Source organism: Amblyomma americanum, chromosome 4 (genome assembly GCF_052857255.1).
Source record: "Amblyomma americanum isolate KBUSLIRL-KWMA chromosome 4, ASM5285725v1, whole genome shotgun sequence".
Lineage (NCBI taxonomy): Eukaryota > Metazoa > Arthropoda > Arachnida > Ixodida > Ixodidae > Amblyomma > Amblyomma americanum.
In genome coordinates, this window is record NC_135500.1 from 136,046,231 (window position 1) to 136,190,409 (window position 144,179).

The 144,179-nt window shown below is 46.9% G+C and overlaps 2 protein-coding genes and 1 pseudogene across 4 annotated transcripts; 2 read left to right on the forward strand and 1 right to left on the reverse strand.

Moving 5' to 3' along the window:
• The first annotated feature begins 57,189 nt into the window (after positions 1 to 57,189).
• Positions 57,190 to 107,614, forward strand: LOC144128398 (uncharacterized). 2 transcript variants are annotated; one of them, XM_077661777.1, is made up of 2 exons: positions 57,190 to 57,370; positions 104,715 to 107,614. In XM_077661777.1, the coding sequence occupies exon 2, from the start codon at positions 104,803 to 104,805 to the stop codon at positions 107,515 to 107,517; it is 2,715 nt and encodes a 904-aa protein (XP_077517903.1). In that variant the 5' UTR covers positions 57,190 to 57,370; positions 104,715 to 104,802; the 3' UTR covers positions 107,518 to 107,614. The 2 variants fall into 2 exon arrangements, with proteins under 2 accessions (XP_077517903.1, XP_077517904.1); XM_077661778.1 differs by lacking the exon at positions 104,715 to 107,614 and adding an exon at positions 87,524 to 90,037 and having other exon boundaries at positions 57,262 to 57,370.
• Positions 62,489 to 68,629, forward strand: LOC144128397 (uncharacterized). 2 transcript variants are annotated; one of them, XM_077661775.1, is made up of 2 exons: positions 62,489 to 62,589; positions 65,676 to 68,629. In XM_077661775.1, exon 2 carries the CDS (start codon positions 65,733 to 65,735, stop codon positions 68,499 to 68,501), a length of 2,769 nt encoding a protein of 922 aa, XP_077517901.1. In that variant the 5' UTR covers positions 62,489 to 62,589; positions 65,676 to 65,732; the 3' UTR covers positions 68,502 to 68,629. The 2 variants fall into 2 exon arrangements, with proteins under 2 accessions (XP_077517901.1, XP_077517902.1); XM_077661776.1 differs by lacking the exon at positions 62,489 to 62,589 and adding an exon at positions 64,131 to 64,269.
• Positions 107,615 to 141,375: 33,761 nt separating the features above from the next.
• Positions 141,376 to 144,179, reverse strand: part of LOC144129854 (amine sulfotransferase-like) — a 4,002-nt pseudogene continuing 1,198 nt past the window's right edge.

Below are 144,179 nucleotides of genomic sequence, written 5' to 3' on the forward strand. Positions count from 1 at the left end.
CTTTGCATTTGGGTTATACTTTCCTCAGACTTGGAGAGTTGGGAGGATTACTTTTATTTCCAAACCGAATATACCAGCGCACGTTCCCAATTCTTACCGGTCTCTCAGCATTAATTCGTCTTTCGGTAAAGTGCTCGAACGTTTTCTGTGTAATAGGCTCTATTACTTCCTGTTCCAGAATAATCTACTGCACAGAAATCAATATGGTTTCACGCATGGCCGTAGTTCTGTTCAGGCTCTCTATCGTTTGCGGGAGTCATTATGTACATATAAACAACAAAATCATCCTGTTTTTCTCATTTCTCTGGACTTGAGAGGTGCATTTGATAGTGTTTGGCACCTTTTGGTTTTAAATTTTTTAAAGACAACATCGTTATCGGTAAATTTATATTCTCTCATGGCTTCTTTCCTAGATAACCGATATTTGACCTATCGATCTCCTTCTTGTACACTTTCTGTGCCTTCTTCTGTCGGCAGTCCGCAAGGTTTGCTTCTTTCATCTTTACTTCGGAACATTTTAATTTATGACCTCTTAAACCTCCCTGTCTCCTCACCTACCCACTTTCAGGCATATGCTGATGACACCATTATCCTTGTTCCTGGAAAGACTAGCCGCGAGTTGTAAACATTGGGTTCAAATGTTTTAACATTAATCCAAAACTGGTGTGCCAAGTATCGTGTTCACTTAAACTTTCAAAAATGTCTTCTTATGTTTTACTTCTAATGGAGTCCCCGCATTGCGCAAACGTCCGCCAACAATACGCCTATACAATTACAGTCTCAAGTGTGAACCCAATATTAAATTATTAGGATTTGTTTCTGACTCCCAACTAAGCTTTATTCCTCATGCTAATGATTTGCAAGCGAAAACTATTGCATCTACGACCAAGCTCCTTAATTGGTTGCATTTCCATTTTCGTGTTTCTCCATCGCATTTGCGCCTAATGTATCATCAGGTTATTATTCCTACAATCACCTATGCCGCACCAGCTTGGTGGTTTCATACTCCGCTTTCCAGACTCAGAGATCGTGTCTTATCGTTGCAACGCATTCCGCTTCTTGCTCTTACTGGTGCCTATACAGTACTACGAGAGCAGTTGCTCTTCATATCCTTGCCATTGTTCTTCCATTGCCTATTTGCTTGGCCAATTATGTGCAGTTTATGCTTTTTACATTACGGCAACCCGTTGTATACAGTAAAAAATTTTATAACCCGTCTGAAATTCAGCCTGTACTTAATCCCTGGTCTGACAATCCATCATTGAAATTGAAATTTTATTTTGCTCAACCTAGTTATCAGGAAGCCTTGACCTTTTCTTGTCAACGCGCGCTGCATATTTACACTGACGGGTCATTCGCTCTTCACTGTGCTGGTGCTGGTTTTGTTGTTCTTAGCTCCGCACGAAATATTTCATACGTTCATCACGTACCCTTAAAACTACCCTCTAGTGCCTACGTCGCCGAGCATTCTGCTGTTTCGTTTGCAATTAATACCCCCCTTCTAGGCCCGTTCATTTCTACACTGATTCTCTATCTCTGCTTTCTGCCCTGTCTTCAGTTCTTTCATTTAACCTGACAATTATTTCCATTAAGAAAGATCTCTGTAGCTTGTCTTCTCTTGTCCCATTTATTTTATTTCATATCCGAGGTCACTCCGGAATTTTTGTAAATTAGTTAGCCGACCAGGCTGCTGACAGTGCTGGGCAATATGGCCCTTTACACACTTCTACCCTTCCGCGCCGTTGCATGCGTCCCCGTTTACACCATCCTTCACTTCTTTTATGGCGAACTTATTGGCAAGAGGATAATGGCGGCACAGAATTATTCAACTGGATCTCCGATACGCTCAATATTCCCTCCATTCGGCGACCTAGGAGTCCTCTTATTACATTACTCAGTGAGCATGGTAGATTTCCTTCCTACTTTCAAAACAAAATTGGCCTATCTTCATCTTCATCTTTTTCATGTGGTACGTTGTGCGACGATGTCAGCCAATACTTCCGGAATTGTTCCCTTACTGCTCCTTTCGTTTCCCGTATGAAGTCTCTCTGCTCGTCTGGCATTACACCGTCTACTTGCCCCTCTCTTTTGAATAACCCTGCTGCTTGTGCTGTTCGGGTTCAAATGGTTCACCTCATAAGCAGAACAATTCCTACACATTCCCGATGTTGTTCCTTCGTCACTATCATTTCTCCTGCACAAGTTCTGCACTGAGAAGCGCTCTGTTTTCCTTTGCTGGACATGGATGCATCTCGCTGTGGCATGACACTGCGTTTGGACCAACTGTACCTGAGAAATTATCTGTGCTGACATTATCTGTGACATTATCTGTGCCTCTGACTGTTCTGTGACTTTTGGTTTTCAGCCTTTTTTGTTTGTTTGCTGTTTTTATTTTCCTGCTTTTCTCTTAAGTTAAGTTTTCTTTTTCGGCGTTTAGGCCCTCTTCTTTATTTGTATTGGTTTTAAGCCCGGTAAAACGTTGCTGGTCCGGGTTCCCTCTTTCATTTATGTTCTTTTTTGTATTTTTTCTGAGAGGACCAATAAAAGGGTAAAAAGGGCCTTATAGCGGCAGCATTGTCATTTCGTAGCGTGTTCGCGTCGGGGCCTAGGACGGGGCTGGGCTGCGCGGCGAGGTAAGTTCGGGTCTGGCGGGCTGAAATTTTCTCGAAGGATTTGGATTGGAAAACATTTATTGTCAGCTTTGAGCCCTATGTGGGCGCTATACTAGACGACCTCGAGCCCGTTGTTCTCGGCGATTTTGTAAGCCCACTCAGTGGCCCGGACTTGTGTCCCGGGGTCTGAGCTGGCCAGTATAGCCTCCCACCGCTCTAGAGAAGGGACTGGTAGTAGGTCCGCTGGTGGCGGCGCCTTTTTGCAGCCCCATAGAATGTGATCGTATCCGGCTATCTCGCCGCATTCTTTGCAAGTTGCATTGTATTGTGTTGGGTACGTGTGAGCTAGTTTTGACGGGCTAAAGTAGGCTCGCGTCTGGAGCCGACGCCACGTTACCTCCTGCCTTTTGTCGAGCTTCTTGTCTGGTGGCGGATATATCCTCCTCTCCAGTTTAAAGTGATTAGTGTAGTCGTGATTGGATATGAATGCATCTCTCGTGAAATTGGGGGACTCAACCTGGCTCACCGCTCGGCTGACATAACCTCGAGCTATACTGTGAGCCAACTCGTTTCCCATGTTCCCCAAGTGTGCCGGCCCCCATATTAGTTCCACCTCTCTTTGGTTCCAGTCCTTATGCCTTAGGATTCGTTCCGTCTCCTTGGAGATCATACCCCTCGCGAAATTGTTTATAAGCGACTTTGGAGTCGCTAATTCGAAGTAATTTTAGTAGCCATGAAAAGAATGACACAGCGTTCATACCCATTGGTTCGATTGTCCCGTGTGCCCGCAATCTCGCCGCCACGTGCATCGGGCGAAAAACGCGCACTAATGAACGAAAAAGAAGCTGGTCGCGTCGCAGCAGAGCGGGTGCAGCGCGCGGCATTCCGAACGTGGCACGCGCCAGCAGCAGCAGCAGCAACGGCAGCAACGGCTCTCGCACCCCAATCGAACAGACCGGACAGCAGCAGCTCATTCGTGCTCTCACTCGGGTACAGCGACCAAAGGACCCAACTGATGCCCGTACCTGCCTACGAAGTGGTCAGAGGCGGGAACGCAATGGCGGCCGACGCCGAATTGAGCTTTTCCTCCAGCAGCACCACGAGGGGCCCCTCCCATTCGGATCCCAAGCGTGATAGCGGCGGCAAGGGCGTTGTCTACCCGCGAAGGCGCCCCGGTTTTCAACGGCTCGACCAGCTTGGCTTCCTCAAGATGTCCGAGCTGCTGGAGATGAGGCGTGCCGCTCAGCGGGCGTTTTCCACAAGGGCCGTGACCGCGGCGGACGCCTCGCAGGCGACGGAACGGCTAGAACCAGGAGCGGGGCCACAGGTATGGGCCGCATGGCGGCGCCGCCGTTGTTTCTCATGAATGTGAAGCAGTGGCCTCTAAATCGAGACATTCATGGAAGCGTCGCAAGCACGCTGCATACTTAGCCACTATACATTATCGCTAATATTTCTACGTCTATAAAGAACTTACCGTGAGATGTGGGTCTGGCTCTTAATATTTTGTCTTCTCGTAGGTCTTCTCAGTCGGCTGAGGTCAACTATGTCCTCTCAAACAATGGGTAGACAGCAGGCATGGAGGTGACACTAGGTCTATGAGATAGCATAGGCATGTGCAGATTGAAGGGCATAGGATAGCATAGGCGTGCCATATTGTTCCTGCTGACCAGAAGACATGATCGGGAGCAACCATCAACTTTTGCCCCCCTACCGCCTTATGTACTGACCTGTTCACGCCTATGGGTAGCAGTAGCAAGTTTTTAGTTTTGTTTTCTTCTCGGTTTGTTGACGGATACAGCAGGGCAGGCCTCAATAATTAGCACACAACTGCATGTTGTATTTGCGCTAACCGCGCTAAAGTGCAGCATTACGAAAAATCATTTTGCAGCTGAGGCCAATAACAGAACGGTGCTTGAGGTGCATTCGTTATTGCGATAGCAGTTGGCTAGGGGAAAGCTCGAAGCATTAGGACTGCCATTTTATAAGTAAATCCAGCAAGAGTGGTGAAAAGGAATTTTTCACAAATCTAGTTTTCCTTGCATCTAGATCGAGTATTTCTCGGAATTCGTGCGCACCGCGCCGAATCTGCAGCGGACATCTGGCGTCAAAGCTTCTTTTATTTTGCCCTCTGTACGGAACTATTGCATCTATTTATTGCAATCGTAAATGACTCCAATAAATTTCAAGAAGAGAAATCAGTCACCCGTCCTCAACCAGCTTCACTTTCGATTTTTAGATGTTTCTCACGACAGCCAGCTCACGCCCACTGAAGGACTGCACCCTTGCTCGGAATTCTGGCACACTGCAAGCATTAGATGAGCTCGAGCACGAATTTATATATTCTACCACCTGTTAACAATATTCGGCGTTCGTTGCTGCTGTACAGTGGCTGCATCGAGCTCGACGGAGAATGCTGAATAGTTCGATATAACGACAATTCGATATATAAAAATGTCAACAGGTAAACTCATCTGTGACCCATAGGAGCGATAGTACATTGCACCCACGTTAGTGGCACGTTTCTTACCGTGACGTGCCGCCTGCCTAACCTGCTCCGCACCGATGCCGCAGCGGACTGTTCTTTCGAACAAGGTACAAACTATCGCAAGATGTGCGATCCTCTTAAGCAGTTCACTGTAAATAGAAATATCGTAGTCATTAAAATTAAAGTGCAGTCCGTTTCCAGAACTTGCTCGGCAGCGAAGCAAGCGAAGTACGTGCGCTAGGCGAGGGCCGTGCCCCACCAGTGTTCAGGTAGTTAAATTCACTAGACCTCATGACAGCACTGTGGCGTAGAAAATAGTGCAGGAGATCGAAGGCCAACTTTAAACACCCCACGTTCACATCTTCACACGGTTTCACAGCGCTAGCGTTGCCGACAGGTGCCCAAGGTCGTGCAGCTGGCGTTTCTCCGCGCGCGAAAAGTATAATCGAAGAGCTTCGTTCGAAGAAGCGGCGCGGCGCGCACTTCGATATATCGAACGATCGCCGAAATTGTAGTCCGATTTACGCACAGACCTTTCTATACTTTTATATTGGATTTTGAAGGTGGTAATCACTGTGTTCGATGTACAGACAATTATTTAAAGCACCCGGATTCGATATATCTGGCCTGGGCTTAACGAGAAAACAAGTTGCTGAATGCTTACTGCGTTATGCTAAATGCGTTATGCGGAATGATGGCTGCAGTCTTCATTAGTCGATGTCCATTGCTCGATGCCCAGGCTCAAGGCGACGGCACCATGCGGAGCTTATTAGCCAGCGTGCTCCCTGAACCGACACCAGGAGCTGGCTTTTACATCTACTGGCTGAACCTGATGAGCGTGCGATGGCGGCTACAGCAGCACGACCTGACAAATGTCCTCAAGCCAGGCTCCGTGCAGAGGCATCGACTGAGCGCCCATGGCCCACTGTCTCTTACGGCTGCTTTGTGTTCCCGCTTTCCCACTCGGAACTGCCGCCGGCTCTGAACTACGGTGCCGCCGGACGCCTCATTGCGGATGAAATCCTCAGAAGTCTCTTCAGGGTCCCTGTAGGACAAGCAACCACCACCCATGTTCCGTCGCTGCGAAAGCCCTGCTGTCGATTCGCCGTCGGAGTGGTCCTCGCACCACGTGGATACCAAGGCTCTTTTGGCCGCCTTAAATGGCTACAGGCCGGGCATCCTCTCAGCATAGCTGAGCCTCTCTCAGGACCGGCTTTTATTCGTGGCCTCCTGTGAGGGGCTCTTTTCCAGCGGCGACTACGTGGATGAGGGGGCGGAGATGCGAGCCGACGCTGCAACGAGCCAGTCATGACGTTGTCGGATTTCACGGCGGTCTTCCAGTGCGATGTTCCTAATCTTCAGCATTAAGTTCAGAACGGACCGCTTCGCACATCCCGTCTCACATCTCTTTTTATTTCTTTTTCTTCGCTTTGGATGTTTTCGCTTATAAGCAGCAATGATGTCTGATTGAGTAAATTAGTGACACCCTATACTGTTCGATGAGTGTTCTTTGCGGGGTGCACGATAAGTGCAGAGAGTGGAGGTTAGAATATGTACCAGGTGTTTCAGGAAAGCCGCCATTAGTTTTTAAATACAGGCTTTGCTTCCGCGGCACAATAATGCTAGGGTTTGCAGACAACAGAAAAGAGCTGAGTGATGTTAATTTGGATGATTTACTATTTTTGCCTATAGCCTCCTCTCGCAAATGTCCCGCGCGCAAAGCAGTGGCCCTCAGCCATGGTACTGCTTGACACAGGTGACCACCCATCTCTCGCATCGGCAGGAGCAGCGACAAGGACTATACAGCAGTGTTGACAGTAACGCGTTACAAGTAACGGCGTTTCCCGTAACTCGTTACTTTTTTTGGTAACTTAGTAACGTACTCGTTACCATTTCGGAACTGTAACGGGTGACGTACTTACGTTAACATTTTTTGGTAACGGGATGTGTCAAGTTACTAGTTTTTGTTCCAATTGTCCCTCACTCTGCCACTTTTTTAGAAAAAAAAGCGCAGAGCACATAAAGTAATGTTTAATAATTGGTTTTGGGGGGAAAGGAAATGGCGCAGTATCTGTCTCATATATCGTTGGACACCTGAACCGCGCCGTAAGGGAAGGGTAAAGGAGGGAGTGAAAGAAGAAAGGATGAGAGAGGTGCCGTAGTGGAGGGCTCCGGAATAATTTCGACCACCTGGGGTTCTTTAACGTGCACTGACATCGCACAGCACACGGTCGCCTTAGCGTTTTCCCTCCATAAAAACGCAGCCGCCGCGGTCGGGTTCGAACCCGGGAACTCAGGATCAGTAGTCGACCGCCCTAACCACTGAGCCACCGCGGCGAGGCTAAAGTATTGTTGCAAATGAACAAAATGCACAGGTGCTCTCAACGAACCTTGTTGCGGCTCGCATGCATGCCAGAAAACTCCTGCCCTTGGTGATGCAACCAACTAAAAGAAAAAGACAATACCCATAAAGCACGAAGCACGTGCACTAACACGCATTCACACACTTGCCTTCACCGACCTCCCTTTCCAAAACTACTGATACTAACAACTATCTATGCAGTGGAAGCATGCCGAGCATCTTGGAACATCACATTTTTCAGAACTACTGCAAATTTGTTCATAGTTCAGTGATGTTTTTTTGTGAAGATGAAGTGTCATTTTGCGTTTAATATCACATTCAGAACAAGACTTCTCCCTGTGCCACAGAGTTATAGAAGGCATCACACGTAACTGTATAGGCAACTTTAGGCCACTGTAAAATTACTGCAACTTTGTTCATAGTTCAGTGATGTTTTTTTGTGAAGATGAAGTGTCATTTTGCGTTTAATATCCCATTCAGAACAAGACTTCTCCCTGTGCCACAGAGTTATAGAAGGCATCACACGTAACTGTACAGACAACTTTAGGCCACTGTAAAATTGCTAAGCTCTCGCACATTTGCGCAAAATATTTTCCTTAAATCAGGCTTTCGGGTAATAGAGTTCTTTGGGCTAGAAGTTTTATGTGCAATATTAGCTTTATAAAATTGTTATCGTCAGCTCTTGCAGCGAAGACGCACTAATTAAAATTTATGGCGGTGGAGTAACTTCAAAGTAACGTGCGGTACTTTTTTTCGTTAACGGTAACGGTAACACGTTTCCTTTTTTTCTAGCAAACGTAGGGGGGTAACGCGTTCCCTTTTTTAGTGTAACTAGTAACGTATTTAGTTACTTTTTTTGTATCGTCCACAACACTGGTATACAGCGCAGGTCGCGCAGGCGGGTAAGAATCTCACATGGCACTTTCGCTATGCGCTGAGGGGAATTTCTTTATACGGGGCGAGATGGCCAGAATTTGTTGGGTCACAGCGCCGAGGCTAATTGCGATTTCGCAGTTAGAAGAAACTAATAAAGGGTATTACTAAACGCCGGCTACAAATTTAGTTGCAATCTGGCTCTTAACTGCCATAGTTAACCAGCTTAGTGATCACTTTATTCTTTTCTGATGTGCAGTAACGCTATAGTAGTAGCAGTATTACTACATATTGCAGAACCGTCTTCCTCCTGCCTCGGAAAGCCTGTTAGAGCGAAAGCACTCCGATGGGTAAACAAGAGCAAGACCTTGCAATGATACTGAGTTTGTGCCAAGTATCTTGCAATGGTTGTGGTCGGGGCCCAGAGAAACAAACAATTACTGAGCACTTTGTTGACCTAAAGTTCGGCGAGGCGAAAGCCTTTAGCGCGGTTTTGCTGCTAGTATCGCTTAATTTTTTTCTAATTTCATTTATAATTATAATAATTATTATTTATTGTTTACTTTCATTGGCTTTAATATTTTTCTCTTTTCATTCTGTTTTATTTTGCTGACCTCGTCAGTTGGATTTACAGCTATAGTGTGACACTTTTATGCCAATAATCCCCGCTGGCGAGTCCTGAGCCTATAAAGGCTTTCGACTTAATATTGTCGCGACTGGGAGTCAATAGGCAATCGACGCAGCCAAGCACGCCCAATGTTAAACTGCAACACACTTCTTCATCTTCTTCTTCATCCCAGAACGCTTCTTCTTCTCCTTCTTCTTCTTCTTCTTCTTCTTCTTCTTCTTCTTCTTCTTCTTCTTCTTCTTCTTCTTCTTCTTCTTCTTCTTCTTCTTCTTCTTCTTCTTCTTCTTCTTCTTCTTCTTCTTCTTCTTCTTCTTCTTCTTCTTCTTCTTCTCCTCCTCCCCCTTCTTCTTTTTCTTCTTCTCCTCTTCCTCCTCCTCCTCGACGCAGCCAAGCACGCCCAATGTTAAACTGCAACACACTTCTTCTTCTTCATCTTCTTCTTCATCCCAGAACGCTTCTTCTTCTTCTTCTTAGTAAGCATGGCACATACCCACGCAGGGGGATTGGCCAAGGTTCAGTAGATAATCCCAGTGAGGTATTTGCGCGGGGAAAAATAGGCATGAGAAGACTGAATCAAGATAAAAACTGGAAAAGTCAAATGAGTTAAAGAAATATGAATTACCAGGAATAGAATCGAGTACACTAGCGCTGTGCTTTGCACATCGTCGTCTTCATCAACTTCCATCTGGGTCGCGAAGACAGAAAATTCTCCGTCTTCATCGTCGTCGTTATCGTTCATGCAATTGTGTTTTCGCACGTTTACATATTTCAGGCAAAAATTCCGTGTCATTTTAAAGAAAAGCAGTTAAGCAGCCCGTTCCTTGGATCCATTGTCGGCGGCGTCGTCGCAACCAGCATAGCGAGCTAGCGCAGCAAAGCGTTTGCCGCGGCAAATAAGTGAGGACGAGGATTACCTTGAAGGAGGAGAGATGTGGCACGCTCCGTAGGCAACTGACCCTGCGAAACGCGCCGCTGTCTCTCTGAAATTATTTACCATAATGTATCAGGAATAGCCTTCATTGATTAAGAGAAAACATTTGACTCAGTGGAAACAGTCATCGCGGAATCAGGGTGTAGAAGAGTGTTATGGGAAAATACTGGAAGATATCTATAATGATTGTACAACTACCTCAATAGTCCTCTAGCAATTAGATTGCAGCAGTGTCAAAATTTTAGCAAGTCAGCAATAAGATTTGAATAAGGAAGGGTATCTGCTTTATCTTATACCAGTACTCACCATGGGGCAGAAACGTGCAGGCTCACAAAAAGGGTTGAGCTTAAGTAGAGGACAATGCAGCGAGCTATGGAAAAAGTTGTCGGTGGTTTAGCTCTGGTTAAACCTGGAGTGACGCGATAGCTACAGCTGGCCGAGTAGAACTTGGTCACGTGACCAACCACGTGAAGAACCACGTGATCAACCACGGTGCCGCGCCGCCGGCAGCTGCTCCGCACCACGTGACCAACCACGTGACAGCGTGGCGGCGCCGCCACGCTGAAGGCTCGAAATTTTACCGTAATGTAGCTATCGCTATAAAAAAATGATAGATGTAACGTTAATAGACTGGGAGCGGGCAGAGCGTGCGAGGGAACAAACGCGTGTTAATGACGTCTTAATCGAAATTAGGAGAAAGAAATGGGCTTGGGCAAGGCATGTAATGAGAAAGGCACGATCACTACTGGTCCTTAAGGGTGTCGGAGTGGATCCCAAGAGAAGGCAAGCGTAGCAAGGGGCGGCAGAAAGTTTCCCGAACCCTGAGCTCCAGCGCAGCACGATCCATCGGGTGGTTGAGGCCGCTACCAGCCAAGGACTGCCAGCCAGCCTCTAACCGCGGACGCGCAACTCCCCGTCTCCCAGGCCTGCGTACCGTGGGCGGGGAGAAACGACTTTTCTGGTGGAAATTAAAGTTGTTCAATCAATCAAAAGTCGCTCTGCGCTTCCCGCAGGCGCACGGCTTCCGAATGGCGCGAGAAATGGCCCAAACTGGCTGCGCTACAGAGGCAACGGTAATTGTGTACTCGAAATCTTAGAAAAGTTATATGGCTTTTAAAAGTGGTCGCCTATAAATCTCTCATTGCAGTCAGGAACCTATAGCGGTAATAGCTAAAACGTTAACTATTAGAATTTGGTTAATCGCTTTACAAGTTGACACGATTCTCCTTTTTCTAACGCCCAACAACGCTGGTACTACTATGACGCGAAAATGACCCGCCGCGGTGGCTCAATGGTTAGAGCGCTCGACTACTGATCCGGAGCTCCCGGGTTCAAACGCGACCACGGCGGCTGCGTGTTTAGGGAGGAAAAACGTTAATGCGCCCGTATGCTGTGCGATGTCAGTGCACATTACAGATCCCCAGGTGGTCGAAATTATTCCGGAGCCCTCCACTACGGCACCTCTTTCTTCCTTTCTTCTTTCACTCCCTCCCTTATCCCTTCCCTCACGGCGCGGTTCAGGTGTCCAACGATATATGAGACAGATACTGCGCCATTTCCTTCCCCCAAAACCAATTGTTATTATTATTATGGGAGATGTATGTAGATGATGTGAATTACAATATTCATATAATATAGGACTTGCTAACCATTGTGCACACAGTTTTCTTGGGCGTCACTTGCCCGATATCAGCTGGTATGCACTACCACGTATTGGCTGTTGTTTTGGGGCGTCTTTTCGCGCGTGCGTGTAAGTGTATAAAATGACTGCTTACTTTCGAATAAAATTCAATAGTAGTGGGCCTGCGAAGTCTACATGCAACGCGTGCCACGGCCTCCCGGGGCGGTCCCAAACAGTAATAGGAGCCTTTGGTGGGTCACTCTGCATGTCTTTTTTATTCCAGATGTTTGCCATTAGGCATAACGAGAAAGGGAGAGAAAGTCAGAAGGAGGGTTGTAAATAAGCCTCGCTTGGCATTCGTGGCACTGCCGCACCGTTCCTTCAATTTGGTTGTCAAGCCCTGCATGGACACCACACGTTGCTCCTCTTGCATCTCTTCAAGCTGCTGTGACCAGAGAAGAGCGCCTGCAAAATGAGAGCGCGCGCAGTGATTGATATTTTTACGTCACGGCAAGCCGATGACTGAGGCGAGATGACAGATGGTTACAGCATGGTTTTAATGGCGGACGGCCTGGCACAAGCCCTTCTGCCCGCGCCACTGCAGAGTTCGTCGTAATCTAGTCCGTCACACTACTCGGGGCCGCCGAGTGACCGTCCCGATCTCGAACGAGGAGATCTGCACTGAAGAAGAAACGCAGTAGATGACGATCAGCGTGAAAAATGTTTGAATATAGGAGGAGGTGAAGGGATTGCCGCCCCGCTGGATGAGATGATCGGCTGATGAGCACTGACCCAAAAAGGCTTCTGGCCCACAGGTCACCTGGAGTCCATGAACGTCGGTCGGCCGAGGTCTATGAATGCACCGAATGGCAAAGGCAGGGAGGATGTGTTCTTACTTGTATGCGGCTTCTCGGGTCGGTCAGGTCATGGGGCCTTTAATTCTGCTTTGCATTTGGGTTATACCTTCCTCAGACTTGGAGAGTTGGGAGGATTACTTTTATTTCCAAACTGAATAGACCAGCGCACCTTCCCAATTCTTACCGGCCTATCTGCATTAATTCGTCTTTCGGAAATGTGGTCGAACGTTTGCTGTATAATAGGCTCTATTACTCCCTGTTCCAGAGTAATCTACTGCACAGAAATCAGTATGGTTGCACGCATGGCCGTAGTTCTGTTCAGGCTTTCTATCGTTTGCGGGAGTTATTATGTACATATGAACAACAAAAGCATCCTGTTTTTCTCATTTCTCTGGACTTGAGAGGTGCATTTGATAGTGTTTGGCACCCTTTGGTTTTAAATTTTTTTAAGACAACATCGTTGTCGCGAAATTTATAATCTCTCTTGGCTTCTTTCCTAGATAACCGATATTTGACCTATCAATCTTCTTCTTGTACTCTTAATGTGCCTTCTTCTATCAGCAGTCCGCAAGGTTCGCCTCTTTCACCTTTACTTTGGAACATTTTAATTTATGACCTCTTAAACCTCCCTGTCTCCTCACCTACCCACTTTCGGGCATATGCTGATGACACCATTATCCTTGTTCTTAGATAAACTAGCCGCGAGTTGTTAACATTTGGTTCAAACGTTTTAACATTAATCCAAAACTGGTGTGCCAAGTATCATGTTCACTTAAACCTTCAAAGATGTGTTCTTATGTTTTATTTTTTAGTGGAGCCCCGGCTTTGCGCAAACGTCCGCCAACAATACGCCTATACAATTACAGTCTCAAGTGTGAACCCAATATTAAATTATTAGGATTTGTTTTTGACTCCCAACTAAGCTTTATTCCTCATGCTAATGATTTGCAAGCGAAAACTATTGCATCTACGACCAAGCTCCTTAATTGGTTGCATTTCCATTTTCGTGTTTCTCCATCGCATTTGCGCCTAATGTATCATCAGGTTATTCTTCCTACAATCACCTATGCCGCACCAGCTTGGTGGTTTCATTGTCCGCTTTCCGGACTCGGAGATCGTGTCTTATCGTTGCAACGCATTACGCGTCTTGCTCTTACTGGTGCCTATACAGTACTACGACAGCAGTTGCTCTTCATATTTATTTATTTATTTATTTATTTATTTATTTATTTATTTATTCACGTTGCCTCACAGGCTCCAAGCATGGAGTATTGTGTGAGGGGGGGATTACATAAATAGGGGTAATAACAGGAGCATGAATGACACGATTATATAATGCTGATTGACTGTTAGTACTCATTAAACAGTAAGAACATCATTATACAATAGTTATTGACGCGTCAGTAATTAGAAAAAATGGCTGTTATTTCGGTCCTAAAAGAAGCTGGATCACGAATATTGACGATGTGTTCCGGAAGACCATTCCAGTGAACAATAGCCTGCGGCAAAGCGGATGAATTGAATGCAACGGTTTTACCTGAAAGGCGTTTGAAGCTGAGATGGTTGTTTAAACGGCGCGAGGTGCGGTGAGGTTGGGCAAGAGGGAGAGTCGAAAGATTAGTGCTATAGACTATCTTGTGAAATAAGCAGATTAGGGCAATTAATCTTCGTGATTGCAAGGTACAAAGAGAGAGCGATAATTTAATGTTTGTGACGCTTGAGTGACGGTCATAGTTTCTGGAGATGAAACGCGCAGCACGATTTTGGACTGATTCAAGGGAGTTAATTAAATAAGCCTGGTGAGGTGACCAAATGGATGATGCATACTCGAGTTGCGGACGAACAAATGTTTGATAGGCGAGCTTACGGGTAGTAGCAGGAGTTCCATGAAGATTCCGTTTTAGGTATCCTAAGGTCCGGGATGCTTTAGCTGTTATTTTCTGTATATGAGTGGACCAGGACAAGTTACATGAAAAATGGACACCGAGGTATTTGTAAGAAGACACCTGAGAGACTAAGCTGTTATCGAGCATGTAATTGAACGAAGAGTTAGATTTTTTGCGGCTGAATGTCATTAACTTGCATTTTTCAGTGTTAAGTGACATTTTCCATGATGGACACCAAGCGGTTACATGATCGAGGTCCCTTTGAAGTGCAAGAAGGTCTTTCCAATGTTCTTCCGTTGCCTATTTGTCTTGAAAAATTATGTGCAGAGTTTATGCTTTTTTTACATTACGGCAACCAGTTGTATACGGTAAGGCATTTTATAACCCGTCTGAAATTCAGCCTGTACTTAATCCCTGGTCCGACCATCCCTCATTGAAATTTAAATTTCCTTTTGCTCAACCTAGTTATCAGAAAGTCTTGACCTTTTCCTGTGAACGCGCATTGCATATTTACATTCCCGGGTCATTCACTCATCACTGTGCTGGTGCTGCTTTTGTTGTTCTTGGCTCTACACAAAATATTTTATACGTTCATCGCATATCCTTAGAACCACCCTCTGGTGCCTACGCCGCTGAGCTTGTAGCATTCTATTCTGCTGTTGAGTTTGCTATTAATAACCCTCCTTCTAGGCCCGTTTATTTATACAGTGATTCTCTATCTCTGCTTTCTGCCCTGTCTTCAGTTACTTCATTTAACCCGACAATTATTTCCATTAAGAAAGATCTCTATCGTTTGTCTTCTCTTGAACCATTTTTTTTATTTCATATCTGGGGTCACTCCGGAATTGTTGGAAATTAGTTAGCCGACCAGGCTGCTGGTAGTGCTGGGCAATATGGCCATTTACACACTTCTACCCTTTCGTGCCGTTGCATGCGTCCCCGTTTACACCATCCTTCACTTCTTTTATCACGAACTTATTGGCAAGAGAATAATGGCGGCACAGAATTTTTCAACTGGATCCCTGATACGCTCAATATTCCCTCCATCCACCTACCTAGGAGTCCTCTTATTACTTTACTCACTGGGCAAAGTAGATTCCCTTTCTACTTATTTCTTGTAACCCCATGAACATTTGCAAGAAGAAGAACTCCACACAGAAAGACAGGATGAGCGCAATTAGCGGCTGATTTATTCATTAGTTGGAACTTTCAATTATTTGCAGGTGTTATTACTTGGAGCACTATATGCTTCTCTACAGCGGCATTTTTAGTAGAGAGTATTAACACCTGACACAAGGCTTATTTACACGAGTACGTTTGACTACTAAAGTACATATATTACCGCTGGCTTGGGCTATTCCTGCCGTAAGCAAGCACGCGCCATCGGATTTGTCAGAAGGCGCCCCGCAGCTCCTCGGTTTTGTGTTAGTGCTCACGACTGCAGATTTCAACTCTCATAAGAACCGCTGGAGAAAGGCCTTCATTCGATTGCTCGACGGGCCGCCGTCTGTTTCAATATAGTCCTTTGTCGTCTGCATTCACCTCCTCAAAGCACATCTTGCTACGGGAAAGGCAACTGGAGAAGAGCATATTTGTTTAGGCTACTTCGGATCTTAGAACACACGCCATAAACGAGCGTTCTTGCTTTTCGTCTCGACGGAAACGCAGCCAGTGCTGAATTTGTAGGGTTGTTGCATGGTGAATGGAGATGCCCTCCTGAAGCCTACGAGAATGTGTAGTTTTCAAGAAATCCATGTACTTACCTTTGGAATCCTTGTATACCAAAACAATGCGCGTACTGGAACGCGAGAGCCAGTGAATTGCAAAACAGTCCAAAATATTGCGAGGTGTAGCTTTGCGACACCTGTGTGGGCGGCCATTTGCAAAACTCTGCAGGTTTTCTTTAGTAATCAAGGCAATGTAATGAAGAGTAAGCGACTGTTTGAGGCGTTTGTGTGGAAATTGACTTTTGAGAGAACAAGCCGCGGCAACCTCATCTGGCGTTTAGCTAGCGTTACCTAATCTAATTGTGAAAGAACTGTATGGCGTCCCGGTTTTTTTTTTCTTATGAAGTATCACGACTCTTTTCGTGGATTTCTGCAACTGCGCCTCTCTTCAGCTCTTCCAAACATAATTGTTTCGTCTAAAGACGGTCTCAGATACGCTCTTAGCGGGTACTTGCGGGAAGTCATTAGTGGCTGTAGATTTCTGGCCGCGTGATTTTCACTGGTTTACTTCACTATTGTGAAACGCAAATGGTTGAATGCGGACATAATGTTCGAAAACCAATTTACAGATGGAGATCAAGGAAAATACATCCTAAACCAGATTAAGGAATGATGGTACCAGCCGGACTGGAAATGTTCTTCAAACTCCTTACTAAGAAGTTACCATTCGGAACTTGGCTTCAAAAAACGTATTACTGCCACGGAGGACAAATTTCCCCGTTTGTAGAAAACCACGTAGTGCCGAACATCCTCCAGCGTCCTCCAGCGTACTTAAAAAAAAAAAAACCTACTACCGGCCAGGGTTCTTCGGTTTCTCCATGTTAACAATGATTAGATTATATCTGATGCGTGTTTTTCTTTTTAACCTGCACTTTTATGGGGAAGACGAATGACTGCCAGGAACTGTGATCCTGACGCCCGCCCTTTGTGCATATATTATGTTGAAAATGTTTGCAAGCTGCTTGACGTATTCAAGAACCAAGGTTGCGCTGATGAACTCATTAATTGGTGGATCTCATTGTAAAAATGAGAGTCGATAAATTTTGATGTCCTCCTAAATGACGAGGTTGCGGTATTCGTGTACTACCCTGAACAAGCAATAAAGAAAAAATTCTGAGGTGTAGCGGTTATCATGTGCGCCTTACACGCGCAAGGTCCTTGGTTCGGTCGGGGCGGAAACATTACTTTTGTTTTTTGTTTGCTCCTGCGTGTTGCCATTTTGCACACACGGCATAGAAACTTTTGGCCTTCAGGGCCAGGACCTCCCGCTGAGCCCACCAGGAGGCCGTGTTCTCCTTCAGGTTCATGGAATGCAGCGGCTGTTTGCAAGGAACCAGAGGCTACATGCCACGTTTTCTTGTACAGCTGGTAGAGTGTTTCTTTTAAGGAATTGTGATGGAGCATTTAAGAAAAGTGTTTTCTTGTGGATCCAAGTGGAATAAGATATGCCTTTGCAGGCAATGAAGTCGAGGTGAGCTGCACATCATAATGTATGTGGCACTCCACAGTGTACGTTAGCATACTTTGAATTTCATGCTCGTAATTGGACATACACGTGCCCACAAAAGTTTTCGGAACACAAAAAATTGCAACAAAACTGAATTTATGAGAAGTTTCAGCATGCATCCACGAAGTGACGGACGAATTCCGTACTTTCCTCCGTTAACAGCCTGATGCATTTGTTAATGCCTGACTGTGCTTCTCATAGTATGTGTATTTTTGCTAAGATGAAATGATTGCTCCTTTTTGTTCTTGCCAATATGTGCGTACAGTCCTTTCAAAACTGTTGTGCTTGCTGCCATGTTAAATAGCTTGTATTTGTTAAAAATCTGCCGTGTGCAAACAATGAGCAAACCATAAATATATAAAATATCGGTTGGTTTATGAGGATATTACGTCCCAAAGCGACTCAGGCTATGCGGGACGCCGTAGTGAAAGGTTCCGGAAATTTCGACCACCTGGGGTTATTTAACGTGCTCTGACATCGGCTACACGGGCCTCTAGCATTTAGCCTCCATCGAAATGCGACCGCCGTGGCCGGGATCAAACCCGTGTCTTTCGGATCCGCAGCCGAGTGCCATAACCACTGAGCCACCGCGGCGGCTCGATGACAAATTATTTATATTCTTGTGAAGAAATAAGAACTTAACTTTGTCGAGAATATAAAAAATATGAGATTATGAATATGCTTTCTTAATAGGCTTCGCTAACTTTTTTCTTGAAATACCACCAGTAGTGCGGATATTAGATAACCAGGAAGCATACCTTTACAGGAAAAGATATCAGCAAGACTGCACAGTGCGAATAACCATCACAAGAAGAGGAAAGAAAACATGAAACTGAAAGAGTGTGTGGGAGGCAAACTCAATTTTCATTGCTATTTACTCCATGTTTTATGGACAATTATCGAGCATATTCAAAAACTTGGCTATAGGAGTGGTTAGCTTGAAATACTTCGCAAACTTCCGATATGATGACGACGTGTTCGGGCCAGGAACTCTAGAAAATAATTTCAGAAAATTATCGAGAAGCAAGCATTCAAAGTAAATCTGTACGCTTGTGCATTGGAAGAAGGAAAAGTCGAATGCTGTTTAAAAGACTCGTGAAAGCTAATGCTTACATTACGTACAGGCACCGGCATGTAGTGAGGGAATGTATCCATCTAAGCGAAGTAGTCACTACCGACTGAATAGAAATTAGTAAGGCAATAAGAAATCGTTTAAATTAAATGCCTTTGGCATCGACTCAGAAGTTATGAACGCCGGATTAGCAGGCTTTTTTTCAAATGGGGGGCATATGAGAGACATATCCAGTCAGTAACCTGCCATGGCAGAGGCTCGTAGACAAGCGAATGCGCTCGATATGAGAGCAAGCGCGGCTCAGCTAATTACGGAAAGAAAAATGGCCATCTATAACGCTAGTAAACAGAGAGAGAGCATGGTGGATTAGAGAACAAAGGCGTGTTGATTACATCCTAGCTTGGAGGAGCCCTTAGCGCGTTAAAGCAGGGCTAGTGCACAGGTGCGATATCGGAAAACAGCCCACAATTAAGGACTACTTGCTCTTGAGCGCGTCCGAAGTTGTGGTAAGGAAAGTACTGAATCAGCGTTATAACGGTTCGTAAAAGATGAATGGCACCAGCACGTGATCTCACATATGCAGCCTTCGGAACGGGGGTGTACGTTACACAATACAGCCTTGTTATTAACAGGTGTGAGTTGTGTAGTTTCCCAACTCAGCGCCGTATGGTCCGCACTCTGCCCCGTTTGTTTCATTCCTACGTCCCTCTTTTAGTTTGCGAGGTTCCGTTACGCATGCGATATGATCATTTGGGTTCTGTGGGCCGTGTGAAGTGTCAACCTCTGCTTTGTTTCGCATCGTGCGAAGAAAGTGATCAAGTGAAGGACACACGTGTAAGATAAGAATCTTTGGTGTTTCATATCGGTGCTGGCATTAGTGGATCGTGACAAACGGTTCCAAGAAGAGGTGGTCCTACCTCTGCACGAATAAGGATATGCCTAGTGTTTCAGAAAAGCCCGTCACAAATTTAAGATAGGTCTTTGAGGTAAAGAGAAGTGCACGTGGCTCACTTGATGCGGAATGACGCGGCTTGATGGACGTCGCTGTGCGCTCTCCGCAGGCGCGCGGTGTTCGAGTGGCGCGAGAAATGCCCCAAATTTGTTTAGCCACAGCGGCGAGGGTAAACGCGTTTTAGAAATTCGAAGTGACTATTACTTGCATACGTGCGTGCGTGCGTGTGTGTGTGTGTGTGTGTGTGTGTGTGTGTGTGCGTGTGTGTGTGTGTGTGTGTGTGTGTGTGTGTGTGTGTGTGTGTGTGCGTGTGTGCGTGTGTGTGTGTGTGTGTGTGTGTGTGTGTGTGTGTGTGTGTGTGTGTGTGTGTGTGTGTGTGTGTGTGTGTGTGTGTGTGTGTGTGTGTGTGTGTGTGTGTGTGTGTGTGTGTGTGTGTGTGTGTGTGTGTGTGTGTGTGTGTGTGTGTGTGTGTGTGTGTGTGTGTGTGTGTGTGTGTGTGTGTGTGTGTGTGTGTGTGTGTGTGTGTGTGTGTGTGTGTGTGTGTGTGTGTGTGTGTGTGTGTGTGTGTGTGTGTGTGTGTGTGTGTGTGTGTGTGTGTGTGTGTGTGTGTGTGTGTGTGTGTGTGTGTGTGTGTGTGTGTGTGTGTGTGTGTGTGTGTGTGTGTGTGAAACGCCTGGTATGAACCGCGCTCTTCCAAGTATTTTCGCTGCGATTTTCCGCTTCGTTCTCCAGTTTCGGAATGCTTATTTTGAGATGTTGATGCAGCGCTGAGAATAAAGAAACAGGAAAAAAGCGAAACGTGAGGAACTGCGCTGTCTGAAAACCAGATTCTATTGCCCGCGATGCAATGCAAAGAAAGCGGGAATGACTAAACCGCACGATAGCCAAAAGGCACTTCATCAAAGAGTCGATGCAAGTATCTGTTGTACGTTATGCAAGAGCAGAATTTTATCGTGTTATGGCTATACTAAGGGATGCTTATATATACATAAGGCTTCGAATATGTCGCGTATCATATCGCTTCAGGTTGTTTCGCCTTTTCATCAATCGTTCGTGGTTGTGTTTCAAAGAATCAATATCCGGGTGACCCCCGCTCCAAACTTGCAGTAAACGCTCATGCGCCATGAGCCCGACACTAACATATCGCTTAACTAGGTTTGTAACTCAACATCTTCAGTGGAGAGGGATCTGAATAGCAGTGCAGCAGGCTTAAATTACCTACGAGCGTTTTTTTTTCTTTCTGGAGGAAGTAGTTCATCTACAACACTTTTGCATGGCTTCGAAGCTATACAGAAGCGCGTAGAGAACCATTCGGACTTCTGTTTTTTTCTTCGGCACTTTTAAGCCACGAGAAAGTGTGTGAGCAATTCTCTATAACATAAGAATTATCCTGCTCTCGAAAATAAGATTTAAAATGAGATTTAAAAGAATCTATTCACGACGTTTCATGCTAACCGACAAACACTGCGCGAATGCTGGATGAAAAGCTTTATCCCAATGCCCGCTTTTCGAACTGGGAGTGTCTTAATAAAAAGCTGTTGCTTGGGATATAATGGCAGGAATGAGTGTGTTAAGGAATGTTATTATTTAGAAGGGGTGGCTCTTAGGCCTAAAAGGAGGAAGGGGATAGAAATAGGTGGGTTACAGGCGGTGCAAAAGGCCTAACTTTTTGGCGAAAGCTAGAAGGGAGTATCGCTCTTAAAGAGTAAGACGATCTGCCCGCTGGCCGAAGCCAAGTCTCATACGTCGGCATCAGAGTACGGTCGGGGTGGCGATGCTCCTTAGGTTCGAGTGGGCTCGGCACTACTAGATCAGATGGGATGCGGTGGTGGGCCTCTGAGCGAGACGGCAATCCGGGCATCTGGGTGCCTGCGCGGGGCCCATTTGGCTCTACGGTCCCGGAGCCGGAGCGTCTGGGTTCGATGTGTCGGGATCAGCGGTTGAAGCGGTACGGGCTCTTCTTCGGCGCGTGTACCGTCGCCATCTGTCACTTATGTCCGGAGTAAGGACGAAGCCTGAGCGGGAACGGTGTAGCAGCACTTGCCAAACAACAACTTGCCCTGCTCTCGGTATTCCCTCAGGTAGCAGGAATTAGAAAGTGCAGGCATCATTCGAAGCATCGCAGCGAAGCACGTTTTATTATTATTGTGGGCAAACATTAATGCCAATTGAACTGGATCTGTGTACTGGATCTGTTCCCTTTTGAGATGAGGTGCACATAGATATAGAGCAAGAAATCTATAAAGTGTGCACTCCAGACTCTTCTGGGTGCGCATGCGGCATATTGAGAGTACAATGGTAATTTGTTTAAACTATTTCCAGGTATATGAATATTTTTTGACGTTACCAACTGTTTTAAGCCCACGATATGCGAACAAATTTGTCGATTATCTTGAATTCGCGAATATGGCTGTCATGGTCACGTTGGTAACGGTTATATGCTATGGAACATTGGGTACTTAAGATATTCTGTGCGAAGTCGGGGGTCGCACTTAAAATTCATACTCGTTGTCAAATTGTGGCCTGTTCAATTCATTTGACCCAGCAGGAAAGCCTCAGGAATCCAAAAGCTTGAGCTCAAGCGTTAATAAAAGGTTGAACACTTGTAGACACTCGGGAGCAATTTCCCATCACCCCTTTTTACGAAGCTGGAAAAAGGCTGGTCACCGTGACGTTGTAAAAGGAAAGTAAAAATAAACTCTTACTTCGATTCTTACGTCAAGAAAAAATAAAGGGGGAAATGAAAACGGTAAGGAAATTTCCTGCCGTGAAGAGGTTAGCTTTGGACTCTTTCCTTTCCTGTTTTTATGGCAAGCATGCTGAAATATCAGCTGAAGTTTCCTGCTTGTTATATGTCCTCATATTCGTAACACTGCAATACCTGTATCTTTAGTCAGCTCCATTGTTTTGGTTTTGGGCTTAGCAAAAGGGCATCAGCAAGTATCGTGACGTCACTTTTTCATTTGCTGTGCATGAAAAAATGACCCGCTCCCTCCAATCTACTGAATGCACATTTCTAATTAGCATACACAGAAAAAAATATCACCGAAGCAGAAGAGGACGAAAACAACTACTCAAATAGAGGCAAGCCTAAATGATACCATACTCACTGCGCTTCCAAAGTACAGAACGCCTGTACACGGTGCCATAATTTTTTTTTTGTGAAGTTATTTTGCTACTGGGAATACATGTGAATCGCAGTGGCGCAGTGACTGTGATCAAATGCCTCCACGTCGACTAAGATAAGACGAAGAAAAAAAGAAAAACTCGCATGCACAAAAGAGGACAAACACAACAACAACATGCGCAAATAGCACTGCGGACTGCATTGTCTGTTGCCTTTCGACCGTCGCAGAAGAAACGGCCGTGACACCTGACGCCCTGATTTCTTTTCCGTATCACTTAACGCCGCAGATGCGAATGTAGATATCTTGTTTTTTTTTCATCTTTTTAAACTGGTCCAGTGATGGCAAAGAGGAGAAGCCAATAAGAAAGGGTAAAGAAAGGAACGAATCAATGCAAAAGCACGCTATGTATTGGGGTAAAAGCGAATGATTTGTCGTGACACGTCGGCTCTTGTGTTTTCTCAGGTTTTTCCACCTTTTCTTCGACGGAGGTCGCTTTCAACTTTGACTGTCAAGGCATATTCAAGAGCGAAAAATAAGGAGAACTTTTTTAAAAATCATAGAGAACAAAGCCGACAAACGAGAGTGAGGTCTTGCGAGAGGAGTTTTTTTTTTTTATTCCTTCCTTCGTGGTAAAAGCTGGAATTGGTTCCAGGAAAGTACGAAACGTTTTTCTGTCCCTTGAATTTAGGGTAAAAAATTAAGCAACAAAACAGCTCACGGAGATGATGATTCTTTTTTGGAATCGGAGCGCACTCCAGCTTCAAGCCGTGTTTTGACGGCAAAGTCTGGCTATACATAGAAATTCTCTATTTTTGTTTCAGTTGCTGACCTGTTGCTTTTTTATATCGATGTCTGTTGCGTACGTTTCAGGTGCGTTTGTGATTAATGTGAACTCGGTACCCTGCTGCGGCACCGATTCGTGCTTGGTTGGCGACGCCGATGACATAGTTACTCAACTCCGAACAAAACAATACTTAATCCCTTCGGGAACTCATCTCACTTTTGTTCTCTTCTGTAATGCATTGTAAGGGAAGAGGGGTGCATGGAGAGAGATATGAAATCGGCACAGTGGTGACTTTGTTTCCCTTTTTAATTAATTACACTTATGCACCCCTTACCTTCTTATACCCTAAACTATGTCTTCCCATTTAAACGCCAATACTGCGTACATAAGCAGGTGTGTGGTCGTTTTTTGTTTGCGACCGAATGCCGACGTACACTTAGATCGTAGGTGCAAGAACATCTGTGTTGCATCTTTACGCGTGGAAGCCCACCTGTGCGTTTATATCTAAACCTACGTCCAAACGCTACAAATGCTTGCCCCCCCCCCCCCCCCCCCGCTCCCCTCCTTGCCACCCTCACCACCAACAAAAAAATATTACTATAGCCTTGGCGAAGACTAAGCTCTACACATTTGACACTTGTGTTTGCGGACATTTTGGCTCATCATCGACGCCACTATCGCACAATATATTTCACAAGTTTAGCTTCTTGATTGCATATTACACTTTCCTTAGCGTGGCAAGATGGCGTGCAGTCACGCTTATTGTGAAATGCAACACGCTAGCCGTGATTGGAGCTTCCTTAATCAAAACTATTCGAGCCCGGTTGTTGTGCACAATCACGCAGCTAGTTGGTAATCCATGGAGTAAAAGTCTTTGCAAGGCATATCACGACGCAGTTAAAAGCTGTAGAGATGGAACTACACACCGGTCGCTGCCAGTGCGTTGCAGCTCATATTAAACACCATTGTACCGTTATTTCCTGATCTACCCTCGCGACTCAGTGGCTTTGGACTTCTCAGGATCCCGTATGTGGCGGCCGCATTTATATGAAGGACAAAGGCAAGAAACACCAGTGTGATGTGCGATAGCAGCACACGATAAAGAAGCCCCGGTGATCTAAATTAATCCGGAGGCCACCACTACGACGTCCCTTATAGCTCGCGTGTCGCGTCGGGATGTGAAATGCGCACATATGTACCACCTAAATTTCCTTTATTTTAGACCAGTATAGATATCTACTAAAACGTTATTCAAAAAATGCTGAAAAATGGTGCTGCAGCAGAAAACAGAGGTCGCAAGAGAAAAGACAAGACGCAAGACATTTAAGACGTAAGAAGGTCGAATACAGAGGACAGAAGGCAGTGTGACCGTTGAAGGCTGACTCACTGCCGAGATTATCACGGATCTATGATGGCCCGGGAGGGTTTTCACGAGGATGACTATTGTCTTATCGATAGCCCGCAATAAAGGTTTTCACCGCTAAACTTTAGCTATTTAGCCCAATTACCGCCTTCGTTTTTCGTCCAAAGAGTAGCGTGCGACTTATTACAGCGTACCGAACGTAAAACGAAAGTTCATCCAACATATGCTTCAGTCCACATGAAAGAGAAGAAACTCTTCTTGTACGTTATTTCATCGAAGAACTCAGTGCTGAGAAGCTGTCGACAAGCACTGCCGACATTTACAGTTCGATTCACGAAAATCCACCCACAGCTGCACTCTTGTCGAGGTGCTGTTCCTTGGGCGCAGCTGGAGTCCATACTGGTGAGTGAGCAGGCGCTGTGTCGACTTTCCTCAGCGCTGAGGACGTATTATTTAGGGCTTGCAGGCAAATAGCCTCGAAGGCCAGGCCCCATTTCTCTCGCGAATCGGTAACCAAATCCCGGGAAAGGCGAAGCTTTTTTTCTTCCTTTTTTTAGATACTCGCAAGAAAAATTCGCCTCTGTTTTGCGGAACTGCTGCTTTTCTCGTTATGGAAAAAATAAACTTGCGCGCGAAAAAGGAAAAGAGAATAAGAAGAACGGAATCGAAAGGAACGTCGTCGACAACTTGTGGACAAATCTGAGAAACGGAGCAATTTCGCTCCCCGCCGTGGTGGCTCAGTGGTTAGGGCGCTCGACTACTGATCCGGAGTTCCCGGCTTCGAACCCGACCGCGGCGGCTGCGGTTTTATGGAGGCGAAACGCTAAGGCGCCCGTGTGGTGTGCGATGTCAGTGCACGTTAAAGATCCCCAGGTGGTCGAAATTATTCCGGAGCCCTCCACTACGGCACCTCTCTCTTCCTTTCTTCTTTCACTCCATCCTTTACCCTTCCCTTACGGCGCGGTTCAGGTGTCCAACGATATATGAGACAGATACTGCGCCATTTCCTTTCCCCCAAAACCAATTATTATTATTATTATTATTATTATTATTATTATTATTATTATTATTATTATTATTATTATTATTATTATTATTATTATTATTATTATTATTATTATTATTATTATTATTATTATTATTAATTTCGCCTGCGAGGGAGTTATTTTTGCACGCAACGCAAGGCACGTGAGAGGAACCGACGGATTCGAGAGACAGAAAAAAAAACTGGATGGAACACTTAAGCTGACGCGATAGAGTTAATGAGCTAATGTCCATATATGTTGAATTGTCATTCACTAATTTAAATTAATAGATCCTTGAGAGCCCTCATCCTACTGCTGGCGCAGTGGTGCAGGGATTAAGCGATGCGCCACTACCCTGCGATGGTATATAGATGCTGCCGCCGGTGGGGCTTATAAGACCCAGATTGCCCTTCCCGAGTAGCCGCTCCTGGCTTATCATTAATTAAACATCCACGTACCTGTCAAGCTGGACAGTTTCCTCGCAGTCCGGTGGACAGGTTTTAATGACGTCACAAGGTCACGTGGCCTAGGCTATGCCAAGACTGTCTTATATTTGGCACAGCTCTACCGTCTTCCACCATGGTGTACCGCTGCGTCCAGCCGCCAACAGGTGCGTCAGATGCACACGCGCCTGGCCTGCTCCTGGCCAATTAGGGCCATCTGCGCATGCGCCGTTAGCGGCTGGCAGTCGTGGCTTACGGCGGTGGTGAAAGAGAATGCTATGCTGTAAGTCCCAATGAGGGTCAAGAAGGCGCACATTTTCTGCCAGAAGAGTTCAAAATATACCTGAAGCTGATATCGACCACGGATGCATAGCAGGTGCAGGGCTGGTCAAAAGTTCCCAGTCCACAGGGTCTGCTTTTGAGCAGTAAACAAGTAGCAAATTGGGTTAGTTGGTGATGATTCATGACTTGATGAACGGTGCTTGGCTATCAGTTTGGGAACAGCGCTAACACAGGACGGAGCGAGAACACGACACAGGCGCTGCTCGCTCCGTCCTGTGTTAGCGCTGTTCACAAAATGATCGTAAACCAACAAGCCCAACTCTCCACTCTTCGGGGTACTTGGCTAAAATGCAGCACGAAAGCCCTATTTCCTTCTCATGGTTGTCTTCGTCTTTTAGCACAGTAACGTTCGTTCGCTTTTAAGCAATATAGCCGGTACTTACGGCGCCTATGAAGCTATACGAAATTCCTCGGGGGAGCGGATGAAACTTCTCACCCTTCAGATATTTTCATCTTCGAGACGTCGCAAGGGTCTCGCTACAAGGCTTGAGAAGCAAACCGTATTGCATAGGCACTTTTTACCAGCGTTGTCTACATATTAAACCGAGACAACGGATTTTGCGTGGTGCATTATTCCAAGATCCTCGAGCACTCAGTTGTTAGTCGGTTGGCGTACTAGTAGCATTGAAAAGATAGCATTTTTGAATTCTTCCTCCCACGCTGCGTGCACCTTGTGTATATGTTTCACAGATGTACGATATACGACTGCATCTTTCAGTACATTCTCTTGACTCTAACGCATAGCCGTGAGGGGCATTTTCTTTTTACAAAACTAGCTCCTTTCATAATGACGAAGCAGTTCAACTTGACCTCTTGTTTCTATCTCTTGCCGAGATGAGCAGCTCTTTCATACCCACCAATTCTGGGCAAAAGTATTCTTGGACCCGTGAAACGATTTATGAACGCAGTTTTTTTTTATGTAATGTAAGATTTCGCTATAACAATCAGCATACCCGCAGATCACCCGACGGCAGTCTTGAATTTTTTCTATTAACGTTTTTTCTATCGGCGTTCGCCATTGGTTTTCTATGGGAGTCTTAGCTGTTCGATGCGACCGATGGAAACACTTTAAAAGAAAGATTTTGCTAAACATAAAAAAACAGACCATTGCTTTCAATATTATCGTAAAAGCTCCTTACAATTTTTCAATTTTCAAAATTTTTGTCCCAAATTGCTGGACATGGGCACATTGCTTGCACCGTATGACTCATTGCACTCGAGTTACGCCAGACTGAGGTGCCAGACGCGTTGCGACAAGCGGGCCCACGCGGTCTTTTCCGTCCCACGTCGAGTTACTGGAAGCCCGCCTTACATCAAGCCCGCTGTCGAGCCCGGATCAGATTTTCCGCGCAAGAAATTAGCCGCGACAGGTTCAACACGCTTGCTGGAAAAGACCCTTGTTCGGCGCTGGCGAATGTACCGCGTTATCGCGAATTTAAGCGCCCGTTTTTTTACTTTTTTTTTCTCGTGCCGTGGACCTTGGAAGAAGAGGGGGTTATTTGAATCGAAGCGCATTTAGAATCAGTTCTGTATTTATGCATATATTTTTTTTCTGAGATAAGGTTCTCAAAAACGGCAGGATCTTCGAATTGCTCTGTTCTTGAATTCGCGTTAATACGGAATATAACGCGCTCCGCGACACTTTGTCGACGTGGAAGTTGGGCGGAACAATTCAGCAAATTTTTTTGCGAGCTTTAAGAGGCAGCAGCACGTTGCAAGTCGAAGTTTCGGAGTTTGTCAAAATGACGTGACTGTCAGAATACTTGTATCAATAACCATGACCAACAACTGCGTTTTCGCGCGACCACTCCAAATGGTTCTTCTGTGCTTCGCCCACTTCGTATCATCTTTCGCGGCCGGACTGTTTCTCGTTCTGAGGAAGTTTCTTATCTCGTTAAATCGATCGATAAATGAGGGATTTTATTAGTATTGCAAGAAAATGAGCAGCGACTGTTGCACTTCCTCTGGACAAGAAGATAATAACCGAGCAGTAGAAACGCGAGCGAAGCGATTAAGTTCATCCATAACGAACCTCTTTCAAGGTGCCTTCAAGTATAGCAAAGCCGGCCGCTTCTATCAGCGCCCGTCTTCATTTTCTTCATTTCCCCCCTTGGGTCTGATTCCACGTGTTCCGGTACGATTTTTTTTTTACGGCTGGCTCCTAGAGACAAATAAATAAGTTGGAAGTCAGCGCTGTGCCTCGTGGTATGTGTTGTAACTCTGCCCCGTTCCACGCTTTTGATTGAGTCTTGTCCGCGCGATGCGCAAACTTCGAACTTTGGAAGCGTACCACGTTGCCGCTACCATTTCAAGGCCGAGCGAAGTTTCTCGCAAACATTTAGAGCGGTGACAAGATGCTGAGGAAGTATGGAGTGCTTAGACTTGTTCTGTCATGTGATTAGACAAGGGGAGACTGCGAAGTCCAGAACAGAGCGGAAGTAGATGAGTGAGAAAGAAAGGAACATCAGGTAAAAGTCATGAGGTGCGGAAATAAAGACAGGAACCTCAGGACTCTTGACCTCGTCCCGCACGACTGCGTCTCTCATAACGTCACATACGAATGAACACTCCAGTCCAGGCTGTCGCGCGCTTAACTCTACCCGTAAAAAATTTCTTTAGGCAGTCTATAGACTGTCCATAGACTTTTGTCTATAAAGTTTATAGACTCTCTATAGATAAACGCTAGAGAATATTCTATAGCCAATACAAATCTTATAGACAGTCTATAGACAACCTATACACTTATGGGCATACACTTTTAGTAGAATTTTGTCTGTAGACACTCTATAAACTATGAATAGACAGAGAGGAATATCTATAGGAAGGCAGTAGTCTATAAGAACTCTATAGACAGTCTATAGGCCATTTTCGTAACGGTATAAGCCAGATATGACAAAAACGTAGCCCGATTTCGTTCTATAGTGACTAATTACCTTGTAACAACCATTCCTTACGTTCCTTCCTTCCTAACAACATTTTCTAACAACATTTCATCCCTTAGAGGATAAGTGCAAAGGGACATCCGTCCTAGTTAGTGCCCTTTCGGACTAATCATTCCTAGGCCGGGGTGAGGGGTGTGCGTTTAGTTCCCTTTCACCAGGAACGTAGTGAACGACCGACTGCGGAGGCTCGTGTATACGAGCAGTATAGCGAACAGCAAGAGGAAAGGTTACAACAGAGGCTGTTCGACAATAGCGTGGCCGTCGTGTTCCCACCTATGTAGCTTCTGCTTCCCTCCGTTGTCTGGAGCGAGTCGCACAGAAGCGTAGAAACAAAGTACAGGAGTAGGCGGGCGCGCGCGCACACACACACACACAAAATGCACACGCGCCCGCGAGGCTGGGGCGTGTTTCGCCGAAGGCGCGATTACCAATTGGCGTAGCCGCCCAATTACTGGGCAGAGCGCGGCGCGCCGCTTACGCGCAGGGCTTTGTACGAGACTGCGCGCGCAACGAAGCCGCCCGCAGCTGTGGCGACTCATGCGAGTGGCGCCATTTCCGAAGAAAGCGAACACGGCGTCTCCTTCGTGTTGCTCGTACACACGCAGCCTGCTTCGCTGTTCGAAGCGCCGCTCTTTGTGCTTTCGCCCGGTAACGAGCGGCACCCCAGGCGAAAGGAAAGACAAAAAGGAAAAGGTTAGACTTTGGATGGCTTCGAGCCTGTTATCTCTGAGGGCTATGAGCGTATTCTTCGAGCTGCCGACATTCGTTCAGCGTTTAAGACCGTTGTATACGGCGGGGAGAACAGTGGGCGTTGATGCGTACCTCGATTTATGCCCTGCACAGAGAATGGCGCGAAGCAGGGATTGGGAGGACGGGGCGGATCGGGCGCACGCGGCTTCTGGTGAGAAAAGGGTTAAGTGGATGGCGACGAGACGTGAGGATGAACGATGAACTTCGTCACCTGAGGTAGTCCTGAAGACGAAAGGAGAAACTTGGAAGGAATCACTCCGATGGAGAATGCTAGGTACAACGTTTAAGGTACGGTGAGACACTTTTTTTTTATTTGCATGAACAGTAAAGGAGAGGTTAGTGCCTGGTAGCGGCTCCGGCAACTCCTTTTCACAAATTTAATGAAGCCACTTGTACAGACGATATACGGATATACATACACAATATACAAGTTAGAAAACGCAGTATACCCGCCGCGGTGGCTCAGTGGTTAGGGCGCTCGGTTACTGATCCGGAGTTCCCGCGTTCGAACCCGCCCGCGGCGGCTGCGTTTTTATGGAGGCAAAACGCTAAGGCGCCCGTGTGCTGTGCGATGTCAGTGCACGTTAAAGATGCCCAGGTGGTCGAAATTATTCCGGAGCCCTCCACTGCGGTACCTCTTTCTTCCTTTCTTCTTTCCCTCCCTCCTTTATCCCTTCCCTTACGGCGCGGTTCAGGTGTCCAACGATATCTGAGACAGATACTGCGCCATTTCCTTTCCCACAGTTTTGCGACCATCTGATAGAGGATTTCTATAGCCTTCAGAAGATATATTGCAATTCGGTATTAGAGACGTCAAAAATGTTTTTTTTTTCTGATCCCATTTCGTAGTCACGTCGAGTGGTAGAGAGTTTTCTGAGTTTTTCTTTTCGTTCAAAGCGCATAATGGTTTGGTTCATTGGGGTGCAACGTCCCAAAGCGACTAAGGCTATGAGGGACGCCGTATGTGAAGGGCTCCGGAAATTTTGACGCATAATATCACCTGGCATAATGTTAGTCCTAGTTGTGCAGATAAGCCGTCTATTCCATCATAGAGAATATCAAAAATTTGCATCCAGTAGATTTTAAGAAAAAGGTATACTACTGGGAAAAAATACCGAGCAAAATAAACAATGCTATATAGATAAAATATAAGTCCAGTTTTTAGCTCTAATGCAAGCTGCACCCATTTGGAAGATTGCTAGAAAATTTAACAGCCAGAGGTTTCTTTGTTTTAAAACTATTCTACAGCCAAATTATTGAAAACCGTTGTCCAAGTTTCATCTCCTAGAAGGGCAGGAAGTGTGCAATGTGGGCCAGGCAACAAATTCGAGTTATTGACATCCTATTCGAAACCAGAAAAAAGAAATGGGCGTGAGTGGGCTATGTATTTCGAAGGCAAACTAATGATGGTCCCTTAGAATAACGGAGTTGCTTCCAAGAGGAGGCAAGAGCAGCAGGCAGCGGCTGAGCCAGGGGGTGGATGAGATTAAGAAATCTGAAGGGATCAGTCAGCCGAATCTGACACAGGACAAGGTTTGTTGGAAGGATATGGGAGATGACTGTGTCCTGCAGTGAAGGTAGTTAGACTGTTGATAATGATGAATAGTCTTGGACATTTCCCCCGTGCAGTTTCCTGGAAGTGGTAAAGGAGTACGTCTACGTAAGGCAGGTAGTAACAGCTGATCCTGATCATGAGAGGGAAATAATTAGAATAATAATAATGGGGTGGAACGCATATGGCAGGTTCTCTCAGATCATGAATGGCAGTTTGCCAATGTCCCTCAAGAGAAAACTATACAGCAGCTGTATATTACCGGTGCTCACCTACGGGGCAGAAACGTGGAGGCTAACGAAGGGGGTTCAGCTCAAGTTAACGACAACGCAGCGAGCCATGGAAAGAAAAATGATAGGTGTAACGTTAAGAGACCGGGCAGAGTGGGTGAGGGGACAAACGCGTGTTAAGGACATCCTATTCGAAATCAAGAGGAAGAAATGGGCAGGGCATGTAATGCGAAGGCAAGATAACCACTGGTCCTCAAGGGTAACGTAGAGGATTCCAAGAGAAGGCAAGCGTAGCAGGGGGCGGCAGAAGGTTAGGTGGGCGGATGAGGTTAAGAAGTTTGCAGGCATACGGTGGCCGCAGCTGGTAAAGGACAGGGGTAATTGTAGGGACATGGGAAAGCCATTTGCGCTGCAGTGGGCGTAGTCAGGCTGATGATGATGATGATGATGATGATGATGATGACGACGACGACCGACGACGATGCTTAGTGACGACCACAGCGCTACACGACGGGACCCTAATCTTTGAAAGAATTACATGAAAAGCCTTGGGCATAGACGGTTCAGATAAAATTATTTTCTTGCGGGCAACGTCTTCAACACTTCCACTAGTCTTCATAAAAGCCAAAAATGTTTTAGTCGAGCTGTATTGCTTTAAAGCGCATATTTTCTTTTGGTGTGCGTTACCGGTTTGCACAGTTAGCTACAAGGAACATAGTTGTCTTCATAGCAGGCGTTTTGGGAAAAAGAATTGTTTCTAAAGTCATATTGGCAGATGGGAAAATACATTGTACATAAATTTTATGCATGTGGCGCTTTTTGTTGCCTTGATTTAGTACAAATAGCCATGCTTAAGAGCACCGCACCAGGCAGACTGCCCTGGGCTGTGTTTCGCTCACGGCTCTGATATCTGAAAGATAACCTTCGTAATTAAGAAACAAAGGTGCTCCCAACATCGAAGATGGCAGTTTAGCGCAGAAAATAAAGCATGGAAGAATTGCTTCAAGTTTTTAAAAACAGTGACTGTTCTCTAGTAAGAGATTACCAATCACTCTGTATACTATCTTTTCTTAGCGATATAATTGAGAAGCTAATCGAAAAACAGATAACATATCTTTCAAAATTTAACCTCTTTAACCATTTCAGTTTGTTTCATATCCTGGTTATTCGACCGAGCTTGCTGTGGTAACGCTAAGTAACCAGTCAAAGGATGCGACTGAAGAAATCAATTACGTGAGATCTGTTCTGTGAAGATATTCACTGAATCTGATAAAATTTATCATCCCATCTTATTTTCTAAACAAGAATTCATAGCAGCAACCGTACCGCACTGCAACTATGCAAAATTTTCTAAGGAAGAGGACCCAAGTAGTCAGCGTTCCAGGTGTTCATTCCGAAACCACGGTAAATAACATTGAGACGCGGCATGGGTAAACACTGGGCCGACGAATGTAGTTTATTTATATTCACGACTTTCCCAAATTTTCTGCTTACTTTATGCACATAACATAGTGGTCATTACTTTAATAGCTTCATTCGCAAACTCACTAACGACCTAGCCTGAGTGCTGAATTGATGTGATGTGAACAGTCTGCACACAAACTAACTCTTAAAAACTAAATTTCTTGCACTCATATTTCAAGAACGGTCACCTGTTCTCTCCGATAGTATCACTTTTTAAACATCCTATACCTGCAAGTCCTACCTGCAGTCACTTAGTTATTGTATTATACTGTACTTAAATTCATTTCATATATAAAGTATTGTTATACACATACAATATAAATATCTATATATGTCATTCAGATAAGAATGAGAGCGTGTTGTGAATTTAACGATCAAACGTCCCTCATTTTTTTTCGCATTCATTCACTCGCGCATTATTTATTGCTTTATATGCTGGAGCGCTACATATATAATGCATTTGCATTCTTAACAACTAAAACAAGACCAGGCTATCAAGATTGTTTAGTTCACATTATAGAAACGGTCATACATTATTGCAAACCTATGTTATTATATCAGTGGAAAAATTGTTAAATTTAATGTCGGTATTTCTCATTTAAAACGACTCAATAAGCCTAACTTTGGTACTCGACCGCGGCGGCTGCGTTTTTATGGAGGAAAAACACTAAGGCGCCCGTGTGCTGTGCGATGTCAGTGCACGTTAAAGATCCCCAGGTGATCGAAATTATTCCGGAGCCCTCCACTACGGCACCTCCTCGTCCTTTCTTCTTCCACTCCCTTGTTTATCCCTTCCCTTACGGCGCGGTTCGGGTGTCCAGCGATATATGAGACAGATACTGCGCCATTTCCTTTCCCCAAAAAACCAATTAATATTATTATTATTATTATTGGTACTCGATACATCAGTGCGTTTTACTTTATAACATAGGTCACCAGACATGGTTCAAACAATAATTATCTTTTACCTAAAGTACGGACTCACAATTGTAGAGGTTTCTTTTTTCTTCTGTAGCATTCTTGAATCTACTGTCATTAGATATTGAATCATAGTCATAATAGTAAACGAAAGCTGCAAAGATATATTCTTCGTCTCGTATTGCTCAGTTTACTTATTACTGTGCGTTTTATTATTGGGTGCTTTTTTTGTGCCAGTCGTCATGCGTTTACTCGTGCTCTCTTTCCCTTTTCGCTTCCTTTTATTATCATTCTTAATAATAACAATAATTAGTTTTTGGGGAAAGGAAATGACGCACTATCTGTCTCATATATCATATATCGTGCAGAGGCGCGTCGAAGCGATGTAACTTTTTCCTTTACAGGCTGTCCACAGAGGGTTGTCAGTGTTCGCCGCACCCAGGACCGGAAAGATAGAGCGTTATCTATGTATGCCGCCTACCATTATACGGTGCCAAAACGCCATGTGGACATGTGGACCACGTGGCCCATGCAAGCCTGCAATACATCAGCGCAGAAAGCTTGATGCTGTGAGCTAGAGACTAGAAATTTGGATAATGGGAGCGTGGCCACCTTGCCACTACAGCAATCTCTCAAAAGAACCAGAGCTTGTCTTCAGTCAACTCAAGAATCGGCGCACTGACCCGCACGCATAAAAAGGAAAACGGGCAGGCTGTGTGTCACGGCATTATCGCGCACTTATTCTTGTTGAGAATTGAGGCACACACCGCTACTTCAGCAAAGACGAGTGCGGTTTTCAGTCAGTTGATAATAAATTAAAGTTAAAAGAAATCACCCGACTAAGCATTCTGCACCCACTAAGTCCCAATGATTCCATTTGGAATCATGCCAAAAAGCTGATAAAGAACAGATTGAACATTGATTTTGAGATTTTCCTGAATTATCCTCCTACTACACACGCTAGTCTGTATTTTTATATTCAGCGGTTTTAATTTGAGCAGGAAAGGTTTAAAAGACTAAAACAGGTGGTCCTTTCCCGCTCACTGAATTTCTCTCTCTATCCTACCTTGACACGCGTTTAGCCGAGTCGTCTCTCAACCACACGGAGCGAACTGTGACGCAGCAATTTCTCAAGACGTCCCGCGCGAACCGGCGCACGAAGTTTCAGCAGGCCGCTATTCTCGCGCGAAGGACGATACCGGAACTACGCGCGTATAACGTATCTGCGGACCAATTCATCCACCGCGACCGCAGACAGCGTGCGCCCCGGCGCTTGCGATGGCCCGCTCCCAGGGACGGCGGCGGTAATAGCGGCCAATACGTTGCCCGCCGGAGACAGCTGTGGCGAGGACCATCACGATTCGCAAACGAGGAGGGCCTCTCGTCCGCGGCGTGACGCGGACCGTCGGTGTCCGCCTCCGCGGATGCCGCGGCTCGATGCCGCCGCATTACTCAAGCCGCCGCCCGTGGATTGCGCCTCTCGTCGGCAATTAGGGGAGCTCACTTCCGCTTCTCCGTGTCGGTACATCCGCGGCGGCAGGAGCACGATCACGCGCGCCCGGCAGGCAGCCTTTCTACGGTCTTCCTCGGGCGTGCGAGTGGCTGATTCGCTCCGCTGGTGCGCTATAGCGCGCGCGCCAAGTGGCTCGTTTGTTCGAGAAGTATGCATGGAAGAAATCTTTATTTAGGAAAGTATGGCCGTCTGGCCTTATTCGGAATAAGGCATTCGGGGATCTAAAAGTCACCTAGGTTTTTGTGTACGGTGATCCGTGCCGATGGAATGCCTACAGAGCGAGTAGCGACTGAATGACCAGTACGGTTTCCGGCGCGATCCTGTCTTGCAGACTTCGGATATTGGGGGTTAGGTGCGGCCTCCTTTGTGATAGCAGACCACTTGACTCCCATGGACGATTGCGGACAGCAGCTCGTGCGGAGTGGAATCCATTTCCTGCCTCCTGTATCACGGCGACTCCACAGCGGCACCAGGACGTCGTTAGCAGCCACGCAACGGTAACGGAGAGACCCAGCAAGGCCCACAGTGACGCATTCAAGGCGGCTATTTCAACGTTGCAATGTGGACGTGGAGATGTGTGAGGGTGAAACATATAGATACAGCTCCATGACGCTGATCACAATTATACACTCGGGGACTGAGAGATGCGAGACCGAAGCCCACGACCGGCGGTTCTCCAGATACGTGGTTAAGGACCAGGACAATCAAGACCGTTGCAAATCCACTGGAATAGCGTTGCGCAGCTGACGTTATATCTTCAGGAGTCGCTGATGCTGAGGAGTAGCAGATACTCTGAGCCTTTTGCCTACTGCGTCTCCCCCCCCCCCCCCCCACCCCTGCTTTGGAACGTAACGCTGAGCTCCTCGCATACCAGTCGTCCTCTGTACCTTATGAGGCCGCCTAACACTCTCTGACTAGCCGGTCTCGTGCTGGGTTCACAACGTAGACGTACCGATATTGAGTGCGAACCTAGCCGGACATACCCTCTTCGCGATAAATATCATGTCCATTGGGTGTGCTGTAACCACACGCTCGGAGCTTCATTGGGCTCTCTCAGAGTTAAGAATTTCTTCGGGCACCCTCAGGTTTGATAAGAAGATGGTTTACGGTTTATCGAGGTTAAAAGTCCCAAAGCGACTCAGGCTATCAGGTATACACCGTAGTGAAATGACCACCTGGGGTTCTTTAACGTGCATTGACAACGCACATTACATGGGCCTATAGCATTTCACCTCCATCTAAATGCGACTGCTGCGGCCGAGATCGAACCTGGGCCTTTTCGATCAGCTGCCTGGAGCCATAACCACTGAGCCACCGCGGCGGCGATGAGATAAAGAGTTCTCACCGTTCTGAGAATTATCGATGAAAATTTACCTCCCCCCCCCACCCCGTTCGTGCCAGCACAATAGCGCATGGCTGGCTTATGCATTGATACTTATAACTCATGATGTAGTAGGCATCAGTATAATACACCGTGTTACTACCTTTCAGAGAAGTGGGATGTTGTGAGGATGTACAGCACACACTGCAGTGCCCAGAAGTAAAGTTGGCCGCCGAGCAACATTTGAAAGCAATGAAATGTGCTGCGTGCTATGTTTTAACACTGTAGTACTCAATGACTGGCTGTCATGTAGAAAAGGTGTCCAAAAAATGTAGACGCCAAACACAATAAACAAAGACGATAGCGCACCAAGCCCAGACGTCGATGGTGGTTTGACAAATTGGTGATATTTGAACGCTGTCTCATGAAGCAATGCTGGAAGCAGTACTGCTGGGTTGGACTTTGTGTCTAATGTGGCATTTGTTCCTAGTGTTGCCTCGCTCTCACTGTTTTGTATGAATTCACACTCATACAGAGATCACTGACTATGGTGGTTCGACGCCGAGCATGACATCCGGCCTTGCATGCCTGCTGCAGCGGCCACATTTTTTTCAGCCTTGGCTTGAATACCTGTAATTATTAGACCTGCGAGAAGTAAGTCTGCGTTACAGCCCTGGCACCCATCTAAATATACCGTCTTCACCTCCCAATGCGATCTTTTTCGAAGACGTCACGTGGCATAAAAACAGTGTCTCAGTAACCTAAACTAGGTCGTGGAGGCTTTTCTTTCCAGCAGAAACCTCAGCAGGCTCCGGCTCTTAGCGTTGTCCGTTAGTCGCAAGGGAAAGTGTTCCTCCCTAGTAGCTTTAAGCCCAACCTCCAGTAATCGTCTTATTCTTGAGCCGCGCATTCCCGAAAAAAAAATCAAGCCCATGATATTCTCTTCATCCCGTTGAGCCATTGAAGAGCATTATCTGTGATTCTATTTGTGGTCTTGTCTCGGTTTCGTGTATAGCCTGTAATTTTAACGTAGGCAAACTGGCTCTGCAAAGAGACATAGCCTAATATGGAGATTATCGTTCGCTGCTACGCATTTTATTCTTTTCATTGCCCAACTGCCCGCATACAACGCGACTTTTTTAACAACCTTCAGCTTCTAAGGCAGAGTTAACACTGCAGTGCCTCACACAGGGTGCTATGGCCAATCAGCAAGCAACAGTGTCTTTCAGATTAATTTGGCAGGCTCGGGAAATCTGGCGTTCATCGTAACACATCGCCTCATATACAGGACGTCACCTGCAGAGGCGGCTCAGTTAGCCTTCTTCCAGCAGCTACTAATCGTGGGTTTGATTCTGATCGCACCGGCTGAACTTCGACCGACGTGAAATGCAAAAATAAAGTTTCAGTGTTTTGAAAAGACCACAATGGTCACAATTCATCCGAGCCCAAAAAATCCTGGTATACAGTGATTTCACTGTTATGAAATGTCTCATGGGTCGCTAATTATCAGGACGCTGAAAATACTCGTGTAATGAGAATTCGGTAATGCCAAACAACATGAGGGCCAAAAATTTATCCAGATACAAAAAATCCCCGTGTACAAAAATTTTCGTGCTTCATCATGAACTAATCATTCGCGCAACCTGAACACATTTCTTATTGTGTAAATAGTTTGTATATATTATTTCTCCCCTATCCTCTTTTCCTGTCCCCTCACCTCTTTCATTTCATTTCTCCATTCTGCCTGTTATCCTTTATTTCCGCTGCCCCAGCTCAGGTGCTTCAGTATCGATGGCAGATGCCGGGGCTAGCAAAAATATTTTCCTTCTTTATTATTATTATTTTAATAAACCACTTAGTACTACTACTACTACTACTACTCGTGCTCTCAAAAATCTCAGGTGTCAGAGTTAAAGCGGTGAAAAATTTCTTGTGCGCTGAGAATTCAGTGGCTTCGAAAAGTTTCAGGGGCAGAAATTTACCCGGGCACGATAATTTCTTGTGTGCTGAGATATTGCTGATGCCAAAAACCTCAGTGGTCGGAATTCACCGGTATGCGCAACTGAATTCATCCATATAAAGAAAACCCTCAGGAGTCGGAATTTATTTGGATACTTCATTGACATTTCCAAATCTGAAAGAACCTCTGGTGTCGAAATTTTTCTGGATGCAAGAAAGATTTCGATGACTTCAAAAACCGTCAGGAATAGGAATTTACTTACGGTACTAAGGCTTCGGTGGTCTGAAAATATTTACTGGATTGAAATTCCGCCAAATACGAAACAAATTCCGATAATCTTCAAATCCAGAAGGACCGGAATTCATCCGGGTAAAACACTTTGATGATCTAGAAAACCTCTGGGACCGGAATCCATCCAGATGCAAAAGGGGATCTTCCGATTTAAAGTAACGCGAATGGATGATGAACAAACAGAAACACAACCGCAGGCGTTGAATTGCACCAGAAATGTTTTGCAGAAAGCCGACTTAAAAAAAAAATTCTACCAAGTCGAAATCAACACTCTGAAACAACTGAAGGCCAAAGTGCATCACTACGCAGCACGTTGTACTCAACGCATGAAGAGTTTCAACCGAAAGGACAAAATTAGCTTTGACAAAAGAATGAAATTTGCGACATGCCAAGGTTGGCTGATGCATGAATTCTTACTGTCGCGTAAGTGGTATTCTTTCATACCTTACCTGTCTAACCGATCTCGGTGTTTAAAAAGATAATGGTCCCCTAGAATGATCCCCTAGATAATGGTCTCCCATTTTTTGTTGTTACAATGCAGCAGTGCTCAGGTAGATGACCGAGCGGTTCACCAGTATGCCAATGTTCGTGTTGATTTAACTGCACATTATTCCATCAACCCTCGCCAAAGGCCAAGTCTGCAGGGAGGCCGAGCGCGTACTACGAGCGACCAAACTGCAAGACAGAAGAGTAAGAATCAAGTGGTTTCCGGCGCACGCGGGCGACGCGTCGGAACGCAGTGAGACGGCAGACGCAGCGGCGCGAGCGCTAACCAACCGCGCCCCGGCAACACACCGTCCGACGTGGTTCGGAGCCAAGGACCGCATGACGGACTACAGCGAAATCACGAAGGCCTGGCTCGCAGGACTCTCCCACCCCCGCACCCGAGGCTGAGTCGAGCCGAGGCGGCACTACTGAGACAGCTGCAGACAGGATCGCTACCGAGCCGGGAATTAAACTTCGCATGTACCCCGAGACCTACCCGACCGATACGTGCAGAGTCTGCCGGAGGGAGACGACAGATCACACGCACATCTTGTGGGACTGCATCAAAAATCCAAAGGAAGCAAGAACAATCCCGCCGCGGCTGGAGGCAGCCGCGAAGAGCAACGACCAAGACCAACAGCTATGGGCCGTCCAGCAGGTCCTCGGGGCGCTCGAAAGGCAGGGACCCAGCGAGCCGGCAACCGCGAGCCGAGACCCGCGCCGAGTAACGGCAATCTCGTAGACTACGGAGGCCCTCGTCGGGGCGCGCGAGCGCCCAACTGCAGGCGCAAATAAAGTTTGCTCCAATCCAATCCAATCCATCAACCCGTTTTTTTTTCATAATACGAAGCGTTGATAATAATAGGTGTTTTGGGGGAAAGGAAATTGCGCAGTATCGGTCTCGTATATCGTTAGACACCTGAACCGCGCCGTAAGGGAAGGGATAAAGGAGGGAGTGAAAGAAGAAAGGAAGAAGAGGCGCCGTAGTGGAGGGCTCCGGAATAATTTCGACTACCTGGGGATCTTTAACGTGCACTGACATCGAACAGCACACGGGCGCCTTAGCGTTTTGCCTCCATAAAAACGCAGCCGCCGCGGTCGGGAACTCTGGATCCGGGAACTCCGGATCAGTAGTCGAGCGCCCTAACCACTGAGCCACCGCGGCGGTTCCCATACAGTTCCAGTGCATAAGCTGCACTTGCGCGAAACAGAACAAACAGGGCTGAATGTGAGATTTGCTTTGGGCTTTCTCCCCGCCGCGGTGGCTCAGTGGTTAGGGCGCTCGACTACTGATCCGGAGTTCCCGGGTTCGAACCCGACCGCGGCGGCTGCGTTTTTATGGAGGAAAAACGCTAAGGCGCCCGTGTGCTGTGCGATGTCAGTGCACGTTAAAGATCCCCAGGTGGTCGAAATTATTCCGGAGCCCTCCACTACGGCACCTCTCTCTTCCTTTCTTCTTTCACTCCCTCCTTTATCCCTTCCCTTACGGCGCGGTTCAGGTGTCCAACGATATATGAGACAGATACTGCGCCATTTCCTTTCCCAAAAAACCAATTATTATTATTATTATTATTTGCGCTTTCTGGTCGCATTGCTTGGGGAAGGGAGCCACGGATTTTTAACGCTGCACGAATTTTTTTTTTCGTGTATATTCGGAATTGGTCATTCTCAACTTCACATTCACAGGTCCCTGGGAGCCTTCACACAGCGCCTTCCGCAACGGTGCAGCGGTTAAAGGATGCGCCGATGCACTGTGATGGCCAGCGCTGCAACCGGTGGGGCTTATGCAACCCAAGTTGCTCTTCCCGAGCAAACTCTCGCGACCAATCAATAATTTATCTGTCACTTGTCACGGTGGTCAGTTCTCTCAGAGTCCCGTGGGCAGGTTGGGATGACGTCACAAGGTCACGTGACCTGGGCGGCCCACCTAGGTTGTTTCTACGGCGGGTGGCCACCTGGGCCACTTACGCCACCCTATTTTTCGCTCCCAACGTCGACAATGATTGATGATGATTTGTTTTTTGGGGGGAAAGGAAATGGCGCAGTATCTGTCTCATACATCGTTGGACACCTGAACCGCGCCGTAAGGGAAGGCACAAAGGAGGGAGTGAAAGATAAAGGAAGGAAGAGGTGCCCGTAGTGGAGGGCTCCGGAATAATTTCGACCACCTGGGGATCCTTAACGTGCACTGACATCGCACAGCACACGGGCGCCTTAGTGTTTTTCCTCCATAAAAACGCAGCCGCCGCGGTCGGGTTCGAACCCGGGAACTCCGGACCAGTTCCGGACCAGGACCGGACAACGCCGACGCCGGGTTTTCTGGGTAACGGTGCCATTTTTCAGGACCTACCCAAGGCGCCCCTCGTTAAATATATTTCAGTGACAAAACTATCAATTTGTTTCGTGTCTCATGGATGTAGATAATTTAGTGTCGATATCAATGTTACCAGAATCTGAAGGTTGAATTCTGTGCATAACTGGGGCGAGAACGGATCGACAATGATCTACCTGACCGGGCAGCGAGTTAGGAAAGAACGGCGAACTCAGACCAAAGCGTCATGCGGAGAGAACCGGCTTTTCGGGGCCGACACGGCATCTTTTTCAGGGTTGTCTGGACGGGGAAAGATGCCGCTTTGTGAACCCTCTTTTTGGCCGCTGCCACAACTCTGGGAAAGGTATACCACTGCCGTGTAACTCACTTGATTGGAGATGCCGACAGTGCGCCTTCGCGGGGTGGCGGGGGACCATACCCAACAATTCTGGACGAAAACATTTTTGAACGAAAGAAAGTTTATGAACGCAATTCTTTCGCATATTGTAAAATTTCACTATAACAATCAATATATCCGCAGATCTCCCTTCGGCAGGCTCTCATTTTCTGCTTTTAACGTTTTCCCCAAAAGCGCTTTTATCATGGAGCTGTCTTAACTGCTCCATGCGAGCGATGGAAACACCACAAAAGAAGATTTTGCTAAATATCGGAAGGATGAACAATTATCTTCCATATTTGTATATCAGTACTGTGCAGTTTTTCAATATTCAAAATTTTTGTCCAAGATTGTTGGACATGTCAAGGTGTCGCGGAGGTCATGTACGCACGCTGATGTAAGGCAGCCTTGGGATTTTTGTACGCTCCCGGGAGAGTTTTGTATTCACCAGGGATCCAAAAGCAAGCGCTTCAGTGGATTAGGCGTTCTCGAAATCAATAAAATGGTCCAGGTCCTCGAAATTCGTGTTCGCGCTGCGTTTTCTGTTAAGTCGCAGATATTGTTCGTATATTTTGTTATGGAGCGTATTGTTGGCGCTTTAATTTTTCTGGATGAATATTTAAAACTTATTTTTCTGTATGCATTTAGGAACTGGAGAAAATGAATTGCATGCGTAGAACGTTTTTATGCAGAGTTATTTTGCACTGCGAGCTTTCCTAATACGACGGCGGTCTGTGCAATATGAGCAGTCAATAATTATGAACAAGTGTGCAGCGAAGGTGCCCAGAGGAGAACCTCACTTGACAAGGAATTTTATTTTAGTGCGCTTTCACAGTAGGGCGGAAGCGTTAGTAAAAAGTGCCGCATAAAAAAAAACACACATGAAATGGATCACAGGAAATGAAATGGATCACAGTCGGAATCCACCAGATATGAGTGGATTATATTATGGTGTGTATTTAATTTTTACAACACATCATTTTGTTGCACTGATTCGTCTAAGGGACAGTAGCACATTGTCTTTCAGGCTTGGTAATTCAACGGAGCGACGCCACTGAGGCAGCGGACTCTAATCATGCACCTTAAACGCGACATAGCAAGCCAACAACCATGCCAGAAGCTCCACAAGTTGTGGTAATACGAGGATAGAATACAGGGCCTGTCCCGGAAGTAAAGAGGCTGAGTATAAAAAAACGCACTTTATTTCATAAAACTTTTCAGTGCACCTAGTATTCTTCAAAATACCAACCTGTGGCATCGGCACGGAGGGCGCACCCAGTTTTCCACTGCTTGTAGGCGTCTTGGAAGCCCGTTTCTGCAATCTCGTTGAGCACCTTCGTTGCAAGCCACGGGACGTTTCACACGGTGTCGAATCGGTTTCCTTTCAACACATATTTCAACCTCGGAAACTGGAAGAATCCACAAAGAGACATGCAGGGGCAGCATTTCCATATGCTGTCTTAATCATGTCGAACGCCTCGGTAGGCAACTTTGTCGGTTGAACGCAAAACTTCACCGCGTACCGCTGTTCCATTGTTCGCTCCATTGCTTCCTTAACGCAGCAATGAAATAGGGGTCCACTCTCAAGCATGCCCACCCGCTTTGCTTGTTCGAAGCCAACTGAGCTCGTCCGGTTGGGAAACTTAAGCCTGCCCCACCTTCACCCGAAAATGGTTTCCAAATCAAGGGTACGAGAGTGCAACGCCACGACTTGTCTCCTTATATACTTTCAGTACAGACCCCGTATATGGATGTGGTCTGTGAAGGAAGCACGTAAAGAAATACTTCTCCGTCAAGCAGTCCCGAGACACATAATTATATATCACACCAAATAGCATTTTATGACAAACCACCACTCTCCGTCGCGCAGCATTGCAGGCTTCAGTGTCACTCCAAACGATATCACACGGCATATACATCGAAACTCAAAAGGAATGCGCCGCACCACCAAAACGCAGCAAGCACTGCAAATCTCCTGGCAATTCATAACATCACTTAATACAGCATAAAGCGCAGCACTCGATACAAAACTAATCAGAGCAAAATGCATCGTATTGCAACGCATCGCACCACATTGCACCAGACAGCACCCCTCTACATTTGTAACGACCTCTTACAAAGAAACATTTCACATCACATCAAATCATATAACACTTTATACGCGACACACATCACCCATAATCATTATACAACAAACCGCACACCATGTATCAGACATCACAATACACAAAACGCATAACATTACACAGTACACCACCTAAAACAACAGATTACAACAAATAGCACAACATAATCGACATCACATCGCAACAAAACACATCACATTGCACCAGAAAGCACCACACGCACGACAAATTACAGCGTAGCACACCGCATAGCACTCCATCATGACACGCTTGAAACATTGCCCACCAACAAGCGCCCCGAGCAAAAAAAAACTCATCTTAAATAATGCACTGCATGCCGTCACACCAAAAATCACATAAACGTTGCAGAGAGCACAGACAGTAAAACTCAGGACAGCAAACGTCATCACGTCACACAGTTGAACAACCGAGGGCAACCAAAAAAGCGCAGCACAACAAACACAACCGAACAAAGCAGTGTGCTTAAGGCGATTCTTATTAGTGCCATGCAACAACATGGCTGACTACCGATTACCAACCGATCGATTTCGTGGTACTGCTTTAAAATTAAACCTCATTTACGTGCTTTGTGCCGTCTATCTTGTGTTAGCGCATCCTCTTCAGGATACGCTAACATTGACATCACCCGCAGAATGGTTGCATGCGCTGTCATACTTAGGCAACCAAGATGAAACCTTAAAGCCATGGTGCTAGAAGTACTTCTAACACCGTGCTTAAGGCGCAGTCTTTTCAACCAGGATGTCTCTTATGATTCAAATGCCATTGACACACTCACAATTATTTATTGTTGTTTAAAACTTTCTGGCCAGAAAGCTTGACAGAAACCCCAGCAGCCAAGTCTGCAACTCCTACCCTGTTAGCGGCAGTATAAAAAAATACAAGCTAAATATTAAACTGTGCCTTCAACAAATTTGTCGAAGTGGACGCGGATATTGGCGGCAGCATCGATGCATTGTATCTGCCCTCAAAATTTCGTGTGTGGACTTCTATATAGGCACTGCCCATCCAAAATTGGTGGATGCTGGAGCGGGGCGTCAAGTTCAGAGAAGCATCCGCAGGGCCCTGGTAAGTGCCATTTGTGGTCATGAAATTCGCGCGGCTTTCGAGAATCTGTGCAAGTCATTGTAATTAACATCAAGTTTCTATCTATCTTAACAATTTACATTCATTCCGTTCGAGTACGTCTTGTGATCTTTACCCTTTTCGATGAGAGCTCTCTATCATCCCGACCGCGACAGCGGCCTAGTGGTTTTAGCATCCGCCCTGTGGGAGATGTAAGATTTGATCCCCAGTGCCGCCAGGTACCAGCCGGGTTTTCAATGGAAAAAATGATGATGATGATGACGATGATGGATTTTTATGGCGCAAGGACATCTAGGGCCAAAGAGCGCCATGACACAAGGTATTTTGCATTTTCTCAAGGTGGGGTCAAAGACCCATTTCCTAAGCATTTCGCCCTAAAAAAGCCGAGCAGCAGACCAGGGGAAAGCTTGTACCCATTGTATCACTGGTGTGTGCCCGGCGGCACTGAGGATCGAACCCCGCATCTCCCGCATGCGAGGCGGATGCTCAACCACTTGGCCACCGCTGCGGTGCAATGGGAAAACGCCTTCCTCTGCCCTGGTGCTACTAATAGCTACTAATAGTCGCAAGCGGACGCTACGTACACACCTGCTATACAGAACGCAGCTTTTCTTACAGCCCAGCTTAAAATTATAGCCTACGTTATCTTGAATTTGCTCGTCATTTACAGCCGAAGAAAAAGCACTGGGAGAGAGAGAAGCGCTCTTTGACGAAATGCTGTCCTTGCTCCGATAAAGTTAATATCAATAATCTTTATCTTATCGTCCCAAGTTAATATTTGCACCTGAGTAGTTTGTGTTTTAAATCAATAACACCTTCTGCAGAAGCGCTCTTTGGCCAAATGCTGCCCTTGCTCCGATAAAGTTAATAGTAATAATCTTAATCTTATCGTCCCAAGTTAATATTTGCACTTGAGTAGTTTGTGTTGTGTCAAGTTGCTGTGAACAATAAAATGGAATAATTTGCAAACTATGCTCTCGGGCTGCATGCTCCACGCGCCCGGCGCCGGCTCTTGGGCAAGTGAAGGTTATTTTTTTTCAAATATCGTAAATTCCGGCATGCAGCCCGCGATCTGTCCTTGTTTAAATGTTTATATTTTGGGAATTTCGAACTGTACAGAACTTTCTTTTTTTCAATATCGCACAGTGTAGCAAGAAATACCAAAAGCGATCGTATGTACGGGGTGCAGACAGTCAAGTAAAAAAAATTGCTTCAGGCAAAATTTAACCTTGTGGACAGTACACCGGGTGCAGATTGTAAACGAAAATTATAGTACTTCAGAAAAATAAGATCGAAATTCAGCTTAAAATTATGACCAACGTTATCTTGATTTTGCTCGTCATTTGCAGCCGAAGCAAAAGCACTGAGAGAGAGAGAGAGAATATGGTTTCCGAATTCGGCTGCACGGTTAGATTTTTTGCCTTACTCCGGGACATTCCTGCGCTTTCGAAGGCGGCGGCCATGTTTCGATGGAGGCGAAACGAAAAAGGCGCCGGTGTGCTGTGCGATGACAGTGGATGTTAAAGATCCCCAGGTGGTAGAAATTATCCCCTAGATCTCCACTACGGCACCTCTTTCTTCCTTTCGTCTCTCTTCCCTCACGGCGCGGTTCGGGTGTCCACCAAGATATGTGTGACAGTTACTGCGTCACTTTCTTTCCTAAAAAACAATTTTAAGTTTCATTCCGGAGTCGGGTTCGAACCCGACCGCGTCGGCTGCGTTGTTATGGAGACAAAACGCTAAGGCGCCCGTGTGCTGTGCGACGTCAGTGCACGCTAAAAATCCCCAGGTGGTCGAAATTATTCCGGAGCCCTCCACTACGGCACCTCTTTCTTCTTTCACTCCCTCCTTTATATTATATTATATTATATTATATATAATAATAATTGGTTTTTTGGGGAAAGGAAATGGCGCAGTATCTGTCTCATATATCGGCGCACACCTGTTCCGCGCCGTAAGGGAAGGGTAAAGGAGGGAGTGAAAGAAGAAAGGAAGAGAGAGGTGCCGTAGTGGAGGGCTCCGGAATAATTTCGACCACTTGGGGATCTTTAACGAGCACTGACATCGCACAGCACACGGGCGCCTTAGCGTTTTTCCTCCATAAAAACGCAGCCGCCGCGGTCGGGTTCGAACCCGGGAACTCCGGATCAGTAGTCGAGCGCCCTAACCACTGAGCCACCGCGGCGGGGCCAATTATTATTGACAATTATTATTATCAAGTTTCATTTCTTCACTCTCGCCATGCTCTCCTCCTGCTTCCTGCGCTCATTATGGCGGTTACTACGACGGGCTACAGCACCGACGCTCAACTCAAGGAACGGGCGCTTAACAGCTGGGCTGTAAGAAAAGCTGCGTTCTGTAGCAGGTGTGTACGTGGCGTCCGCTTGCGACTATTAGTAGCTAAAATTATTGTCTTATCTATAGTAATATCACAGCCACGAACAGTGATGCAAAAAACTTAGAGTTCTGAACCACATTCTGAAAGAAAATGCAATAGCATTCAGGCTGCTTGCTGTGGTGTCTAGAATAAGTGTATAATGTTCTTGTGAATTTCCCTCCAAAATTAACGTTGGAACTGGTTTCATTGCCCTTATATAGAATGCATGAATTGTCTTCTAGGATGTCCGAGTACCTTCCATTAGATTATCATATGGGTTTATACTAACCCGACCCACTAAGTGACCTTAATCCATTTCCTGGGGTGGGCCTACTTTCAAAATTGTGGGGTCCTTAGGAATTTTTGGGGCGTGCCAATTTGAAAATATTGGGGTCCTCAGGTTTTAAAACTTTGGGAGCACCCTATGAATCGCCCGCTGGTGGTCACGTGGTGTTGAGGACGTCAAAACCCTCTCAATTCCATTAATGGATTGCGTTATGTCCAAGTTTGCGGGGAGTTCCAAACACAGACACTGGTGGGGTTTGCGCAATTCTGGTAGTTTTTTCCGAGCTCCCGTAAGTCTCATGCGGAGCGCCACGGTGGGCAGGTGGCAACCGCATTGAATTTGACAGCGGTGGGCAGTGTTCTCAGAATCCGGTGGGCATGAGCCACCTTCCAAGGTGTACTAGTTGTGATAATGACACAAGGTCACTGGACTTCTCACGACCAATCGGAGAATTTCAAGCTCGCGGTGCTCTCTGATTAGTCGGATGAGGTTGCATGACCATGATGATGTCATCAGGAAATTGGTCAGTGAGGAACACTCGTTAAGGAGAAGCCAAAAAAATGTTTGTGAGACAGCGTAAATGCGGTCTCAGGGTAAATTCAGGGTAATCCCGCCTTGCAAGAAGCCGGTTATAAAGCGAATGTGGAGCATGCGTTTCATGAAGTAGCCACTGATTTTAATCCATTTCCAAAAAAATACGAATAATTTGATACGCACTAATCGCGAATAGAGTGAGGACAACCTTAGACTTCAATCAACCAAATGATCAACAGGCTTTCGTAAAGGATACTCGACAATAGACCATATTCACACTACAAATCAACTTAGAGAAATGCGCAGAATATACCCAACCCATTTATATAGCCTTCATTGATTACGTGAAAGCCTTTGGCTCAGCGGAAACCTCAGCAGTCATGCAGGCATTGCGGAATCAGGGTGTATAAAAGGCATGTGAACATACTGGAAGATATCTAAAATGACTGTACAGCTACCATAGTTCTTCATAAAGTCATCAATAAAATTCCAGTAAGGAAGGGTGTCAGGCAGGGAGACATGATCTCGCCAATGCTAATCACCGCTTGTTTACAGGGGGTATTCCGAGATCTAAATTGGGAACCGCTAGGGATAACAGTTAATGGAGAATACCCAATTAAATTGCGATTCCCTGATGACATTGCCTTGCTAAGTCACTCAGGAGAAGAGCTGCAAAGCGTGATCAATGAGTTTGACAGGCAGAGCAGAAGGGTTGGTCTTAAAATTCCCATGCAGAAAACCAAAGTAGTGTTCAACAGTCTCGCAGAGGAAAAGCAGTTCACAATTGGTGAAGAGGTGCTGGAAGTGGTAAAGGAATACGTCTACTTAGCGCAGTTAGCGACCGCTGATCCGGATCATGAGAGGGAAATAGCTAGAAGGATAAGAATGGGGTGGAGCGCATATGGCAGCTTATCTCAGATCATGAATGACAGATCACCAGTATCCCTCAAGAGAAAAGTACACAACAGCTGTATCTTACCGGTAGTCACCTACGGGGCAGAAACGTGGAGGCTAATGCAAAAGGTTCAGCTTAAATTAAGGACAACACAGCAAGCCTTAAGGGTAACGCTGGTCCTTAAGGGTAACCGCTGGTCCTTAAGGGTAACGGTTTGGATTCCAAGAGAAGGCAAGCTTAGCAGGGGGCGGCGTAAAGTTAGGGGGGGGGGGGGATGATATTAAGAAGTTTGCAGCGATACGGTGGCCGCAGCTGGCAAAGGGTAGGGTTAATTGTAGAGACACGGGAGAGGCCTTTTTCATGCAGTGGGCATAGGCAGAATGATGATGATGATGATGATGATGATGACGATGATGATGACGTCTTTACTGCACTTGACTTCTACCGCTAATCATTCTTCGACCGCTACCTTTCACTAGTGTTTAGCACGGCGGCCTCTTTCTTTAGCCCCAATGGCAACGAGTCGAGCCAACGACGCTGAAGAGCTATCGAGCGGCTGCATGCCGGACGGGAAACCGGGTGGCCACATTTTTACAGTGAGCCACTGAGAGGAATTTGGGAATTTAATAGGTCTCCTGTATTGGACATGAGATGGGTTGCGTAAGCAAAGCGCTGTTTTGTTTGGGGGCTGTTAATTGTAGGTCGCAGGCGATACGTTTAGCGCATACTCTGAACATAATTTCTCGTTTTGTAAGAGAGCGTAAAAGTTCAATAATTTTCATTTCGCCAGAATGGCTCAGTCACGGCTTAATTTTCTATGGGGAGACCTTTCCTTTTTCTCATTTTACAGTGGATGTTGAAGAATAGTCCCCAGAAGTACCCTTCTGAGCAAGAAAGCACTTTTTTTATATGGTTGTTTATTGCCTATGGGCATAAGGGGAGTTGGGAAGAAAAGAGAAAGGAAAGGAAAGAGCGGGTGGGTGTTAATTAAAGCAGGAAAGGTGGGCCGATCTACTGAAGGCGAGGGGGGAGCGGTGATGTGGCCCCTGCGTGCAATCAATATATGAGGACTGGTTGTCTGGGTGGAGACCCGCTGCTGCCAGGTGGCGAGTTCTGGTTGGCTTCAGCGCCGGGCAAACCCACAAGTGGTGAGTGTCAGCCTCAGTGTCTTAGTTGCAGACTGGACATCCTAGGCGGGGATATAAGTGGCGAAATTGAGGCCATGTCCGAGTTACGGCAGGAGTGAGGGCAACCGCGACCCGGATCCTCTGAAGCACAACCTCCTCTGCACGGGTAAGACCGCGGGGGAGGGTTATCGCACACGGAGGGACGAGAGCACGTGTGCGGCGCCGGAGGCGTTCCTTTCTTGTGAGAAGGAGGGTAGCATCATCCATACACCTGCCCTGTATGTATAGTAGCCCTGTACACTTGCGGATTTCTGTATTTTATTCGCGGCCGACACAGCATGCAGCCTTGTGCAGCGGGACCGGCAGAACAATGCCACAAAGTCCATGTTCAATTTTTCGGGATACACTGCTGTGATTATTGAGAAACAGCAGTCTAAATAGAAATATCTGCAGTAATAACCAACACTACCTCATGCTTGAGCCATGTTTAGGCACCGAAATATATTGTATATATATTAAGCACACAAATGGCATATTTTCTGAAAGAAATAAATGCGCGACACCACGGAAAAAGGTCATGCCGAGAAAATGCCGCAAGCACAGGACAGACGAATTGAGTTTACGTTAGCGGGCTCGGCCGAATAAGAGTGGTTTTTCGCAGTCTCTCAGAGTGGAGCCCCGGATTATTACTATGAAGATGCGACGTTGTCTGCATGTCACTGCGTGAACTATCAATGACGGGCAGCAGCATGTACCACAGCTTGCTCACAAAAAGAACTTTTCCGGAACAGGGTGTATCTGAGGATGAAAAGAGCAAATCCAGTGTAATTTATGGTTCTTTTCGCTTCGTGCAGATTTGGTTATGAATGACTCGCACTCATTGATAATGATTGATATAAGATTACTTAATTTGCCGAGATTTCGGCATTGCGCGTTGCTGCCTTGTACGCGTCTGAAGGCAGATTACGACAACTGGTCAAATGAACGGGCGCATGAAGTCGACAGCACTGGCGTCTACTGCAATCAAATGGCTGCCCCCATTGCCGTCACTCGAGATGCTCCCTCCTCAAAGTCTATCGTATAGCGCCGCCACCTTGAAGAGATATATGTACCTTGCCGAACCGATATTACTGTCAGTACTTTCTGCTGCGTCTTCGAACCTTGGAGATATGGGAAATACGGTAAGGAAAAAGTCAGAGAGCTCTCATAGCTTATAAAGCAAATAAATTGACTCTTAGTAGCACTTTGTTTCGTGTTTTCTCTTGCGCTCGTTTCATCACCAGCATAATCATCGTTAGCCTAAATACTACCATTGCAGGATAAACGCCTCATTTACTGACCCCTAATGAACCCCGCACTACGCGAGCTGGCACCACCTTATCCCTGCAAACTTCTTAGTGCATAGCGTTTTTATAAGATGCCTCTTTTCCTTTACCTGTACTACACATAAACTAACATACATATGAAGCTCCCTGCCTTTCCCTCTTCCTATTTAGCTATCTGTCTATATACATATGTAGCTATTCATGCGAGTGGCCTGCAGTAGGAAACCGCGCACACCGACAAACTAGCTGCAGCACGGTGCGAGTGTTCTCCCCCAAAGGCACAGCCCTTGGCTCAGCCCAGTTCTCCCTATACGGCTGGATCGAATTCCCAGACACAATGGCATTGGGCGGTCGTGTACGCGTGTCAGCCTCATTGAGCCGCGCTCACGAAGCGGCCAACGCGACCGCAGCTTTTGACGCCGTCAGATGACGCGTGTGTGCTCGACAGAGCTAAGGAGAAAGGGGGGCTCGTTCGCCGAGACACGACCGGGCCCCTTAGTCCAGCGATCAGCGGTTGCATGCAGCGCATTCAAAGGGAAGAAGGCGCGAGAGAAGATGTGCTCCGTGCCCCGCGGCGAGACTCTATTGGCGCGATGCACGTTATTACAACGCTGCCCGAAGCGGCACGGGCCTATACTGCGCGCCTCATCACGCCTAATCTGAACAAGCACGACACGATAGAACGCGCATAGGGCAGCTAATATGGCCCGTAAGAAGTGACGAACGCTTCTGTTCTCGCGAACAGATCAAGGCTTTCTTGGAGAACGCGGGCACGTGACCCGAGAGCTCTGCCATCGACGCTGGAGAGGAGATGAAAAAATAAAGGCGAAACCCGCCGAGAGAATTGCTAGAAGGGTGTTTGTGTCACGTATGACGAGACTGGGACATGTAGTCCTGCGTGCGGTAAACGGGCGGGCCTACTAATTGAGAGCAACATTTAATCAACAGTCCTCGCAGGATAGGAGAAGCAGTCTGGTTTGGTTGTCTGAAGCCAAAACGGCTGTGGCTGCTCGTTTCTGCCCGAGGTTTCTTTCTCAGAAAAGGCGGGCATTGTGATCTTTTCTCGCTTGCAGACAAGAAACCGGTTTTCCTGGCGCTTTCCTTGTCGCATTCGCGCTTTTTACGGAAAGGCGTGACAGTCGACGAAGTTCTAGAGGCCGCAATAAGTGAGATCCTCAGGATTCGTCATCCTATTCTCTCTGCACTGACTTTTGTCTCCTTCTTGCAGTCTAACCTCGCAGATTTAACTTAACTCACTTGACTCCGTCCGCTGCTGGGGTCATTTTGGCATTGAGGAAGCGGAAGCCCTCTGTACAGGTGTCCCTGAACAAACATCAGACGAGTGTGAAGATTTTACACACATGCAGAAATGACACGCAACCAATGCGTAAAACATAAATAACTATGCGAATTATATATTTTTCTGTCCAAAAAAATAACACTGTGAGCTGAGAGGCAAGCTGCACTGGATGGCTCTGGATTTATCTAGAGCACCTGTAATTATTCAAAGAAGACCGAAATCTCAGTTATACGGTGTTGTATTTCGCCTCCCTCGAGATACCTCCGAGTTCGAACCGACTTCGCAGTCGCAGCGGTGCTTAGGCGCCGACCGCCGGGCACTCAGCCACTGCGAAAAGTCGATTAAGAAAATAAAACCATTTTTGGCACCGCTGCGATCGTGGACGCTTACCACCTCGGAACGTCGATACCAGCGCGCTCGCAGTCCAAGTCGATTTAGCCCTAGCAGTGCCTAAATAACTTTGCTATATAAATACAAATTCTGAATAAAAGAACGTCTTGCTGGGCAAGTTGGTACATCTTTGGATTACAGGCGCGAAAACAGACAGACCACAAGGTAGATAAACGGGACGGAGCGCCACTCACAACTGATTTATTCGAAGGCACGACAAACATATATATACCAGCTGACACGCAAGGAGTACTATCATGTTCCAATCTGATATGACAGCGAACGCGTGAAAAAATCGTTCTCTGCCCTATACAACGATATGAACGTGTCGCTGACACACATGCTTCTTTTCTTAGCAATAAAGAATGCTTCGATTAATTCCCTGGCTTTTGTGTCTTTACTTCTTGATAAAATTCGCACACTAGAAAAACATGGCTCACAAGAGCGTGACGGGCAAGACCTTATATGCTTAGGCAAATTTGGCCCTTCCTTATTTTGCTCCACATTTCTGAGCTCGGTCACATACCAGCGGTGGTGGAACTGATAACAAGAAAGACTTCTCTGGTTCGTGCATTAGGCACAACTAGAGGACAACAACTAAGAAGGCCTCTCTTCCACCTCTCCACTGCTTCCTCTCCCCGGCATCCATTCGTTCACTATTCCCTTTCTGCACACCGATTACGTGAGCTGACAAGAGTGGAGAAAGCGCACAATAGAGCTGCACTCTACACTCGAATTAGCATATATAGGGAGTGAAAGGGAAGTCAACTGAATGGTATGCTGGCGAAGCCTTGGGGTACATTTTTATAACTAAAATAATGGAATACTCAATGTTAGCCAGGGAACCGACTTTCCTCTTCAAAACGTGCCCCGCCGCGGTGGCTCAGTGGTTAGGGCGCTCGACCACTGATCCGGAGTTCCCGGGTTCGATGATGACCGCGGCGGCTGCGTTTTTATGGAGGAAAAACGCTAAGGCGCCCGTGTGCTGTGCGATGTCAGTGCACGTTAAAGATCCCCAGGTGGTCGAAATTATTCCGGAGCCCTCCACTACGGCACCTCTTCTTCCTTTCCTCTTTCACTCCCTCCCTTATCCCTTTCCTTACGGCGCGGTTCAGGTGTCCAACGATATATGAGACAGATACTGCGCCATTTCCTTTCCCCCCAAAACCAATTATTATTATTCTTCGAAACATCATGAGAAGTTCAAGCAATTTCGAAGATTTTAACCGAGGTTTCATTATCTTCCAGTTACTAACATCAAGACATCCGATGCCGCGTTTAAAAGCCCCCTCCCATTGCTAACCGGATCAAGTTACTACGATTTTCAGTGAGAATATGTCTCTTTTTCCAAATGTGATCCCTTATATTTAGTGACAGCAATTCTACTCCGGGGCTTGGGCAGCATATCCTCCCCCTATAAAGGAGTGCACTAAAGGACAGCGTACTTCCATTTCACTTCCTTATAGCCCAAATTGTGTTTAGAGTGTACTTCTTCTCTCTCCCCCTCTGAAGCCCAAAGACAACCCGTAGCAGTTTTATCTCTGCCGTACCTTTAAGTCCTCAGTCACGTGCTCTGCGTGAGAGCACCCAGAGATAATGCTTTCTGGCAACCGATAAAAGATTCCATTTGTTGCCTACATAAGCTGACAGCGGTCTATACTGGCTGCGAACATTCAAGCGAGGAGAAGCTCGGCCAGAATTCTTAAGCCAAGCTGATCATAAACCTTACGACTCCGACGGCACACGCTCGATCCAGGACCTTTCACACATCTATAGACCTCACTATTGAGTGGGGATTGCAGTTGTTCCAAGTGACATCGCGACACGGTTTACCCATGAATAGCAGTGAACGGATGGAGTTCAACGAGCTTGAAGAACTTGTCCGAACATATTTGGCGATATAGTTAGCGACCGGGAGAAAGCATAGGACCGATAGAGCTGGCGACGCGAGCCGTGCGATACGCGCCCGCTGTACTATAGCCTGCTACACGAGGCAATCAGCGCCTAGTGTGTCTAGCCCCAGGTAGCGCCGTTGGGACCTACATCAAAGCTGTCAGGCTGGATCTTTTTCCTGGCTTTCCGTATACATAAATCGTGATGCCCGGTGGACCGGCCGTTTCTCTCTGGGTACGATTGGACTGTGGGGGCGATCAGTATTCGGGACGGCAGCTGTACGGGGCTTCGTAGCCTTCATCCCTCCACGCTTTCGACTATATGTTGCTGCTGTCGTTGCAGTCTGGACTGAGACGTCATATTGGCAAGCCATAATGCAGGCGGTCACCGCTTTGTGTCGCAGGAAGAATGGCATTGTGCTGTTGCGACGCTGTGTGATAATTTTTGCGCTTCTTTATTTGACCTTGCTATACGGCCTTATTGAATATGAATGGCCGAACATGTCCTTATGTAATCGCTCTGTTTGCTTTCGGTTCAAGACCGAACTGATGATAGTAAATAAATTAATATCAGGCATCCAAAGGGAAACGATAATTTCTTGGCGGGGAGCGTCTAGCTTACAAACAAGCGTAGAAGGAACAAGAGGTCGGCAAACGTGAAAATTCACTCATAGCTTACGACAGAAAAACGCAAAAAATGCTTGTTTATTCGATGCAGAGGCTGAAGGTCTAAAATGAGAACCCTTTGAGACGCTCGCAGTTCTTGTTTTATATTCGGTGGAGGCTTGTTGCCCAAATCATTGTCTTGTTTACTCCGTAAGGTGCTGACAACAAACTGGCCGGCGAACAATGAATGAAGGGGGCTGTAATTTTCGTTGAATTGCTTCAGGAGTTATTTTTAGAGCCCCGGCTTTTCACAGCCTTATCTATTCCTCCAGAGGATCCTAGTACTCGTTCATTTTCTTGACATATATGTCGTCCAGAAATCGTCTTCACGTCGACTCTTCCTTTTTTTACATTAACGTGGCGAAGTGAGATATGATTAAATGCGGTAAGTTTGACGTATGGAAGAAACTTGGGGAAATAATTCTCTCCTTGTTGGGTGACGTGTATTTTTGCGAGCCTCGCCAACAAAGCACTTGGATTTCATATAAAAGGAGACGCTCGATCTCGACCAGTCACTTTCACCGCACCACCGGTCATCCCCATCACCGCTTCCTCTCGCCTGGCAATGGAAAACAATCACTGAAACAGGGCCGACATCACACCGCCACAAAGGTAAGCCTCTTCACGCAAACGCCCTCCTACGATGCTGGACATCTTCACACGTAGGTGCAACTCGTTCGGGCTGTTTTCGTGCAGAATGAAAAAGCAATTGCTGAAGCATTTTGGTGAGCAGGAGCTGTGCAAGGAGTGTGCCCGATAGCCACAAGTGTGGTCGTCCTCTCAAGTCGTATTAAGCAGTGTAGTTGAATATATCCTTCTTATGCAACTCTCAATCAGAGCTATGCTTTACGTTTACTTTTTCACTGCGTTTATTCCCAGCGCTAGATGTGCGTGATATTCCAAGGGAACAGCTGCTTAAAACACGCAATTTTCACCGGTAATTCGTGGCAGTGAAGTTTGTTACACGGTCACGGGATATTAAATGTCTAAGGTATTGCCGGGCGGGGAGGCAACTTCAGAACAACATGTAGGCTTAGACTGAGACTTTAATAGAATATCGCTTAGCAGTCGAAGACTTAGTCCGGAGGACCGGCTACGTCGGATAAAATACCGAAAGTAAGAAGAACAAAAAGCAAACTTAGATGCCAGGTATAGTCTGTGCGCAGAGATGCATGCTATGAATCGCTCGCTCATTCGCATGAGCTAGCTGAGCCCGAAATAACCGCGTTCACATATCCGTGTACATAAACTGTGATGCGGCCTATTCACGGGGACTGGCTTGTCGAAAAAAGGTAAGATAAAAAAAATAGGAAGGAAGAAATCATGCTTCCCGGCCACATAGTAACGTGACAACATCACATCAGGCCATAGTCACGTCTCCAATGAAAAAAAAAACAACAACAAATGATGACTCCGGTGCGCACTTCTCGACTTTCATGACTTTACAATTCGTCCAAAGGGCACTCGAGGAATCGCAGAATCCACGGCTGATCAAGGTCGCTGTTTGCCCCTATATATAGGCACGAAGAATGGCGGGAACAAATAAAAGACAGCTGCGTTTCTATGGGAGGGACAGAAAAAAGGGGTAGTGACGACAGAACCTTCCTCAGATGGAAAGCTTTTTAATCACACCAGCTGGGAAATTTCTCACCAAGTGCATATTCCGAAATGTGGAGCAGTGGTTCAAAACCCGGGCGTTAGCAGACTGTCACGTCACTTGCGGGATTCAGATGAACTGATATCGAGGAAAAAGTAAAGGTTCCGGACGTCAGCAGCAACTGACTGCCCAGCTCGCAGGAGGCGCCTCAGTCTTCTCTTCTCCAGAAACGGGCCGCAGGGAAATTCCTAGGTTTTGATTCGCAGTACACTAACTGGAGCTGTAAAAAAAAAAAAAGCTCTGTCATTCCTGCATAGCGTCACCTGAAACCCACATCGCCTCCAAAATCACTTTGAAAGATGCTTTTCTTAATGATTCTTGCGGAACGATGTTTGTAGCCACGCACATCTGCTGTCGGCATAGCAGCCAAGAGTAGGAACAGCGAACTACTTATATTTAATGATTTCAAAAACACCAACGTATTTTTTATAAAAGAGCCACGTCGAAGGGCGGTTAAGTGGGTACCCGTGTATCGTTGTTTTCGCCTTCGCTTTAGTCATCGATCATTGGCTGAAATATAGACAGGACGTACATTGTAAACAAAAAGGAGTAAAAAAGGGAGTAAGCTACCTTCTAGCGCACTTTCTTTAAGGATAAAGGAGTGCGCAGAGGACAGCTTACTCTTTTTACACCGACATAGGCGTGTTCCGGGCGTAGGAGAGAAAAAAACACAACGAGCGCGGGAAACGAATGGCGTGTGCAGCGAAGGCACCGTAATAATAGAAAATGATGTAACCTGACGCTATAGCATCATGCAGCACATCATAGTCTTTCGCTTTATTTCGAGGACAAATAAAACGAAGTGTAAAGCAACTTACTGACTTCAAACACGACTTTAGGCTCCCGTACGTCGCTATTTCGAGGCTGTAGCCCTATTCGGAAAATCGAGATGATGCTTGAATGCGCGTTAATACGGTACTCGGAGCAGACTCTTCATTTTCATCTCACGCGTTTCAGACGCCTTAATGGAAGCATGACACGCGTAAATAACGCCCGCATGTGCTCGGCGCGTCGGTATGGCGGCAGCGGCGGCAGCAGCATAGCAGTGAGCGCGTTTTTTTCTGTCCGACAGTGACTCGCGCCTCGCCGCCGCAGTGTAGCCGACGAAGTCGTTCTTCGTGGCCAGAAAGGCCCGTGAAGTCTCAATAAAGGATGGGTAGTTGTTCGTACGCCGGATTAGACGACCCGCGTACAGCCGTTCATATATTGCGTTGACAGAAGAAGGTGGGGTTCTGATTTTTTCTTTACCCGGTGGTCGACTGCTCCCTACGAAGGCGTATACGGTACAAATGAGAACCACACTCCCATATAAAAGGCATAAACATTATGTTCACACCCATATGAAAGGCATAAACACTCTGTTCGCGTGTTTGGGTTGTACTCGATTCTGATGTGTAAGTTTACTGAATCGAGTCTGAGGACGAAACTATTTCACACGCGCTGGCCTTGTTAAGTATGCATACACGATCCCTGAGAACTGAGCCGACAAGCGAGGGAAGTGAGCAGTTTCCAGTAAACCCTATATATCGTAGATGAAGGAAAAGAGGGCGATGTCAAAAAAAAAAACAAGCATCTAACTAGAACACCCATCTTAATCATTTTTAGTTGAACCGTGTCCGAAAGGTTAGTGGTTAGACTCTACTCTATTTTACATCAGAGTCCAAAATTATTAGTGACACATTAACTTCTGAGATATCGGTGGGTTAACTTCGAATAATTGAATTAAACGCTGGTCAATTATTTTGGCTTTTGATGCAAGTTGAGTACGACGTTCAGCAAACCAGCCGTAACTTCGCAGAAATTTGAATGTGGGGCAGCGGTATGGGAGTCTGCGTGCGTTGCTGTGGCAGACTGTAATCTTCGCTCGCCGCATTGGCTATTGTTCTTGACCGTTACGGTCGCTGTCGTCATGTATGGTGACAACCACGTGCTAAAGTGGCAGTTTTACTTATAACTAGTCCTATGACGAGAAAAGCCGGCGGCGGCGTGTGTACTCGCAGTGTGCTAGCTTGCGACAGGGATTCGAACCGACGACATATGCACCTTCAATTGTATGCCTTCCCAGACCTTCGTATCAAAATTGGTGTGCAACCGTTGGTCGTGCAGTGTTCCGGGCGGTGTCACTGAACGCGCCCAGGGGCAGTAATGCTTTCTCATTCCCACACGTAAGCAGTCTCAAGTGTCTCAGCCGAATTTCTTTTTCTGGACTTTAATTAATGAAATAAATCTTTTACATGTGCAGTTCTTGCTATTAGAAACGAGCCCTTTCATAGTTTGCAATTAGTTTTGTTGGCATAACTTTGCATAAAGTAAGCACTCCACCACTCGTAATTATGTAGCATTTATCGCGGGCCACTTGCATGTGATCCATCCATGATTACGGATAAGAATTAGCATAAAAAAGATGAGAGCAATTCTCGTCATTGCAATGTTACATATAATCAAGAAAATTAACCCCTTACGCTCCTCCAACGGGTCTCATATTCGGACATCGGCGTTTACTATACCAGTTCTGCGCATACCTGAACCGCGCCGTAAGGGAAGGGATAAAGGAGGGAGTGAAAGAAGAAAGGAAGAGAGAAGTGCCGTAGTGGAGGGCTCCGGAATAATTTCGACCACCTGAGGATCTTTAAAGTGCACTGACATCGCACAGCACACTGGCGCCTTAGCGTTTTTCCTCCATAAAAACGTAGCCGCCGCGCCCGGGTTCGAACCCGACCGCGGCGGCTGCGTTTTTATGGAGGAAAAACGCTAAGGCGCCCGTGTGCTGTGCGATGTCAGTGCACGTTAAAGATCCCCAGGTGGTCGAAATTATTCCGGAGCCCTCCACTACGGCACTTCTCTCTTCCTTTCTTCTTTCACTCCCTCCTTTATCCCTTCCCTTACGGCGCGGTTCAGGTGTCCAACGATATATGAGACAGATACTGCGTCATTTCCTTTCCCCAAAAAACCAATTATTATTATACAGTGAAACTTACGCAAGCAGTTAGAGAGTGCGTAATAACTTGCACGTGATATTCTGTACCCAGTAGTTAGCCTTGTAATAGTGGCACAGCCTCGAAGCAATGTGTTAGGAAGGTTGCGCTCTGGTTGCAACGTTATACACATAGAAAAACAAACTGCGCACTGAACATGATGCGGCTGAAGAACGCCATACTCTGAGAAACCGAGCACTCCTTTTAGAGCTGATCGTGTGCTATATTCACGTCATACATACAACACAGGGCCGGTCGTCCAAAACACTTCGCACGGGACATTACTTGTCTTTCAACTTCTACTGCCTTTTAGTGCGTGCCACATTAGCGCCGCAAACGGGGCGCCCCCCCCCCCCCTTTTTTTGCCGAGGACGTTGCGTCGGTATTTGCTGTGTAATACATCCCGTTATCCTTCTTCTGTTGAGTGCAAGGAGGCACTGACCAATATCTGTAAAAAACAAATATTTTTTATCATCGTGCTAGTCATTTCCATACCGCTGAAAATTTGCTTGTACTGAAAATTTCTTCGTCGCAAGTTAGGTGTGTGCTATACTATACCAGCCAGGCAAGTCCTTAGCATCGAATCTTCTGTCCCACTTTACAACTGCCGACTCGATGGCGGTCTCGGTGCGTAGAACGCTCCAGGAACCACTTCACAAAGAGAGCTTCCTCAAGAAAAGTCTAAGTCCGCCTTTTAGGAAAAAAAGAAGAGATATTCCAGGAGAAGAAGAAAAGAACAAAGCGGAACGCTCATCCTGCACGAAACAACCTGCACACAGGAGACACGAAAACGAGAAGGAGGTCTCCGGAAGGCGCGGAATGTCGCACGATCAACGGCTACCTTTTTTTTTTTCGCTCAATCGGCCATCGGCGTCTCCGAGAGGAACAGCGCGGCTAATTCGCGAGCAGCTGCCGGGCCCACCGGCGAGCGTCAAAGTAATCATGAGCCCGAAGATGGTCGATCGGCAGCTGGAGGAGAGGAGGCCCGCCGCGGCTCACGCTCTGCCAGGCGGCCGTATTTTCTCGCATCTGAGCAGTGGCGGCCCATCAGCCAGGAAGAGACCCTCCGCCACCTCCAAGAGCGAGGAGGAGGTTCCACAGACTCGCGCGAGAGCCCCGGAGCCTCCTCCGCCCCCGCTATAAAAGAGAATCGCCGGCCGGACGCAAGCCCACGGTGGACTCCTCTTCACAAAGCGCAGGTGAGTGCCACTGCTTTAGAAAGATGTATCTTGCACAAACAAAAAAGAAGCCCACAGAAGTGTTAAATATGTTCTTCCTGGCCAGTTGTTGCGCGCAGGGACATTGGCAGATCATGAGATACAGAATGATCACGGCGGCGTATTTGCGCATTCAGGCGTGTCTCAAACGGTGGCGTTGACGGGATGACCTAGAGGCTTTCGATCTGCGGAATATACTTGCCACCTAGAGGCTTTCGATCCGCGGAATATACTTGCCAGTAGCGAGAGATGTCCCTTGATGGAATGTTCCTTATAATATCGCGGAACTTTGCCAGTCTTCTCGATGTATGATAGACTGAAGGTCGTCACACATGCCGTAACTCAGGCGAGGAAGGGTGCCGGCACGGGCTGGAAAATGTAGTGCTGGCCCCGTGATAACATGCGGAGTTCTTCTGGAGCCGTTAGGTATCCTTGTCTGCACATCCGTTACCGAGCGGCATTGGGGTCCGAAGGGTCGCAATCAATCTCGTGGTTACGGGGTCACCGCTCTTATTGAAGACATGAAGAAAGCGCAATAAATGCGCTTGTTCGGATTTATAGAGCGCGTGGTAAATGTAGGCTGGCGAAAGCACATTCCTAGCTGCCGACAGTGCATTCGAAACAAGTGGTTGTCGCTAAAGTAGCTGCCTTCAAAGAGACGGAGTTCTGAAACCGCACTCTTCTTGGACTGCAGCCGCCAGAGCCGTAGTATACAGCACGTAAGTCTCACGTCGTTAGTCTTGTTCTCCAGGAGCACGTGTTAGGGTGCACGTTGTGTCGAAGAGCATCCATGAAGTCCTAGGCAAAGGCGGTTCCGTCACCTGCCCTGCAGTCCTAGAAGAAAGGAGCAGCGACTGTACAGTGGGGACGGCGCCTTCTCTTCTGCAAAAGGGAAGGAAGATGGGAATGTCGAGGCCTCCCGCATTTGTAGGCGGAATTCGGATTTAGCGGCAGAGCAGGTTAGGCTTAGCGATACCAACCAGGATGAAGCACGCGTCTTTCGGCTTAAGACGAGCCGCCAAAAGACGTGTCGTGCGTCGCGGCGCCCCTTAACAGCCTGTCAACCCGCATATTCCGAGCAGGCACAGCCAGTGGGTGGCCTTCCTTTCGTTTGTTTGCCTACCGACATAAATCTCGCACGAATCGAACGTGTCGCGCGAGGCAAGCGCCCTGTCGCGACAGGCGACGCTGTCATGCTCCGCTCGAAGCCTCATGAGAGCCCCACGTAGCTGTTCGAGAGGGGGGAGAGAAGCTTGGTTCGAAAGCCTTCGGGGAAGCCGTAAAATGTCGCCTTCTTTGATGGTGCCTGAGCCGGGGATAGCTGGAGCGCTCAGCGGCGCGACAGGCGTCCCCGCCGGGGAGGATTGGCCGCGGCATCGACGTCTCTAGGTGGAGTTCATTAGAGCGACCATTGAACGGGGGCAACTGCCGGAAAGCTGTCATGGCTGCTTGGCCATATATTTGCGGGCCGTTGGCCGATAAATAAAGCGCGCTTGATAAAAGGACCTTTTCGGACAATCCGCCCGCCCGCACGCTGAGCTGGCGGAGCTTCCGGCCTTAGCCGTCAGGTTCCCGATTGGCGCGCGTTAGTCTTGGCTAAGGCTTCGGGCGGGGTCTTTCCTGCCGCGATCAGAGCGGCGAGCAGAAGCGGCCGCGCCGCGCGTGAGTATTGGCGGGGCACTGCGCATGCACGCGGACCTCCGGTGGATCGAAGTGCGAACGGAATGTCGCTGTGTAGTTGTAAGGAACTGGCACGTTACTCTTCAGTTTTTATATGCCAAATTGAAATTCGGGGTTGAAAGCAAGCTGTTTAGTTTAAATGGAACAGTCCTAATGAGCATAAAGACGAAATTCATGAATTAGTGGCTTTAGTTTGCCCCCATTTATTTTCTTGCTCATATCGGCTATGCGATATGAATTACGTATTTAGCCGTTTTAGCAAAATGATGTCACGTGTACTCTCCTTTGCCTCATTCAGTGAGCTGGTATCTGTAAGTCTGACCGGTATTAATAGCCTACCTTGAGCTCGAACGTTACCTAAAATTAGGAAAAGTGGCCCCCTAGGTGTCTTGTTGTGTAGCCATTTAGGTATTGATAAGTCATTAGAAATGTGCAAAACACAATTAGCATACTGGAGCTGATCCTGACTCCCTGAAGGTTCAATGACGTGAGGTTAGTTTGAAACGGGAGAATACTTATTAAGAACTTACAATCAACATCAAATGAAGCCAAGAAAACTTTGTCTTAAGGAAAACTAATGCTAGTGCCTTGATTTTCTCTTGGATGGCGCAGATAGCATTGCGTGGCAATTTTATTAGCCAAGTCTGTATTTCTTCTGTACAACCGAATATTTTCGTCTTGTTTGACGTCTCAGTTATCTTGTTAGTGTCACATTTGACGCCGACGGTACACAGCCATTGGTTAGGCTGTCGAGGGCGGATTGAAGTAGAAGGGGTTGGATGATAGATGATGTGGATAGAGAATTTTCTTCCAGGAAGGCACATTGGCCGCCGCATTTTTTGACGAAGAAATGTTTCAAAAATTCATTGTGCAAAGCATAACCATCCCGCCACATCCAACCGTCCCTCACAGAGATACCCGTAGATTGGTTCCTTGTCGGTTAGCTCCTAATCTCTAAGCAACAGATACCCATTTAATGTCAGATAATGCGATTATTTTTTGATGCGTACATTCTAGGGTAAACTCAGAGGGAAACAAATGACGTATGTTGTTACCTAGTGTCACATGAGCAGAAGTTACTATGCAGCGAACTCATGTGGAAAACCAGCTAGCCGCATACTGCTGACTCCATCTGGCGTATCGCCGTGTGATGGCCCTACGTGGATATACTATTCTTGAGAGGCAGAGGCCTTGAACATAATCATACTAGATTGCGATTTGTGCGAGTAGGTGAAATTTCTCGCATTTTTCTTTCTTGAGGAGGAGGGAAGAAAGCTTCGCAAAGCCGTGCACGGGCTTGTGTTGGGGTTGACGGACACTAAGCGGTTACATGCGCGTATTCCTTGTGTGATAACTTTTTGACGAACACAGGGCACCTTTTCTTGCAGTGAACGGTGAGGGCCGGCTCCCTATGCCCGACCAGCACCAGCGCTCGCAACACGAAGATGCTGGCTCGCCTGCTGCCGCCCGTAGTGCTGGTGCTGTTGGCAGCCAGCAAGAGCGGCCACTGTCTCGTTCCCTGCCCCGAGTACTGCACCAGCTCTTTCGCCGTACTTAGGCCGGGCGGCGGGCAGATAAAATGGATCCAAGGACCAGACGCGACCAGCGTGCTCAAGATCATCAAATCCATCACAATGCCCGGCCAGTCGACGACGGTTGTCACGATACGTATCAACGGCGTAGACGTTTCCGTCCCTTCTTTCGCCAAGCCCATGATCATAGAGATACTGAAGAGACACCCTGATCTCTCTAAAATTATAATCGAGTTATTGCAAAGAAGGACACCCGGCTTTCCATCTCAGGATGTGCCGGCAGGTCGCATCCCTCAACCATTTACAACGCCACCCGGCATCGACGTTCGTCCAGGGCCTAACTTCCCCATGGAACTGGAGCCTGGGAATCCGATGCCCCAACCAGTGCCTGACGACTCCTTCTACGTGCGACGAACTCCCGGCATCATCCTGCCTACCGCGGTCGCTCCAATAGAAACGCCTATGGGCGTCTATCCGGAGCCCAGCAGTCGCTTCACTCCTCCAGACATTATGAGCCCCTTTCCAGTCATGCCAGATAATACGCCATTCGTCGCACCTGACATTTTATCCTACCTGGAGTTGCTGGCAAGAAATCCCGACTACTTCGTTCCCATCTACAACATCCTTATTAACAAAGGGGTCCGGTTTCCGGATGTCAACAAGCCTATCACATATGTTATCGTTAATGGCCGCAGGATCAATCTTCCCAGAGAAGTCAGAGTCCTGTTCACAGTGCGGATCAATGGCCAGCCATTTGTATTACCGAGGGATGCTCCGAGACTTGTGTCCTTTATTTCCCAGCATCCTAATCAGCTGACCACCATTGTGACCATTCTGCGACAATTCGGCGCTGTTGTGAAGAGGAACCCTGATGGGCGGGTGACGGCCTTCATCTTATTTGGAAAGACGTACCCGCTGCCGAGCCCGGTCACGACGCAGATCATCGTAAACGGTCGCCGTTTCACGTTGCCCCAAGACCTTCCGTCTCTGATTGCCACCGTCCAGAGTAATCCGCAGGCGTTCCACAAAATCTTGCCTATTCTGATATCATTTGGCGCGCGCCCCCAGAAATCTCCAACCGGCGAGATAACCACTGTTATCATCAACGGCCGATCGTTTCCTGTACGTTCCGTGGCGCCACTGAGGGTTACCATCAGCGGACGGACTTACACGATTCCTGCAGACCTTGACTTGATTCTCAAGCAACCCGGCAGTCTGGTCGTTGGAGAGCTGATCAGTGCGCTGCAAAAGTTGCACATTCCAGTGAATGTAGATAAGGATACCGGCAATGTGATTGGCATTGTTATGGACGGAGTGCCTATTCCATTCCCTGTCATTGTTCGCCTGCGTGTCAACGTTGGTGGGAAAGTGTACCGCATACCAAATGATCTCCCCGCCCTGGTCACATATCTCGAGCAGCACGGCATGCCCGCCCGAGTGTTGTCCTTCCTGTATAACTATTACGGCATCATTCCAGTGAGGGACAGCAACAACGTTGTGATCGCAATATCTTTCAATGACCGCCGGTACCCAGTGAGACGTCAGCCCGAAACCACCGTCAACATTGGGGGCAACCAGTTTGTGCTGCCTAGAGACACACGAAAGCTTCTGAGCATACTGGTGAATCATAAGGTTCCCATTGAAGAGTTCCTGCTCGTCATTCAGAAGGCGGGCTACAGGCTTATCCCAGGACCCGACGGCACTCTTCACAGCGTCCAAAAAGGGTTCGACGTGGTGAACCTGCCGGTGAACGTGCGTCTCGTTGTGACCATAAACGGTGCCCGTTACAGGGTGCCCAACGATCTACCTCGCATTATTCAGGTTTTCAGGCGACTCGGGAATCCCGGACTGATTGAACAAGTGCTCACCAGCCTCAGAAAGATTGGAGTGATTGTTCAACGAGACGGCGGTCAGACCATCCTCATCTTCAATGGTCAGCGCTTCAGCTTCCCATATACACCCCGAACAGGTGGGGATATGGTCGGACCTTCTACCGGCACAGTGACTATTCGCGTCAACTTCAATGGTCGCTCGTTCACTCTTCCTGACCAGCTCGGGGAAATGATGACTGTGGTGCGCTCCAGCGGACCGACGGCCACACAGCTCCTCATCAAGATCCTGAGCTCTCAGGGCATAACGGTGAACATGTCACCCGACGGTACGGACATCATCGCGATCATCATCCAGGGACAAGTCTACCCCGTACCGGGATCCGGCGGGACACCCGGTTGGCGCGGTGGGTCAGCTGGCGGCCAGAACATACAAGTTATCATCCGTGGTCGGACGTTCATGATTCCCCGGGACATCGGCATCCTGCGCCGATCGCTGCCGGGTTTTCAATACGGCGAGCTCATCGTAGCCCTGCATCGTGCCGGAGCCATGCTAGAAGTGGACCAGCGAGGGAATTTCTACGGCATGCGCGTTCGCGGCCGCCTGATAAAATTCGCCGTCATCTTCCGGGTGAACGTGATGCTGGACAAGAGTGGTCGCCAGTACCGCGTGCCACTGGACCTGGCCGAGCTGGCGCAGGGACTGTCCAGCGGTCAGAGATGGAACTGGAGGGTGGTCCGGAAGGTGCTTTACAATTCGGGTATCGAGGTACGGGGCGGCACGGTGGGCGCTCCCCGCGCCATTGGATTCCAGGGCAAGTTCTTCGAACTGCGACACGTCGTCCGCGGCTAAAGGTCCGACGTGCTTTTGTGTCCCCTTCCACATACGTAGGTACAGCAGTACTACCAGTACTCTCGAGTGCGCGGCGTTGCCGTGCCCTTCCGCGCTTGTTAATAAATAAAACGCACAGTCTGCTTAGATTTGCCATGCAGTGTTTGACGCATTGCTGCGCGCCGCTGTCTGGGCTAATGGCTGACGGAATCTTCGTGGTGTGGAAAAGAAAAATGCTGATAACATTTCAGCGCGACTTCAAGTACTGGTGTCGTTCGTGGGAAAAAGTGTCGCATCGGCAAACCGACTCGGTGAAGGGTATACCGACAAGTGCAAAAATTCAAGTACAATAGCCGAGATCAAAACGGAGTAGTAAAAGAATCCTAATCCGACCCTAACTGCCTGCGATCGAAGTGTCGGCGTGGAGGATGATAAAAATTAAATGCTCGAACGAAAGGAATCGCTATTTGACGGAGCCCAAGTTACGCAGTTTGTCAAAAATGGGTTTCACTATGCCTACGAACCGCTAGAAGTTACTTGCGCGCTTTCTGGACACTCATAACGATATCATGTTGTTAGGCACATTTTTTTTTCTGGTGTTGTGTTCCATGTTTTTGCTCAAGCCGAATTTACCATTCGCGCCTTCCCCTTTGCGAGAAGCTAACGAATGACCTGGTGGTTTGGATTTGGCGTTAAGACCAGCAATTTCAGACACAAATTTTGAACATTACAAAATTGCAAGATATTTTTACGGTAATATTGAAGGTAATGGTCCATTCTTGTGATATGTAGCAAAACATTTCTTTTAAAGTGTTTCTATCAGTCGCCTCTAACAGTTAAGACTCCAATATAAACCCAATGGGGAACGCTTTTGACGATAGCAAAAACGTGAATAGAAAAAAATTCAAGACATCCGCTGGGTGATTTATAGATATATTGATTGTTATAGTGAAATCTTACATTATACGAAAAAATTGCGTTCATAAATGGTTTCCCGCTCAAAAAATGCTTTTGTCCAGAATTGCTGCGTATGTTGCCTGCGTCGCCTACACGACATCAGCCCTTGCATCTTTCAGATGTCATCTCCACTGAGAGATATGCCGACTGTGCGAGGTCGCTTGCACGGGCACGAGACATGTCAACTTCGTTTTCTAGCAGATACGAAGTACATCGTTGCGCAATGTTGTACTGTAATACACTACATCCCGAATCTTAACAACACGTTGGCGTCCGTTTCGGCAGTAATGTGCAGTATGCGATTTGGTCCAACCATCTCCAGCATACCTCAGACACTCCGCAATCATGCAGTTCTTGAGAGAAGCAAGTCGTTCCAGACGGACAGATGAACGGCACAAGGCAGATTGTTCCCTTGGCTCGCTCACACAGCACGAATTGGTGAAGAGGATGTTTCGATCTCAGCATGAAGAAGACTGAAATAAAACGAGTGAAGTGTTTTCTAAGCACAGAACCGAGGCGCTCTTGGGATAGGTAGGCACACGCAAGTGCTACTCCTCTTTTTGCTTTTGTTCTGCATATAACCACATTATTAATTCTCTATAAACCACTTCAAGATGCATGAAACTTCATACGACTTCATACTGAATACGGAATACCGCTCATTAGCTAGCGGAATATGATAGCGAGTGCGCCCACCGGAGCTTCAATAGGAAATTTCTGATATCGGGTTCTCACAAAGCTCCAGGCATGCTCAACCTAGAGATGCGCTTGTCCTGATTCCACCCGCTTTTCGGTTCTTTAGCTTAGGTGTGTGTGTCAAAGAGCACTCATGACAAAGAATTTTTATCCCCGCAAACTTCTGCGCTCGCTTCGCTTTACCTTTCGGTGCTCCAAAACTTCTAGGTGGACCTCCTCCAAGTAAGTGCTGCCACTGCAAGACGAGCTAATATTACTTACAATTACAATAGTTAATTGGGAGTCACAATGCCTTGTATACGTATGAAAGATGTTCCTGAGCATGACTTTAATTTCATTCCAATTCAAGGCGTCGGTTGTCCACCACTGCGCTTACGGGTGCAAGTTTGTTAATTTTCTATTGCCAGAACAACCAAACAGCATGAGGGAAGGATGACCGGACAGAAATGTTGTTCAGGCATAAAACAAAAACATCAAATGGCACAAGTTCCTTGTTAATCGTGCCCTCCTTCTTCAGTACTTGGTCAGTTGCTATAGCGTAGGATGTGCGTGTGTTTGTAGTTTAGGCATTGCTGGGGTCGTCAGACTAGCACGTCCTTAGAAGCAGGTTTTTCGCACGATAATTCTGCACTGACCATGTGAATGACGCCCGCTGTGATTGTGACATGACAGTCGCATAGGGTGCCTTATTACACATGCGTGTCTTAAACTGATGGGTCCAACGGCAATGTTTTTGCGACGACTAGGTCTCGCAATAAAAAAATGTAGTGACGCATTCGCTGAATCGGAGTTGAAGAGGGTAACGAGGACATTTTCTGGCACGGAATCTATGTGATGCACCATTCTGCTTTACAGTCCGAAAGGATCGAGGTTGCAGGCGATTTCAGCCACAAAGATTAGAATTGAATGGCCTTCGCTCTTTTTTACATTTTCACATCAAAAGAATTCTGAATGGTCCGCAGAAAACAAACAACAGAATCAAAAGATGATCCCAGCGACACTTACACTGCCTAACGGTAATTCGCACTACAGGTAATAGATTCTCCAAAGAAAAAACAAGAACCAAGTAGGAATCAACTAAAAACTGAGCAGTTACTAACACCACTGAGTTCGCGATGCATTCCAACCATATACAGCACATGGCCTATTACGACGCATACAGTATGACTAGCTTAAGAAGAACCTACCCTGCTGCCACCTAATCTGCATGTTTTTAGAGCGAGAATCTCTAACCCTCCATATGCGTGGAAGCCTGGTATTTACATGGTGCCCGTTTAATTCAGTTTGGAGTCCACACAAAGGCGCTGAGCAAATTTGGGTCACACCGCCAAGCGGTCAGTAGCGGAATATAGCTCATATTCGGTACCTGTATTCACCCCGTGTGTTCATAACCACTAACATCGTTTCGAGAGCCATTAAGCGGCAACCCATTGTGCCACTATGAAGAACGAAGTCTCAGGGAAACCTTTTAGGCCCCACCAGATGCTTACATTTATTACGCATCAGCTCGAAAAAGACCAGGGCACCTAGTTCATCCCTTTAATGCCGCGAGAGAATGGTCACCTCTAGAAATAACAATATGTCAACAAAAACAATGACGCCGGCAAGCTGATAAACGGCGATTAAATTTGATAGCACAGGAGCAGGAGCCAAACGAAAGCTGGGTATCCTACAATACAACGTTTTCAGGTTTACCTGCTCAGAGCGAACTGAAGAAAGGATCAAAATAATATAATTGAACGTCAAGAACGAAGCAAGTGCAACATGATGCACATGACGGTGACGTACCTTAAAGAGTAAGAATTACGCTCTTACAAAAGCTCGCGACTGTAGGCCTCACCCGAAGCCCGAGAAGTATTGCAGTGGCTTAAACGAGATACTCTCCTTGCCTATTCTCATTAGCGAAGACTACTTGTGATTGCGGATGCATGGGCAGATTAATTCGTTGCAATTGGCCCTGGGTCAATTATAAAGATTACTGTTGGGTTTAAAACGACAATTGTATTATATATCAAAACTGAATACAGTACTTTCTTCGGGTAAATGGCGTATAAGTCTTTAATATGACAGAACCGAAGAGTCATGTGTAATCCGGGTGCCAAGAGGAGTGGCCGTTGTCGAGATTGTGCCATGTCATGTCATGTCATTCAGAGGCCACCAATGCAGCCACAATTCATCCGATGCAGAATAAGGCTCTAAGTTTGAGATTTTCGGGTTGTGTATGGATAGCGCGACACGGGGTTGTTTAGGACCGGCCACTTACAGCCAGTCACCGATTTGCGCCAAACCTTAAAGAGAAGTGTATTATGAGGGCAACTCCAGCCCTAAGGTCTCCGTCGTGACGAATGGTACAGTCGTAAATGTCAAGTTATAAGAACCAACGCGAAATATACCTACAGCCTCACTACTTGCAGTGCAAAGAAAGCTTTTCAATAGACTTTTTTTTCAAATATTACCTTCATCATCCTTTGTTATATTTATTAGAGAAAATTAGAGATTATTAGAGAAAAGGTGAGACTAAAACTGGAAGAGGCTGGCTTATGGCTTCACCTCAGACGCCATAGAACTCTAAGGCGTTCAAGCGAAAGAACCAGTCGCATGCTGATCACTCAGCGAATATATAAGCTGACCCCACGGAGCCCAGGGCCATTATTTGAGCCATGCGTGCTCATAGCATTCTCCTCTGAGATTTTCCAACAATGAAACTCATTTATAGGATGTCCCCAGCGTACATTAAAAGGCGACAAAACCGTAGGCGCTTCTCCGCGAAATGATTTTGCCACATTTGCCCAAGCCTGCGTAAACAGCCTTCTCCTTACCGACCGTGTGGACGTGGAAAGCTTCAGTCACGACCGAGAGATGTCATTTGCGGCGTTTACGTCGGGAGAAGATGCCTAATGTAGCGACCATTATAAGAACGCTAGAAATTTTATCGTTACATATTTGGTAAAATTTGCCTCGATGCGTGCGGTAATAAACGACTGAAGAGGAAATACATTCGAATTTGTCAAGGGCCACTGCCGATGACGGGAGCTATGCCATTATAGAAGCAATAATTTGATTGTTTAACGTGGGTCACACTTTGCTCAACTAAACTGGTGACGCACTCCTCTTCTTTCATGAAAACTTTGGAAAATGTTAGGGAAAGTCCTGGAAAAACGCCTGGTTTGTAGGGTCTGTCACCGGCCACTTTAATACGTTTGTAACCGGGGGAACTGAAGGAAACGTTTCAGAGATGTCATCAAGTAAAACCCGCGTAAGATTTGGCTACTAAAGCAATACTCTCGAGAACACTGTGCGATGCTGTCCAAAATCGTCTGCGAAAGGCCTGTGTCAATAATAATAATAATAATTGGTTTTTCGGGAAAGGAAATGGCGCAGTATCTGTCTCATATATCTTTGGACACCTGAACCACGCCGTAAGGGAAAGGATAAAGGAGGGAGTGAAAGAAAGGAAGAAAGAGGTGCCGTAGTGGAGGGCTCCGGAATAATTTCGACCACCTGGGGATCTTTAACGTGAACTGACATCGCACAGCACACGGGCGCCTTAGCGTTTTTCCTCCATAAAAACGCAGCCGCCTCGGTCGGGTTCGAACCCGGGAACTCCGGATCAGTAACCTGTGTCAGTGCAAAATGCGCATCTGGCGGCGACAATGACAGGCGGCAGCGACTCTCAGAGCAGACAGAAATAAGAGTTTGAGAGGACCAATGCGTAACAGGCAGTACGCACAGAGACAGTACGAAGCAATGATGCGTAGCGAATGTGGTCCTCTATGATTGAACAGAGACCAATTCGGACACACGAGTGGCATACAATTTTGAAACTCAGGCCGATCGCCAAGGAATCATCAGACAGCCGTAAATCATTTTAGGCCGCAAAAGCGCGGACCCCTGCAGTGCGTGTATGCGAGTAATGAAGAAGGTAAGCGCAAATAGTGTTGCGACCATTTTGCTTCAAGCATAGCATCTGGGATTTCTGTAAAAAAAAAACTGAAATAAGATTAATGTCGTGCTTACGTTCAAGTATAACACGCTGCACACCTCGTTCTTAGAGGTTACTTATGCCAGAGGGTACGCACGGCAGTATCTGCGAGGGTGCATACTCAACAGTGAAGAGGCACATGCAGAAGTGTGAAGCCACCTCGTTGCAAAACTTGGATACCTCCAGTAGGTAGGTAGACACTCAGCAAGCCCCGCTAACAGCGCGCGTCTCAACAACAGATTGCAGAAAGGGCCCTCGTGTTCTTAGTGCTCCTATCATGCGGGGCACAGGATCCCACATTTATTTCCATATTCTGTATTTGTGCATAGTGTATATTACCCCATACTCCTGTCAGTTCTTACTATGGACCTCCTGCATGTTTGTAAACAAACGAGGTGGCGCTGCAGTCGCTAGAGAGCTCGTGGTAGGCAAAAGGTCGGGGAGTGGCGTCGCGGATAGGTGTTGAGCGCGGGTTTTCAAGGCTTGTGGGCGCGTTTCCAGTTTCTGCGAATCATAGCAATGGTCGATGCTTCCAACTTAGTAATTTGTTGAAGTACCCGAGCTCGCGTTGGCCACGTGCGGCCTATAAAGAGAAATAGTTTGTCACTGTATTGTATATATGGTTAGTAGTAAACATGTAGAAAGCGTTCCTGCCGTTGATTTATGCGCTAGGCATTGAATAAAACAAGTTTTGACACTCTGCACTAGCCGGAATGAATTTACTTCGGGACAATAGTGAGGGGAAGTGCTGGCCTTGTTTCGTCGGAGCAGAAGTGCGCTCATCGTCTGCTGACATATGTACGTGTCGCGCTGTGCGAAAAGTGGGGACAGCGTCGTGTCCCTGATCTCCTCTGTCTCGCTTAGCGCTGTTTTTAGCCGCATGACCACGCACCAGCCAGGCCGACTTGTCCTCTTGTTAAGCTGGTTGATTTGGTGAAAATTTTTGATTTCTAGATTTCTTTCTTAGCCCTGAAGTCTAGTTTCGTGACGAAAAATTATAGCAAAATATTGAGTACAAATTTATAAATTACGCTTTTTAGAAGTGTGGTCGTCAAAAATTGTGAGGTAATTTCTTTGATTTCAGTGCCGCATTTCTTTGACCAAAGCGAAAGCGAAGATGCCATAAACTTTAAGGTTCGTTTTGTGACCTCTCACATTTTCTGCGACTGGAGCACTCACCTTCGTAATTCGCATGAAAATCAAATGATTCCATTTGTCGCAAACTATTCCTGAGACGTCGAGGAGCGTAATAAACCTCTAGATTTTTTTCCCTACATGTGCAGTACTGTGTTAGTTATTTCTTGTAAGAAACGTTTTCATGTAACTATGCATGCATAAGTACTGATCATATAGAAAAAGAACTAATCGCGTCATCGTACAGAACAGGGCTTTATGTACCTGCTGGCATAAAAAAAACTGCGCACTATCTACTCAATTATTTGAGACCTTGGGGGGACTTGATGACGGTGTTAATTATAATTACCCAGAACTGCACCAGGTATAGCTATAAATAAAAGGAATTACTGAAACTAACGTAGGAATTTGATATTTGCACCAAGTTTAGTTACATATCGCATGCATGAATAACAAAAACACTTTTCATTGCCGCGTCCCCTCTCAATCTCGCCACGTGTCTGTTAGTAGCACGCCTGCGGCTGCTTCTTTCCAAACAAGCTTCGCGATCATGTACTACCTCATGAAACATGACACATGCATGATGCAATGAAAAAGCATATGGCGTTTAGCATACTTAAGCACACCAACGCGACCGCGCAAGATTGACACAACTTACCAGACTTCTTTCTACTCGACTGAAATAATTACGTCGTCATATCAAGAAACAGTTTCAAGTAAATATTAAATGTCATAAAATGCGCCATTAAAACATGGTGTGCTATTAACAAAAAAACGCATTCCTTGGGGGCGAGTTAACCTGTCGGCGCCCCGTGCACTCCGGCTCAAGGTGATAAGTACGTGTGCAGCTGCATATGTCTTCTTTTTTCTTGAGCAATTATCAGCCTAATATCCTGAAGTTCAGGTGAATTAACGCAGTAACTTGCATGCTATTAAGTGCATTGAGTGGTAGTGCCTATCGACTCCCAGACTTCGCGCTTTACTACCGTGGCCCAATGCCTGTTAGCCAGTTTCCGAATGCGGCATTTATGCGCGAGAAACCTAACGAGGCTAATTTAATATTTTTATGCTACTACGCGGATCCAGCAGTGACGCAGCTGGTCAATACATGCCGCTTCTGCAGTGCACAGGCTTTATGCAGCCGCCGCTAACTGCGGCAGCTGCGGTAGGCACGGGCAAGCGGAACCTGTTTTGCCTACCATGCGAAAGTCGCTGCTAACATCAGCGCCACCGCATCTTCGTGACGTCGCGGGGTGAAGGAGGTCCATAGCTCCCCCCTTTTCTTTCCTTGGGGCTCTCTGTTTTCTCCCTGTCCTTTTATTCCCGCTAGTCGCGGCTCACGTGTTTCAGGCTTCGATGGCAGATGCCGCGGCCAGCAACATCTTTTCCTTCCATTGTTATTTTATTAATAAATCGCCACTAACAACATAACAACTCGTGTTCTTTGAGTGTATGGCTTAACGAAGGAGCTTCGACTGAAAGGACATGCGCTAGCCGCACTACGCTAAGCCGGGGTCAGAGCTTCGCAAAGCAAGCGCGGGAGCTTGCGGTTCTTGAATCACAGAAACTGCCAGATTCAAAATTTCATACTCTGGTATAATGACTGCTTCGGTGCTTCAAGGTTTAACATTTCTCTACAGTGAGAAAGGTGGGTCCCCCCGTGAGCGTCATTTACTCGTGCCTTCTCTAACATTCACATGCAGACACCCACGCACGCGGGCATGTGTGTATTTGTTTCACTCACATGTGAAACCGTAAGCAGTGCACAAGGAAAGCGGCTGAGTCGGGGACAGCCCTTTTAAGCAAAGCTGCTGCCCGTGGAATACAACGTACATGTCTACGCCTCTAGTTCATGCCAAACAATTCTGGACAAAAAGATGTGTGAGCGGGAACAGTTTATGAACGCATTTTTTCATGTAATATAAGATTTGAGTAAAACACTCAACATATTCGCAGACCACCCGACGTCAGTCTTCTATTTTTTTTCCGTTATTAACGTTTTTGCTATCGTTAAAAGCGTTCCCCATTGGTTTTCTATGGCAGTCTTGACTGTTCGATGTGACTGATGAAAACAAGTTAAAAGAAAGATCTTGTTACACATCAGAAGAACGGACCATTACCTTCAATATTTCCATAAGATTATCTTACAATTTTTCAATATTCAAAACCTTTGTTCCACGACGTTGTACATGGTCTCTTGAATGTATTGAAATACGCTCAGTATGAAAGATATTGTTTGAAAAGACTCTCGCTCATCTGTTTCTTTTTTTTAATTTCTTGGTGACCCCTCTCTCCTTCTAATTTAGTGAAGGCACCGCCCTCTACCCTCGATCAGTCCCTTGACTTTAATCCGCTATGCAAGGATACTTGCAGGTTTTCGCTAGTCGGGAAAAAAAATAACTAGTCAACTCTGCCCGAAACATGGATTATCACAAAGTACAAAAACTAAGACGAAAGAAAGACACAGAGCTTGTCTCAATTGCTATGCTTGCATCGACGCAAGATGCGCATGCACGAAACAAAGATAGAACCGACATTGCACTGCTTTATGGCTCACTTCACTTTCACACACTCCTAACTCTTGTTTTTGTTCTGAAAGCAATAAACTTGCCGGATATATTTGATCTCGCCCTCTGCCACGGATTATAGCCGGGTGCTTATACACGCGTTACCGAGCTGAGCTGCATACCCATATCGGGTAGTGTCGTGACTGCACTTGTGAATCCCCAACTTGGCCAAGCTTCTACGCAGCAAACGCTGGCTCTGGCTGATAATCCCCTTAAACTGGCTGCACGACACTGACAGATTTTTAACAAAAGCTGTTAAGTTCGTGAAATCGCGGACCTTGGCGACAGCAAGAGATTTCACTGATACTGCCTTATTTTGCTGCTCTACATAATCGCGAAGAAACAGAGAATGCCTCTCGCCTGTCTCCTTCCGACCGCCGTTAAACTTCGAAACTAAAAAAAAAAACAATTGTTCAGTCGTCACTGCTGCTTGGTCGTATTTTTACTGTAAGACTGTGAGAAAGGTGGATACTGTGAGTTTTGGGTTAATGCTCTTTGTGAAAACCTTTAGCACGACAGGAGTCCAAAGGGATTTTAACGGGGGTCAGTAGAGAAGATTACTCTCCCCGTCTTCTCAAAATTCACCTGTTGCCCCGAGAAACTGGATTGCTACTTCCTGTTCATAAATATTGTGCTCTGTGATGACTATGTTGGGCCAGTCGGCTGAATTTCGAGCGCACGAGGAGGTACAAGGGCGGTTGCTTCACTTATCCTTTCGATCATAAAAGCACAGGTGAAATCTGGGGGCGTACTTTCTTGCCATGATCCGATTTCCACTCATTTGGCCTTCTGTCATTGGTTGCTGATTCTAGCGTCATGGGCTGTGGGAGCAGTTGACCCACTGGTCATGACAGGAGCAGGCTCATGATGCACTCCCTTGCATCATTGAGTACCTTGCCGCATGTCCCACTGGTGGGCCGGAGGACCGGCGCCGACGCTGCCGAATGGCGGAACGCAACGAAGCGTTTTAAACGACTATCTAGCGTTATAAGCGCTAATCCAGCCTCGGCAAAAAAATAATAATAATAAGGGCCGTCACATGTGAAGCAAACAGGCCCGGCGTGACAGTGTGACTCGGTGGATCTAGATATGGTGCTAGAGTGACCATCTATAGCGGTGGCGCCGTGACAACACTTGAGATGCCGGTTCTTTGCTTTTGCTCACCCACCGGGTGCTGCTTTCGTCACATTGATGTCATGCCCAAAGTAAGTGGAAAAGAAATGGGTAGCAAAAAGACGCGTCCCCTGGCCTTCTTTCCCCAACTCTAAGCTTCCTGGTCTCCAGACCGCGCTAGGGCTGTACCCACGCCTGTTACGCTGCCGCTCTGCCACGGTGTTCGCATCTCGTCGTGAGGGGCCACATTGAGCCGCTTCTCGTGTGTCCTACTGAGCCCCTCGTGCGTTCAGCCGTACGCGCCTTCTGTTTTCTGCGACGGTGCGATCAGTTTTGGTTTCTTTAGCCGATCGCTTTTCTTAGTGACGTCATTTCGCTGATCTGCGGGTTAAAAGAGAGCGCCGCGCGCCTCCTCGTAGGAAACGCTGAGACGAGCGGGGAGCCCCGTGCAGAAACGAACGCGACCGGCGGAAGTCCTGCTCCCACGAGCCCTGTCACGTGACCCGGCGGTGTCGACGACGATGCGGTCGCCGCTGCTCGCCGCGCTGTTCGTGCTGTGGGCAGGGACCGAGACGGGCCTCTGCCTGACCCCGTGCCCGTCACACTGCACCGCGCGCTTCGGCTTCACAGACAACGGCCAGGCGTCCTTTGTGCAGGGGGTCAATGCCTCCGTCGTGATCGACACCATGCAGCAGTTGGAACGCGTCCAAGCAGGCGCCAAGATGACCGCCCTGGTGATTCAGGGAACGAAACTCCGAGTTCCAAGCAGCCTGAAGGTCACCATCCAAAGAACGGTTAAACAGCATCCTGAGCTGGCGAGGATTTTAATCGTAATTCTGAAAAAATTCAAGCCACCTAAGCTTCCGCCAGGGAAACCCGCGAAGCTAAATCCAAAGCCAAAACCGGGAAAACCAGGAATACGGCGCCCCATTCCACCCAAGATCCGCCCTGAGAAAACTCCAAAACCCAAGGGACCGCCAAAGAAACACGTTAACATTCCTTCTGGAGCAGCTACATTGAATGTTACCTTACCTATTGTTAAGCCTGCTTTCCCCGTTTATGAAGTGACGCAGCAATTGTTCCTAGCGCCAGATTTGGAGGGAATGAGCGACAGAGTGCGTTTTTGGCTGGAACTGCTTATCAACCAACCAAATTACTTCCCGGTTATCTATGGCATGCTTACCGAACTAGGTGTGAAGTTTCCGGACGTACGCGGACCGATTGAAAGTGTGGTTCTGGGTAACGGAAAGAACGTCAAGCTGCCGCATACCCTCACAATGAAGTACTCTGTGACGATCAACGGCAAGAGCTTCACACTTCCTAAGGATTCCAACAAGCTTGCAATCTACATTACGAAGCATCCTGAAAAAGTAGCTGTGATAGTCAATTACCTTGGTCACCTCGGAGCCACTTTCTCTGTGGACAAGAAAGGCATGATTAGCAGCTTCCGGTTGTTCAACGTCACCTATAAACTGCCGAAACCAGTAGGCACTCAATTACCTTTGAGAGGCCGCACGTACGTGCTTCCCAGGGACATGAAGTTGGTAATTGATGCTCTTAAGGACAAACCCGAGGACTTTTTGAAGATACAGGTTCTTATAGATGCGTTCGGCGCGAAACTCAAGAAAGGACCCGGTAACTCTATTCAGGCCATGTACAATAACAAGACTACCGGCACAATCAAGATGCCTAAGAATGTGCGCATTAAGATCAAAGACAAGTCATTTGACATTCCTGCCGAACTAAAGACAATACTCCGCCAGCGTCAGGACGTGCCCATAGGTGAACTTCTCGCCGCTCTGCAACGCGCCAAGATACTGGTGAAGGTGGACGAAGCGACCGCAGTCGTTAGGGCCATCGTCATCGACAAAGTGGAAGTGCCGTTCCCTCTCACAATCGACCTGCGCTTCAAGCTCGAAAATAACGTCTACAATATACCACGTGATCTGAAGAAACTAATCGCCTACCTCGAGGCGAAAGGGATGCCGAGCAAGGTCCTCCACATCCTCTACACCCGCTATGGCGTCATTCCGGTGCGCGACGCCGCCGGCATCGTCATCGCACTCTCCTTCAACGGAGTCGAGTACAAGGTCAAAGCCGAGAAGCCAACCACCGTGGCCTTCTTGGGCCAGAAATTCCTGCTCCCCAAGGAGAGCCAGAAGATGGTGGACTTCGTAAATTCCAAGGGCCACCCAGCCATCAAGCCTTTCTTGAAGGCGCTTCAAGTAGCCGGCTACATGTTCATTCCCGAATCAAACGGTCTACTGAGCAGTATCCAGAAGGGCGCTCAGATCATCTCCCTTGGCATGAAGATTCGAATCAGTGTTGTTTTCCAGGAAGTCAATTACAGGATGCCGTTCGATCTGCCACGCCTCGTGAAAAAAATCAAGGGCTTGAGCGCCGCGCAAAAGCAGAAAATCATGAAGCAGCTTGATGAATTCGGTGTCACGGTAACTAAGAAAGGCAAGAAATTGGTTATCGTCTTTAACAGCGTCAAGTACGAAGTTGATGACTAGTTCCAGGGGCGAGCAGCACGGCTGGGACAAAGCAATCTTCTTGACTGCGGCGAAAGTTTCTGCGACGATGACGTGTCGGAGTGCTACGCCCTTTACAGAAGACAGCTGGTGGGAAGCCCTTCTATTCTTTCAATAAAAATGGCATCAGTTGACAGCATGCTTGCATCTGGCTGTGCGAGATTTTTCAGAGACTGCATGATCAATCAAAGCCTTCCGCAGAGTGCCGTGAGCAGTGCGGCGTCACTGCGCACGGCAGGCTCCGGCACAATTTTTTTTTTCGTGAAGGCGGCTGTCGTGCTTGCAGAAGGGAGCCATAGACGAAGCGTGGCCTCTGCAGGGCGCGCAACTTCCAGGACTGGCGTAGAAGAGGCAATACCTCCGCACCGCATACCACCATACGATTGCCCTGGTCTCCTTAGTTTTGCCCCCTTGAATCCTCAGTTCTGAGTGCGATAAGTTCTGCGCTTCCTGAAAACGTTGAACCTACAGCGGTATTTACTCCCCCCCCCCCTCAACCTCTCACCCCCTCCCTGCGCTGGCGTGAGACTGCCTTGCGCGCGCATATTCTGAGAAAATTTCGGTGTTTCCGCAAGGGTACATCCACGTACGCGTTATGATAGCCACGTTGTCTCAAGACTTCGAGATGTTTCGTCCCACGTTAGCCGGATCTGGGTGTAGCTATGGCAAACGCCGGCAAAAACTAGCAAAACTAGCGCATGGGTTTAATAAGTCTACACAGTAAAATTTTGGCCGCGGAAAGTTCACCCTGATCAAATGACTTAAAGCAACGTCATCCTCTCGTATGCTCGCCGCTCGAATCGCTCGTCTTGTACGGTCAATAACGAAACAATAGCTGTGATTTATTCCCTTAAAGTTACTCTGCTAAAGGCACTGAAATTTTTTGGTTTAATGTAGCCTCTGGCTCATAAGGAGTGTCACTTTTTCTCAGAATTTCGTGCGACCGCCTTCTGCAAATGTGCTATTTACATGGTCATTCTTCTTTACAATATAAGCACATATTGGGTGAGATGTCTGAGGAGTTGGTCCTGCACTTTATTCGAGAGGTTTACGGAAGACTTCTTGCACGTTTCCAGAACGACATTTTATGCCAACTAGAGTCAACGCGAATGACAAGGAAAGATCATCCGGGTACCCGCTTTGGTCCTTTATAACGAAGTGTGTCTTGAGGTGAAAATCAATCATACCGAAAAAGACTGGCATAAAATGAGACCTTTAAACGTAAGATACTGTTGAAATTTAAGAGGGTGTCTTGCTACGAGTGCTTGGTCTTCGCTTCGAACAGCCTCGCTGCATTTCATAGACAGCAACTTCGGCTTACGATCTCCCCTAATCATTCTTCGCCTTCCTTGGACTAAATAGCTGGCATGGTAAGTGTGCCACTTTTCAAGGTCACGCTGCAAAGTAGCTGTCTTTCGCGAGTGCGCGCTCAGGCGTGCTTGCCCGGCGCGCTTACTGTGCGCCAACTTTTATTAGCACGAGTTCGGCACAGTTCGGCAGTATTGTATTAGCAGTAGTGTATCAGCCAGTGCATCAGCAGTCTATAGCAGCCTATCACGTTCTGTTATACAGCCCCTTAGTCATCATCTTCTTTTATTGCGAAAACACCACTTCACGAGCTTTAATCGGCTCACCGAATTTGTGTGAACCTTGACCTTGAAGGTGACCTTGGCAAAGCATAGCGTAGCAACAGCCCATGCAGCACTATGCTATCGCCGCAGCCGAATACGCCTAGTGTTAAACTGCGACGCACTCTGGCGCTGTGCATTGCACATCGTCATCTTCCAATTACGGCGCCAACTGTCTAACCTCGATCCGACTATAGACTTCTTATAGACTATATTGCCTTCGTATGGATATTTCTTTTTGTCTATTCATAGTGTATAGACTGTCATAGAAAAAAGTCTAAGAAAAGTCTGTGGCTAAAAATCTATGCATTGTCTATAGGCGGTGTATAGGATTTGTATTGCCAATAAACTGTTCTTTAGAGTTTTTCTATAGACAGTCTATAGAGTTTCTAGATAGAAGTCTATGGACAGTCTATAGACTGTGTAAAAAAAATTTTGTAAGGGTAATGTCGTTGACAGACGTACCGACGACCCTGCAGAGCAAAACCATGCGCCAACCAGGCTAAACATATGTTTTCTTACGCCTACTCGGTTTAGCAACGTTAGAACCCTACCACTGTTTTTCTTTCATCGCGAATGTTGACGATAGGCTATTTTTGAACGCTCAAAGCCCTGCGTCACGTGATCGCTACGAAGGAAACCAGAAGAGCTTCTCCGGAATTCGTGGTAATGGAGAAAAAATTCAAACTAGGCACAGTTTTTTCACTATGCTGTGCCCGGACTGTCACTCTTGATACAGCGTGTGAAAATGTCAATAGTTTTCATTTCTGCCCGCAGAACAGCAATAATTTCAACGTAATTGCAGAAACGGTCATTTACTACGTATGTCTCTAAGAAAGGCGAAGGTACCAGCTGCCAGAAGTTCGCGAAACCTGCCGAAAGATAATTTCATGCAAGAACTGAGCCTAACGGCCGAACCGCCTAAAATTTAGTGTAATGCTGCATTCGCAGGTGATGGAGCAGTTTTAAATTTTTCTCCTTGTTTACTGCATACGCCAGCGTATTCTCCCGAAGTTTTATTTTTATTATTAGTGTCTTATTTATTAAAATAAAAACGGACGTAAAAAGATGTTGCTAGCCGCGGCATCTGCCATCGATACCTGAAGCACCTGAGCTGAGGCTGTCGTGAGTAAAACGACAGGGAGGAGATAGTGAAGGGGAAATAAAGAGGGGAGCGATAGAGGGAAAGGATAGTCCAATTGGAGCCTGTGAGCTATGTCCGTGGTGTCTCAGCCAAAGTGCCGAGGGCTATAGCGTACAACGTTCAGTCTGCTGTTCTTGTTTTTTTTTTGCGACTTAATTAATCGACCGCGACAAAACACCGTTCTCTTAGGCACCGCAGCACCGTGTCAGACTATGACTCCATGAGACTTCTCTAAGCTATGGCCAAATGACCGCTCTTGTCATTCCTATTTGCAGTGATTGATCGGCATAGAAAAGCCTTATTAAGCGGTAAATTTATTGTCATTTGCATTCAGTAACAGTCTCAGTTAACGTCTCCAGTTTGATAGAAGAACTGTTGCAACCTGCACGCAAGAATTTAAAGTCGCAAGTCGGAGTCAAGCAAGCCTAAAGTAATTAGCATTGTTATTTCATGAGCATCTTCTGTTCGTTATAAGTACAAGCCCTACGACGTTAGCAGCGCTTAAAGTTGTCCCTATCTTTAACCCTAACACTGTGTTAGCCACCACCTGCTGCTGCGTGACGCCTTGTGTCCACGTGTTTGTTTCTTCCCTGGGAAGAACGATCGGTTCTTCTAGAAAGCAAACTTCCCTCGCAAAAGAAGCTGTTACAACTCAGCCCTCGTTTGCACTACTGGGCATCGCCAAGTTATAAGTGATTTGAATTACACAGCGCCCTTCATGAATTTCCCCCTCATAAATTCGCGCGCAAAATATTTTAAACGTCTGGCGCTGGCCATTCCGAACATGCTCGTTCTGCTTTCCCCGTTCATATCGCTTATTTCGTTCCGAACAACTTTCCTCGACGTTCTTGCATTCAGAACTGTCAGCAGTGCGAGTCTTAAAATTTGTTTTTGAACGGTGTAATGCTGAAAATGAAACGTGTCTATTTTGGCGCACACACATTTGTTTCCCGTGGCACCGTTCCAGTTCTCAGCGTCAATGTTTGCAGTTGACATCAAATAAGCGAGATGAAATTACCTCGCCCATTGCCTATTTGGGCACCGAAATGGACAATGGAAGTCGTTGATGAATGCAAACAGAGCTCTTTGCTAAGGACTCTGTGCCCACATGCGTGTCCGGCGAGAAGCTTGGGTGGTAGCGAAGACAGGGCTGCCAACCAAGCCGCCCGCCGGACACAAATGACGTGGACTCAAGGGCCTCAGCGATGGGTTCTGTTTGCATCCATCAACGAAAACGGCGTGTTTTGCATGATGGTAGCATAACAGCGAAGAGGCACAAGGTCAGGACATTGGTATGCTGCGCACACGGACAAAATAGAGTTGTTTCATTTTAACGGAGTAGAAAGTGTTGCACCTGGCTCGTAAAAGCCGAGAGGAAGTCCGGGAGGAAACGTGCGTGATAGCAAGTTTTTAGTACGGGGAACAGCGATGGAATAGTTTCCTTCTTCACGGTAAGCAGCTGTATGCGAATGGAAGCACTCAACTTTACGAAACTAAAGCAGCGATCTTCATGCCTTAGTGTCCAAGGTACAGGTTTCTTCACTAAAGAGGGATTGACGGCTATTCAGGCGATCAATGACGCTTAAGGCGGAACACCGTGGATTTAAGGAGAAGCACAAGGAGATAAACGGACTAAGGGACGATTAAGGAGAAACACTGTGACTGCTCTGGAATAAAACTAACGCATTGTCGCTGTGGACCTTACAACACCATCACTAAAGGAATAACGCCATAAAAAATTCGACCAATTTGCAAATTTACAGGCAAGTTTTGCTAGGCAGCTGGGAGAGTCACGTGATGTGATGTGTCTGATGGAGCCATTCCATTAAGCATGCCGGCATTGTGAAACCTACTTCTGAAGCCCAGATGAGTAAATGCGGGAAACAAGTATGAAACCGAAAAGCGTGAGGCTCCTCGAACTTAGGCGCATCAAGGCAAGGTCCGTAGTAGTCTGCGCAACCAACTCCTGGCGCACGTTCAAATAGGGCAGTCTGTTGTAGTTGTGCGCGTAAGGATGATGGCTATGGAATGAATTGCATCCAAATAGCTGAATAAGGCCAGTGAATTTCGCGAAGAAAACGTGTCCTTCGGCTACAGAAAAGTGAAGATTCGTGCATTCCAGCATCAGTCTCGTCGAGCTGGTCAAAATGTGCTCTCATTGTGTGCTATATCCCACACGTACATGTATGGTACCGATAAACACAATGTCAAAGGCCTTCCGCCCAGTCGTCGCTGGTACAGTCATCTGCAAGCAAGTGCGAGAAGTCCCCACATACCCAGCAATTCTGACAAAGGAATTTTTGGCAATGGCAATGGTGACAAAGGCAATGGTTTATGAACGCAATTTTTACTATGTCAGAAGATTTAACCGTAGCACTCATTATATCCGCAGATCTCCCCTCATCAGGCTTGCATTGTTTTTGCAATTAAAGTTTTTTGCAGTTTTCAAAGACATTCCTTATTGGTTTTATATGGCAGTCCTAGCTACTCAGTACGAGTGCTGGAAAAACTTTAAAAGAAATATTCTGCTACGGATTCGAAGAATGAACAGTTACCTTTAATGATTCCATAATAGTACATTACAGTATTCCAATATACAAAATTTTTGTCTAAGAATCCTGCTCTTTATTCTTCTGCGTTCTTTTCGAAGATTTAGGGATAAATTACAGCAATAGTTAAGCTACCCCTCTCATTTCTTCGTAGCCTTGAGGGCGAAAGGTGTCGGTTCTTTACTGACTGTACTAATCAGATGCGGTAAGATATAAAGCAGGAACGCAATATATTATGACGCCTATCACCATTTTACTTTCCTTACTATATGAACATGTACAGTCGTCCACAGACCTGCCTAGAGCGCTCGAACACTATGCAGCCTGCGCTCCGCAACGCGCAGAGCGACGTCTAGCGGCGGCGCCTGGTTTGAGACTGCGCATCTTTGACTGTCGTCTGAGCATCGGACATGTGCTATCTCGAAGCAGGCGCTGCCGCTAGACGTCGCTCTGCGGAACGCAGACGGCGCGGAGTTCGAGCGTTATAGACAGGTCTGTGGAGGACTGTACAACTGCAATGTGAAGCGCGCACAGTAATTTCGGCCTTGTTATCAGAATTTTGGATAGCATCGCGTTACCGGTTCGCACCGAGAGAAAAAAACACACCATTGGATGAGGACGAGCAGTGGGATCTGGGAGCAATGTTTAGTGCCAAAGCTGTGTGACCTAGAGCAAAGTGGATGCAGCGGGTAGGCTAGGAGGAATGGTGATACTGACCAGCATGCGACGACACGTGCAGGAGACGTCGAGAGACCGAGTGCAGCCCCCGACGGAAGGAAGACGAGATTGCCGTCCCCGCTGCAATCCCTGCCAAGTGACCGATGACTGCCACGATGCGGTTGCTGGCTGTGCTACCGGTCGCCACGGCTCTCTTGCTGTGGGCAGCTGTCGACACGTGCTTGGGCCGACGGATAACCAAGGCCACTTCGGACCCGACCTCTTGCCCCGCTATCTGCGCAAAGAGGGCCTTTTTCATCGCACAGAATGGCACAAGTGTCTCCATGCAACCACAGGAGATCCTAGTAGTGGATAGTGTTCAAAAGATCCTGATGACCATCAAGGGTGGTGAAAAATGGGTTACTATAACTGTTGGAGGGGATAAGGTACATGTTCCCTCTAGAGCGCAGATCCAGATCCGGGTTATCCTGCAAAAAAATCCGCAGATTAGGGCTTTGCTGATAGGATTTATCGAGGGAAAACGTGTTCAGCTGAAGCAAGGCCTGGTCGCTACGAAGACACCCGTGAAAAGGAATCCCCCGAAAAAACCAGCACCGCCGACTAAGCGCCCTACTGCGAAGCCTAAAACGACGCCCAAAGCAACAAAAAACAACCAAAGGACAAAAAAGCCTGCAACGAAGAGGACGAAACCCACCAAAAAGGGCAACGTGAAAACCACCAAAAGGGTACCTGCTAAATCCACCAGAAGGCTCACTACTAAAGCCACCAAAAAGCCCGTTACAAAAACCACCAAAAAGCCGATCGCGAAACTCACCGAAAAGCCGACTACGAAACCCCCCAGAAAGTCTACTCCGAAGTTAAAGTCAAAGCCGCCCAAAGGGGTCACTCCGAAGCCCTCTCAGAAGTCAGTTACACGGCGGCAGCTTCAGGGAAGTATTCATTTTAACGCCAGTTTTGAGTTTTGGAAAAATTTCCGTTCGAACATGCCAATGCCCGACATCAGCCGTATAGGGCTGATGTACATCAATGCGGTGCCCAACATCGACCCCAAAGCGCTTATCCTGCTGGGATACCTGTTCAGTCAGCCAAACTACTTTTCAGTGGTCTACCAAACGCTGATCCAGATTGGCATCAAGTTCCCGAGCCTGACCGGGCCAATCAATTCGGTAACTTGGAATAACGTCCTTATCCCTTTTCCGCAGCCGCTTGTTGTGAGCTACATAGTTAATGTGAAAGGCGGGGTGTTCCAAGTGCCCAGAGAGGCACCAAAACTTGCCCTCTACCTTTCCACGCATGCCGCAGAGATTGCGGGGGTGGCCAGTTCTTTGAGCCGGATCGGTGGCATGTACTCCATTAGCGGCGGGAACCAAATTACCGGTTTCACAATATTCGGCCAATTCTACCGCTTTACGAAGCCCGCGGTCACGACCTTGGTCTTAAACGGGCGCAGCTACGTACTTCCCAAGGACATCGACGCGATTCTGGTTGCCGTGAAGAGCAATTACAAGTTATTCTATAGCCTCCAGATGCTCCTAGAAGCGTTCGGTGTGCAATTCAAGAAAGCCAATCCGGCCGTGATGCAGGGTTTGACCCCCCAGGGCAAAAGCCACAGCATAAACATTGTGCCCGGTGTGCGCATAAAGATCGACGACAAATTCTACGACATTCCGGCTGACCTGGAGGCGATATTCAAAAAGTCCGACGGCTTCAAGGTGGGTGCGCTCCTTGCGGCTCTCCAGGAGAAGGGGGTCCCAGTGAAAGTAGACGAAAAAACTGGGGTCATCGAGGGCATTCTCATCAAAGACGGCCTGGTCCCGTTCCCTTACACCATCGACCTGCGCTTCAAGATGGACAACACGGTCTACGTGATACCACGCGACCTCCAGAAGCTAATCGCCGTCCTCGAGAAGAAAAACATGCCCAGCAAGATCCTGTCAATTCTGTACGACCGTTACGGAGTGATTCCCGTGCGCAATGCCGACAACACGGTGATTGCTATCTCTTTCAACGGCAAGAAGTACCCCGTCAAGGCGCAGCCACTGACAGCCGTTACGATTCGCGGACGCAAGTTCCTCCTTCCAAAAGACACCGCCAAATTGGTAGACTTCGTGCAGTCCTTGAAAAACGACGACAAAATCGGGTTCGAGTTCTTGAAGGCGCTCAAGGTTGCCGGCTTCATGCTCGTCACCGACGACGACGGCGCAATGCGCAGAATCCAGAAGGGGGCGCAGTTGATCAAACTCGGTATGGAAATTCGTGTCAGAGTGATCTACGATAAAAAGACCTACAAAGTGCCCCAAGACTTGATGCTGCTAGTGAACCTGATTCGCAAGTCTGGTCCGGCCCACGTGAAGAAGGTTACGGATCAACTGAAAGCTTTCGACGTGGAAGTTACAAGGAAAGACAAGAAGTTAAAGATAGTTTTCAACAGCGTCCAGTATGTAGTAGATTTACAATCTGGCAGCGTCCAGGGATAGCAGTTTCACGGCATCTCGCTGTGTGATTTCTGGATGAAGACGCGAGCAGTATAAACAAGAGCGGTGATCACGCACGTTCAATAAATATATTTCTCTGACTCTCGTGTTGATCATGTTGTATTATTAAAGAAAACAGAACTGCCCGCCACTGACCTGGGTGAGCGAAAGAGCGTCTTTAATGCGATAGAAAGTCTGGCGTCAACGGCCGAGAAGATTTTGCACCTGTGTTGCCTCGTGCCTGATTACTTTATCCCTTTATTTTTCTTTTGTTCCTCTGCTTCCCTTCCGCCTGTACACAGCAGGCAACCGGAATTGTCTTCCCGTGTACCTGCTCAGTTTCTCCCTCATTCTGTCTCGCTCTTTACGTCGAGTAGAACGACGGCAAAACCGATAAGACGATGAACTGTGATGAAGTCAGCAGTGCGATGCACGGCATAGTCGCCGGGCAAGCTAAAAGCCTCGTTGCATGTAACTAAAATTGTTTCCCCCTATGGCAGCCTTCGTGTCGCCATGTGCTGGCGGATAGTTGCATCCGCTGAAAGAAGCTGACAAACCTTACTATTCTTCGCCTCGATCAGACGGGCTTAACCTAAACTTGGCTGTGCCCGATAAGGTTTGCGTAGTGTACCGCGGGACGTGGATGGATTTTTATATCGCTGCTTGCTCTCGGTGTAACCAGCTGCCCTTACAAAAACTTCTTTATACAGTCTATATACTGTCCACTGACTTCTGTCTATGAAGTGTATAGACTCTCTATAGACGAACCCTAGAGAACAGTCCATAGGCAATACAAATCTTATATGCAGTGTACAGACAATCTATATATTTACGGGCATACACTTTTAGTAGACTTTTGTCTGTAGACAGTCTATAGACTATGAGTAGACAAAAACAAATATCTATAGGAAGACAGTAGAGTCTATAAGAAGTCTATAGAGTGTCTTAGACCGTTTTTATAAGGGTGGAACAGTGTCGATGAAATCGGGCGTGTATGGCGCGGCGTACCGACTTGGCAAGGCTTCGGTGCACTCGGAAATGTGACAATATTTCAAGTGAAATTTTTCAATAATATTTTTATCGCTCCATATTTTGATAAAGAAGAGTGATACTTGTGAACGAGCGATGCTGGATTCATTGTTGTTTGCGCGCCTCAGTTCCTCATTGCTAAGTGGCGTAATTTCGGTTGATGTGTGAACTAAACGTGTGCGTTCGTACATTAACACCCGGAGGAAAAAGTGTCCGTGTTAATTGTGCCGTGTAAAAAGTGGTTATGCCGAATAGGGTTCTACCAATTTAGATGGCATATAAGCGCTTCATGGAGCAGAAGCAAGGCGCTGTGAATAGCGTTCTACCAATTTAGATGACATATAAGTGCTTCATGGAGTGTAAACAGGGCGCTGTGAATAGGGTTCTACCAATTTAGATGACATATAAGTATATCATGGAGGAGAAACAGGGCGCTGTGAATGGGGTTCTACCAATTTAGATGACATATAAGTGCTTCATGGAGGAGAAACAGTGCGCTGTGAATAGGGTTCTACCAATTTAGATGACATATAAGTGCTTCATGGAGGAGAAACAGGGCGCTGTGAATGAGGTTCTACCAATTTAGATGACATATAAGTGCTTCATGGAGGAGAAACAGTGCGCTGTGAATAGGGTTCTACCAATTTAGATGACATATAAGCGCTTCATGGAGCAGAAGCAAGGCGCTGTGAATAGCGTTCTACCAATTTAGATGACATATAAGTGCTTCATGGAGTGTAAACAGGGCGCTGTGAATAGGGTTCTACCAATTTAGATGACATATAAGTATATCATGGAGGAGAAACAGGGCGCTGTGAATAGGGTTCTACCAATTTAGATGACATATAAGTGCTTCATGGAGGAGAAACAGGGCGCTGTGAATGGGGTTCTACCAATTTAGATGACATATAAGTGCTTCATGGAGGAGAAACAGTGCGCTGTGAATAGGGTTCTACCAATTTAGATGACATATAAGTGCTTCATGGAGGAGAAACAGGGCGCTGTGAATGGGGTTCTACCAATTTAGATTACATATAACTGCTTCATGGAGGAGAAACAGGGCGCTGTGAATAGGGTAGAGACCGAACAAGATATTGATCGAATAGGGTTGAACGCGGGGGTATGCAGTGTGGAATAAAAATTCCCCTTTATTTGTAACCGAAGCCCGAGTTCTTTACACCGGTTAAGAAACTGCGAATTGAAATCCGTGCATGTCCTGTGGCCAGTTCCTGAAGATGAGCAGAAGGAAGCGCCACCTATCATATGCGTAACGAAGTGTATGTGCAGCCCTGTACTCTTTACTTTTTAACTGTAGCCCTGAACATTTGAAGCATCGCTGAGTATTCATCGGAAAACCGCAAGGGGCGGGACAGTCAGCTAATCTCCTTATCTCGAACTAAACAGCAGGTCGCATTCAGATTCATGTTTACTGTGGGGAGTGTTGCTCCTAGTATGACCATATAATAAGCACTTGATCTTGACGTAATTAGAAACGTGGTTTATTAACATCTCAGCTCAAACCAAAATGATGAAGTGCACAGGAAAGGAAATGTTATGCGGATAATCGATTGTGTATCATGGCTTTGGAGCCCATTTTGAAGGCAGGAAAAACACAACACGGGACGGCAGAGTCAAAAGGGGACGCGAAATTATGGAATTCCCGTAGATAGCACGGCTACAGCCGGCGGATGTGAGGTATAATTACAGATCCATGGGAGAAAGAGCATTTCCCTTCTAATGGAAGTAACCTGGCTGGCGGTGATTGCTCTCTCTGGTGATCAAGGAGCTCCGCCAACATAAAGAACTCGGAACTCGGAACTCGGCAACAGTACAACGTCCCGAGCAGCGCGTTTACTTAAAAAGACGCAAAGCGGCCTCCTGCAAAGACTGGGCGCCGGCGTCACGGCGTGTATGCGAAGCAAAATGCAGAATTGTCACCACCGTGAAGGGTGCGTTGTCGGGTCTACTTTGGACGCAGTATAGCCAAAATCAGACTTTCACAGTACCTCAGAGGTGCTGTTTGTGCTGGCAGCAGTTGGCAAGATAAGTTATCACTTTCCTGATGCGCTTTGTGATGAGGCATTTTTTAGGTGTAATAGAGCCCGAAAAAGATTTTAAAGGGTCGTCCTTCGGTTTGTCAGCGATAGGCGTAGCCGAGAAAACGCAATGCCCTGCGGATACGCTTGGGCAGAGGTACACTACGCTCCTTGCGGCCAAAACAAGGTGAAAAGCCCAGGAGGCCCTAACAAGAAACGCTGTCACAATTGGAACCCGACAACAATTCGATTCTTCTGCACCGTGCATTGCTGGAGATAAGCCTCTGTATTGTCGAGCAGTTTCACAGTTTTCTTTGGGACATTCTTCACACAAATTCGCTAGGTTTTCAAGTTTCAGAATCAATCAAACAATCAATTTTTATTTTCGGTGTCCAGGGACATACCTAAGGTATTTCTTGCTAACACACACACACACACACACACACACACACACACACACACACACACACACACACACACACACACACACACACACACACACACACACACACACACACACACACACACACACACACACACACACACACACACACACACACACACACACACACACACACACACACACACACACACACACACACACACACACACACACACACACACACACACACACACACACACACACACACACACACACACACACACACACACACACACACACACACACACACACACACACACACACACACACACACACACACACACACACACACACACACACACACACACACACACACACACACACACACACACACACACACACACACACACACACACACACACACACACACACACACACACACACACACACACACACACACACACACACACACACACACACACACACACACACACACACACACACACACACACACACACACACACACACACACACACACACACACACACACACACACACACACACACACACACACACACACACACACACACACACACACACACACACACACACACACACACACACACACACACACACACACACACACACACACACACACACACACACACACACACACACACACACACACACACACACACACACACACACACACACACACACACACACACAAGCACACACACACACACACACACACACACAAAAAGTAGTACATTCATTTTCCCACAAAGGGAAATAATCAAGGGAAGTATTGCAGCAGTCAAGGTGGCAGAATAAAAAAGTATCAACTAGGCCTCTGTTTTAGAGAAAGGCGTGAAAGCGAATAGAAAGCATAACAAAAAGGCGAAAACATGAAAACAGCGGGAAGTGAAAACAACTTGAACAGGGAACAGACAAAAACGACAAATAAAAAGTAACAAACAGGCAAAGGAAATGAAAACAAAGAACGACCTTTCACAACAAAATAGAGCATAAAGCAAAATACAATCACGAATAACCCAATCCAAATAGAACGAATATGAAATCTCTAAAATACAAGGTAGAAATAGAATCAAACACAATAAAAAAAACATTAGTGAACGCGTTACAGAAAATCACACGAGAGTACACGGTTTTAAAGTAAAAATATTAATGAAAACATGTAGAAGTGACGAAACAAAAGTAATAATAATAATAATAATAATAATAATAATAATAATAATAATAATAATAATAATAATAATAATAATAATAATAATAATAATAATAATAATGCCTGTTTATTTATACGCATCAAATACTCGATGTAAGAGAAAAAATACAAGGAAAATGTGTTTTAGATTCCAATCCATGTAGTGAGAGCGGCACATTATCAAAATCATACCCAAAAATTCTAGACAAAAGCATTTTTCAACGAGAAAGAAGCTATGAACGCTATTTTTCATGTAACGAAGATTTTGTTTTAAAAATCAATATATCCGATGATCTTCTCCCGGCAGGCTTGCATTTTGTTTTTTGCTATTAGCGTTTTTTTTTGCTATCGTCAAAGGCGTTCCCGATTGGTTTTTTATGGCAGTCTTAACTGTTCGATGTGAGTGATAGAAATACTATAAAATTAAGATTTTGCTGCATATAGGAAGAAAGGACTATTAGCTTCAATATTCACATACAAGCACCTCACACTTTTGCAATATTCAAAATTTTTGTCCTCAAATGTTGTACATGTACACAGTATGCACAAGTTCTTGATGTAAGCAGGATTCTTAACAGTGTCGATATTACACACAACACTACACAGACATTTTTTTCTTCAGCGATTTCAAAGCAGTCTGGAAATATACAAGTTGTCAGAAGAACATTATAATTATAAAATATATGGCTTCTTTAGGACTTGCAGGAAGATAGATGCACATTATTTTTTTAGCAATGTATAGCGCGCACACAATTACAAAGGCTCCAAAAAACGGCCCTGAAGCCACTGGTTCGAGTCGCGACATGGGCTGCGTATTTATGGCAAGAACTGTAAATATTTGGAACAGTTGACTGTTCACTATGAGTAGGAGCATTGACGTCCATGTTCCCTGCTCACATTGTTCGATAGTTAGACTGATGATGTAGTCTTTTCTGTCGCCTTTACATGAACACTTGCAGATTTCAGTAGAGCTTCTTATTCAATGACTTAGAGATATCGTTTAGTATATATAGTTTAGTAGTTTAGTTTAATATATATACACAAGAAATCCTTGAATTATTTCTTGCTTCTATATCTCTAACTAATATACATCGCCAACATCGAGCGTCCGCAATCACGTGACCCAACCGTGCACATAGGTCGTGTTTCGCTCTTCGCACTAATGTCGTCAACAGGTCGCCTACAAGCCCCGCCAAGCGCCTTTAAATGGTAACAAAAAAAGAAGACACCCTGACATGACTGAACGGCGCGGCACGCTGCGCGCATGCGCAGTAAGAGCCACTGCGATAAATCCGCCAGTGGCGACGTGACGCATAAGTCATGTTGCGGGAGGCCCATTGATTCAGCCGAGGCAGAGCTGCGTGCTCTAAACAATCTACACGTACACGAGAGGCCAGAGCCACAAACATGCGGCGGGTCCAACATAGAACGAATGCTGTCGGGGCTCAAGCTTGCCGCAAACGCGCTGAACAACGAGATGCTCAAGCCGCCGCCGCGGTGGCTCAGTGGTTGCTGCCGACCCGAAAGACGCGGGTTCGATCCCGGCCGCGTCGGTCGAATTTCGATGGAGGCGAAATTCTAGACGCTCGTGTACTGTGCGATGTCAGTGCACGTTAAAGAACCCCAGGTGGTCGAAATCTCCGGAGCCCTTCACTATGGCGTCCCTCATGGCCTGAGTCGCTTTGGGACGTTAAACCCTCATGAACTAAACTAACCAGATGCTCAAGCCTGTGACAACACATTTCAAACACCATAGAAGACTCGTCGCAGCACAGCCACCCAGCTAAACAAAAACACATTCGTCATTCAATCATGCGTGGCGGCTGAATTCCACGCAAATGGAGCAGCTGCAAGAGCACCCCAGGGCAAGTCAGTGCTTATCATCCGCCTTGCTACAGGTGTAAGGTTTATGATCGCACCCGAGACAAACTGCGTGCTAAAGCACGCCTGTTGGTTTTTCGCCTACAATCGCAGCTTGAAAGATAACAGCTGTTGAAATTACTTGAAGCGCTAGCAGTTATTGTCTTTAGATGATGAAGTAAGATGCAGAACTCATCCGAGTCGATAATTTTGTACTGCGCTGCACGGACCACGCCTTGCAGGACCTGAAAACGTTTCCCGAATAGGGCGCATTTGAAAGCGAGCTACGTGCTTTGTCAGCGCATTGCGCTTGGCACTGCACGCATGGGATGTTGCTTGCCCACTGGTATACGCCGTTCCCGAACTTAAATCTCTGCGGCTCCATCCGCGCCAGTTAATAGTCACTTCAGAGGCAGCAACGTTGTGTTCATCAGTGCAGATGCTTGCCGACCTCGGTTTGCTCAGTAACACCCACACTAGCGAATAGGCTGACCTTTGCTTGTGGTTGTCTTGACTGGAGAATTGCACCCCTGCTTGCTCCACCGCCTGGGTCATAGTTTCGCATTTACGCGAACTATTGCTGTAGACATTCTACGAGTAAGCGACAAACCGAAGTCGAAGCCGACGTCCATGAACTGCCGTGGGTCTGCCCAGCATTGAGAACAACGAGAACCCAGCATCTGGCGCAGACGGGTTTCTCGCTGGGCCGCTTACTCATATGTGGCATCATGGTCGATCTCTTCTGGACTTGATTACATTCGCAGACGTTTTCCCATTCCAACAATCATCTCCTTTTAAGGTTATGAACAACCCTTAAGAATAAACGACAAACTGTTCCGCTTCTTCCGCTGCGCACTAGCACCCAGTAGGGATCACAGCGTTCAAGTGACAAGTTAGAAGTCAGGCCCTATTAGATTCTGCGGGTCTCACCTGTAAACGGTGTGTCATCGGCCATCAGGTAATTACCCCCCAACGGAGACATTCTTATTTTCGAAAATGGTACCAAAATGATAATTTTCTACCCTTGCTGCCATCTGTCGGAAAACGAAAGAAAAATTGCTCTGTGCGAACCCTACTCGCCCTAAACAGGGAGCAGAGTGCCGTAAAGCACGCGATTAGCTCGATTCGTCATGAGGCATAATTGACAGCTGGCTTGTGACGAGCCTGGATAGTGCAAGTCCGCTAGGAAGTCAGCAAGGAAAGCCAATCATAGCCGTATCAAAATACGCTGTACCGATTTGCCCATTCTTGTGCCAGCCTGGGCTACTGAACCAGCGGAGAGTTGTCTTCGGAATCTCGATGCCAAGGTCTGCGTGCTTCCTGCCCGACTGACGAGTCAACTAGCACCAGCATGCAGTCGCAGTCAATCAGGTTGCGCATATGCGATGGCGTAGCTCAGGCATCAAGCAGACCATGTCGCACAAAGGCCGATACTTGCACATATCACGAAAAAGCGATAATATTCATCTCGTTACAATGCAGTGGAAGAGCACAAATAAGGGTGCTTGCAAACGACTCAAGGAGCATCGACTGCGTTTAGCCGTATCATGTTCAGTTCTACTTCCGGTTATGAAATAGCATGTACCGTTTCAAGGGTACGGTGCAGCATGCCGAGAAGCAGAAAATATTAGTGGTCAGCTCGACAAACAAAAGGAACAATCTTGGTTCCAGAACCAATCAATAAGAAAATAAAAAGCTGGGCGGGACATGTGCAGCGGTTGTCAGATGGCTGATGGTCTTTTTGGGTAAAAGAGCGGTTGCTAGGGAACGATAAAATAGCAGGATGTTTTGCAACATAAGGTGGCGACGGCTGGCGGCAGGCAGAGACGATTTAAAAGCATTAATTGATGTTCTAGTTCAGTGGACAGTTTTCTGGGTCACAATACTGTTGATGGTTGTGATAAATATCACGAGATGGATCTCTCACGAAAGTACCTCGACGACCGCACCGAAATACGCACAAAAGCCTATTACAGAACCCAATTTAGGCTCTACGACAAAATATACATATATAGCCGCACACCCCTCCACACTGTAGCATATTCAATCAACGACAAAAGAAAGTCACAAAACATACATGATAAATTTCGCCAGTTTATTCTTCAATAAAAGTGGCAGAGTGGTCCCAGAGAGAAGCGTTTGAGCATGTCAATGTTTTCACAGGTATCTTTTTGTCGAAACGCACAACATGAAGATTATTTACCTGGCAAGGTTAACATGCGAGGTCACTAATGCGTGGAAACATTTATTCAATCAATATGGAGCAAAAATGTTTAAAATAACCTATTTTCCTTCCTTTAGTAAATAATAGGGCATAAAGAAGGATTCTCCACCTTTAATTCTCATTTTTAAATGCAATTTCTTGATCTTAATGCTCCGAAAGTCACCATTTGAGTAAAAGAAAAAACGCCATTTCAAGCTGTCCGCACTGCCCCATAGAGTCTCGTCTGCTTCTGGTCAGTCGTATGGCAATGACAGTGAGTGACGACTCCTTGGTTACCATAGTCGCTAGATCGCTACTCGCTTCTGTTGCTGCACGAGCGCATGTCGGGGTACACGCCGTTGGATTGTCGCTCGTTTTACTCTACAGTAAGCCATCAACTGCTTTTCTAAAGCCTCGAGCGCACTTCCACCATACCCGATCTTCCTTTGATAGCGTTGCCACCCCATTACATCCCCCGCTGATGCCTCATTTTCACGGCTCTTTCGGTGTGGTTCGCGCGGTGCGCCACTGCACACTATTGTGTAGTCAATCAACATGTAACTGCGATGCAACAGTTTCGAGGAAAGGCTCCTGATAAAGCTGATGAGGCTACATTGTTCCTCAATGATTACGAAACCAAGTTTGAAAGACGTGAAGATGAAAGCGAACACTGTCACACCGATTACATTTCGGTGTTCTCCTTTCCGACTTATTCTGCGGTGTTTTTTCGTGAACTCCGGCATGATGCATGAGCAACAAAATTGCTGTGAGGTCTATTTTCAGCACTGAGCTATTTATTGTAAGGTTACATCGCTTTATCTACGATAAGAGGCAACCAAACGAGGAAGACAAGCACAAGCAGACAAGAAGCAGGCGACTCCTGCCGCCTCCGTCTATGATAACGCAAGGCTTGTAGGCCGCGAAAAGAACGCATGTCGCGTGCTAACGTTAGAGCAGCGCAGTTGTCCAAACTATTCTGCCGGTTTCCCTCGCAGCTTCCTAACTGTGTCCGCCGCTGGCACTGCTGTAAGAATGAGGGTGCATCAATTTGGCGTTATCTCTGTGTACCATTTGCCTGGGGAGTCAAAATTTTGCTCCTTTGTACTCCCATATATGCCTCCTCTTTATTGGAGAGTAAATAAAATACGCGGCATAAATACAGTAATTAAAACCTCATTTTGGGCGTGCGCTAGAGAGCCGGCAATTTATAGCTGGAACTCGATCTAACGAAACCCGATTTTGCGAAGTTCCCGGTCTAACGAACAAGTTTTGATTCCCCGGCAGGTACCCATAGTATTCAAACGATATACTAAAGACCGCTAAAGATAATTTAAGGAAGTCTTTCAGGGAGGAAATGAGCAAAAAAAAAAAAGGGCGTTGATTTCAAACTTACTATTTTGCCTACGATGTCTCGCAGCTTGCTGGCAGCATGCCAGCAGTAACATGGGCGCCCAAATCACCGCCCTGGTTTTGTTTTGACTGGCCTGCAAGCTGCGCCGCTGCACGGAACAACGGACTCGGCAGTCGGCGGCGCTTCCTACCTTGGCTTGGAATCCGTTTTACCAGATCGCGCTTTCACGCACAGTTGATTCGGGCCGCCTTTGCGGACTTTGAATACTTGCAGGCGTGAGGTATCGGCAAATACGATGCCGCAGTAGCTTATGGGTGCCGCTGCGTTACGAGTTTAGGTTTCGAAGGGCGGAAAAATGCCTTCCTCGATTTTATGAATTTCTCGACATAGCGAAATAATTTGTGGCGGCTCTTCACTTTGTTAAATGGAGTTTTAACTGCGCTCATGTTTTCTTACTAGGAGTGTAGAAAAGATCAATGTTTGATAAAGTCCAGACTAAGAGGTAGCCTTTTTCGCCCATTGTTTACTACTACTTCTACTACTACTACTACTAATACTACTACTACTTCTAATACCTCTTCTTTACTGCATCTATCTTACTGTCGCTACTACTATTGCTGCTGCGGTTGCTGCTACACTGTGTACACGCTACTACTATTACTACTAGTTATACTACGATTCATACTACAGCTACTACTACTACTAATATTAGCTAGTAATAAAAGCAAAGGAGCAGTAAATGTCTCACCCTCGATGGGTGCCCCCATTAGTGCATATGCGTATTAATGAATAACTCTGTTTTGCTTCACCTATATTTCCCTCCTGAATTCATCGTATATCAGTGTTTCTCAAAATGAATGACCATCTAAAGGCTGACGAAGAGGTGACCATTGCATGCGCGGATAGTGTCGCCATTCAAGGGTCGCCGTCTTGCATGCTGGCGTGCACAGGTTGCGAGCCGCTGTTGGGACAATATTAAAAAGTGATTTGCCTCCAGGAAAAAGGGTATTTTACGCTATGATTTTATTTTGACATATCTCAATTCTGTAGAGTAAAAAAAACCGCATAGGCGAAAAGATCTAACAATTTTTCTATTTAATGAATTCTGTTGATCTTAGATTTTACATGAAACAGTAATATGGTACCAAAACTGGGATATCGTTGTAGATGCTGGCACTCGAGCCTTCGTGCTGGCGAACAGATTCCACAAACCAACTGCAGTGCCGATGAGAATACTAGATACCTTTAGCATAGCGCGTACAACTACCGCTAACGCTTACCGCGTGCTGCGCCCCGCCGCCGCGCACGCTCTGATTGGTCCTGATGCGGCAGGCCGGCGCGCTGTTTACCAGAGCGTGGCGCCATCTAGCGACCTCAGACATATCTGGGCATGCGCCTCCAGAGCGCTGTCCTCTAAAGGTTCAGTACAGAAAAATTACACGTGATGTCGCTTGCAACAGCCTTTTTTGTTGAAACGAAAGACGGCAGGAGCCGCTCGTTAAGTTTAGAAAGGCACTTGTCTGGTACTCTTTGTCATCGTGGAATTCGGCGCCGACGAGACGTCATATTTTTTCGGTCTTTTTTCAGGTACGTGACAGTAAAAACATTTGGGAAATTTTTATCAGATAAAACATGGTATCTGCTGTCGCTTTACCATGATTGCTTTCTATCTTTATGTTAACGTGGACCACTTTTTCCCAATTACCTCACGTCTAACGACCTCTTGAGGCAAATTTCTTGCTTGTTAGAAAAAAAAACTCATATTCATCGTTATCTCTGACCAGCCTTTACAAATGGAGAACTAACACTTGATTCATGAAGGTGGGCAGTTAACCCGGTAGAGTATAATGTGCCAAAGGTTACTAAATTATTTCTATTTAGGAGAAATAAGTGCGTCTTTTTTAATGGATAAATGAGTTAGTCACGTGTGGCTGAACACGTGACAGGACGGCTGGTTTCACCTTTGAAACTGCCGATAGCGTCTGGGGCCTTTTTTGCGCTGTCGGTTGATTGCGAGTAACGAAGTCGCCTCAGGTTTTGAGCCCAGCTTGCTAAGTTCAGGGGCATTAAGCATCGCTTTGGTCTCGTCATAGAACCAAGCTAGAGAACACAGAATGCGCTGATTTGGATAGCAGTTAGGGTGCCGTTATTTTTAGCTTCCTGATGCTTACGTTTCTTACGTCGTTCCAGTTTTCACGGCATGTCGCATTAATTAGCCCCATCAGGGACAGATGCCTCCTCCAAGCGATTCGGCACTCTTGCAGTCGCCTTCTTAGCAGCTTACAAACTTTTGTTTCGATGCAGCAGGCTCGAACCATTGCCACCTCTATGCGCCCATTTTAGTAGCCTCTACTGACAATTTTTGTTGCCGTTGAGCTACTGACAATTTTTGTTGCCGTTGAGCTACTGACAATTTTTGTTGCCGTTGAGCTACTGACAATTTTTGTTGCCGTTGAGCGACTGCATAAAATAAAAAATAAGTTAAGTGCATGCGCACTCCTTTTACGCGCTGAAAAAAAGTGCAGCCTTAAAGAAAACACAGCAGTAAATGGCTACCCCTTTTTTGGGAACCTAAGAGAGCACCATGTGATAATTGTGATTTCTTAAATTTTTAATTTCGAAGACACGCCTAGACATCGATAAGAGTTACACCTAAAACAGCATAACAGGAAAAAGCGCAATATTATCATAGGCTTCAAAAGGCAGGGAGGATAAAATAAAGATATAGAAACCGGTTAGAAGCTGCGCGAAAGTTTTATGAAGTTGCATATATGCTGCACTAAAATAATAATAAAAAAGAAAATTTGCACAGTGCATCACGAATTTCAGCTACTTATCAATCACCGAAAAAAAAACACTTTCAAACTGCACAAAAAAGAAGCAGAAAGCGAAATAAGGAGTATGTACAAAAATTGCCAGCACTAAATGTAGAGCAGCCAACACTGACATGAAGAAAATGTGTAGAAATAAATAAACCAGGCACAAATGAAGCGATGAAAATTCAGCCTTTCTGCATGTGGCTGCTCCGGAACTAAACTAAACAAACTGAGTTCTCGGCAACTTAAAGGAACAGTGAGAACAACCTGATGCTGGCTTATATAGATTTATTACTGCATTCTTATGATAAAGTTGCTACTTCCTTACAGAAAACAATTATTTCTTTGTTGTCACAATAGATTTTCCTGTAGCAGTTTGGTACCTGAGAACAGAAATATTTGTCTTGACAACAGGACTTTATGTACTATTGTACAGACCACTGTCGTAAGGAGAGAGCAAGTTTTGTCGCAATAACAAACAACATTTCGATACTACAGAAAAACCTTTCGTAACGTTGGGACTACAAAAATTTTTGTCTTATTTTCGGACCAACTTTATCATATCTTTCAGCAGAGTTCAACTGTATAGCTTTAGCTAAACCACATGAGGAGCTGAGCTTTTATAGGCTATAAAAGGCCAAACAATGATATTCACTTGTCACCACTAACGGCCAGTTTCTCAATAAACTGCCGCGCTTGAACGCAGTTTTTTCTTTTCGGAGGCTACGCTACAGTACCGTTCCCCTTAAAACAGTGATCATGGAGACGTTTTCGGTGTCGATGTCGCGAGCTGTAATTGAGCGGCAGGAAAGTTTTGTAGCAATAGCTACATTACGGTAGCATTTCGAGCCTTCAGCGCGGTTGGTCACGTGGTGCGGAGCAGCTGCCGGCGGCGCGGCGCCGTGGCTGATCACGTGGTTCGTGACGTGACCAAGTTCCACTCGGCCAGCTGTAGCTATCGTGTCACTCCAGGTTTAGCCACAGCTAAACCACCGCCAGTTTTTTTAAGTAAGGTTATCTCAGCAAAAAATGCGTCTCTTGCTGACTGAAAAACGTAAACATACCCAGAAAGAGCTCTATAATCAATTTTTACTGAGAGCAAAAACTGCGAAGAGTTATTCTCAGGGTCCCTTTAAGTGCCTTTTCTAAAAACTCCGTTGAGAGAAGGAGACCACTAAAAAAAACTGCAAAAGACTGCTTAGCATTGAAGCAATATTTCCAAGAACCGTTCGCTTTTTATACTGGCTACGCTCATTTGAAACGCGTTCATACCGAAAAAAGAAAGATGGGGCGAATGCATTTGGAAAGAACTGGTAAATTAAGGTGCCGTTTCAACAACAAAGACTAAACAGATGTGACGCTTGTTGACGTGAAGGACCTACATATGGTGTTTTAGAATAAGGAAGACGGAAAACTACGCTCTGGAGCTACTGGTTACTGTGGTGTCCTGCCCAGTTTGAAATTTAGCGGCAAAAGCGAGCTTTCGCGCGTTAAAAAGTAAAAAGGAGCGCCGGTTCTGCAAGCTTGCCTAAAACCTTGCTTGGTTGCGGCTTGAAGCCGACTTTAATTGATTTGCGATGTGACTGCAGTCGTCGAGCCTTGGGGCACTGTACGAAGCGTTAGCAAAAATAACAAACTATTGGCACAGATTCGTAGCTAGAAGACAGGACTACGTGATGGGCAGCTTTGGGTGCGCTGCAAGACTGAAGAAAATAATATAACATGGGGCAAGTACTGCGAACCAAACAACTTGCATGACAGTCTGAATTGGGCTTGACCGTGTAGTCACCGATGCTGATGACGGTCTGGCGGTGTTTTGATGATTGCGTTAGCAATAATAGCGTTAACAACGGTTACTTTCTCTCCTTCTTAGGACACGGTGAAAACGAAGGGATCCGTGCAGGCGACAACAGAAACAACCGTCAGAAGCGGGAATACGAGCAGCAGAACTGAACCTGACGATGCACTTGCTCGCTGTGGTCCCGTCTGCCACGTTGCTCCTGCTTTGGGCATCAGGGGAAACGGGCCTCGCACAGCGGGAATCCTGCCCGGCACACTGTGCGGCGCGCGTTATCTACGTGCACAACCACACGGTATCCACCGAGAGCGGGCCGAGGGCCGAAATACTCGCCGATATCACGTACAGGCTGACCAAGGTGAAGCCGGGCGCTGATAAGGTTAGGGTGCGAATTGGCGTCGAGTGGGTCTTTGTCCCCAAGAACGTCAAGTCGAGAATCGAGAAAGTGGTCAAGAAATATCCAGAGCTGGGAGACATTCTCCTGGAGATTGTGTCAAAGTGGCCGCGGTTGACTACCCCCAGGCCGACCACTAAGGCAACGAAAAAGGCAACGCCGAGGCCCAGGCCCGGAACCCTGAAGACGACAGCTATACCTAAGAAGGTCACGCCGAGGCGCTTAAGCCGAAAGCCCGCTACTACAAGACGGCGATCTACGCCTCCCAAGTTCACGCCGAGAACCCCATACAAGCCGAAGAGCACGCCTAAGCAAAAAGCAAAGCCGACGACTCCAAAGAGGTCTCCTCTTTCGGTTCCCGTCCCGCCAAGGCCAAGAACCAGAGTCCCTGAAGTTGATAAGGTTGTCTCCATCCCGCCCGTTTCCAAGGGCATCAACGATACTGTGCGCGCCAGCCTAGAACTTCTGCTGAACTTCCCCAACCACTTTGCAACCATTTACGAAATTCTCGTGAATTTGGGCGTCAAGTTTACGGACCTGAGAAAACCGGTCCACAATGTCACCATTGGCGTGGACGTTATCCCTCTCCCGAAGCCAATTGAGGTGGACTTCATTATTACAGTCAAGGACAAGGAGTTCCACCTGCCGAAGGACAGCGGCAAAGTCGCAGACTATGTTTCGAGGCACGCGGCAGAGCTTGCCGTCTTGGTTACGGTGCTTCACCAGCTTGGATCCAAGTTTTCTTTGGACAAAACGGGCAGAGTGACCGGCTTTGAAGTGATTGGACAAAAGGAAAACTTCAGGCGGCCCTTGGATATTGAAGTCGTCGTCAGCTCCAAAAAGTTCAACCTTCCGAAGGAAATCGGTATACTTCTCACGTTCGTTAAAGACAAGCCAGCCGAGTTCTCCAAAGTGCAGGGGATCCTAGAAATACTCGGTGTGCGTTTCAACAAGGTTTCAGGTGGAGCAGCCCTGCGTACCACTTACCAAAACAAGCCTTATGGCATCAAGAGTGTGCCTAACGTCCGCATCACTGTCGGCGCTAAGCAGTACGACATTCCCTCCGACCTGGACTCAATGTTCAAGAGCCCCGTAGGTCTGCAGGTCGGCGCGATCCTTACGGCTCTGCAGCGCGCCAACGTCCTCTTGAATGTGCACAAAAAGACTGGGGTCATTTTGGACATCGTCGTCAATAAAGTCACCATCCCATTCCCGGTGACGCTGGACCTGCGCTTCAGACTGGGCAATAAGGTGTACATAGTGCCTTACGACTTACCCAAGATCATCGGCGACCTCGAAAAGAGAAACATGCCCAGCCAAATCGTATCCATTCTGTACAGTCGCTATGGCGTCGTCCCAGTGCGCAACAAAGAAAACGCCGTCATCGCGTTCTCTTTCAGTGGCCAAACATTCCCGATCAAGGTGCAGCCGACGACCGTCGTGGTTCTCACCGGTGTCAAATTTCTTCTGCCGAAGGAAGCCCAGAAAATGGTCGACTTTTTGGTCAAAGAAAAAGTTCCTCCATTGAAGTTCATGCAGGCTCTGCAGCTGGCAGGATACACGTTCGTTCCTGAACCTGACGGCGTTCTGCGCACGATTCAGAAAGGTGCGGACAAAATCGACCTTCATGTTGAGCTGCGGCTCTTTGTGAATCTGGACGGTAAAAGATACAGGGTTCCCACTGACCTCGAGCGGCTTGTAGAAATCGTTCGCAGTCTGGATCCACCCCAGATTAGAAACATCATGCAGCAGCTAGAACAATGCGGTGTAATATTTGCCAGGAAAGGCAGTAAACTGGTCATCATGTTTAACGGTATCAAATACGAAGTGAACATGAAATCAGGCATAGACAGCGGACCGAGCGCTGCGCTCGTCATTAATATCAGCAACAATACGTTTACAATTCCGAAAGATATAAAAGCAGCCGTGTCCCACGCTAGCCGTAACGGACCTGGCGCAGTCAAGATTCTGATCGAGTTGTTAAAAGCGCACGGCTCCAAAGTGAACCTCTCTCCCACGGGCGACATCATTTCTATCGTATTCGAGGGAAAGCTGTACCCTGTCGGTGGCGCGGATGAGAGCGTCCAGGTGACGATACGAGGCAAGAAAGTCTGGATGCCTAGGGAGATGCTCAGTCTGCACAAGAAGTTCAAAAACTTCAGCTTCGCCGAGGTCGTGGTCGCTCTGATGAAGAAGGGGGCTAAGCTGGACATCGACGGCGAGAACAATTTCTACGGTTTTCGGTTTAAGGGCCGTCAGATGCGATTCCCCAAGAAATTCCGTGTCCTCGTCCAGGTCGACAAGACAGGGAAAAAATACCGAGTGCCGGGAGAACTCGGCAACTTGGCCAAGGTCCTTTCCAAGGGCAACTGGGACTGGAAGGCTGTGCGGGCTACGCTCCGCGCAGCTGGAATCGAAATAGCCGGCAAAGACGGCCCCGTGAAAAACTTCTCCTTCCAAGGGAAAAAATTCACCGTCAGGTAGAGCAACCGCTGCCTTCAAACCTGCTTCCAAGGTTCCGCTTACGTCCAACGCGCGCGTTAGGGCTACGAACTTAATAAACTCAAACCGCATTGACTCACGTCTTTGTTTTGATCGATAGCTGAGAAAAGAGGACAACTTAGCACAGATCACACTATTCTATGTAACAGTGAAACAGTTAGCGTAGACATCAATCTGGGTGGAAAGATCTAGAGAGAAAACTTGTTCAGTGAAACAAGTTTCTGTGTCAAGACGGCAGGACAGCAATGATGCCCTCAACCACAGCTTTATGCTGTGCGCGGAGTCGTTCGCTTGCGAAATATAGTGGTTTCAGCAGGGACTTGTTAGAAAGACCGGGCGGAGGGTGCTTTGAATGTGTGGGCAGTCCCAGAATGCATGTGTTATCCAGGGTTGCGGCTGTTATCAGTCAGGAGGAGTGCGCTGCTTGGTAGAAAGTCCAAACATGTAGAAGATCGTGCATCACAAGCCGTCTTCTGCCGACCAGGCTGCAGTTCTAAAGAACTCCAAAGACGGACAGAACTGCAACCTGCTCGGCTGAAATCCCGGAAGCCTAATGTCATGCACGGTCTCTATCCTCGGCATCTTCTACATGTTTGCACTTTTATGTGGCTATGTTTGATTTGTTTTGTGAGGGTTTAACGTCCCAAAGCGGCTCAGGCTATGAGGGACGCCGTACTGGAGGGCTCCGGAAATTTCGACCCCCCGGGGTTCATTAACATGCACTGACAACGCACAGTACACGGGCCTCTAGAATTCCGCCTCCGTAGAGATTCGACCGCCGCGGCCGGGCTATAGGGTGTACAGGTGACGCTTCGCTTTGCTACTACCTGCCACGTTGGTCAGGTGGAGTGTCACGCCGGCTAATCCGACGACGCGGAATCCACAAACCGGCGCCTAAGAGCTGCGGTCTAAAAATATTACGTGTAATGCGAAGAAGAGTAAATGAATGCAGCAGAAGAAGAAGGCGGCGGAGAAGAGGTGATTAAGAAAGGAGCGTTCGAAAGAACGGCTGCGTGTTCCTTTTGATCATTTGCATACAATAATGATATCCTTAAGAAATTTACAAACTGGTACGGGCACACAAAGCCACAAGTGGGTTTGCAGCCTGTCGTCCGGCAGAAGCGACAACCAAGTACACGGTGTACATAGGACCAATAAAAACTCATATATGCAAGTACACTGAAATTTCCACACTGTGTGCCACACAAACTATGCACGCCGTCGAACAGCAACTCTTAACTCAAGATAGAAGAAAAGTACGTAGTCACGAACGAACGCACTCTACATTGTTTTCTTCCGAGGTCAAACTTCTCGAACAGGTGTTCAGAGCGCTCGAATAATAAAGGAAGGAGTGGAGTGAAAAGGTGGCTGCTCCAAAACTTCTGCCTCTGCCGCCACAGGAAGTGTGCACTGTTGTTGTGCTAGTGATAGAATTAAACACAATACGACATAGTACAGTGCAGTACAGTACAGTACAATGCAATACAACAAAATAAAATACAATGCACTTAAATACAATACAATGCTATGTAATGCAATACAATTTTATTCAGTGTAATGGACGCTGAAATTTCCGCCGGCTAAAGTGTCGTGCGCTTGTTGGCATGGCACGATGTCATTCCGTTCAATCGTTGGCACCTTAGGGCGGGTATATAACTGAGATTGATATGTAATGTTCTGCATAGATGCTGACATAGAATAGGGTCCGAATTAACCTTTGGTGCAGTGCTGCACGTTGATTGCTCGCGCCACCACTACGACCTCCATGCTCCTCGCATGACGACTTTGGCGTGGGGCATTGTTTGCCGGTACAAAATGACTTTGGAGCGCCGCGTTGTTTTTGACTTCACTGAGCAGCAACTAGAGTGAATGACAGTGTTCTCAAGAGGACATGCGAAAGAGACTTATGCACAAGGTTGTTTGCCATACATGTACGAATGGGGAGGTTTATCACCGTGCATTGGGTGCTGCTGGTAAATGGGTCGGTCCTGGCAAATAAACCGAACATATCGGTGTCTACAGTATGAGTTTTGTTCTCGCCTCGACTGAGTTGTTAGTTCCTGTGCTTCTCTGCAGAGGATCTTCAGTTCCCTGAAACTGGAGTCTCGAATGCCGTTGCTGTTTCGCAAGCCTACAAGTCAAAAACGGCAGTGGCTTAGCTCGGCTATGCCAGGATATATGTAGCGAAAGCAAGTGTGAAACTCCCCGGTTGGCCTTGTTCACATATTCCACAACGTATGAAGCGCAGGCATAAACGTCCAGTATGACCTGTAGGTCCATGTTTGATTTCAGCACCGATGCTATCCAAAGATTGAAGGGGTCGCGTCACTCTTACGCCTATTCTCTAGGCTAACGGCACGTTATTCTTCGGTTTCTTGAGCCCGCCGCTGAAGTCTCTTGGTCGCATTCCATCGTTCATCACGGGCCGTCTTCAGCGAAGCAGGACTCAGGTCTCTCCTCCGGCTGCTGTCGCTGCTGCTAGCTGTCGAGACACCGGACGTTAAACGTGCCTGTCTCGCGGCGGCATATTCACGGCGGCGTTTAGCCAGTCTTTCGGCGCGCTGTTCGTCTGTTTCCTGGGCGATTCGTTTCCTCTTCATCTCGTTCCGCTGTCAATTCCAGGCCTCCTCCATCTTATCAGAATTGTCGCCGTCCATACTGTCGCCTCAACTGTGGTTGCGGCGCACGCCCGCTCTCCTTTTCAATCCTGCGACATCTTATCACGCATGCGACGCAGCTGTCGAAGCGAGCGGAGGCGAGTGCGACGACGAGGAACGCGGTGTCCCGTCCTATCAAACGGCGGCGGCGACGGCGAGCGGCTCGGTGTGACGTCATGCCAGATGGCGCGGCGAGCGCGCGAAGCACAGTAACCTTCCGCGGCGAGGCGCGCGTTGTGACGTCACGCGCACAAAACTACTAGCGCAAGCTGCGTGACCTTACATAGGTCCATGTAAACCTCTGCACTGAAGTAAAGGCGAGTGTTAGACACTGTACCAATCTTTTAAGACCAATCTATTTTAGAACCAATCTTTTAAGATGACTACAACATGGTGAAATAGACGGATTGAAGGAGTTAGAGCTGATTAGCTAGTTGGTGTGCCATGATTATAAAAACATCTAACTACGCAGGAGACAGAAAACAGAAGAGAACCCGACCGCGGTGGCTGCGTTTCGATGGAGGCGAAACGCATAAGGCGCCCGTGTGCTGTGCGATGTCAGTGCACGTTAAATATCCCCAGGTGGTCGAAATTATTCCGGAGCCCTCCACTGCGGCACCTCTTTCTTTCTTTCTTTCTTCTTTCAGTCCCTCTTTTATCACTTCCCTTACGGCGTAGTTGGGGTGTGCACCGACGTTTCAACCAATTTTCAAGTAGGCAGGACGAGCGAAGACTAACAACAGACGGTGGTGGTGGTGGTGGTGGTGAAAACATTTATTAGGAAGGGACAGGAGGTATGTTTGGATCAGCCCGTAAGGGACCGTTCCTTACAAGCACACGGTGGAAGTGGCATGCGCGAGCGAGCTCGCGGCACAGCAGTGAATATCCCCGGAGTGTTACTTTTCGACCGGCATCTTTTGAGCTCTCTTATTCAAAACTTGACTCCGCCAAGGGGAAGTGAAACGACATAAGACTAGACGTGCGGCCTATGTACTTTATATGAACGGATTGCGGAGCGTTTGCTCGTGCAGTCGGCTGCGCTATTTAGTGCGTAGGTGCATACTCATCTGAAGTTTTTTTTTTAATGCAGGAAATCTTGACGATTATTTCGGAGCTACTATACCTCCGACACCTCGCAGGCTAACGTTCGAAGGATCCGACGGACGGTAGTCCCTTGATGTTTGTTTGTGAATAGGTGACTACGATGCCCTTGATGCGCACTGTAACACGGTTGTGGCCAGAATAATTTTGATGTCGGGTTAATTGTTTGGATTGATTAACAGCAATCAAAAAAGGCTTTTAACCGCTGCTTCGCGCATATCTACAACGCTGCATGATTAACTAGAATGTTATCTTCGGTCAGCATAAACAATAATGGCTTTTTAATTTCCCTCGTGTAATTGCCAGGCACAACGCGCAGCAGCCAGGACTGTCGTAGTTAATTATTTGCTTTGGGGCGAATCAGCGTGCAAAAAAAAAATTCAAGCGCTGAAAAACCAAAACTCCGGTTTACTCAGTACCCCGCCGCGGTGGCTCAGTGGTTAGGGCGCTCGACTACTGATCCGGAGTTCCCGGGTTCGAACCCGACCGCGGCGGCTGCGTTTTTATGGAGGAAAAACGCTAAGGCGCCCTGTGCGATGTCAGTGCACGTTAAAGATCCCCATGTGGTCGAAATTATTTCGGAGTCCTCCACTACGGCACCTCTTCTTCCTTCCTTCTTTCACTCCCTCCTTTATCCCTTCCCTCACGGCGCGGTTCAGGTGTCCAACGATATATGAGACAGATATTGCGCCATTTCCTTTCCCCCAAAACCAATTATTATTATTATTATTACTCAGTCCTGCTTGAACCAAAAATGTTGTTCGTTTAGGAAGTTGCTTAAACTGAAAATTGAAAACACAAGAAGGAAATGTCTGCAACTATGTTTAATGGAGGTCCTCGCTTGCATTCTCAAGTATTATCCACGCAGATATGAAGTATTCAAGCGATAGCTACCGTTACTGTGCCTAACACAGTAACGGCAGGGTATGAAGACTGAACCCTGACAGAGCAAACACGGTCAGCAGCGTGCGCAACATGAAAGTTCGACCTGCACCGCGAGCAGCATCAACAGCGGGGCTTCAGTAGCGAGAGCCACACCTTTGACATCGATTTCGTGGGCGAAGGAGTGCGATTGAAGCAAAACAAATATGTCCAACGATGCGCGAAAGATGAAAGCGAGCACCGTAAACGACGTGGCTCAAACAACATGAAGCGCAACTTACGAGTCGAGCCGGCGAACGAGTTCAACTACAGCCAAGCCAATGACCCACGTAACGCGCGCGACATCAGGGCTATGCTTTCCGAGCCTAGCAAAGCGGCGGGGCTAGAACAACGAGAAGCTTGGCTTTCGTTGCACGTGAGCATTCGGAATGAATCCACCTACAACCATTCCGTTAACTGCGAAGAAAGACTGCAGTCGCTCGCGCTTCACACCGAATCCTCGGAAGAAACACGACTGACAAATGAAGAAAGGCCACTCGCATCGCAAGGGCGCGGATCCAGCACATTATCAAAGTTAATCCCGGCCGATCATATTCGGCCAGACCGTTCGGCGAGCCGCGCTGCTTTTTCCTGGAGGAATGACGGAAACCTTTCCCCATTTCCTACTCGATTGTTGCTTCCGTAAGCGCAGGAGAAGCTTGGCATCTTCGCAGCGCGTAGACGCCATCAAAGGTTTAGAAATGCTTCCCGCGAAACCTCTGTCGCACAAAAAGAAAACGGGGCGCGATTTCTACCCCCGACAATGGCGCCGGCGTCTGCTGCGGAGCCCAAAAGCCCGCGCTAACACGTGACCACGGCGCCTCGGCCAATGAGAGGCCCGATGATCCGGCGGCGCGCTGGGAGAGGAGAGAGCAGCCGAAAAGTTCAAAGCTTTTCGTTACTTTTGCTTCATTGAGGGGCTTTACCATCCCGGATTTCGCCGCGTCACTTATAGGCCGCGAACATTGCGAATAGATGGCTCGCTAAGTTTTTTTGTTCATGGTTCTGGTCGAGGTATCTGCATTGCGAATAGATGGCTCGCTAAGTTTTATGTTCATGGTTCTGGTCGAGGTATTTGCCTTCTCGAATAAAATTTTCATCTTTATCTCTGACGTGAGCCAACTCCTAAGTCCCTGTACAACCTTCCATGAACCCTTTGACGTCGCATCTTTTAGAGCTGTAAAAGCCGGGCCATCGCTGAATCTTCGACTTGACCTTGAGTGAATAGATAAACAGATATTGCCGCGACTGGGATTCGAACCCGTGTAGGCGCGAACAAATGGCCACTGCACGAAAGCACTACGTAAAGAGAAGCCGCTACCAGAATCTCAAATACAAGTTCCTATTCTCGAGCAATGCATGGGAGGCCGTGTTGGTCAGCTCCCATCTGGGTTTTTAAACCCGGGCCATTGAATAGGCTACTAAGGTCGCTGTCAGCCGTACGAAATAAATGTTTTCTGGCATTGCAGAGTTTTCCAAAAATCGACTAATCACAAAGAGCATAAAATTCGAAGGAGCGTGAAAATTTGTTCTAACAGTGAACAAGACATGCCATCTATTCCAGCGAGCTTATTTCTTTTGAAGCTAAATGCAAACCTGGCAAAAGAGAGAAGAATAACTTTATGGCTCAGGGATTCTGGACACCCAAGTCCCTGGGTCCCTTGCGCGAACCCGCTGCACTATACGGTCATGAGTTCATGGTGTTCCGTGGTGATCTTCCTATCACAGCCTGGGAATAAGGTATGCGGGCACTGATAACTATTCTCTTAGTGTGTATCGGCTGCTACCGCCGATAAAACATGACAGCATGGCTGCAGGGGAAGGAACGTAGTGCTTTATTGCGCGCTAGTTTTATAGCCACTACTGGAAAGAAGGGCGGCCTCCTCTCCCAGAGAAGCCGACTGTGTGCGCATGTCCCGTGGCTTCCGGGACGATGATTTAGCTATCGATACAGTGCGCATTTAACGCCCTATCGAGTTGCTGCCAGTGTTGTCGCGAGCGTGAAATACTTATTCAAATCATCGCCTTTCGAAACAGGGTCACCTACCAATACGTGAGAGCACTGCACGTTCCCATCGTTTTGCATGAAGGGGATTAATCAGCGACCACATCTTTGCAGGAGCTTTAACGGATCGTTCGAGCTTCTGCCGAAAGTACAGACGCCGTGCGGATCGAATAAGCCCCATAACCCTGTTTCTGGCGGCTGTGTATTCTTAATGAAAGTCTTTGTTTTTAGGACCACGTTTAAAACGTTTGCAAAGGCAATGTCTATTCGCGATTGGCCTCAGATTGTCCGGATTTAGGAACTTGTGATTCTGCTTTTGTTACGCACAATTTTTCGAGTACAATTTTTTCAGCTCCTCAAGTTTATGGACAGCTTTACATATTTGTAGAAACTACCTACAGAAGGCCGCCTTCAATTAAGCGTTTTAACGTACCTAAATTTCTTTCATACATAATTGTCACGGGCATCTTATTAGCATAACTGCAGCGTGAAGCAGTTACAGACAGCCTATACTGAGGAAAAGAACGACAGGCAGATAAAAATGATCCGCCAGCCGTGGCGAAATGACGAATGAGGCAAATGTGTGATTCTGCGCACGAACAGCAATGGGGTCAAGACATGACTTCAGACGATCCTTCATGAATTCCTCACGCGTCGGGGCATTAGTCGCGTTCTCAGTTCCGCATGCGGAAAGTGAGGTCAGCCAATCTGAAAGAAAATTTGCTTGGGCATAAAATACTGACGTTGAGGTCATCTGTCAAACAGAACAATTCATATAATAACAAATCATAAATTCACAATAGTATTTATTGCCAACAGGGGATAGAAATACAAGATAATGCGGGAGGGTGAGCGCCTATACAATGGTTTGCACGACTAGGTTCAAAAAGCAGGGGACTTGCTGCTACGTTAGCTATACGGTTGAAAATGTACACGAGCGCTGACTGCAAAATTTCTTGCGAGTTCTTGCTTTCTTGCTTGCTAATAATAATAATAATAATAATAATAATAATAATAATAATAATAATAATAATAATAGCCACCATATACAATTACAATATTCATCAGGCTGTCTAAGCCAATAGCGACTTATGGGACTTCGCCCGCCAAGCTGGCGCGGCAAAACAATTTTCTTGCCCTCACAATACATCAAACTAAAACAATTTAAAAACAAACAGTTCACTTGTTACTGGCAGGTTTTATGTTAATAATAATATTAATAACGCGAGCTCTGTTTTCTCTTAGGAAACGCTGGTATCGAGAGGACCTGCGAGAAGGATCGCAAGAAAGCGGAAAATTACCACCACGTTGTGACTGAACAAGACGTAGGATGCAGCTGCACGTCGTGTTACCGGTGATAGGTTTGGTTCTGGCGCTGAAAGCAGCAGCCGGCGGGCCGGAAACAACCACTTTGGCTCCAGAATATACAAGCACGTTCCCGCCCGAGACCACGCCCAAGACAACGCCCAAGTCAACGCCTAAGACCACACCCAAGATTAAGCCGACAGCCTCTGCCAAAGGGTCATGGTTCAAGCTTTACCCAGAAACAGAAATTATCGACGTCCTTCAGCCTTTCGTTATCCCCCCGGACTCCAAAGGTGTCAACGACACCATCCGCAGCACACTCGAAGTCCTGCTCAACTTTCCCAATCACTTTGCGGCCATTTACCGAATGCTAGTAGATATGGGAGTGCAATTTCCAGATCCGGGAAAATCAGTTACCAGTGTCTCAGTTGGGGGGAGCTCTATCCAATTTCCCAAGGCGCTTGCGGTGAGGTTAAGGTTTAACAGTCTTGGAGAAAACTTCATCCTGCCGAAGGAAGCTGCCAAACTCCCCGCCCATATATCCAGAAGCGACAGACTGCTCGTTCGGGTGCTCACCGCGCTTCGTCAGCTCGGGGCAGTATTCTCACAGGACGACTCAGGCAGGATTGTCGCTTTCAAAGTATTTGGCCAAACACATCGCTTCCCACAGGCGCTGCAGAGGAAGCCAATGAATGCCGAAGGAAAAGACTTTTACTTTCCTGGGGACATTGTGAAATTTCTCAACACCTATAAGGACAAGCCAGCCGAACTCTACAAGGCACAGATGCTCCTGGAAGCGTTCGGAGTTCGTTTCAGTAAGACTCCAGGGGAAAGCTTTCCTCGCGCCACCTACCGAGATGTGCATTACTATATCAGAGCTACGCCGGTCAGGTTCATCACTGTCCTTGAGCAGAAGTTTGAAATTCCTGCCGACCTGGAGTCAGCATTGAGGGGCCCGCAAAGCTTGCAAGTCGGCGACATACTCTCAGCCTTACAGCGCGCAAACATGACGGTGGAGGTAATGAAAGACACCGGAGTCGTTCGGGGCGTTAACGCTAGTAACGTGATGTTCCGGTTTCCGGTCGTACTCGACCTGCGCTTCAAGATGGACGGCAAGGTGTACATAATACCGTATGACTTGGGCAAGCTGGTCGCCGAGCTCGAAAAACGGAACATGCCCAGCAGAGTATTATTCATGCTGTACACTCGCTACGGTGTCGTTCCCGTGCGCAACTCCGAGAACGTCGTCACGGCGCTCTCGTTCAACGGCGAAAAATTCCCCATCAAAGCGCAGCCGAAGACGGTCGTGGTCCTCGGCGGCAACAAGTATTTCCTCCCAGCGGACGCCGACAAGATGGCCACCGCCGTGGCGAACAAAAAGGTTACTGCTATTCGATTCATGCAGGTGCTGCAGGTGGCAGGCTACACCTTCATACCAGACCCAGATGGCGTTTTGCGCTCGATACAAAAGGGCGCCGACAGAATAGACACTCACCTGGACATCCGGCTCTTCGCCAAGATAGATGGAGTCAAGTACAGGATGCCAAGCGACCTTCCGCGCCTTTTAGATGTCGTTCGTGGTCTGACACCGAAGGATGTACAGATGATAATGAGCCAGCTGAGGCAATATGGAGTGATTGTTTCCAGGATGGGCGACAGATTAGTGATCATGTTTAATGGCATTAAGTACGAAGTGCGCTTGAAGTCCGCCCAAAGCAGCGGAGGGAATGTCGAACTGGAGATTTTTGTCGGCAACAAGCCGTTCAAGATTCCGAGGGACCTAGACCGTGTTGTAGCACAAGCGAAGAAGAGCGGACGTGCCGCCGTTGATTTAGTCATGGACCTCCTTCAGTCACACGGAATCAAGGTCAATCGTTCGCCCGAAGGCGATATCACCTCCATCAGAATGAAGGATAAGACGTACAAAGTCGGTGGCGGTAGCGGCAGCAGCGGAAGTGATGGAGGTGGCGCAGGCACAGGCGCCGCTAAAGGGAATACCGGAGGCAGCAGCGGAAGCAGTGGCAGCGGCAATAGAGGCGAGGGTACCGGAAGAAGTGGGAGCGTTGGAGGTACCCGAAGTGGCGGAAACAGGGGCTCAGGGGGCGCTCGTAGCGCAGACTACGATGAAAGGTGCAACATTGACGTCAGGATACGAGGGAAATTCTTTCGGTTGCCTCCTGAAATGTCGGATTTGCCCAAGAAGCTCAAAAACTTCAAACATGCTGAACTCTTCATCGAACTCATGCACAAGGGAGCGACACTTCTTGCGGACGCCGAGAGCAACTTCTACGCTTACCACATCCATGGCTGTCACGTAGTCTTCCCGCAGAAGTTCCGCATACTAGTGAAGGTAGACAGGACAGGCAGGACGTTTCGAGTTCCAAGCGAACTCGGCACTTTGGCCAAGACTCTCTCCAGCGGCGACTGGAACTGGGAGTCAGTGCGCAACGCTCTCCGCTCTGCTGGACTGCACGTGGACGGATACAAAGGCCCTATCAAGAGCTTCTCCTACCAAGGGAAAAATTTTCGCGTCAGATAACGCCACCGCGGAAGTTAAACCTCCTTCAGAGGACTCGCTCAGGTAATCTCCTCAGTCACTTGGGCGTGACGTGCTCTAATGGGTGGTAAATAAAGGCCTGGCAGAAACATGTGTGTTGCTCCGAGCATACTGCCTTGTATAGACAGGTATCCTCACACTGACTAAGCATGCGTCTTTCGAATTTGGCAAGGGGGTTAGCAGATAAATTTTCGTAACGCTTGATTATTTAAATCCGTTGCAACCACTACGTATTTTGGCATACTCCGAAAGAATGAAATGTTCGGACCAGTGCTGCTGGCAGTCGTTCGGGCTTTCGCTTCTCGTATACGTTATACCGCGACAGTGGTGGAGATCTAAAACTCGCAACCTATGGTCAGCGAAATATTAATTGGGATGAAGGCGAGGAAATAGTGAAAATTACGGCGTGCGTTAAGAGAGAGTGGAGAGCGCTTCCACGTGCCAACTCCTTCGTGATGCGAGAACAACTGAGTGCGAGAACAAAGCTAGGCTTCTGACGGAAGGCACAGGGATCAGACTGTCGAGCCAGCTATCTGTGTACACTTGAAATCGAACAAAACAGGCAAGAAAAATGTTTACCACTGATATAATATGCTCGATAAAGCTACATCAGGTCTCGGCAGAATGGCTAAAAGAATGGTTTGAGAGACCAGTTTTGTTTGCAACTATGCGCAAAGCGTTCTACATGGCTGCGTTTAGTTCAGATTTCTCAAAAGACGAGCATTTGAATCACATAATCATGTAATCACGTAACGATGAGCGCTCTTCTTGCGTGCGAGAATGGAGAAAAAATGAACTAATCACATATAGTTTAATAAGGTCTTCGAATTCCGTGCATTCCAGGGCTTGAAGCTTCGGCACTTAAACATTGCCGATTAGTAGCCGAGAGTCAAAATAGAAACAACAAAACATTTCGTTGCCAAGCGCTGTTCATTTGCATAAAGCCGGTCAAAGTATAAAGAATTAAAAAAAAATGGTGCTGTACAATTAGAGAATGTCGAGCAACGGAAAAACTTCCTTACGGTTCACCACCCTCCAAGGCCAAGGAGTGTCCGCAAGGAGTGACATTAGAACTTAAAGATGTATGCGCAACAAGTGCAGTTGTGGCACTAGAGCCCTTACGATAGTAGAGCACGGCCTGTCTTGTCAAAAGATGTACAAGGGAAGACACGTGTGTTCTGTCATATCCCGAGCGTGTCCCTCGAATGGATCAGCCTCAAGGATACTCAGTGGGCGGGCCTAAGACTATGAGGTTGGTCTCTAGAGAAAAGTAGAGAACGGTAGACGCAGAACAGATTATGTGCTCTAAGCCTGCATGTTTTGAAAGTACACGCGCGCCGCAGAACATTATGTTGGAGGGGAGAACGGAGTACTCTATTGAATATAGATGTAGAAGTAAACTTTACACCTGCTGCACCACCAACATTCAAGATGTTATGTCTGTTTCACTTGCGTTAATGCAGGCCACACGCGTGGAAGAGTGCTCTGTTGCCAGAGGGACTGAGATAAGGGCTAGCCTTGCGTGGAGCAGAAGTAGAACTGTGTTTATTCCGGCTTTGTGGTCGAGTTTCTCTACTGCAGGTGGCGCGAACTGCGGGACCGTAGGTTAGGTGAAGAAATAAAGGATAGATGACGTCATAGAAAGAGAAGCGACGACATTCGGCGGGTATACATAACAGCTATCTTAGATTCATCCAGGATAAATCTTGCTGAAAGAGGACATTTTGCGGGTGTACATAACAGCTAGCTTACATTCATCCAGGATAAATCTTGCACAATTGTTACAACTACTTGAGGTGAAGAAGTGATAGCGTTTTTACGTGCGGCAATATTAACTGGGCTTCCTGCCAAAGGATGACGTGTTTATAGATCGTTTCAAAGAGAGGTCAAAGGTCGAAGGACACCGCCGTACTAGAGACTGGACTGTGATCCTAGAATAGGAAAGAGCTGAGCAATAAGCGCCAGAACGCTCTCCCCACAGCTCGAAAAACCGATTCCTCCTGCGGTCGTGAACAGGCGTATAAGCATGAAGCTTGCTGTTTTGTACAGAAGTTAAATCAGTCCTAGATAATGACAAATAGCTGGACGTACCAAAGACGGCGTGCTGAAGCCTTGACTTTGTATCTGACACTCTGAATCTGACACTCAACGCCTGGATGCACATATCATTCTCGAGCGCAGGCGCTGAAACGGAGAGCGCAGCCAGGCTATATACTACTTCGCACACACGAGACACTCGCGCGGAAGGGGCGCGCTGCTCGACCGTTGGGCTTCACAAGCCCTCGTAGGTTTCAGACATTTATTCGTCTATATGTGGGTTGGGAAGGAGGAGTGGGGTGCGACAACATCTTTATTGGGTGGCCATGCGAAGTAGGAAATTGAACCGCTGGCATTTGGATTTCAACTCGCAAAACCTTACGCTTAATACGTGGCTCCATCAACTTGAAGCATTCTCTAGAAAATGCCAATACTTTTGTCGGAGCGAACACATTGTGTCACACTAGAAAAAAAAAGCCCGTACTTTGCTGTGAAAACAGCACCGGAAAACAGAACAGACGACAGACACACGGCAATGAAAACACTCACTGGGCAATTACAATACCCGGTAATTCGGATTCTAGGCACGTAGCTGCTGATGTATTTTCATTTGCCTATAGATTGGGGCAAACATTTTGACAGAGACATACTCCTGAACGGATTGACAGTTATTTCGCCGAGGGCCGCCGCGGTGGCTCAGTGGTTATGGCGCTCGGCTGCTGGCCCGAAAAACGCGGGTTAGAACCCGGCCGCGGCGGTCGAATTTCGATGGAGGCGAAATTCTAGAGGCCCGTGTACTGTGCGATGTCAGTGCACGTTAAAGAACCCCAGGGGGTCGAAATTCCCGGAGCTCTTCACTACGGCGTTTCTCATAGCCTGTGTTGCTTTGGGACGTTAACTCCAAAAACCAAACCAAACTTATTTCGTCGACTAACGCAATTATCTAACGTGGTGTGGTATAGACCCATGAGGTGGCCTTGAGCTCTTGGCACTCGGCGAACTACGTGGCTCGTGTCACGGCCCGGAGCTGGACGTCCGGATGAGAGCTCAGAAATGCGGCCTCCCACTCTTCGGTACTTGAAAGCTGCAAGTTCGGGGGAAGGGGGTCCTAAAGACATGCATGCAGAATGTGGGTGAGTGTGGGTTGGTCAAAACACAGGCGGCATTGAGGAGTTTATTACCCGGGGGTAAACCAGGGTATATCTGACGAAGTTTTGGAAAGTGTGCGTCTGTAATTCGCTCAATTCTACCTCCTCGGACTTGGTGAAGGAGCTGTGGGCACGGGGTAGAGGAGCCTACCATTATGCTTGCGCACAGTAATGTCGTGGTACGTCACCACACGATACCTCACCGACCGCAGCGAAACGCAGTCAACGGCCCGCGCGACGAAACCTGCGGAGTAATTGGGGGTAACCCCTTTCCCGGAATGGGAGTATAGTGCGCTGCGACCCGGATCAATTCGATCTAGCGGGTTTCTAGGTTGGTGTGGCGGAGGAGAGTGAAAGTGGTGGTTGAAACCCTTCCTTTAGTGAAATTGCGTATCGCGGTTTTGGAGTCATTTAGGAGGGTGTCAGCCAAAGTGGAGGCGATCTCCAGGGTGATAGCCGCTTCCTCGGCTTCCTATAGGGTGTTCGGGTGTGTATGGAGCCAGCTGCTTTGCATATTTCTGGGGATAGGAGAAACCTTAAGGATACTCTGGATGGGGGGAGGGGGTAAGGAGAAGTTGAGCCTTAAGATGGAGGGAAGCTCCAAAACGGGCGCATATGTTGGAGAGAATACTGCGGCCTGGCCACATGTGGGTCAGACATTTGTACTGCGATATGAGGCTGGCTTCGGCTAGTTCTGCGGCAGTGTTAAAAATCTCGGTAGCTAGGAGCTGCTCGGCAGAAATGCGCCGAGGAAATTGCAAGGCCCTATGAAAGGCTGGCAGGTTCCTAGGCCTGCCTAATGAGGCAGACGGCCCTGTCTCGCTCTTGTGCGCTAAGGCAGCGGCAGCGGAGAGTATACACGAGGCGGCTAAGAACGAATGCCTGAACCAGGACCAGGAGGTGGGGAGTCTAGTTTTCCCCTCCACTTCGGGAGTCTGCCACCGCCTTTCTGCAGACATGGTTGCCTCTGTCCACCTGTGCCCTTGATACGATACTCTCCGTCCTGGCATTCCTGAGGTTCGAGGCGGCTCCAAGCACCGACCTTTGTTCGCGTGGGATTAATACCAGATGCTCTCGTGGGACACTACTTTGCACTTTCACTGTGCGCCTGGTGGCCGAAGCAAATGATATCCGGGTGGACATCTAACTGTTGGAGGTAGAGCTGCAGATTGCACCGCTTGCGGCATTATCCCCTGCAGTTCCGCTGTCATATATTAAGGTGTTGGAGTGGAGTCATGCTTCAATTTCTGTGGAACTAGGACGGTAGAGGCGGTGATATCTGAAAACAGCCGATCGTATGGTGTGCGGCGCGCAAAAGAAGAGCGGAGGGTGGCTGCTATCCGGTCGACGCGGACATCAAGTGCTGGTATGCGGTCGTCGGTTTGTAGCATAACGGTTGCCAGCTGTTCGCTGGATTTGTTATTGAGGCTGCTGCTTTTCTTGCAGATGTTGATGAATATAGACAGAGATTTCGGTAAAATTTTCATCCATTTTCCTTTGAAGCTTGGCACCAAGGTCCTCGAGGTCCGCAAAAGTGACGTGCTGCGTCTTATATGGGTAGCTTTGCGTTTGCTGGGGAGGAGCTAGAATAAGAGTGTGAATGTGAGTGTGCAGGTAATAGGTGAGGAGTCTCGTGAGGCTCCCGGGGGGGGGGGGGGGGGTGTAAGGATGGGTACTGGTTCCTGTGTGGTGTGTGGTGAGGGCAATGGGGGTTCGGGCGTTTGAGAGAAACATTCTCCCGATGTAGTAGGTGGTAATTAATTTCAAGGGTTTTAATTTCTGCGCGGAAGTCCTGCAGCTCAGAGTCCCGAGCATGAGAGTGGGAATGAGTCCCGGTGCTGTGGGAGACCTTACGTACCCAGCTTGCTTCCGGACGATAGGGTCTTAGCTCGAGTAGTGCTTGAGTCCAGGGGCGGGAACGACTTGAAGCGGTTCCGGCTGGAGTCCCGGGAGTCCGGGTCCTAGGTTCCCCGGGGGATCCGAGCGCCTGATGGCGGGTCCGGGACTGGAGTCGGCGGCCGGGGTCGCGGAATGGTTGATTGCACGGATGGCTTTGGTCTGTGGCGGGAAGCTGAAAGCGATGCTACTGGAGCAAGCCATGAAAGGTGCGACCGAAAGCAGGCGATACAGACCGGAGTGCAAGGGTTGGTCCTTGTTACAACCGCGCTATTTTCGACCCTTTCTTTGCGGTTGGCTTCGTTCTCGGCCGAGCGAACTGCAGGGTCCTTTCGGCGGTGCGCAACACTGAATCCTAGCGCCGGCGTCGCTGAGGCTCTGCTCGAGAGACGTGTTTAGCAGCAGCGTTATACCAAGTGTTTGTACAAGTTGCTTCACTCATGGGATATCAGTAACAGCGCAGAGCATGCAGGCAGCGCAGAGAGCGTGCACAGTGCTTTATGGCCGTCGTTAACTCTGCATAATCATCTTAAAACCTTCGCGGACACCGACACACTCAACCTAAGAAACGGCCGCTTGCCCCCCACTCCGCTCCAGTCCGTCCCCCCAAGCCTGCGGCGGCATCTCCACGTAGCGTATACTCAGGCGGCGCGTTTAGTAGCCGCCGCCGCAAACGGAGAGTTCCTTATTCCTCCGCTTCGCCAAACCCTCACCCGTCCACGGCATCCGGTTTGTTACGATGGTTACCACCCTCCTGTTATGCTGGCGGCCTACAACGGTACTGACGCTGTCCCAGGAATGGACCTTTTATATCTGCGCTGAAAAAAAAAGAAGAAATGAAGAAAGGAAGAAAAAAATGGCTGCCTGCACTAAAAAAGATACTGTACCAAGAAGATTGCGTATCAATCAGCCATTCTCTATGCTTTATGTACTTTATTATTTTACATGCTACGACGACTTCGAGTCACAGACGTCTGTTATTTTGCCGCGGAAGTTTCAGGTGAGGACTTAAAATGAACATAAAGCCAGTGAATTAATTTTTTTTGCATGGACAAATGGTGTCTCCCAGCGTGAGGTGTGCGGACTGCATTTAAGAGCTGCCATAAGTGGCCACGAGTCGGGTCCATAGCTTGGGTTGACCCATGTCTACTGATTTTCTATACACCACCTAGATGATAAAGAGGCGCCTTCGTATATGCATTTTTTTAAAGAGTACTTCGTCCAATGCTGGAATACCAGGAAATGGAAACTTCACATTTCGCTTGGCTAGTGCTAGGTGTAACTACGCCGCGGCGCTGTCCACGGCGCATCCTTTTAAGGTACGGGCTTTGAAGCGCAGCTGTTACTTGTCAGTGGTTTCATCGGCGCCGGTGTAGCTGTGACCGATCCTGTGACCACCCCTTACACGTGTGTTAAGCTACCTTTGTCGTCTCTGAGGCCCGAGAGGAGAGGGGGCTTCTCCGTGACCTCGTCCACGCCGTGCAAATTGGCAGTGCCTAGCTCATTGTGAACACTGTGATCTTGAGGGGCGCGCGGTCTTTGGACGCGGCCGACGCTTGGAAACGCCTATCGGACGCTCTGTGCGCGCATGCGCAGTATTAGTAAGTGGTTTAGAGAAATGCACTGTACAGCCGCACAGCGTGTGGACACCTACCTGGACAGTACCGTGAAGGAAGGGATTAAAAAAGACCTGAAAGTGGCACGATTATGACGCTCGGTAAAGCGTTATTACAAAGCAGTACAACATTCACAGACTGATCGTGATGCTCGGTAATCCGTTACTGTACCGCAATAAAACAGCAGTCAGAGGATGATTGCTATGATCGTTAAACGCAATCGTAAATGCTCAGTCACCGCACAAAAGAAATGCCGGCGCCGCCAAGATCCGGCTGTGATCAGTTATCCTAAAAGCATATATGAATAACGACAAATCCCGGCCGCGGCGGTCAAATTTCAAAGGAGGCGAAATTCTAGAGGCCCGTGTATTGTGCGATGTCAGTGTACGTTAAAGAACCCTAAGTGGTCGAAATATCCGGAGCACTTCACTACGGCGCCTCTCATAGCCTGAGTCGCTTTGTGACGTTAAACCCCCATAAACCATAAACCAAACCGAATAACGACAAAAATTTTAATGAACTTCAGAAATCATTCACGACAAATTCGTTGCAATAACGAATTGTCGCGGGTACCGAAATAGTACTGGGAATTTCGTCACTTGTTAAATAAATGTAAGTATCAAAGCATTTCTTGTAGCTTTAGAAGATAAAAAATTACATTGTTACCCCTGAGTGCATCTTTTCTGCCAATGACTAGCCAAGTCAAATACGAAGTGTACACTTCTCGGCTTTCTTGTGCCTGCCCTTGACGGATGAACGGTCGCAGTCTTTTTTTTTTCTTCTAGGAAACTGCGAAGCTGCTATATGTCCGTGAACCGACTGCCGATCGTGGTCGGTCACAGCCCGCGAAATCGCGTGTTTCACTCACTCAGCCCGCCCAGTTTCTCTGTGCCTTGTGCAACATTACCTTGGAGATTACTACGCACCGTAACAAGGCTTCCCTTCGGCCTCACTCTCAGAAGCTAGCAAATCTTCGACGTCTGCTATGCACTCCAGACATATATCTCCAAAAAGGGAGGGCAAGCGCTTGGACAGGACAAACGTTACATAACCCAGGAGTAGAATTAGCCGGGCCAGTTGGTTCATGACATATAAATAACAACTCGACAGACGGGACAACACGAAAGAGACACAAACACGAGCGCTAACTAGCAACTGCTACCCAGCGCTCGTGTTTGTGTCTCTTCCTTATTGTCCCGTCTATATGTGAGGGATTACATAACCGTTTACCATGCGTAGACCGGCACTCTCATTCTTGAGTGCGTCTGCGATCACTCACGCTCAGATTAGGCAGGAGAGAGTGTTTTGAGTGCTAGCGCGTGTCTATGCCAACTGTGAGACCGGGTGCGGGACGTCACGAGGGAGTATGGTGTGCAGGTTCTCGTTAGTGTGCCTCCAAACAAGATCCATACAGAGTGAGGGATCTTCATGCAGGGTGGGACGCTGGCGTTCGACTCTCTCCTGACCACTTATCTTTGCCGTACGGAACTGGTGCGGTAATAAAATACTGTTACCGTGGGTAAGCAAAGCTACAAAGGCGGGTAGTTGGTTGTGCATCATGGAGGTGTGAGGTGCGGTCTATATACATACGCACTAAGACGAAGGGGGAGACGAAGCAGATAATGCTGCTTGTGAGGTCCGCAGCAGTGAAGCCACAACGTTACCCGTCCTGTCCCTGTACTCTTTCCTTGAGTACAGCGCGGCTCGTACCTCCTTGATGACCATAGCTGTCGGGGGGAATCTGGAGGTTTTGCCGGTGAAATCGAGGGTGAGTGCTAGAGAAGCGGTATTTTCAACGGTCAGTTTTCGAGCTCTTACAACAACCAAAAAACTGTGTCACCTGAGAGACAAGCAGCGCGACCACACAAGGCTTAGGCCCCGTGTCAGCATCTTCGTTACGTCGTGCTGATTTCGCAACGCTCTAGCTTCTCTGTACGTTGCTTTCCGGATGCTCTTGCTACTCTTACATATCGCTGGATATGATCGCGCGTGCGTCTGCGCGAAACGCCGAAGTGGGTGAGCGAGTCGCTGGTATCCAACCTCACTGCGGACGTTCAAGTTTAATCGTTTTATTCGCAAGCGCAGTGCTAACGTTGTGTACGTCAGGTTGTTCAGGGAAATCCTGCCACAAATTCTTAAAGATAGGTTTTCTGAAACAGAGGTAATCATTTTGCGGTATAACAGTCTAGTGTTCGCAGACGTCAGAAAAACTGTGAATCACGTAAACTAGTAAAGTGATTAGCAAATTCCTAGTAATCAACTTTTTAACCATTACATATAGGCCCCTGGCTGCAATTAAACTTTTGAAGCCGGTCATTAATAGTAGTCGTATCAGTTTTTCAAATTTCAAGAACGCGATTGCCCTCTTCACCAGGGTTCAACAGATTTGGGCCATTAAGCGTGCAATTCGAAAACCAAGTGCCTGCCGGGAAAGCATATCGATGCCCACCGAACATCGTGGCTCCGTGGCGCACGTGTCCAAAGCGGGCAGTTTTTTTGTGCCACAGCCGTGAGGGCAACGGCGTTTTCGATTCTAAAAACTGATTTGATTATTACTAACAGACGGCTACAAATCTGTAATTGCAATCAGGTGCCTATCAGTAAGAGTTATAATGTCTGCTACTGGAATTTAATTACTCGCATTTCTCTGAAGTTCACCAATGCTTGCATTACTACGCCGCAAAAGCTTCTATTTACCTCAAAAAATATTTTTATTTTTAGTGGCGGGATTCCCTGGAACACCTGCAATATTGTTTCCGAAGCTTCAATTCGCCACGTTTTAACTCGGAGAAGTGATTGCTTGTTAAGTAGTTTGCGCTTTTACTATTGAAATTTCTTATCACGTCGATTTTAGTAACACATCATGCTATAGCACGTTAATGGCGCGTTTTTTAAGCAGTTGATGCAGGAGCAATGATGACACTTCATCTTGCCAGACGGCTCTTGCAGCTGGTTCGGGAACAGCCTTTCCCTCACATCTGCGACAGGGAAGTAATCGTGGGTGTGGGAGAGAAGAAAAAAAGAAACAGGAAAGCAGAGACGTTGTTGTTGAGCACTAGTGGCGCTGCAATCGAACATCCATTAACTGCGGCTTTTGTATACGCGGTAAGGGACACGTCCGTCACAGCAGACCTTGGCTTGCCTCCCGTGTATAATGGCAGCATCTGATGCGGCAACGCCTGGAAATCTGCGTTCCCGGACTTTGATTCACGATTAAAAAGCGTGCTGATTGATTTCTCGCGGACTCGATTCTAGAATAAAAATGGCAGAAGGAAAGAAACTGGCTGGCGGCAAAAACAAAAAAAAAACGAAAACTGAGCGCTCTTCCAACTAGTCAAAAGGAAATTCTAGAAACATGGCGAGTCAATCGATTAATACGCTATGGAGAACAAGGTAGACATTTTTTTTTATGAAAAAGAAGGCTTTTCTCTTCCTTCTATTTTGCTTGGACGTGGCTGAAAAAAACAAACAAAAAACATGCGGAAAATCATCTAAGAAAAGGTATTTTCCGTGCCCACCTCATCGTAGCAGCAGTAGCATTTCTACGTTTGGACCGACAATGTAAGTCATTGCATGCTCCGTAGTAGCTGTAGCCAGCTGTAGCAGCTAGCCCACACCGAAATCACAGCCAGCAATCCTCTTCCGGTACCATATACCGGGTGTTTCAGCGAACACTCAAAAGTTTTCAAAAATATGCTTTTTGGGGTAAAAATAGGGCTTCTGCAGCATAGTATTAGCAGTGCTGGTGGACACCAGAAAACCGGTGAATCGTCTTAAGTAGTAAGCTGGTTAACTAATTTCTAATAATTAACTTTTTAAGCAGTAGTGTCAGGCGCCTAGTTGCAATTAGAGATTTGTAGCCGGTCGTTAGTAATAGCCATATCAGTTTTTAGAATTTTGAAAACGCGATTACTGTCGCCACTGTGGCTCGACAAAGTTTGGCTGCATCGTGTGAAAATACATGTGCTTTCGAAAGCACGCAGGCAAAGCAATCCCTCCAGTGCGCAAAACTAGTCGAAAAAGCCAAATTTTGTCGATCCACTCCCGGGTTCGAACCCGACCGCGACGGCTGCGTTTTTATGGAGGAAAAACGCTAAAGCGCCCCTGTGCTGTGCGATGTCAGTGCACGTTAAAGATCCCCAGGTGGTCGAAATTATTCGGGAGCCCTCCACTACGGCACCTCTTCCTTCCTTTATTCTTTCACTCCCTCCTTTATCCCTTCCCATACGGCGCGGTTCAGGTGTCCAACGATATATGAGACAGATACTGCGCCATTTCCTTTCTCCAAAAACCAATTATTATTGTCGATCCACAGCGCCGAAAATAATCGCGTTTTCGAAATTATCAAAACTGATATGGCTATTACTAACGACCGGCTACAAATCTCTAAATGCAACTAGGCGCCTAAATGTACTGGTCAAAAAGTTAATTATTAGAAATTAGTTAACCAGCTTACTACTTAAGACGATTCGCAGGTTTTCTGGTGTCCGCCAACACTGGTAATACTATGCCGCAAAAGCCACATTTTTACCCCCCAAAAAATATTTTTTGAAAACTATTGAAAGTGTTCGCTGAAGCACCCGGTATAAACGGATTCTTCAGAGATAATGGACCTCCAGACGCTTGAACTTATAAGCAGAAATTTTCGAATGCTGTTAACGCATAAAGTATCTAGACAGTCCGCACGCTTTCCCCACATATCTCCTTACAACGGTGCCCAGCCAGTGTTGCCGCATTGGCCAGTTGCTTTTTCTCAGTTTTTGGCTAAAAATTTCCCATTTTTTCCCTCAAATATATTTTTTTCCAAAATATAGTAATTTTAGAGTGAATACAGCCAAGGTTAGAAATATAAGAATGATTAAATAAATTTATTACAAAGTTCATTAATAATGAACATCCGGGCTGGATTGCTCTTCATCACATCAATCGTCAATCACCACTTTTTATTATTTTTTGCGTTGGGACGGGAACCAGCTCGGCTACTTCCATTTCCTGTCTAGCCTCTCCTGTATAGACCGTAGAAATTTTCGGAAATTCCTTTACAACAACATGCGTACATAGGGGATTGCGTGACTAAAGAGCTAGGAGTGGTTGGAAGCACTTAATGGAAGGGTCACTGCCACTACAGCTGTAAGAAATCCAAGGACGCAGCACTCGAAGCCTGAATGAACCTGAATGGGCCAGGGCTCTGCATCCAAGGCAAGACAGCAAATAAAAGGGAAACAGCAAGCCAAATTTCTTCTTTCGACACTAGTCAGGCCGCCATGATAACAGCATTTTCCCATCATCTCTGCACATTACAATAATAATTGGTTTTGGGGAAAGGAAATGGCGCAGTATATGTCTCATATATCGTTGGACACCTGAACCGCGCCGTAAGGGAAGGGATAAGGAGGGAGTGAAAGAAGAAAGAAAGAATGGGGTGCCGTAGTGGAGGGCTCCGGAATAATTTCGACCACCTGGGGATCTTTAACGTGCAATGACATCGCACAGCACACTGGCGCCTTAGCGTTTTTCCTCCATAAAAACGCAGCCGCCGCGGTCGGGTTCGAACCCGGAAACTCCGGATCAGTAGTCGAGCGCCCTAACCACTGAGCCACCGCGGCGTGGCCCTCTGCACATTTTCCCGATTTAGAACACCGGTCTTTAGCGAAACCAATATTTCCCACGTTTTCAATGGGTTATTTAACAAAATTTCCTTTTTCCCTCAGTGGCTTGATTTTCCCACGATACGGGAAATTTCCCACGATTCGGCAGCAGTGGGCGCAGCGTCAGTAACGCTAGCAATGAGCGCCAATAACGATAGGCGCTGCCGATGCGCTAGTCATTTTTCCCATTTTCAGAAAATGGAATTTTTCTTTTCATGCTTCTGCAATTAAAGTTGAGGCTAGCATGCATACGTTACTTTGTTTTTCTCGAGCCAGCGTTGCACGGTCTAATTGTTGCTGGAACCTCCCCCTCGCATCACCATATCATGACCAACGAGTACTCATTAAGTCCCACCGTGGTATGACAGAAAAGCGGCTTCCTAATCTTTATAAGTTAGACCGTGTTAGCTATACTGGTTGGGGGAAAGTGGTGGAGATTCAACGGGATCTTTAATAGAACGCAAATCTGTTACGAATAACGTCATCACACCTTGCATACTTTCACGACTGCTACAACAAGATGCATGAAGAACAGCTAAGACGTCTGGATGCGGCGTTCTCGACAGCGGAAGAAGATCCAACTGAGCTTTGTACGAAACTAGTGATTGTGCACCTCGAATAGCATCCCCCTGCGTTTAAGTGCAGTCTTGGTTATTACCAGACAACAGGTTAGGCAAAGCCTGGGGATAGCAGAAACAGAAGGTAGCCCATCGAAGAGCCATTTAAGCTTATGTCAATCTCGACTAAATGTCAGCTGATAGACAGGCTGGCTGCAAGCAAGGGCTGTCTTTTCTCGTCTTACGCGCTATTTAAATGTAGGTTCCCATAAGAAGAGGCGCAACACGAATACGTAACCTCCACCAATGCAGGTTGGTTGTACATACTGGGAACTCTTCTGGAACCGAGAAAGCGACAAAGCTATGTAGTATAGACATACAGGAAGATATGCTGGGATGAAGAAAGGCTTATAATCTACCGCGGAATTCCCGAGCGTACTGGTGGCATTTTTAAAATAGGAAATAGCGACTGTCACACCTCCCTGACGAAATCATTTTGTCCGAAAAGCTGTTAGTGGTCTCTCGGCCAGTGGTCCTGTGCGTCATCCCTATATAGTGACGCAAGTCTGCGACCAGAGATCGTTACACGTGCTAACGCTTGAATAATGTTGTGCGGAAGCAGCAATCCTGGTGGCTTATGCACATCATGACTTCACGCACTTTTCATGTGTCCATAAATCCGAGCTGTACTCAGGTGAGCTTTCCCGAGCTGAGTTGGTTGCTGAAGAAGGTAATATCAGCACTGAAAAACATGTTCACGGAATTGTTACTGCCCCAGTTGTAGTGAAAAAATTTTTCTCTGAATAAAATACCTTCCTTCTGTCGCGATAGCTCAGCTTTTCCTGGACAAAATTGTGTAGGTTTGACCCTCAAGATTCTGAATATTGAGAGTTCCAAGAAGTGGCTTGAATCACCGTTTGCAATACGCTTATGCCGATTCCAATCCGACAGAGGCTGAGACGGCTTAAGAGGTTGAGGTGGACTAAGTGGCGTTAGTAGCACAGAGCTCGGTTTTACGCTAGAGGAATCATGTGCAGCAAAATGTGTGGGAGGGCAGTAAATCCTATATCGAAGAGAACTGGCACATCAAAACGTCGCCCCCACAAATATTTCTGTTCTGCCGTTGCAGAAGCCACATAAGCGCAAAAGACATTTCAACCTGTCTAACAAAGTGATCTATTGCCCAAGCAGCAGTGGTCAATCTAAGCGGCAGCTAAAACAGGAAAAATACAGCTGTACGCTTTCTTGCATACTAGTGCAGTTTATATGAGAGAGGTGGCTGGCTACCTCTGCGTGGGACACGAATAACCTCAGGCTTCAAGTTTCATAAATATGTAAAGAGTACGACGCAAAGTGCGCAGCCATGCAGATGAGGCCATAGGCGTGTCGCTAGACTGAACAGGACAATGAGTGCGGTTGTCATGTTCATTGCGATTTTTCGAGGATTCCTGATCCAGCTGTCACTGGCCAAAGACAGAGCGAGAGAAAGACTTGGGTTGACCAGAAGAGTGGTCCAGGTGGCTACACCCTGCACTGCAGAGAAATGGAAAGAGAAAGGAAGTCATGAAGTAAGGACTAAGGAGGTCGGTTAAGGAGGTACCTACTGCAAATTCACAAGGTCTCGCACATGCACGCCGCTCTCAACAAATGGACCTGGCAGTGGGCCCAATGTTCCAAGAGAGAGGGCGCAGTGAGCGCTACGCGCAAATTGCAATTCCAGGTACCGCAACCTGGTGGCTTCGTCCGGAGGTCCGGCCTGCACCGTGCTTCTGGGCCTGCGCGGCGGTGCTTTCCGCCGGCTCTGCTGGCTGGTGGCGGTCTCGCTACTGGTCGGTCTGACGCTACGCGAGTGCGCGCGGGTGTTTGGTGAGCACGCCCAGTACCGCGTCTTCACCAGCGTCCACTACGGCACCAAGGCGTCGCTTCCCTTCCCCGACGTGACCGTGTGCAACGTCAACCCGCTCCGGAGGTCTGCGCTGTGCGCAGCTCGCAGATTGGTCCGCCGCGAAGGGCTCGCCGAAAGGGTCTGGAGGAGAGAGTGCGACGAGCCGGCCGACTACTACGAGGTTCGTCTCTGAGCTGGGACAGGGGGAAGGGCTTCGAACGGAATCGCCGCAAATCGACGGCATGCCAAAGTACGCATTTGGGGTTCCCGAGCACACTTGGACCGTGTTAGTTCAACAAGGGCCTTCACTACACCGAGCACAAGCAATAAGGATTGGCCTGGTTTATGTGGGTTTAACGTTCTAAAGCGACTCAGGCTATGAGGGACGCCGTAGTGAAGGGCTCCGGAAATTTCGACCACCTGTGGTTCTTTTAACGTGCACTGACATCGCAGAGTACGCGGATATCTAGAGTTTCGCCTCCATCGAAATTCGACCCCCACAGCCGAGATCGAACCCGCGTCTTTCGGGTCAGCAGCCGAGCGCCACAACCACTGAGCCACCACGGCGGACTAAAGCAATAAGGCGTTAATTAGGCAAACTGCATTGATTGTAAGGCAACGTTCTAGTTTGTGCTCCTCCTTCCTGACACCCTAGCCACAGCTTGCTTCCGGTTTGAATTCCAAGGTCCACCGTCTTATTTGCGGCGTTTTCAGGGTGCGCCAAAGTGTCTGTGAGAAATTTAAAATGAAATCTTTATATGAAAAACTCTAGATTGAACGAAATCGCCGCCGCGTGACTTAGCGGCATTGTTAGCGGCGATGCCCTTGTTCGAATGCGAATGAGTAAAACGAGCGCAGAAATTATTACTCTTATTCAAGCTATGAATAATGACCACAGTCACTGAAACTAAGGATTTAAGGATAGAGAACAGTTTAGTTTTATCTATTTGCAGTGTTAATCAAATAGAAATTAGTAGCGTAATCACTTCTTTAAATGGGAGATAATTGATAAAAAAAACTGCAATCTTTGTCAAAGTACACAGCCTAAGGGGTCTGCTCCTGAGCCCTGCAGCGCTACTCCTCTTGCATACTCAGGGACCCTAGCCTCACGAAGGCCGGAGGAATTGAAGTCCTAAACCCTCCCAAGCTTAGGATTGTGAAATGTGCTAAAGAGCCCCGCCACACGCCTTGGAAGCAAACCCCTTGGGTTGTATACTTTTGACAAAGACTGTACCGTCGCGTTTAATCACGTTTAAACAGCGCATATATAGGGTGTATCACCTAAGACCGTACAAAACTTTTAAAAATAAGCTTTTTGAGTTAGTAGAGAGCTTTTTTTTTCGGCGTAACATTTTCAGCGGTGTATTATATCAGTATGAAGCTAAGACCTGCTAACCAGCAGACTGGTTAACTATTGCTGAATAGTTAACGTTTCAACTATCACTGGAACGCTCCTCAATAGTGAGAAGCGCGTAGCCTACCCTAATTAATATCCATATCAGTTTTTAGAATCTCGAAAACGCGGTTATCCTCGGCGCTGGGGCCCAACAAATTTTGGCTATTTCGACGATCTGCGTGCACAGGATAGGTTGTTTTGCCTGCAAGCTTCTCAAATGCGCATTGTATTTTGGCGCGCTGCAGACAGAATTTGTTCGGACAAAGTGCCGAGGGTAAGCGCGTTTTCGAAATTCTTAAAAGCTGATATGGATATTACTTACGTGGGGCTACACGCCTCTGAGTAATTAAGGATCCTAACGATAAGTTAAAGAGTAACAATTCAGTATTAGTTAACCAGTACTTCTGAGCCCTGCCGTGCGGCTCCTCTTGCGTACTCGGGGTCCCTAATCTCACGAAGGCGTTAGGAACTTAAGTCCTCAACCCAACCAATCTTAGGACTGTCAACTGGGCTTAAGAGCCCCGCTACACGGCTTGGAAGCAAACCCCTTGGGCTGTACATTTATGACAAAGTCTGTACAAGATAAAACAACCGCATGCCAGGGGTTTGTTCTAAAACAACAGCCTCCGCATGTCGCCTTGCGGTGCTTGCCAACTGAGATACGGTGGCGGCGACTACGACGTATTGCGAGACCACGTTTATCACTTATCACTTATTGTTTATCACTTATCGTTTATCTGTGTGTTCCCTTTTCCAGTACGGCATGGAGCACCCTTACGGAACGAAAAGTTGGCGGTTAGCAATAAGTGTAGCGTCTTCGTCGATGCCTACGGCGATGCTGGTGCGCGCAGACTGACGCGTCTTGGCTGTGGATAAGGTACCACTGGTGCAAAAGGTCAAGGGTCAACCCAAAGGTCACCCAATGTCAAAGGTCAAAGGTCAACTAAAAATTATGACTCAAGGTCAGGGGTCAAGGGTTCGACCCACCATAACTGCACCACATATGGTCATACACGGCTATCCTTGGCTGGGTTGGAGGTCGTTCAAGGCCATTGTGATGCCTACCCGAAGACTGCTTTACCTAGCGTAATGAAGCTTTTTGATAAAAAAATAATGTGGTGTGCGTAACGTCTAGAATCATCCGCTAATGAATATTTGACACCTATGTTTCGATTCATCGATGATGACGTCACCGTATTTTTCTTGCCATCGCCGGGAATTTCTCTACAATCGGCCATTACAGACACTAACAAACACACGCCACCGGCTTTTCTCATAATTGGTTAAGTATTGCTTTCGCATTAAAACACCTGCGTACACCACTTCACTGAGCGTTTATTTGGCTTACCACGTGCTCAAAAAATCAGTTCGAGAACTGATATTCTTTAAAGAGCAAAAAAAAATGCTGTTGAGAAAAGATTCTCAGGGACTAGACTAAAAAATTCCGCTCCTGTATATGCCTTTCCCCGTGAAACATAGTTAGAGCCGGCTGTTATAGGTTCATTAACCGATATCATGGACAGGCATGGCGAAAACGAAGCAGCCATTATGATCAGTCCTTGCTCAGGTAAATCGCCATAGCTCAAGAGACGCAAACTTCACCAGGGTGCAGAAAAACTTCATGAAATGAGGCTGTTGACTCATTCGCACATTTATTTTGATCTATAACGTTAAGCCAGGAGTCGATCGCCAGACAATGACGTTGTCTCCGTCAGTTTCAAACACTGTGTGAAGATTGCCATTTATTAACAAACGCAAATAAAACTGCAGATTATGTCCCCCGCCAAGTCGTGAGTTGGTGTAACTGGCCATCCCGGTATTGAAGCAAATGCGAAGGTTCTAGTGCCCTTCAAGTTGGGTTGGCTTCAAGGACAGTTGACTGCTACACTATGCTGACACTTGAACAGCTAACGTGAAGCACTTAATTATCAATATCGGCTCTAAGCCCCTTCAGCAGCTGTGATTCAATACCACTGGAGTAAAAAAAAAACGGCCTTCTGCTGTGATCCTGGAGCCCGATGCTATGTATTATGACTCGAACGCTGACTCGCGGACTTCCGAAACTCCGCCTTCTCCGGTATCGTTACTATATCCCTTCCCTTACGGCGCGGTTCAGGTGTCCAACGATATATGAGACAGATACTGCGCCATTTCCTTTCCCCCAAAACCCATTATTATTATTATTATTATTATTATTATTATTATTATTATTATTATTATTATTATTATTATTATTATTATTATTATTATTATTATTATTATTATTATTATTATTATTATTATTATTATTATCGTTACTACATTCATAGTCACTGCCGCCATCTCACGGTGCTGCACGCAAGCTTCCGGCCAGAGGTTTGTTTGCACTCCAGCCTAACTATTCGGAGGTTGAATACCTGTGACACTGTGGCAGTGTTTATCAATAACTAGACAGATTGGGAATTTATAGTTAAGCAACTATATTGAAAAAGTATAGGAAAATAGTAAGAAACTATAAAGTTAGGACAAGAAACTATCGTACTGTGAGCTATCGCTATCATTATGGTCCCGACACACCCAACAATACTGAACAAAATCATTTTTGAACAAGAAATGGTTTATGAACTCAATTTTTTTCATTTATTGTAAGATTTCACGAGAAGAATCAATATATCCGCAGATCTCTCACCAGCAGGCTTGCAATTTTTTGCTATTAACTTTCTTGCTATCGTCAAAAACGTTCCCCATTGGTTTTCTTTGGCAGCCTTAATTGCTCGATGCGAGCCATGGAAAAACTTAAAAACGAAGATTTTGCTCCACATAGAAAGAATGGACCATTGCCTTCTATTATCGTATAACGATACCTTACAATTTTCTGATATTCAAATTTTTTTTTTCCGGGAATATTGGACTTCACTACGCAGAACGAGTGTCTCAGTCGCCATTGTCGAGTTGCTTATTCGTCTGGGTACAAGTGGGCCAAAATCCAGTTTGCTTTTAAAATATTCTGCCGCCTTCATACCCATCTGTCGTCAGCCTAATGTGACGATCTAATATTGTACTTCACAGTGGACAGCAAAAGTTGACGGGATAAATGTGCTGTTCTACAGATTTACTTTGGCACTTCCTAGCGACCGAATCGCCTGGCACCTATACCAGGAGATATAGATCAAGCATGTCCCCTCAAAATTGCAGGCATTTAAGGCCATTCGGAGTGCGAATTCACCGGGATAAATTTCTACACATTCGCATCGTGTAAACGTTTTCTGCTGACTGAAAATAACGTAGTACATCATGGCGTGTGTACTATTATAATATAGTGGTGTACAGCACACCACAGTGTAGTATAGTGTATTATAGTATAGCATAGTACAGTACAGTTCAGTATAGTAAAGAATAGTATAGTATAGCATAGTATAGTATTGTATAGTTTAGTATAGTATAGTATAGTATAGTATAGTATAATGCAGAAAGTTAGACGAGTGGTGACTCATTGATCAACTTGGCACCAGTCAAGTTGTTCTATACTATACGCTGGTGCCAAGTTTATTAATAGTATAGTATAGTATAATATAGTACAGTACAGTACAGTTTAGTATAGTACAGTATGGTATAGTATCGTATTCGTGATGGTCGAAGCGACGTGCAAAATCTTTCGTGTATTGTGCGATGCCATGCACATATATATCGTCTGGTGGTCGAAAATAAGTGGGTGCCCTTCAATGCGGCGTCACTCATTTCCGACGATCAGCTTCGGGACGTTGAACTCCACACACCATAACAGTTTGGTTGTATTGAATACAGCGTAGTTTTTGCAAGCCGTCACGTTTTTAGGCATCTCAGGGCCTCTGCAGCCGAATACGTTCAAGAACACTGCACCAAATGCCCCTCCATGGAGGTTCTCCAGCCCATGTTGTCGACCTATTCATAATGGCGGTGCCACGACAGCAAGTGCGGGACTGTTGACCGCGACATGGTGACTATACGTCGACGCCATTAGGTGAAGGGCATTCTTAGACATGTTTTGATGCTGCCTTCTTAAGTTCTATTTAATAGTAGGAACAACTGCACTGCATCTGAGTCGAAGCTCATTGCCAGAAGCGCCCCCTCCACTATATTTCCTGCTACAAGGTGATACTAACCCTTGCAGCCAAACGCGGAGGACGCCGCCCTGCATTCGGAGCTGTCGCTGTGGATAGCGCGCACCAAGCGTCTCAACAGGGGCCTGGTGCGGATCCTGGGCCACCAGCTGCGCCACATGCTGGTCGGTTGCCGGCTGGGACACAACAGCTGCATGCATGCAAGGTGCGTACGTCACACACTCCCCGTGCATGCGCACATGCAACGAGGTGGAACACGGCTGACGGTGACGACCCCTTTTCCTCAGAGGCACATTATGGACAAATACGTAAAGGTTCGCCTACATTGATTAATTAGAGCGTTCTAATAACCAAGAGTCTACTTTCACAAAATAATTAAGCTTTTGCAGGCCAGAAAAGGCCAGTAAATGAAATGCCGGCACCGCTGCCTCCAGCGGTTCTCACAAAATAACTACTCGTATAGTGACGCTTACGATTTTTTAGTATTAATATTTGAGGCTAGACTTCACCAGCCATCCAATTTCAGCTAATGAGAACGGGGTCCATAACAGAGCTGATTTCGTCTTCACTGTCGCTAATTTTAACCGAATGCAGAGAAGAAGACCTGATTCTTAACTGCAAATTTTTGGCATTATAAGTAGATACGTCTTTTGCTGGCGAACTCGCGTCATCGCGGTCCCAAAAAGGCATATAATAACGTTTTAATCAAGGGGAAAAAAAAAGTTGTGTGCAGTTATTCTCAGCGCAAACGTCTAACTATTTATCCGCTAGCCCCGTGTTATGTCGGCATGGGAGATTGTACCGAATTCGCCAACGACGAGTGACGCTCGTACGGCCCGGGGCTGCGCTGCTTCCACTGACAAAGACGAATTGTTGTCGCGAATTGCGTTGGTTGCAATTTTCAAATCTAGAAAGTGGTAATTGTCCGTGAAAAGCGCTTTGCGCCCATATCCAGCAATTCTGGACAAAAGCATTTTTTAGCGGGAAACTGTTTATGAACGCAATTTTTTCATATAATGTAAGACTTCACTATAACAATCAATATTACCGCAGATCACCCGACGGCAGTCTTGTGTTTTTTTCCTGTTCAAGTTCTTGCTATTGTCAAAAGCGTTCCCAATTAATTTTCTATGGAAGTCTTAAGTGTTCGATGCGATCGCTGGAAACACTTTAAAAGAAAGCTTTTTATACATATCAGAATATTGGACCATTACTTTCAATATTTCCATATCAGTGCATTACAGTCTTGCAATTTTCAATATGTTTACCCGAGAAAGCTGGACTTGCCTGACAGCAGTCGTCATTTTCGCCAAAGGTAGCCAAAAATTTTTGGCAAATTTGCTTTGTTTTTGTTTTATTTGATTTTGCGGTTAAAGGGTTAAACACGCAGACTCTTTAATGCTCCACCTAGAGCTGGATTTTGTCTACTACCCCGCGGTAACTAGCGACACGTTGTGGGAGACTTTGCTATCGACCTGCATGCGAACTGAGTTCAAAAACGCATTTGTTTGGTTGAGTTCAGAACGAAGTGCGCTTTTCAAAAATTAGCAATGGTGATGCAAGAAAACGTTTTTTAGACGAAATGTAAATACAAATACAACCTTGACGTGTTATCCTAGACAAAATTAATGAAAAACTTTAGGCCAGTGAAAGGCTTTAGACAACAACTTAGGCTTGTCCTCACAAGAAATGAGGTAACAAGTGGGGCCCTTAAATCAGTAAGCTTTGAGCCACAGGTAAAGGTTACTGCTGTACTGTGCAGTTGATTCCTGATCTTTCTTAGTGTTATTAATTTTTCATTCCAACGTGAGAATAAGAAGGGATAATTTTGCGAATAATTGTGCAAAAAGCTTCGCCTTACAAACAATTTTCAACTTCTCGCTGTGATCGCTGGCCAGACGTGGTATAGTCATTTTACTGCAAAATCTACACGCCCAACACGCTAGTCGGGCCGGTATGTTTTATTCAGTCATTCTAAACCTCAAATGTCATCATCATCAGCCTAACTAGGCCCACTGCAGGACAAAGGTCTCTTCCATATCCCTCCAATTAACCCTATTAGCACAAAGAACAGGAGGAACAAGTCTGAAGAAATGAAAAAGAGAACTTTTTGGGGGGCGGAGAGCACTTCACGTAGTCCCTTCTTCTGGTTATGATGTCACTGAGAGCTAATTAACGATTGATTCGTTCGGACATACAGAACGTCAGTCTCAGCAACGTAGGACCATTGTGAAAACGTATGGGGAGACGTGGGGCTGCAGCCCGAGTAGCTGATGTGAGAAAAGACACCGGGCTTTGAATTATTGAGTGCGCAGTGCTAAGATCACTGTTATATGGACCTCACGAAAACCATAATAGTTTACAAGGGCGCTCTGATGGGCTCCTAGGAAGGAGAAAGGAAGCTGTGGACTAAAAAAAAACGATGAGGCAGATTTCTTCTTTGTAGTACGGCCCCTGATGCCCGCTGCATCTGATGCCTCTGGCATATAATGTCTGCTGCATGTTACCCCAGAATACGATACACGAGCAATTTTGAATCTCGCGCAATAGGTCGCAAGCTTTGTCCTTGCGGAACACGAAGCGAAGTACACGGTACCCAAAGAGGCAGATAGTTTGGAATGAGCTTGGAACACTATAATTCCATAAGGATCATGCGAAGGGGACATTGGCTCTCAATAAATACTCATACTGCGTCACTTTCCAAGATGTCGATCCGCAGATTTCCCTTTGGCTTGGGTTCTTGCAGTCACAGGTGGGCCAGGGTTATGTACAGTCTTTGCCAAAAGTAACCAGGCAGCGTGGCTTGCTTCTCATTCCAATAGTAGGGCCCTTACGTCTTCTCAGAAGACCAACAAGTTCTCGAAAGGTGAGGACAAGGGTTCTCCTTACCATACAGAGATTTAGAGCTTGAGGGCTGGCATATAAGAGCTTTAATATACGACTGAGAAAAACGTCTAGCCTGGCTACTTTTGACAAAGACTGTACACCTTTAGCGAAGCGCTAAAAGGAAAAAAGCGACAAAGACCCCGAATGTAATTTTATTTTCAGGCTGTATGTGCTTGCGAACAGAACACTCGTGCTGCCACCGCTTTATGGAATATGTACATTTCTACCCATCACGCGCAGGCCTAACCAGCACTGGCTATGGCAGACCAACGTCCTTCAAAAGGGCGTCCAGGCCTGCTCGGAAGACCGCCGTCTTTGAGGCCATCTTGGCACTCATGCGTTCGATCTGAAATGCCGAAAAGTGGTTCCTCCAATCGCCGACGGTCGCCTTCCACACCAGGCTGCTGCCCGGAACTCTGGTCGTGATTCCCGCACCTTTGTCTGGTTTGTCCCGGGTTGCTGCCTTTAAGAATCCACGGCCACTGTCGTCGTTTTGCGTTTTGGAATCAGCAAAAGTCTTCTTCATGGCGACCGCAGAAATAGTCTAAGCTTTGAGAGAAAGAAATAATAAAGAAAATGCAGTGCAGCGCAGTGCATCGAACTGCAACACTCTGCGACGAACTTCATGCAGCTGCGAATGTCGAAATCCGTCCTCCCGGTCTCTGATCCTTTCTCGCACATTTAAATCAGGTACGGTGGTTGAGTGCTTTAACACTGTGAATGCAAGAAAGAGATGGCGAAACCTCTATATTAGGTTTCGCTGGCTTAATTGTGGTAGACAGAGAACAAAACGCTCTGGTTTCGAAGTCTCAGCGCTCGTTAGTAAACATTATTGGTGGCCGAATTCTGCGGCTTCTTTTATTATCCGAGGCTTTGGGACGCAGTACTGCACTAAAACTTCACCCACCTTGCGACAAGAAGCCTTGTCAGCCAGATTGTAAAACTATAAAGACTGTTTAGATTTGCCCAACTACACCTTTCCCTGCGTTGTTCTATCAAGGCGTTAGCAACTAAGCAGCCAGAGCCACCTGCAGATAGCAGGATCCCAAAGAACGGTTACTGTCACGATCAGCGCAGGAACCTCAGCTGTCAGTGCATGCAGTTCAGCGATCGCTGATATTCGTCTAACCTTGTTTTTTTTTTAGCAGAAAAGTTTCTCTCCTACCTGCACAGTCGATTAAAGAAAGCGCTGTAGGGTCCTTCCATAAGCCCTCTTCAAGGTCCTTGTTTAGAAACGCCGCAATGTTGAGGATACCAGAACCAGGATCTCTTTTGTACACCACGCAGAGAAAGTTGGGTCTACACTTCTGCGCGAACCAATTACGCCAGGTGGTCGAAGTGGTCGTTGGGGTGAACGCGGCCGTCGATGAAAAGCTCGAAGAATTCGTCAAAACTGGTGTCACTGCATCCTGGCACCACCTGTCCTATATTGGGGAAGTACGACACTCATGCATCGTATGGGTTCCTGAGCACACAGATGTACCTGGACAGAGAAGTGCCAAGGTTACACTTCGTAGAGATTACGAGGCGCTCTGAGAACAAGTCACTGATTACTTGAGACAGTGTTCCGGCTCTGTATGTTGTCCCGTGATGGCTCCATTCGCTCCGCATAAAAAGGAGATCATGGTAAGGTACGTGAAGTCAGCATCGAGCTAGAGATCACGACAGTTTTCTGTCTTTATGCGGTGGCTGCAGACCGAACTGCTGGTTCCACAGAGAAAGTTGTGTTTTATAACAGCCGTATCTCTAGGTGTGTCTCGTATTCATAAGCAAATCGGGTCGGGTGGTGTCATCGTCACTGATACAAGTATAGGCCAGATAGCAGCGTCTGCGCTGAACAACTGCAAGGGGCTTGATAAGTGCCATGTTATTACAGGATACATCTAAAGCCTTAGATCTACCCCACGTTTCCACGGTATTCGAGCTGATATTTAAAAAATCACTGGTACTTTAAGCCCTCGAAATAAATTTCAGAAATATACACGGGGGTTATTTTCGAAAAGCTCAATCTTATCCCTATAGAAAGATGTAATTTTGTAAGTCGCGGACGGCACTAGCATGATGTGGACAGGCTAATTACGAAAAAGAGTAATAGATTAAACGCGTGTTTCGAGCCTTTTTAATAAGTGACTCATTCACTGTTGTCACCTAATCCACCATCATCCATAAGCTTATAATCTATCATTATTATCATCACCAACAGTATAGTCATATACATCATTATCCCAATCAACGGCCAACATCATTCATCACTGGCGGCTGACCAGAATAAAATGGATTTTCTAGCTGCAGCACACAACTTTGGCAGAATGGAATCGAACTGCAGCGGTTTTACCGGACATTTCTCCTTTGTGAGGAGTGGCGAAAAATATGCTCAACGCAGAAGGGATTCTCTAATATTGATTTCTGATTTGCAGGAAGTCACCACACATTTGGTATCAAGAGCGTCGAGTTTCCGACTAAATTACCACTGGTTCATTGCCTCGTTCGGTTAATAAAATCGAAAGCCAAACAGCGTGAGAGGAGAAGTTCAGTTCTAAATTATTAACCTGTTGTAGCGAATACGACGTGGCGATGAGTGCCTTCTAATTTGTTATGCATTATTACAGAGAAGAAAACAAGCAACTACAGTAAGGCGTCTATAGTTCATTAACATGTCTGCAAAGCTACCAAAATTCTGAGGGGAGAATGATCATTCTTTTACTCCCTGTAACGATTTTGATTTTCGGGGTGTGGTGAATACACGACTGAAAAAAGAGACCCTGTGGGCTACGAATTTCTGCGACACCCTGTACTTTGCTGCTTTGTTGTCTTGAGCCAAAAGGAAGATAAAAAAAATGTCATAACAGTTGAAATGCCTATAACTGGACGAAATACTTCCTTTCCAACTGCTTTTCTTTTCTGTCCTTGGTTTATCCACAGACTATATACAGGCGGGCAATGACCGTGT

Bases quoted from the DNA above. Each gene is read 5' to 3' on its own strand.
- LOC144128397 (XM_077661775.1), top strand. From the start codon at position 65,733: ATGCTGGCTCGCCTGCTGCCGCCCGTAGTGCTGGTGCTGTTGGCAGCC.
- LOC144128398 (XM_077661777.1), top strand. From the start codon at position 104,803: ATGCACTTGCTCGCTGTGGTCCCGTCTGCCACGTTGCTCCTGCTTTGG.